Source organism: Clytia hemisphaerica, unplaced genomic scaffold (genome assembly GCF_902728285.1).
Source record: "Clytia hemisphaerica strain Z4C2 unplaced genomic scaffold, Clytia hemisphaerica genome assembly, whole genome shotgun sequence".
NCBI lineage: Eukaryota > Metazoa > Cnidaria > Hydrozoa > Leptothecata > Clytiidae > Clytia > Clytia hemisphaerica.
The window spans coordinates 1,861,889-2,003,907 of record NW_027103282.1 but is presented as its reverse complement, the minus strand read 5'-3'; the positions used below and the strand labels follow the sequence as shown (position 1 = coordinate 2,003,907).

The following is a 142,019-nucleotide window of genomic DNA, read 5'->3' as shown; positions in this document are numbered from 1 at the left end:
AAGATAATGATAAACTTTTCAAACCAGATCAAACTACTAGGGTAAAGTCGGAGTTGATCGAATTAACAGTTTATATAAACTCATACCAAATGCATTGCCATTTCAAAGAATTCCACTGAAAATGAAACGAAAGAAAAGTTCGTGAAATAAAAGAAAAAGTCAATGGTTTTAAGTATTACTTTGGATAAAAGGAGCCAAACTTTTGCAGAAATGAATTAGATTTCTTTCAAATCTTTTTGCATATGAGGTGCGAGCAGGGTTGAGTTTGTTGTTTCATTTTGTTTAAAAGGTTGCGTAAGTAAATAGTGGGAAATTTCTCTTTTAACAATTATTCTGTAAGGACAAAAGAATCGTATATAATTCTGATATATTTTCTTCTTGCGATCTCTCGTAAATGGTGCAGGATTTACCCAACTATTGGAGCCAAGATAATGTAAATTAAGGCCAAACTTACCGTCTGAGGGATGGGTGAGTTGTAGGTCAACGTTCCCTGATTGTAGTTCATCGACACACATGTAAAGAATTCGAATGTTTTGAATGTAATCTGGAGAAATACACAAAACAAAATGTCAGTGTTGCAACTAGCCCTGGTTAATCTACACATATTGTCTGGTAATAAACTGATCTTAAGACTTGTTATTGTGACGGAACTACAAGTTAGAAAAGACAGAACAGTTCTTCAAACATTGAAAAGTCATTGATATAAACAGACAAAATAAAAAGCAGAAAACTTTCTACATATTATTGGGTATACAACCCTGTTAAGAAATGTTGAGAACTGTTGTAATATAGATGAGAACAAAAATAAAAATCCTTACTCTTCTGAGTTTCGAATTCTTTTCTTTCACCAGCTAACAGATGATATAATGTACCGAGGGACGGAGCTGAAAGATTTTTTGTACATCAAATTAGTTATCATATCAAAGTAGTCCACGAGCTTACGGTCCATTGTTGACGCTTTTTGCCGCTTATTGAACATAACACCGAGAATCTCCAAATCATATGTTGAATGGAAATCTGAAAATTAGCTTGAGTTATCAAAGGTTTCAAAAACAAATGGCCCACAACTTACATCATGAAGGATGCTCAGGTTTTCAGTTCAAGATTTTGTAAAAAATGAGGACTCAGCAAAAAAGCTGAAATAGTGCTGACGTCAGCCGAAAATGCTAAATAAAGCTAGGGATATTTAGGTAAAAAAGGGCCATAACGTGGGCCCAAATGTTCCCCCTATACTTTAGGCGTACAAACTTTCGCGAGCATAAACCTTCACGAATGGCCAGCTTCCTAGAATTTTTAAAAACATTTACTTTCGCGAAAAGGGTCAAAGTTCGGAAAATCGCGCAAGTTTCTGCTCGCGAAACTACGCCTAAAGTAATAGGTCGCTTTAGTTTTGGCACAAAAAAGGAATACCTAATATTTTCCTTTCACTTCAAGAAACTAAGTTACAACTTACTAATATTCAGCTTTTTCATTTCACCAAAGAGTCGTTGGCATAATTTGGAAGCACCGCTTTCTTGTTGAATGGCTACTGACATCAACGTCGCGAATGTTGCTAGGAAAAGTAAGATTTCATACAATATATGTTTTTCTTTTGTAAACATAACGGGCGTCGATAGGCTCAGAACTAGGTTTTAAAAAATGGGTTTATTGTTTAATAACAATAGAATGTTAAACATAAGCTGACATAAGTCTGAGCTGTTGATGGACACTTAGTTTTAAAGGAGCAACAAGTCATGGTAAAAAATTACACAATGAATGCTAAACTTTCAGTCCCCCTTGCATTTCATATTCAAAGGATAGCAAAAAATCGTAGTTACTAATAATAATATAAAATTAACTAACCTGATGTTGGTTTTACTTTCATTGAAGCAACGATTTCCTGGTAAAAGATAATGAGAAATCATTTACTGAGCAAGAAATCTCTTGAGGTACAATCAGCATAAATAGTTATCTTTCAAGCCATTAAAACAAATGATAAAAAAAAATGGAACATAGGTTTAGGTCTTTTTTTGAAGCTCATTATGTGTGGATTCAAGATTTTAAAAGGTTTTCTCCATTACTGGTCAGAAATAATTTTTATGATGATAATATGTATCAGGTCGTTTTCAAAACGAATACAGACGATTCAAATACCTCAACAAATTTCCATCTGTCCTGGTCTCCTTGTCTTACGTCCACAACGTGTTTGATCAAAGTCTCGTACAAATGTAATGAACCTTCAGGAAAAAATTAACAAAACCCTAAAGTTGAAATCTTATTTACATTGGAGTTTGAGATCTTATGTACGTGGGAGTTTGTACTGGTCCGAATCTTTCGCATTTTGTCTCGGCAAAATGTGAAAAAAATAATTTAATTCTAGTCTCAAATGAATCTGCAATGAAAGCAAAAAAGGCCTGCCACTTTTGATTGAAGTTGAATTAGTTTAAAATGCATGTGCTCTTTGAGATAGATAAGATATTAAAGAAAAGAATGTTATCAAATAGAAAAAACGATGGGCGTTATAGATTAGTTTAGGCATAAAGTCTTTTGCAAGTACGTAAAAATTAATTGAATTTTTGCTGAATCGTCACCTGAAAATCCCTTGTCTTGGAATTCTTTGAACAAATGGAAGGCCCGTATGTATTCTCCATGCTGAAAGAATTAAAAGTAAATATAATGTAAACACTTCAACAAAGAAGAGCGGGAGTGGTCTTCAGTGACCCTTTTTTAAAGAATAAAATATAACAGACTTTATTTTCTCATTATAAAGATTACATTCAGCAGATCAGAGCAGATGCGTCTCTAAGATTACTAGCAGTTAGAGGTATAGTTTAGAGGATTTCCATGGCTATATCTTGAAGTATTTGAAATCTTCAAAAATTGGGACGAGATGATGGTGTTTTTACAAGCTCTTATTATTTTATTTGGTTGGTCGTTAGCCAGTAATAAAACAATTTTGTTACTTTTTCTAAAGAACGCGTCATTTTTATTACTTCAAATGACCGATTATTAAAGTATCTTATAAAAACTCATATCTGCGAAAATTGAATTTGTCGAGTCTCTTAGAGCCTCTAAACCCTTCAAGCTTCATAGAAAGATTTTCCAGCTTTGCCAGCCAGGTAAAAACTCCCAAGTCCCAAGGAAATATATGAGGACGTTTTGCTGATGGACTAGTTAGGAAGACACCAAAAGACATACATATAGACAGTACAATACTCAGGTGAAATAGGATACAATGTACCTTTAAAAGACCTAGCATGAAGACTTCGTAGGTTTGCGCATTGCCTTGCTCTTTTAACTCTTCAAATAATGTTTCTGCAAATCCATCATTTCTGTGAAAAAAAATTGATTGTGAAATTTACATTGACTACCAAAATATCACGACTGTATTATTCAAAGACAGCTCTGAGAATATTTTTTTCTGAGGAAGAAACAACAAACCTATACAGCTAAAAAGGTAAAAAGAAATAATGAAAACAAGCAACATGCTGAATGGACCTACCTGATGATGAAACTTAGATAGTAATAAGGAGAAAAACAATCATTAAGAAAATATAGCGCTTAGCGAAAATGCATTAAATGTCATCATTGATTGTTGATGGGGGGAGGCGTTTAGGGAAAAAAAGAAATAGAAAGTTCCGGTTGCAAAATTGCAAAAGTTTTATTGACAATTGAATCATGCTTGATGGTGGCATTGTTATCAATAATTTTTTTAAGTGAAAAAACAAAGAAATATTGAAAAAGCCCAATTCAAATCTGCAAAAACGGCGATTTCCGGCATACTTCCGGCATTTTCGGCTGGAAAAACATGATTCTCAAAAAATCCGAATCGGCCACACTTAGGGCATTGCTGATACACATCTTTGTGCAAAAATCGAGAAAAACGAATAATGAAATCTCGACAAAATGGCAACAAACCGGTTTTGACGGCATATTATCGGCATTTTTGGTCGAAATTTTTTATCTTCAAAAATCAGGCTCCGTTACATTTTAGGTATTGCTATTTTGCTTCAGTGTGCAAAATTTCATGAAAAAATATAAAGTACAGCTCGAGAAATTCAAGAAAAACCATTTTTCTGGCGATATTCGGCTGTTCCGGCAATTTTTAAAAAGTCCCGGCATCAAAAATCAGTTTTATTGACAATTGAACCATACTTGATGGTTGGCATTGATATCAATAATGATTTTGCGTGAAAAAACAAAGAAATATCAGGAAAAAGTCTAATGAAAATCTGCAAAAACGGCGATTTCCGGCATATTTCCGGCATTTTCGGCCGGAAAATTTTTTTTCTCAAAAATCGGACTCGGCCATGTTTTGGGCATTGTTATTAGGCATCTTTGAGCAAAAAATCAGAAAAAACTAATGATAAAATCTCAAGAAAATGCCAAATAAACAGCTTTTTCGGCATATTTCCGGTATTTTCGGCCGGAAAAATTTTTTTCTCAAAAATCGGACTCAGCCATGTTTTGGGCATTGTTAATACGCATCTTTGAGCAAAAAATCAGAAAAAACTAATGATAAAATCTCGAGAAAATGCCAAAAAACCTGTTTTTCCGGGGTAGGTCCAAAAAACTGTATGTAATTTAATTTTCAATGTTGTATATCATACCTCCAGGTTGAGAAAGACGATTTATCCTAAAACAGAAAAATAAAAAGTTGGTAATCAATTCAGGCTGCAAAAAATGTCAGCAAATTATTTGCATTTTTATTTCAAAGTGTCAACTGTTAGAGATGAGATAGATGAAAGATATAAGACTTTTCAAGATTCTATTAAAATAAAGTCCCTAGTCTTCAAGCTGTATTGTAAGAGTGAAGAAAATCTTTAACTTAATATTTTTGACGACATACCACAGACTCGCTTTCTTCACCAGATGATGATGATGATGATGACGAAGAAGAAGAAGATGAGTCATTTTCTTGCATTGCTGTATTCTGTTGATAAAAAAGTTGTTGTATTACTTACTTGAAGAAGAAAAACAGAAAAACTGAAAATATGATATCATAAGCTGAATAGAGAGAAAGGATTTTATTTTACAGCATATACAAAAAGAATTACTTTGAGAGTTAAATGACAAAAAAAAAATATTGATAGAGATAATGATGACAAATAAAAATCTAGATTCATTGCTCTTCTGCTACTTTTATACATTTGCCTGATGTTATGAAGATAGGTTTTGAAAAATTGAAATAACACTCATTGGTTGACTTTCATTAAGTATCATGAAAGAATTCAAAAAGTTTTTTTAAGTGTAAAAAATCTCACAGAATCAGTCGTCATTGATGAGGAAAGAGCGTGAAATGAAGCAAATGCTAAAACTTCATTTTTCATCTCCAATGATAGATCACCTACAATTACAAAAGAATACAAAATAATCGAAGATTGTTGATTGCTTACATGCTTAAGAATATTTTATTCTCTCAAACACATAAACAATTTAATCAATTTTATACGTCTTTTGAAAGGTTGAGATTTCTAATTTTAGATTCAATTTCTAAATCACAAACTTGCAGTAAACATTCTCTTACATAATTCCCCATACAAGAGCCTTAGTAATGTTCATACAACCTTATTGGACTCCCTCTTTACACTTATCAGAGAATCTAGAGCTAAAACATTTCCCACAAAACACAGGATATACCTTTAGAATTCAGTGATTCATATATTTCCATCAGTTTTGGAACGCGTTCATTGCATTTTATTATCACTAGAAAAAATAATAATACAAATCAATCTGTTTTTATTTGTGAGTGAGATATTCAAAGCTTTAAAATTTACAGTACAAAATTTCATTTCATTCAATTTACAATAACAACGTTAACGGGCAATTCAATATAACATAACAAATCCTAAGTCTAAAGCTGAAATCAATAATAATTACATCGTAAATTTTCCGCTGTTGGTTCAATGTCGCTTGGTAGCTTCTCCGATTTTGGCCAGGCCTAAAAGAATTGTAACTTAAGTGATATAAAATTTCAAAAGATAGACACAAACAACTAAAAGAAGAACACTCTGTAAATGTAAAGGGAATAAAGTAAAGTATAATATCAGGGATTTTTCTATGCATTTTGAGCTGGGCCGTTTCTTTATTTAAGATTGAGTTTCTAATTATACCAAAAGGGTATCTGCAAACCAAAGCTGTGCATTAATGAAGCTTGGGGGTCTGGTGGTAGGTTTAGCGCAAAGCCCTGGTGGGGTTTAAAGGGAAAAGCTCCTTAAAAAGTTTGAGTATGTAGACAATTCTAGTTATTTTTGGATTGAGTTTCTAAAAATCATTCTTAAATTGAGTATTTTGGCCATTGTAGTGGAACATAAAAAAATGCTGGATATTAATACCTACAAGACATATCAAACAGATTTAAAGAAGTTCTTTTCAGAATTTAAGACTGAACATACAGGGACTGGTTCTCGAAGCTGAACAAGATCAGGATACTGTTCCAAAACATATTCCGCAGCTTTTGTTCCAGACTGTATTGCAAGGTCAAGTTCTCTCTAAAGTGGAATTTAAAATTTTGTTAGTAAAAATTATAGTTTTCCACTTTACCCTGATACATCTTATAATACAAAATAACAAAAATTATTATAATTTAGAAGTAAGTAATCTTGAGTGTAAACTAAAGTGAAAAGGTACTCAAGTATACATCCTGTAAAAACAATAAAGGTTGGTTGTCTATTTTATGTTAACAATCATTGTTTCAAAAAACTAAAAGAACTAATAAAATTACTCACTGTTTTTATTGAAGTACGAGCATTGAGAATAACATCATCAAAAAAGCGATAGTCCGGTCTATCAGGGAGCTAAAGTTTAAAAAAAGTTTTGGACTATGTCAAGATAAACATATTTTACCGTTTAAAATAAGCCTGACAATATTATTTTCCAGGAAAAGATCACAATATCATCAAATCTTTGGTTTGCAACTTTAAGCTTTACAAGTATAGTAAATAATAATAAAAACTTAAGAACGCGAATGATGGATTTCAGATTACCTCTCCAACAGTTGATGAAAGAGCCTTTAGAACAGTATACTTGTCCCTAGAAATGCAAAAAAAATGTTGCTCTAGAAATTCTGACAATAACAATGTTTTTGAAAAGCACTATGCTTCTTTGATTATAAGCTGAAATTCCTAGAAGAACTAATATACACGAACAAACTTTAAATCGTATGTTGAGTGGTATATAAAGGTTGCAATTGTTAAAAATGATCCATATATTGCATATTTTACCGTTTCTTTGGAATTCTTTGTTGGTTTGGATTCACTAAAAGAATGGAATTGTATCCAAGTAAAATTCATGTACTACTACTCCTACTTGTCAATGAGGATGGTTTTAAGTTGAAGAATTAAGATGATAAAGATTATTTATTTGGATAATTCAATACACTTTATTCAGCAGTAATATTACCAAACTGAGTAAAATTACATACACAAAGTTGTGGTAGTGATAATACTGTGATAATGATAATGAAAGTGATAATCAAATCAGAAAGCGAAGATAGTATACGGCAGGTTCTCTGACTAATTTGAACCTGGAGCAAAATTGACTGATTGATGATTGAATTTTACTTGGTGCTTCTTCTACAACAATAATGTCACTCATCTGGTAAGTCAATACACTTTATTCAGCAGTAATATTACCAAACTGAGTAAAATTACATACACAAAGTTGTGGTAGTGATAATACTTCTACTTTGCAAAGGATATCTATAAAAGAATAGTTTAGATAATATAATACAAATAATCAGTGATATCCTTTCGAAATTGCATACAGTATGATTATTCCCAACAGCAATCAATTGCAAATGCAATAAAGTAGAAAACAAAATTAACTCAAAAAATTCTTAGTTTGCCGTCACCTGGCCCTAGTTTTTGGAAGTAGACTGGTGGGAAAATCTTTTTACTTTGGTCATTCACGGAAATTTTGTCTATATGTTGTAATTTCTGAAGAAAAAAAATTCTCTTCATCGTACGAAATAGCAATAAAAGTTTTTAGGTTGGCAATTTTAGAGAAGAGTCTGTCGGCTGATGGCAAACAATTTTTTTTTAAATTTCAGCCTAATACCCTGTGTAATTTCATTGGGTACTGTAAACAAATAAAACTGTGATTGCAGAAATGGATGGATGAAATTTTTTTCTTAATGGGTTCATCATTTTTTCTTCTACATTTTTAAAGAACATCTTATAGAAGATGCCCATCATAGTAAACAAAAAGCATTCTGAAAAATCTGAAAAAAATACCAAGTCAATCGCAAGAAATGCTCATTTTCCCCTAAAAATTACAAAAGAGAATTTCCTGAAATACAAAAAAATCTGATTTTTACAGCAAAAAAAAGGAAAAACAGCTTCAGCCACCCTTTAAAAGAATCTTGCTCTCTATCCTTCTGCCAAAAATTAGAGAAATTGATGTCCTTTGATTGCCCTTGACGCAATATCGCCACCTCATCTTTATTCGCCCGCGCAAGAACACGAGCTAATCATGTTTTGTCGTGCGTTAGGGGAAAACAAAAGTGATCAATATTCTTCGAAGGAAGAACGTCAGAAAAAAACCTATTGACCAAAAGAAGTACCGTGAGTGGTCCTAAACTCGACTGCCCTGCCTAATCCCGATCCCCCAAAATAACTACTATGAAAAACAAGTGATATATTTATGGACCTACCTGGTTATGCATTTAACACATATATAATGGATATCTATGTGAGTGTGACCATTAACCAATCATTCAGAACACAAATAGTGAGGATCTATTAAAATTAGTCGTTTGTTTCTTATAAAAAAACGTTGAGAAACCAAAATTTCATGCTCTTGAAATATTCTTTCATATTAGGCGAGACCAATTAAATTTGTTGTTCTACGGGCAGATCGTTAGCAAAATATGAGTCGGGCGGTCGGTAAAATAAAAATAAGATTTTTATTAATCAAGGTAAGTAATCGGGCTTTAAGTAATATTTTCAAATAATCTTGATCGAAAATTCATCATTCATCTTTGATGGAGTTTGTAATAAAATCTTTCGTGCATAGAATTCATGATTCTAGATTCTTTTTAACTTTTTTTTTAAGTGTAAATTTTTAAATGACTAGTATTAGAAATTTGTGGCACAGGAAAATCAATATTTTAATTTTTTCGTTTGCAGCAAATATTGGGTCGGTCGCGCCCGTAGAACAACAAATTCAATTGGTCTGGCCTTAAAGACTTTGTGAGCAAAAAAAATTGAGTTATTTTGACTAAGAACATTGATGTATGCTTATTAATAGTGATTCTTATAGATAAACATGCTTGAGCAATCTTTTACCTATGATGGAACCCTACTTTAACAGTTAGTGTAAAACACAGGTCACAGGTCACAGGTCAGTGATGACAGGTTGACTCAAATCAATGTCATTGCAGAGGAAAATGTTTGGAAAACACAAAGAATTATCAAAAACATAGTTCTCAAGCAATTTCATCCATATAAAACCATTTCAAACATCAAAATTTAACCATGTGCTTTTATTGATCTTTCGCAGTTTGCGCTGTGTATAACGCAGACCAGAAAATATTTGAAACCATATTATACGTATAACAGGTATATTACATATTGTAATGTTTGTAATGATATATGATGGTTACATATAATAAAACACATCGCTCTAAAACTACCTTCTCAGAGAACTCACGAGCTTCTGATTGGTGTAATTTTATATCCAGCCATTATTGTTATCATCACATTCGGTATGCTAAATATTTTTGGTGTTTTTCTCTTGTAAGACATGATATTTTGTGATTCTGTCAATATTTTTGTCAAAAATTGTTATTAAGTCATTAAAATAACAATTGAATGATTAATTAGTTTCATCCTTCTAAAACCTCTCTCTTAGGGACCTCACAAGCTTCTGATTGGTGCTGTTTTATATCCATTCACACTATCAACATCACATTCTGTATTATAAATATTTTTCGTGTTTTCGTCTTTTCTTGCATCATATTTTATGATTCTGTTAATATTTTTGTCAAAAATTGTCATGAAGACATTAAAATAATAACTGAATAATAATTTAGTTCCATCCTTCTAAAACCACTCTCCTAGGGTTCTTGCAAGCTTCTGTTTGGTGCCATTTTATATCCATTCACACCATCCACATCACATTTTGTTTAATAAATATTTTTCGTGCTTTTGTCTTGTTAGGCATCATATTTTATGATTTTGTCATCATTTTTGTAAGTACTCACTAGGTTGTTATTCTATTCAATTGTCATTTTATAATATCTATATAACATGTATTACTTTTTTGTAATTTAATGTGTTATGCATTGATGTTATGTTATGTATATTATTATGATCTTATGATCTTTTTTCCGGTCTGCACTTTGTTGACCTGTGGCCTGTAACCTGTGACCTGTGGCCTGTAACCTGTGACCTGTAACCTGTGACCTGTGACCTGCGTTTTACACTAACTGCTACTTTCATGCAAAAAATCAGAAAAAGTTAATGTTCCAATTTTTCACGAAGTCCAAAAAACCCGTATTTTAGCTGTTTTTTGGCCCAAATTTGCCCAAATTTGCGAAAATAAATTGGGCTCCGTCACATGCGAGGGTTTATAGTTACACATCTTTGTGCAAAAAATCAGAAAAAACTAATGAGCCAATCACGAGGAAAGCTAATAACGAACGAACGAACGAACGAACGAACGAACGAACGAACGAACGAACGAACGAACGAACGAACGAACGAACGAACGAACGAACGAACGAACGAACGAACGAACGAACGAACGAACGAACGAACGAACGAACGAACGAACGAACGAACGAACGAACGAACGAACGAGGCTCAGAAAACACGAGTTAAAAAACACGAGTTAAAAAACACGAGTTACAAAAAACACGAGTTACGTTAAATGTGACGTCATCAATGGGAAATTATGACGTCACAAGTAAATAATTTAACTCGTCAATTTATGGTGCACCATAATCTTACGAGTTAATTAACTCGTCAATTTATGGTGCACCTTAAACTGACGAGTTAATTAACTCGTCAATTTATGGTGCACCTTAATCTTACGAGTTAATTAACTCGTCAATTTATGGTGCACCTTAAATTGACGAGTTAAATTTTCACGAAACCAAGTTGGTCAAAAATTCTAAAATTCAGATTAAAATAGGCATACATTCAATATATTATTGAATTGAAAATTATTAGTAGGCAAAATAGGTTCATTACGAGTACAATTTAAAAATAATTGTACGAAAAAGTTTTAAAATGTTTTGCTAAAAAAGAATATTTTTAAATGACGACATAAAAAAGGAAAACGGTTATTAAATGAATTAAAAGATTTATTAAAAGTGACAATGAATAGAATTATTTTCAGGAATCGTAACCTCTTTGTTAAAGTTCTATTTTTCGATTTCCATTATGCAATCGAGAATTTTCAACATTTTTCATCAAACAAAAAACAGTTTGCAAAATATGTTTCCGAAATTTGAAACGAAAGTGTTTTTTATCAACTACCAAATGGAAACAATATGAATAATATACCATTGATTTTCTTGGTGATAAAAGAGATATATTTTAATAATAGGTTTACGAAATTTTACCTGATTGAAAGATATTCTAGGACTTAGATTCCAGGCTTCGAAGGAGAATCTTTAAAATGTAAAATTAGGGTCCTGGGTACTATTTTTATTTTGGAAATGAAAAAGCATGAAAGAGAAATTTTCAATTCAATAATATATTGAATGTATGCCTATTTTAATCTGAATTTTAGAATTTTTGACCAACTTGGTTTCATGAAAATTTAACTCGTAAATTTAAGGTGCACCATAAATTGACGAGTTAATTAACTCGTAAGATTAAGGTGCACCGTAAATTGACGAGTTAATTAACTCGTCAGTTTAAGGTGCACCATAAATTGACAATTAATTAACTCGTAAGATTAAGGTGCACCATAAATTGACGAGTTAAATTATCTACTTGTGACGTCATAATTTCCCATTGATGACGTCACATTTAACGTAACTCGTGCTTTTTGTAACTCGTGTTTTTTAACTCGTGTTTTTTAACTCGTGTTTTCCGAGCCTCCGAACGAACGAACGAACGAACGAACGAACGAACGAACGTAAGAGAGGAATCTTGTTCTGTACAGTAAGAGAGGAATCTCGTTCTGTAAGCGAGGAATCTAGTTTGATAGAGAGGAAGCTAGTTTGATAGAGAGAAATCTAGTTTGGTAGAGAGGAATCTCATTCCGTAAGGGAGGAGTCTCGTTCCGTAAGAGAGGAATCTTGTTCTGTAAGAGAGAAATCTAGTTTGGTAGAGAGGAATCTAGTTTGATAGAGAGGAATCTCGTTTGATAGAGAGGAATTTCGTTTGGTAGAGAGGAATCTCGTTCAATAGAGCTGGATAGAGAGGAATATTGTTCTGTAAGAGAGGAATCTCGTTTGATAGAGAGGAATCTAGTTTGATAGAGAGAAATCTTGTTTGGTAGAGAGGAATCTCGTTCGATAGAGAGGAATATCGTTTGATAGAGAAGAATCTCATTTGATAGAGAGAAATCTTGTTTGGTAGAGAGGAATCGCGTTCGATAGAGAGGAATATCGTTCAGTAAGAGAGGAATCTCCTAATTTTCGTAGCTGTTCTGCCATTTATCTCGTAAATATTACCGGCAGCCGATAAAGTCACAAAGTTAACAATCATTTCTGGTCCGTGGGTTTTCCTGCTTTTAGGGGATCCCAATTTTTATATCTGAAAAAGCTAACTAGATTCAGAAGGAAGAAGTGAAAGCTACCTATAAACAAAAACCAAATCAGGCAAAGAAGAAACCAATTCATTCAACTCAAGGACAAACCTCACACGCATAAAAATCAAACACATAGCAAAGAGAGAACCCAATATAAGAAAGAGAAATGAATGGAATGTGGCAGGATGAAGACCTAAGCTAAGTCTGGGATCAGGTGTGGAAAAGAGTAAGCATAACCTGCAACTTGAGTCACCCGTCACCCGTCATCCAGGCCAAGATTTAGATAGGCTGATCAGGCACTCTATCTAGAGTAGAAGAGAAAGGATTAAGAAAGGAGGAATGAAGAATCTGAGAAAGCAGGAAACAAGTCGAGTGCTCGTTGTGTGCTCGTGGCATAACCAGTGGCTGCCGGTCTTACTTACAAAATTGGAAATGGCACATTACCTGCAAAAATTCAACAAAATTCCTCTCTATCAAAGATTCCTCTCAATCAAACAAGATTCCTCTCTACCAAACAAGATTTCTCTCTATCAAACGAAATTCCTCTCTATCAAACTAGATTCCTGTCTATCAAACGAGATTCCTCTCTTACAGAACGAGATTCCCCTCTTATGGAACGAGATTCCCCTCTTATGGAACGAGATTCCTCTCTATCAAACGAGATTCCTCTCTATCAAATGAGATTCCTCTCTATCAAACAAGATTCCTCTCTATCAAACTAGATTCCTCTCTATCAAACGAGATTCCTCTCTTACGGAACAAGATTCCTCTCTACCAAACGAGATTCCTCTTTTACGGAACAAGATTTTTCTCTATCAAACAAGATTCCTCTCTTACCAATCGATATTCTCTTGTTGAGCTTTCTGGGCCAACGTAGGCTCTAGATCGCTTTGCAACTGATATACATGAGTTGACATATGGCTTGTTTTTGTCACTCTTGGCTCTCGCATGTTTTTGCCATGCAAACAGAGTAGAGGGACGGAAGAGTTCTGAAACGCGCACAACAACCCCTTTCACAGTCACGGAAATCCTTGCATTTGAACGGGATGTGCATTTGCAACGGTTTTGAGGATTTTTTCCGACCCAGTGCAAATGAGCTAGAACGTATATATAAGGCAAAATGCGCGAAAATTAACAAATCTCAACTTTAAAATGAAAATGGCATAAAACGAAGACGAATGCTGGCGAATGGCATTTTCATTTTCTTTTTAGAAGATTCTTTAGTCTTTTAAGAAAATTTTTGTCTACGGGTTAAAATTTTGATTCTCAGCTATTTTAAGGCCAGTCCAAATTTTCCGTAATTTTTAAACACCAATAGCACTCGCCAAGAGGTGTTCATTCATACCTTTTTGGAAGCGTATTAGGGTGTAGAATATGAAAAGTGCTGTTCAATAATTGTTTTGTTTGCCTAAATAAAGATATATGGATAAATAATGCAAAAAATGTAAAAATGCTGACGTCAGCAAAACTTAATTTTTGAATAACTTTTGATTGGCTTAACTTTAGAAGCTGAAATTTTGCAGAATGCAAGAGAACATTGAAAAGCACATTTTGGATCAAAGTTTTTTTTTAAATTTGATGACGTCAGCAGAAATAAGTAAAAAACGCATTTTTGCAAAAATATGCTGACGTCAGCAAAATTTCAAAATATTTTTTGATTTAAAATGTGCCTATTTATAATGTCCTACTTTGGTTAAAATTTCAGCATCTAAAGTTAAGCCAATCAAAAGTTATTAAAAAAATAAGTTTTGCTGACGTCAGCATTTTTACATTTTTTGCAATATTTATTCATATATCTTTATTTAGGCAAGCAAAACAATTATTGAACAGCACTTTTCATATTCTACACCCTAATACGCTTCCAAAAAGGTATGAATGAACACCTCTTGGCGTGTGCTATTGGTGTTTAAAAATTACAGAAAATTTGGACATGCCTTAAAATGCCTGAGTCCGTGCATTTTTTTATAATCAAGTGAAACATTTTTCCACTCTGTGTAAAATGCAACGGGTCGCACGAGTCGTCGGGTCGCAGTGATTGAGTGTATTTGCACAGGGTTTTTTCGTCACTTTTGTTTGCGACCCGTCACATTTGCCGCATGTAGAACCCTGTACAAATGCGAGGATTTCCGTGACTGTTTTATATTGTTCGGGAACTACCCATTATACACCTTCGATCTTCCATCATCATGGAATCTGAAAACACAAGTAGTGTATCTGATTCCGTACCTCATGTCTTTAAACATAGTGTCAGCCTGGGTTTAGGTCCCAGGCAAAAATTAGATCCTCCCTGAATTTTAAGTACCCCCAAAGATTTATGAATTTTTCGTTAGCCCCCAGGACTTTTGACCCTAGACACTTTCAAAAAATTGATACAGTAAAAAATGTTTTTCCAATGTAAATTGCGTTCAGTTCTAAGTTTAAGATAAATAATTTAGCACACTTTGTACAGAAATATTGCGCCGCAGACGAAAATTTTTCAGATTCATGAGTTTCAATTTGAGTTAGCAGCTTCAGAAGATTTTTCAAATTTTAGTAGAGCTTTGAAAAACAAAGAAAATGAGGGGTCATAGGCCTCCAGAGGATAAGTGGTTGTAAAGATATTCAAATTTTAGTGTCAAAAATTTGACTAAAAATGTCAAAAAAAAGGTTAGGAAAATAGCTTGGAAAAATTCGAAAAATGTGTCAAAAAAGAAAAAAAAGAAATTTTCCAGTCATGCTTCTTAAATTTTGCATATCTCTTTTTCTAGTGTAGCTAGAGACCTGAAATTTGGAGGGAGAATTCTTTGATGGTGTTAGAATATTATTATATAAAAATATTTGTAAAAATATTTAGTATATTTATCAAAATAACGAAAGATATATCTTTTTTTGAAAAAAGAAGACATTGCATTGTTTTATTTTTGTTTTTGAAGAAAATTAGCTTGGAAAAGGTTGAAATGAGTCAAAAAAGGTGGTAGGACCCATTTTCAAGGGGCCTCTGGAAATGGAGGAACAAAAACTTATGAATAAAAAATAAGTTTTTCTGAAAGGAGAAACCCCAAATGAAAAGAGAATCCATTTCGGCAGAAATAAAAACTTTTTTTGGGGACATTCCCATGCTAAAGAAGCAAAAAAGTGAAAAAAACTACATGAAAATGAAAGAACTAAAATTAGCGAATGTGATTTTTGAATTCCTCACCCTTTTTCTGATAAACATACAAAGTTTCAGCCTTCAAATACATTTTCCTCTGTTTCCAGAAACATTTGTTCATCGATAGTTGCACATTTTTTTTCTCCTGTCGGCAAACAATTTTCAAAATGTTGCAAAAGGTTCGGCATTTTACCAATTTGCCGTCTAGCCCGTGTCCACAGTGTTATATACCGCTGGAAAGCTAAGATCACGGGCTTTCATTTAGTAAAAACCGGAACGCTTTAGCATACATAGAAATAAAGTTCGAAGGGTTCAAAGTTCACGGAAAAATGAAATATTTGGTTTGACGTCAACGAAAGTTGCATGACTTCTGGAGTCGCTATTTGAGTAATTGAAGCCAACTATTAAGCTGAATTATTTTAGCCCCCACGTTAAGTGATAAGATTTTAGCTCCCCCTAAGTACATAGGTCCCCCCAAAAAAGCGGTGTTCTTCCAGCCCCCTCCACCTCCTCCTGTGGGAAAAATTTAGGGTGTAACCCCCCCCCCAACCAGCAGAGGGGGGAGGCTGACGCTATGTTTAAAGCAGAGAAGCACTAAAAATGCTGATTCAAGCTAAAACAGGTTCCATATGCAGCGCTAAACAATTCAGGTACGTTATCAGATATGAAAACAATCTCCATCCAACGACATTTCAACACACAACTATAAAAACTGGGGAAAAAAAGGTCTATGAATGATTGCTGTGCCATAAAAAAACGAAATATCTTTTGAATTAAATCATGTTATCATCTTCAATCTTGAAGTAAATTTTGAGAATACTTACATAATAGGTTGTGGTAAAACATGAAGTTGTTTCTTTGTGTGAAATTTTGAGCTATTGCGAACACAAAGACAAATTTGGCAGCTTCTCGTAGCTGTACCCGCCATCTTTGATTACGCACGGAGCGAGCGTTAGCGAGCGGAGTGCGACTCTTTTGGCAAACGCATGCGCGTAAGCAAAATTTACAAAATTTCAATGATATGCGGGTACTAAAAATGGAAATTCAGTTTTTTTTCACGATTTTTTTCGTCTAGCCGCTATTCCAACATGTTTAGCCTCTGGAATGTTTAAACTTTGAAAATTTCGTGAAAATTAGCGTTTTTTAAGAAGAAGTCGTTGCAGTGTCAATCTTTCGCAAATTTAAAAACCCACTTTCCTTTGGAAAAAATTGACGTTTTTTAGTTTTTTGGGACCCTTGGGGCATAAGGTACCTGTTGACCGCAAAAATTTCAAAATTTGCGAATTGACCGTTGACAACATTAGGGACCCACTGACGTCACGGGTTTGGGAAAAACTTCAAAATGCGATATCTCGAGTTTGAAGAAGAGTGGAGAGCTCGTTGACCCCTCATTCGATCGGGAATTTTATCGGGAATGAGATGAGAGGGTTTATAAGGCTTGAGTAGGACTTTTAAATTTGGCTGAGTTTTTAGCCATTTTCAGCTGATGACGTCATCAAAATAGAAAACATGCGATATCTCGAGTTTGAAGAAGAGTTGAGAGGTCGTTGACCCCTCATTAGATCGAGAACTTTATGGGGAATAAAATCGAAAGGTTTATAAGGCTTGAGTAGGACTCTAGAATTTGGCTGAATTTTTAGCCATTTTCAGCTGATGACGTCATCAAAACAAAAAAATGCGATAACTCGAGATTGGAAAGGAATTGGGAAGTCGTTGACCCCTCATTCTATCGGTGATTTTATGGTGAATAAGATGGGAGGGTTTATAAGGCTTGAGTACGATTTTTAAATTTGGCTGAATCTTTAGCCATTTTCAGTTGATGACATCATCAAAACAAAAAAATGCGATAACTCGAGATTGGAAAGGAGTTTGGAAATGGCTAACCCCTCTTTCGATCGGAAAATTTATCAAGAATGCAATGAGAGGGGGGTGTTATGAGGCCTTAGGACGACTTTAAATAAAAATTGGTTAACATTTGGGTAAGCAGCGTGAGAAAAAATCAAAACAAAACAGCCGAAAAGAACTGAACTCTCGGAATAAATAATGGAAAAACGTAAAAAAACTATTTTTTGATGAGCTCTTACTCCATTCTTTCCAAAAAGTCACAGTCAGTGAAATTAAAACTGATGAAATACATATAAATTATTACAAAACTACTCGACACACACGTGACACGATCCAAAGCAAATAAATTCAGCTTTCGGCACTTTCGTTCGTTTCGTGAAAACCAAACAGTTCTTTTTATCAATGCATGCCATAAAAACTTGAAATTATTTAATACTTGTCAAGAATATTTTCCTTAACAAAACAAGGGAATTTCAATGTCTTTGATTAAACCAGGTAACCAACGAGGGATTTTGTAAAAAATCTCTTGTGTCTCTCTCAATCTTTCACAAAACTGTGTCTTTGACTTTCAGCATCAATTCTTCAACAACCAACACTTCCTTACTTCGAAAATTCGACACGTTTACAGCTTCACGGTAGTTGAAAGTCGAAAAGTTCGCCCCAATTAGTTTCTGTTGCATAAATGTTGTTTCAGACTATTAATATGGCTTAAACCAGCGAAACCAGTATGCATTTTCTCATCTATGCATCGATAGACAAAAACATCGAAAAGTGTTATCAATCTGATAGAGAAACGCAATAATGAAGAATTTCTTCTCCATCGAAAAAATACAATACATCGTCTTTTTCTGTGTAAAGTAATGTATAATCATTTCACATCTCTGAAAAAGCTGCTGCATTTATTTTGAAGCTTATGAATGACAAACTTTTTCTTTATTTTGATGTGCATAATTTCGGCGGGAACTTCAGTCGAATGTTTTTGTTCGAATCTTAAATTCGAATCTAACAAGATTTTCGAACAAAAACATTCGAAATTATCTAGAGACCCGGAAGTTATTTATCATTTTTTAACTTTGGAATTTTTGCTTTCTTTAGCTTTCCGAGTTATTTTTGATTTTCTAACTCGGGAAATTGTGCTTCCTTTAACTATCCGAGTTATTTTTCTTTTTTTAACTTTCTGTAAATAGACTAAATCTATTAAATTTTACGTTGAATAAAAAGGCTCGCCTCGCTCGTAAATTATTTCTCGTATTGCATTCAAAGGCATGACTATTACTTATTGAGTCTTCATTGGATTGGTAATCATCGATAGAATTTATCGGATCAATTAGAAATCGATTTTATTTCAGTAAAGTTAAAAATTTATTACCCTTTCGGTGACGACATTTAGGGCCAAAATGACGTCCTCGTCACAAGATTCACAGTATTTTGAGTTTTGATTTGAGCCGTTTTAAGTTGTAATTTTTAGATTTATGGAATTTTGGATTTTCGGAATTTGTTTGGGGTTTGGGATTTTCGGAAAAAGAGTACGTACGATATTCTTTTGAGCAGCGGATTGATAGCCTTCACCTCTTCTTACATAACTAGTGTGGGCTTGATCGGAGAGGAAACGTAGTCGTCCTTTGATGTTACCGCCTGCCTAGATTTGGTTGGAGGACTGGAATCTAGCACAAGATTTTTGTGCTGGATTCCAGTCTTCTATTTGGTTTAGAGGAAACCGATACTACCGCAGTTTGATCCGGTTATGTAAAAAACGAAAGTGAAACTGAAATGCAAACTTTTATTGGACTCAGTCAGTTGACTATGGTCAGTTAATCCATAAGTCTATGGTTAATCAGAATTATGGCAGATGAAACTAACAAATTCAGCAGATCTTCATTTCAAAAATGTGTTAAAGGTTTGTTAAATCAGTATGGGTTGGGCTTTGATAAGCTTAAAAGTGCTCAAGAAAACTTATTGTTTAATTACTTAAGTGGACATGATTGTATTGGTGTACTCCCAACAAACTATGGAAAGTCAATAATTTTTCACCTCATACCTGGTGTTTACAAACTTTTCCACCCAGATGCTAACCCAATCGTGTTTGTTATAACCCCAATAAATGCCCTTATCCAAGATCAAATCCAAAGGTGTGCAGAAATTGGAATCACTGGCCTCCATTTGTGCCAAGAAAATATGGAAGCAGTGAAGCTTGGAAATTTTGATATTTTATTTTCAAGTCCTGAATGTCTCTTGGAAGAAAAGTTTCGGCATGTGCTACTGATGCTTTCTCCACGCGTTATTGGCATTGTTATTGACGAGGTTCATGTTGTTGTTAAATGGTAAGGAAATAGGAATCTTAAAAACCAAAAAACCAAACAAATCACATGTTAAGTCTTTTATATCTATTTTACTATTCAATCAATCATATGTTGTCAAACTCAACTGTCTTTAACAAATTTAACACTTATCTAACAAGCATTATGGTATAATAAAAGTAAAAAAGTTCAAAATATTTTAGGTACAAAACAAACAAAATTTAAGAATGTGTAAAATAACAAAAAAATATACAATATATTGATATTACTGTTGTATAATATCTTTATAAATAACTATGTCAGTATGTGTAAAATAACAAAAATAACTTCTTTTTCTATTAACAAGCTTTCTATACATTAAAAAATGTCAAGTAAAATTCAAAGCGTACCAAATATATATAAAATAACAAAAGAAACACTGCATATATACAAAACAAATCACATGTAGAATTTTAAACTAAATTAGACTACTACAGTGTGATGATTTACATGTTTAAAAGATGCTTGTGATATACATTAAATAGAATCTGAATTATACTTTTTAGCACGATTTAGGTTTTATAAAATGATATTAATTTTGCCTTTTCAGGGGACTCCCATCTACTCAAAAGCAAGCGTTTCGTAAAATGTATGCTGAAGTTGGAAATTTACGTGCAATCTTCAACAAACCATTTTTGTGTCTGACCGCTACAGCAAATAAAAAGACAACAAAAAAAATTGTAAATATGCTCCAGTTGAAGAACTATAAAATTGAAAGGTTGTCGCCTGAAAAACCTAATGTGAAAATTTCTGTCAACAAAGTAAAAATCACTTCTGATTTTTGAGGAAATCATTTCCTACTTAAAACCTCTTTTAGAAGACTTTGATCGTCATGGGCATTGTGAAAAAGCTATAATATATTGTAGCAGTATCAAACTTTGTGGTGATATATTCATGCTTTTTGACAGAAAGTATAGAAATGGAACTGTTGGTATCTTTCATGGCGATACTCCCAAACCCCTCAAGCTTAGAGTTATGGAGGAGTTTTCAAAAGATCAAGGTGGAAAATGTTTTTTTATTGTGGCTACTTCTGCCCTGGGAATGGGAGTTAACATCAAGCACATTAGACACATCATTCACGCAGGGCTACCCTCAGATGTTGAGGCATACATTCAAGAAATTGGTAGAGCTGGTCGAGATGGACAATCAAGTAATGCAATTTTATTTTATCGTCCTTGTGACATTTCTCACTGCAATGATAACGATTTGGAGAGAATCATCAAAAACAAAGAGAATGAATGCAGAAGGATGTCTTTGCTGAAATGTTTCAATGAAATTCCAGATGCTGGTAGCGCATTAGATTTACATGAATGTTGTGATGTCTGTGAAAAGTTTTGCGTGTGTGAAAAATGTACAGATGTACCCGAGGTTGAAATCCCTCAACCTGAACCCTTGCAAAAAGTTAGATCAGCAAGTGAGATGGAGAAAAAAGTGGTTTTGGATTGCCTTGACCAGTTACATTTAGCTGAAAAAGATGTAAATTTAATTATGGAAAATGTTGACTTTATTAAAACTGAATCAAATATTTTGAGTCTAGGCATTGAGGAGCCTCTAAGTGTGTTTGTTAATCAAATTTTTGTTGAAGTTTTTTATTGTGACAATGAAGCTAATGATGCAAGTGAAGAAGATGATAACATTGACTTGCTATCCTTGAATCAACCATATACACCTCTCAATGATTATGAATTAGATTCTGATGACGATATTTTTTGGCAAGATTTATTTGGGTGAAATGGAATGCATAAATTGTTATCTTACACGCATTAGTTTTTGGGGTTTTTTGGAAAATTAAATCCCTGTAAATATGTTATTTCATGCTTTTTGAAAAGAAAATCCCTTAGGAAAATGAAAGAATTTAGCTGAGTCAGGCGAATTTGTGATTTGCAATTTAAGTCCAAATTAATCAAATGTCTAAAAATATTGTCATCTAATTCATAATAATCATGATCAAATATCAAAACCTAATTCATAATCATTGAGAGATGTATATGGTTGATTCAAGTGTAGAATGTCAATATGTTATCCTCTTTTTTAACATTAACATCATTAGCTTTGTTGTCAAAATCAAAAACTTCACCCAAAATTTTTATTAACAAACAATGAGAGGCTTTTCAATCAATACCTAAACTCAAAATATTTGTTTACGGTTTTAATAACGTCAAAGTAAAGTTAGGAGATAAGTCAATAATATTTTCCATAATCAATTTTACATCTTTTCAGTCAAACCTAACGGGTCATAGGTTATGTTTTATATGTTTTTTTATGTAAAATAGTTATATTTTTCACATTATGTGTCGGTTTGGTCATAATCTATTCAAATCAAGCAAAATCCAAAAACTTCAAAGTGCAATACACGCTTTTTTTTATAAAAATAGTATAGTTTGGCTGGGGTGAGCATTATTCTTATTTTTCTATTGTTCTAATCAATAGGCCTATTGTTCTAACTCTGAAATCTCACCCTGATATTCTTATAAAAGTTATTTTTATAAAAAAAAGCGTGTATCCAAAAAATCTTTGTTTAGGGGTCACAGAAACATATTGTTGGCCAAATTTCACTTTTACCTGATAATCAATGTAAAAAACTAAAAAAAAAAATTGCAAATTGTTTTAAAATATAATCTTTGAAAAGGTTTTATAAACTGTCTTCTTTTTCATCGTAAAAAAAGTCTTGGTTGTGCCATTTTGTAGTAAGTCTTTTCAACCATTTTAAAAGTAATACCTTATTTAGTTTTTTAAATATGTCATTGTCAAAGTTTTTGAAATACTCAAGTTTCCGTCCAGGTTTTTCCTGAAAGTTTTTGCTTTGACAGTGAACTTCATTGAATAGAGAGGCAAACATGTCGTGTTTATGTTTATTTGAGTGATGGCTAGATCTTTTTGTAATCCCAGCATCTAAAAGTTGGGATTCAACCAATTCTTCCATCCCTCCTATGGCCTTGGAAATACTTTCAACACTTTCATCTGTGACATTTTGCATTCCCTGGGACTTGATTAAAGCTTTCGTCACTTTATTGATGTGCTCTAATCTTAAGTCAAGAGAAATGTTCTTTCCACGACCACCTTCATTATTGACGAAACGGTTCCATTTCAGCCTATGATACTCTCTTGCTGAGAGGAGTGCAAGTTCTCTTGCTTTTAATCGCAAGCAGATGTAGGCATACTTGTGGTTTCCGTTCATACGAAATATGAATGTGTAAATTCTATAAAACCTCATGAGCCTATCTCCATCACCTTCTTTTACTGCATCATTCGCATTCAAAAGCAGTAGACCAACACATACCCTGGAACAGCTGTAATTGTACAAATCATCATCTGCAACTTCTTTTGATGTTTCTTCCAAATTCGTTAATGGAGGTAGACCATGTTCTATTTCTTCATGCATGTTCTTTGCAGGCAAAAGAAGAATCGCTGTAAAAAATGAAAATTAATTAAAATCAAATTTATCTTTTCACTGTATTATTTCTCTATAAATTTAGACCAAAGTGAAGTTAATTACTTACTAACGAACCACTTTTTATTCATCTGCTAATGAAAGAAAATTACTAACCCACAAATTTGTCACAGTTTCAATTTAGAAGTGTTTTCATGTTAAAGTATATGGTTGTAAAAATGGAAAACAATGTAAAGCAAAATCAGAAAAATGCCATTCTCTTTTTACCCTAATTTTTAAGATAAAAGTCTTACTTTAGTGCATTTCTTGTCACGGCACTTATGGGTTTTTTGTTCAGGCAACATTTTTGTCAGCATTTCCAATGAACCCATAACATTGTTTTTCAGAAATAAGTGAATTCTTCCATGTAGCCATCTTCTTTTTGTTGCTAAGTCTTTAGTTTCCAGTTCTAACGGAGGATGATAATCTTCAATGCTGTCAACACCTGATAAAACAACAAAAATAACAAACTTTCAAATTAACAGAATTAAAATCATTTTCTTATTTGGTAAATGTGTAGAAGAAATATACTACCTTAAGTGGAGAAATTTTGGCGCAGACAAAATTTGGCGCAATTGGTGTAAAATGCTAAAAATGACCAAATTATTTCTGTGTATTTTCTGTTTATTGTTTTTAAGTAAAAAGGTCGCATGATTATATCAAATTATTTTAATTTTGGATGTTTCAAGTTTCATATGATCTCACTGTTTATTAATATAAGGCAATAATTTATTCTGACTTTTAAACTGAAAAAGGTCTATGACATTTTTGAAAAATTAAAACTGCGCCAAAATTTCTCCACTAAAGGTATATTTTTTTCTTACCTTCTTGCTTCAAAAATCCTGAAACCAGTAACGCTTTTGTCTCAATGTCAAAGAATTCTTTCACCTCTTGGAACTTATCCTCAACCTTCCTTAGGGCGTTTTTGTTACCAGTTTTGATAGCATTGGAAAGATAGGTTCCAGCATCCGCAGTCGATTCTTTATTAAAGAAGATTTTCAATGCAGACTAAAAGAAATGAAAAATCTCTAGTTTAATTACCTAAAAAATAGATAATGATATAAATAGAAAATCACGATCCAATTAAATCAAATCACATTTAAAACTGTGCTTACTTCATATCCAGTTCTTATAGCATGCCAGTCTTCAAATTTCGGGATTATTCCTTGTAACCGTTCTTCTACTGTTCTCCCATCAGCTCGAGCAAACTGCACTGTTCTTGACCTTTCCTCCGTCAACTGGTCTCCTCCAAAGAATGTAAAACTTTTCCCAGTTTCGTCTTGTATTCCATACCTAAATTATGAATAGGTAAATGACATATAAATTTCTTTGCCATACTTTTATTTCCTGTTTTCCTGTTTTTTTTGTTTTTTTTGTATACATCTAATTCTAAATTGTCAATCTTATTGGAAAACACCTACTGTTGAAGTATAGTCTATAGTTTACCTTTCTTGTATTCGTTCAATGATTTCCATCATGTCCTCGTGGCGGTTTTCATTCAGAGCATACGTTCCCAATGGAATCTAAGGATAAAATTACTTGACTGTAAATGATAGAAATATTGCCACCAAAGTTTCACGAAACGTTAGAATTAGGATTAAAGTTATTGGAGCTAAAATCTGAAAGCATTTTTTATTATTTTATTAATAAAATCACTGATTATCAAATGGAGAAACAGCAGTATGATAAGTAAACCTGTTCAGATTTCTTTGCCATTTCTTCAGAATATTGATGATCAATATGATGAACAATAACATCTTTAAAGACACTCATTGATGGAATATATTTAACCAAAATTCTTGCTGCAATGATTATAAATTCTTTTTCAACTTTCTTCAGGTCCTGTTTGGTTGGCAGAAATTCTTCTGGTGCAACATCCTTCATTTCTCGTGTTCGAACATTGCTCAAATGACTTCCATTGACCTTTAAAAATATTGTAAATTCTCTTTTGTTATCATTTTTTTTGAATGAATTGAAATTGATGTTTTTGATCATCTTCTTTGGTTTGAGATTTAACATTTTTAGAAGTTACCTTTTCTTTTATTGCAAACATGTTGAACCAATGAAACGATTTGTTTTTGTTTGTGAGTGTTTGATGGGATGGATTGACTTCAGCATCCAAATTGTCACCAATGAATTGTAGAGAAACCCCGCATTCCCCTTTCTTGACAGCATCTTCTTTCTGTATATAATCAGAGAAAACTTTCCTTAGGTTTTATACTAATTTATGTTACGTTATATTTATGAGATATATTCATAGGCGTAGCGAGATACCCTGAAAAATTTATGAGGGAGTGTAGTGTTTATGACATATTCACTATCTTTTGATAAAACAAAGACAATAATTACAGTGTCATAAAAACTGCCCCCATCCATAAACTTTGCAGGGTATCTCGCTACGCCTATGATATTTATATGAGAGTTAGAGCTAGTTTATTTGTGTTTTTACTCAACAAAGAATTTGTTAATTTTTTGCTATTTATTTTGTTTAGTTCTTTCATTTTTGTCTAGCAATTTTACCTCAATACATTATAAAATATCTTTATAATTTTACCTCTTTCTTCCATTCCAAAACTTTAGAGTCGTGATCATTTCCCATTTCAACTAATTTTTTTCTGATTACGGTAGGATGCGTAGACATTTTCATTTTGGATAGCACTTCCTGCCCCTAACATAAAATTTAACGTAATATCTATTAAATTCTCTCTGTTCAGGAAAAGAGCGTTCTGTCATTATCATTGAGACTTCTTTAGATTGTTTATCTAGGATATTATAATTTAGGTTTCCTTGTTTTATATATCATAATATAATGGCATTGTTTTGGTTTTGTCTGCTGTATATTCTAGCTAAGTATGTTGCAGGACGAACGATTATCTCTTTATGTATTTTATGATCAAAGTAAATTAAAGAACACTTTATACCTTTCTTAGTAAACCACATTGACGAAAGAACAAGCCATTTTTGTGTCTCAGAGCACTAAGCTTTTGGTTATGTGATGAAACTACTGCATTGCATATTTGTGTTGTAGAAAAGGTATCATCTTTTGTGATTTTGAAGATGACTTTTGTTAAAGTTGGAATTTTCTTTGAAAACTCTTCCATTACAGATGCAACTCCAAGATTTTTAATTGACTTTGCATCAGTTCTTGTCAAAATTGAATTTGTTGAAATAGATGAAATATCAGTAAGTTCTTCCAAGCAAAGTTTTATGAAACACTCAGTCAGATGATCTTTGTATTCTGGAAGTTTGATGAGAGTCATCACAGCCTCTGGAATTGATAGATTAGTAAGGATCAAACAATGTAATTAGAATCAACTTTTCGCCCTGATGGTCTAGTGGTATGATAATCATGCTTAGGTATGATTGGCCCAGGTTCGATTCCTGGTTAGGGCAAATTATTGTTTGTGATCTTAATTAACATTTTAATAGACTAGTAATACAAAAAAGTTAGGGTAAGACCAATTTGTTGTTCTACAGGCCTGGCCGCTTTCAAAAACAAAAAAATAATAAGAAGAACTTTTTATAACAATTAAAATATCTTTAACACATGATTTGAGGAAATCATGCTAAAAGCTGAACATTTATCCCCTCTAAATGTAATAAGTTGTACTTTAAGGTCAGAAACTTTGGCAGTTTCACAGTTTAAACACCACTGATTGTACAAACTAGATAATGTTTAAACAAGGTTAGCATTAATAACGAAAAAAATGACTCTTCTGCGAAAGTTTATTCCCACGAAAAATCTTTAGAAGGGCTACATGTTTTTTTTTTATAAGCAAGTGTCTGCCCCTACATCAGGCTCGCATTATGCTTAGCATTCTATTGTTCTCAAACAATAGAGCCATTGTTTAGGTACCAAAAACTGAGCCTGCGTATGCTTATAAACGTTATGCTTATAAAAGAAAAAACACGTATCTGTGAAAGTTTTTTCCGCAAAATGCAAATTATTTGTGCTTTTTTCCAACCTGCGAAAATTTCTGACTTTAAAGTATACATTTTACTATTGGCGACTTAAATTCTTTCATTTTCCTTAGAGATTTATGCAAAAACCATGAAATTAAAATTTTACTGACAAACCAACCAAAACATATAAATCCGCAACCTGCTTGTTAAATAACAAATTTAATTTGTCTCGCCTTATAATTATAGATTTATGATTGATGATACCTTTCTGCATTTTCAGGGCAATCAATTTCACGACAATTGCTTCCATGTTGTTCAAGATTCTTGTTTTTGTTGCACCACTTTCAACAGTCTGAACAGTCACCTAATGATAATATTTAAAGAAAATATTAATTGAGAAGAGCATTCAGTAAACAAATATCATGATATCACAATGAAGTGCTGACTTTTGCATTGTTATTGTAACAGCAAGTAAGAATAATTTATATCACACTATTCTACACAAGTACAGTAACAACTTATTTTAAAAATGTTTGTGATGAGTAACTTTTAAAATATTATGTTCAATATTTTTTCATTTTAGGCCAAAATGCATGTTACTAATCTTTATATGAAAGTTGTTGTTTAGTTTAAAGTTTTGCCAACCTTTACTTGTTTATAGCCAATGCTTTTTCCATAAGTTTTCTTTGTACTTGGTTCAGTTACTGTGTTTCCCTATAAAAAATCAGATATTAATCAGATATATTTAAATCATTTTAAATACTTGAAATATTCTACTTTATTTACATTAATTTTGGTGAGATTAAATTTTGCGAAATCACAAGTTTTTGTCCTTTTCACAAAAAATTGTCTCGAGAAATCATTGTCAAAACCATGTAATTTTTGCTAAAACACATGTTTCTACTTTTTTATCAGCATAGCACTTATAAAAATATTTAGGCTCAATTTAGGGAAAACATTAAGAATATGCTAAGCAAAATACAGAGCCTTCTATTTTGTAACTGTAAATTGGCCTGTATGATTTCACCAAACACTAAATTTGACACCCTTTTCTAGAGCTGAAAAATAAAAAAAGGTTGAAATTATTTCTCTTTGCTTAGTGGTAAGGGAGGAGAAATCTTTTTTCAATCACTGATCCCAACTTTCATATTATTCCTACCGTTGTCGAAATTAGAAGACTGATGTCGAGATTAGACCAACTTACAGTATAAAATCAAAAAGCAAACTTTAAGCTATTTTTTACCATAATGTTCACCAGAATCAAATTTTCCTTTTCAGAAGATGCCAAAGGGGTAGGTAATGATATTTTCTTCCTGCTTTGTGGATGGATTGGTGTATCTTTGACATTATTCAAGTCCATACGAAGTCTCTTCCTACTTGTGATTGTTGACGAGGAAGAAGATGGACTTCTACCTGGTGATTGACTTTTTGCTAGTCGTTTGACTGTTATTACTCCAGTTGTTGAGGATTGTTGAGTGTTTTTGAACTTTTCGATAAGGGTTTTCTTGGATTCTTCATATCTTTTTATGTAACCTTTAACGCTCTCTGCTTTGCTTTTACATAAGTTACAAACTCTACACAGATTGCTGAACTGACTTATGTCTATAATTTCATTCAGAGTTTCTCTTATTTGAGTTGCAAGAGTTACATAGCGTCGTCCCTGAATGGAAATGTTAACTCCACAAATAATGCAATGCTTATGTAATTCTCTATCTTCTCTTTTTAGAACTTTTTTTGGTGTTTCATTTATTCCAGCAAGCATACTGATATCTACACTACTGATTCATGTTTCAACTTCACCAAGACTTTCAAGCATGTGGGAATATGGAAGAATTGAAAACAAGAATTTACATTCTGAATAAGGGTAATAAAATCTAGACCAGTCACAAGTTTTATGAATAAAAGTAGTGATGAAAATGCTTACCTTTTTGTGTTAAAAAAGCTGAATTCTTCAATGAAACAGATAACTTTTCTTTGCTAAAATTCCCATTCATTATGAGGATTCATGTGTGGGAAGCCAAATAACCTCTTAATTTTAAACCCTACAAATAAAAGCAGGTCTTACTTTTACAGCCTAAACATCTGAACACCACTCCCATAAACATTTCCTACACCTGCTGACACAACAAGAAAAAAAAGTTTCTGATGTGAGCAATCACGGCCAGCACAGATTTGTTTACATCCTAGGTTATAAAATTCTGCAGAAAATCCCGTTTTGCATGATCTCTACTAGAAAGGTTTATCGCCAAAGAAATTTAAAACAAAACTCTTACCCAGGCTTTGTAAAAAGAAAACAAACACGGTCAGGCCAGATTCCGTCATTTCGCTTTGCGAACACGAGACTCGTTCTCCGTGCGTAACCTATAAAGTCAGATCGGTGTCAAAATCAAAACGTCGGGCCGTAATGTCAAACTGTCAGGTCGTCGGGTCGAACCGTCGGGTCGTAATATCAAAGGGTCGGGTCGTAATATCAAAGGGTCGGGTCGTAATATCAAAGGGTCGGGTCGTAATATCAAAGGGTCGGGTCGTAATATCAAAGGGTCAGGTCGTGATGTCAAAAGGTCGGGTCGTAATATCGAACGGTCGGATCGAAGCGTCGAGTCAGACCGCCGGGATCCAATGCCGGTTTATCGGGATATTTAACATCGTTCTGTAAAATATCATTTTTTAAAGGGATAATCCAATACTACGCAAATCACAATATTTTGGTCACGTGTCTGGAATTTGATTGGTCGAGCGCGATAAAAGTTTACAATTTGATTGGTCGAACGGGATTTTCACTTTCGTTTTCGTAATCTAAACAAACCGAAAAATACTTTGCGACATAAAAAAGTTCGAAGTTGGGAGGGGAATGAAAAATCTTTCGTGTAATTTCTTCTGTCTTGTATCATACTTATATGAAGGAAATTTTCTGTTTTGCTATGCCAAAATTGATTCACAAATGTAAATACTACACAAGAGTTTTTCTATACACAGAGAGATTGTGAGATGAGAAGATATAAACAGTTCTTTTTTGTTTTCCTGTGTTCTTTGTGTTTCATCAAGAGCAGATGAACAAAATAACAAATAGTAAATAAAGCATAAAACATTTTTTGAAAAAAATAACATCACATTACAAAATTCCTGTATATACATTTGGATTTTGAAAACTATATAAAGTATTTACAAATACTTTATGGCTTCACTTTTAACAAGAGTGATGCAAAAGTATTTGAATAATAATATGACCTCCTCTTTGAAGTTGCCTTTCAAAATATTTCTTTCCATTCAAAAAAAAATTCTCAATTAAAGCACCCTCAGAATTTTTCACACAGTAGCACTTCATAGGGAAAAAAGTTGCCTAGTAAATAAAATTTTATCAAAACTGTTGGTGAAAAAATACTTTTTTTAGCAGAAAATGTTTTTAATATCTTAAAATTTCATCATTGAGTATATGTATTTATCGTCACTTCATACAACATCAGTCACAATATTCCACATTCACTCAAGTTAACAACGTAAATAAAATATAAACAGTTCTTCTTACAGCAGCATATCCATACCACTGTAAAAAATGCAGCTATGTCCATCCATCACGAAACAAACTGGTACATGAAAAATATGTTCAACTGTTCCCAAATCATAGCATGTACGAGGACTTTCAAAAAGGGTGCAGAGATATGTAGCTTCAGAGTCGAACCATGCTATCAAGCACAAGAAGACAAAGTCCCTTGATCGATGGTTCGATCTTAATTTTCAATGATAGTCACAGGATTTTAAAATTAATCAAATCAATGTGTCCTACTGCTACTTCCTCAACAATATTATTTCATAAAATTCCACATCAGTACAATATGATGCTTAGAACCAGAGTTTTTCGTTCATCGTAGAGTTACTTTTCACTTCATTTTATTTGGTTCGTGCAAAATCTCATGATACAGTGCTTTTGTCGAGAAAATAATATCCGCGTTCCATGATTCTATCGAAGTATTCTGAAGTTATGTAGACTACAGTCTCCAGAGTTGATTTTTCAAGTCATTGGATGAACAAAAATGTCCCTTATTTTGAAGTACGAACCATGAAAATCTTCTTTGAAAAAGGCTTTCTTGTCTTGATGAGTTTCATTCACTTCTCAGATCCATATATGCACACTTTCGAGAGATGATGAAGTATTTCTTGTCTCTTGTTGATGAGTTTCATTTCACTTCTCAGATCCATATTGATATGCACGCTTTCGAGAGAAAATAGAAATCTCTTTCTCCTCTTGAGTGTTCAAAATTGACTACATTGTTATTTAACTGAAAGAAGCAAGAGAAGAGATAGTTCTGTATAAATTGGTTACAGCCTTGTTGGAAATATCTTCTTTGTATCTTCAGCATCGTAGAAAAATAAACATTGAAACTTTGCACAAAGATGAATAAGAACACTTCATGATTTTGATAATATAAACATGTTATAGACACCTGAAAGTATATTTAATCAGTGGTAAAAATATAAACATTTCACTGATCAAATTATTTCGCTTCCATTTTGCTTCCACTTTTGTTCTTAGTATTTAGTTTATAGTATTCTGCGGAACGAGATTTTAACTAATCTGATAAGCCCGATAAACCCGATAATCCGGCATTGTATCCCGGCAGTTTAACCCGGCAGTCTGGTTCGACGCTACGACCCGGCCGTTCGACATCACGACCCGACCCTTTGATATTACGACCTGACCCTTTGACATTACGACCCGACGGTTCGACCCGACGATCTGACAGTTTGACATTACGACCCGACGGCTCGACCCGACGATCTGACAGTTTGACATTACGACCCGACGGTTCGACCCGACGATCTGACAGTTTGACATTACGACCCGACGGTTCGACCCGACGATCTGACAGTTTGACATTACGACCCGACGGTTCGACCCGACGATCTGACAGTTTGACATTACGGCCTGACGGTTCGGCACGATGCTCTGACAGTTTGATATTACGACCCGACGTTTTGATTTTGACACCGATCTGACTTTATAGTAACCCCTTTTACGATTGATTTAGAACGTGCGACTGCTTGGCTAGGATACTTTTTTTGCAATATAAAGGAGGTAAAAACTTGTGGAGATAACAGCCTGTGTAATCTTTCAAAGTATAAGCCGGCCCTAAATTAGTGAAATCATAACAAACATGGCGGCTTTTTAGCACAGGTAAATCTGATATTTGTATTCTTTTTATGGCGCTCTGATTTCTCAATCAAATAAACCAAGATCAACAATTTCAAATCAAGGAACTTAGTTAAGGGGTTTTCACCTCCTGTGACTTCCCTGAACACTGACACCTTGCCCTGACACCTGATTAAAAGGGCATCTCAGTTGGATAACTTTCTTTTCTATTATGAACAGTTTTAATAAGTACTTTGATTTGCGAAGCGTCTTGCTTTACGTCACACAGAACAAAAGAAGATAGCAAAAGAACAAAGGAATTACCCATAGCTACCATTTCGCAACCATCATGTGGGGAATCTCGACTTTACGGAAATGGGAATCCTCATATCAAATCAAGCATCCTTCTAAAAATTTCATTCTTCTCCATCAGTATAGACCTAACTCTTCACACAAAAATTACGGGAAATGCATGTTTGGACTTTGTACCCTATGCTGCACTCAAGCACTTAAGCCAAAGTCCCGCAAAGGCAGGACAAAAATCAGTTTTTTGAAGTTTGCAAAAAAACGCCACATAGAAGATCTTTCAAATTCAGTATGTGAATAGAGCAGTAAAAAATACAACTTTTCTATTTTTCCTTTTTTTTGCAAAAGTTCTTGGAATGAAAATAAAGGGATAATGATAATACACCGTTTAGGAGTCTCGCTATCTCCACCGTGTTCCACCGTGAAAACGGTAGGTAAAAATGCGCACTTTAGTACCGTAGAAGGTTATAGAGGAATGTAAACATTGCCAATTTTTTTCTTTCCTTTACAGAGAATGATTTAGATATTTGAACATGATATCAGTGATAATTTTATGAATCTCTCCTGAAAATTTCACAAAAATTCATCTGGAGGAAAAGAAGTTATGATTAAAAGGAGTTCTTTACCTACCGTTTCTCTGCTAGGTTTCCTTACGAGAACCGGAATTTTACCTACCGTTTTTTTATGCGGGAAAGAGCGGTCACTAAAATCAAAACAATGAAAAATTGTTTGCAATGAAAAATTGTTTGGACGCGTGCGCAGTCGACACTCCTAAACGGTGTATTGAATATTATCCATTGATGACCTGCGGCACTATCGTAAAGCTAGAATCGCTTCGCGTACTCTTCACTTGAGAAAATGATTGACAGATTGAAGTTTTTCACCCGCGCAGGAGTTCGCAGATCGTTCTCGGCTCAATCCTAAAAATTATGGTGGCCAAATTGCCGTGAAATTCCCTTGGAAAGTATGCAAAACATATGCAAAAAAAAGTATTAATATAAAACTTACATGCATAATTGGCATTACATTAAAGTGTAATCTTGTAGAAGAAAGATTAAATTTGCTTAACTTTTGTAAACTAGAAATAATCAAATTCGCTCATCTCTTAGAACAAGCACTTCAAAAAACCATAACATTAGATATAAACTTAAGCTGAAAAATCACCAGCAAAGGTACAAAAATAATCCTTATTCGGCTGACAGTAAATTATTCTCCTGGGAATAGAACTGCCAAACGATCAAACCAAAATATTGATCTGAACCTGCTGAAATGTGTGATGTCATAATTACTACTTTCAGTTTGCGTGTTTTGAAAATTTGATGTGTGTACTCCGTCTTTGTGGAATTTTTTAATGGCATGAAAACAGAATATGCAATGTCTTTAAGAACAAATTTCTAAAAGGTTTTTGTTGTTCTGTAAATATTTCTTTTTGGATTAAGAAATTCCATCTTTCATTGTTTTAATGATTATAATATTTCTTTATAAGATGCTCTATGTCTTTTAAATCTTTGTGTAAGCATGCATATGTTTTGCATATTTTACTAATCAAATCCAACCACGGCTTTTTCGTTCCTGTATTTTTGCATACCATTCAAGATGGCTGATGGAAGGGTGAAAAGGCCTTACAAATCAGCTCGATCATATCCTGGGAAGGGTACTTATTTTCATCTTCTGAATGTAATAATGAAATATCAGAAGACAAAATTTGTTTATAATGCAATTGAAAGTTGAATTTGGACCTTACATAATCAGAAACGCTAATTTTTTCATTTTGGTGCAGCTTTTTTACTTTTTTTTTGTACTTTGACCTTTTCGTGGAATGTTTGAAATGTTTGAAATGTTTTGTTTTTCGCTGCTTTAAAATATTTAATTTTGCAAATTATGATATGCTTATACAAAAGTAGCAAAGTATAAACAAATATAAACAAATCAAAATAGACTCCGTTGTGGAGCAATACAAAACTTTGCAAGAAAAGGAATATTATTGATTTTGTCATGTTTTTTTTAGCTCTTTAGGGTAGCTCTCAAATAACTTTCTATGCCCTACAAAGATAGATCGCAATCAAATAGTGGCAATTCAATATAAAAATAGTTTTGATCAGCTGGGAGCTGCCATAAAGAAACATAAAATGGTATCAGATATGAAAGTTTGAAGAAAGTTCTGTGGAACGTTTAATTCAACACAAAGCAGTTACACAACTGGCGTTTCTGTGTCTTCTTACTAAAATAAGTTTTATATAATTGATCTAAAAGAGTATTTAGAGCTAAGATTTAAGTGAAAATTAACAGAAAAGGATTACTTAGCAGAGATTTGGACACTGTGAGCTTCAAAACATTCCACTTTCATTTTTGCGCCTCCTTCATGAAGTGTTTTAAAAAGCAAGGCATTGTGAGTATATATACTTATTTTGTCTTGCTACAATAAAATCGAAATAAGAAATCACACGTGTATTCCAATCAGAAATATAATAGAACACTCTTACCCTTTCGATTAGAGTTGAAGAGATCGCTTAAACCCGATAATTTCAATATTCCAATCGGGGGAAATCAGGAAAACAATTTTTTTTAATGGACGCTCTACCAGCGCATGGAAAAAGCGGATTTGAAAGCTCAGCAGGCTGACCGAAAATGGTCAAAAAAAGTCAAAACACAATTTACCTTACCTCCTGAGTTTGTCTTCGTTATGCTAAAAACAAACCTTTGTCATCCCGGTATTAAACTATGGGGGTGGTTCCGCGCACTTATTTTCCTTTCGACGTTGAGCCCCAGGGATACTTTAATTTAACAATAAAAGAGATTTTTAGATTAGGGGCCACTCACATATCGATTCTTCCCACGCTCAGCGTCATTCTGACTGTATAGGGTGGGTGGGTTAGATCGCGGGATGCTAAGAAAATCTACTAGAGATATTCAAAAGAGATGTTCAAATTTCCAGAAAACTATCATCCTTTTTTTTTTCAGGTAGGGGCCTCTTCATATTCTTTGAAGACGACTGACTTTCTGACCTGATTTTTGTTATTGTTAGAGTCGGTAAAAATCTTTTGAAATCTTTGCTTGAAAAAGATTGAAAGAAGTCATCATAATTGAAATCACTTTCTTTATAAGAACAAATTAGAAAAAAGTAGAAAAAAGAGAAAAAAGAGAAAATTTTGCAGGCTTAAAAATGTTCTTGCAATGCTCTTGTAATGATCTTATAATACAATAATTTACATTACTTTAAAAACTTAAAATAAGTCCAAACAGTTTTATGATGTGCTGAAATACATGCAGATACATGTTAAAATTAGAACGTTCTTAGTAATTTCTGAAACGCCTTCCTTTAAATAGTAAAAATCAACAGGTCAATCAAAGAAAATTTTACAAGAAAAGAATGGACCTAATAAAAAGACTGCCAAATTTTACATAATTGGACTTTAAACGATTCTGAAGAAAGTTAGTTCTTCTGAATTGGATGGACGTATTCTTGATTGATTGATTGATTGATTGATTGATTGATGTATAAGAAATTAGCCCCCTGCCTATCTGGAATTTTTGGTCAATTAGTTGTATGGACAGTTGATTTACTTAAATTAAAATTCAACTTTGTTTATACTATTTTATACATAGGATGATAATAAATACTACTAAAGCAATCAAATCAGCTGTTTTTAAATGAATATGGCAGAAGAGCCAGATGAAACTTGGGAAGAATTTTACAAAACAAATCAGTCAATTTCTGTTCATCCATCTAGAATTACTACTGAAAATGGTCGATCTGGTCAGCCATATTGTTTTTGTTTGAATGTTACATCAGTAGAGTTGAACTCCAAATCAGAGGTATTTTTTCTTCTTTCCCTGATAGAACACTTTGAGTTGTTTGGATTGGCTGATGTTTTGCACTTCTCTGTTTTTATTGGTATCATGGCTACTACGATACTGAAATTAGGGGGGTATGTGAAAAATACCAGAAAATCCTTCCTGACCTACTGTTTTTACTGACAACCCTGATAAATTGGTAAAGTGTAAGATAACAGTTTAAAAAAGTTGTTTTCCAGTCTTTAAGTCTTTAATGAAAAATTCTCTTTTCTGTGCTAGGAAGGAACAGAATTTCAGCTTCGTGTAACATTTTATGATGCAGCGAATCATTATTTCTTTGGAAGTTCGTGGATTGGTCCCATTATCAAATCAGAGCCAATTTCACCTGGCAAACATGTGATTGATTTTCAGGAGGTATGTTTTAATCATTCATTCCTGCCTTACAGAGGCATGATAATTATCTCATGTTTGAAGTTCTGTTAAGATTTTACACTGTAATGTAACTAAATGCTTAATATCCTTGAGTTGGAAAAATTATTCATTTATTCATCATTGCTTTTAAAGGGACCATACAAGTTTAAACAACTGAAATAATTTTAACTTACTTAAATACTGTGAAATTAAAAGGTCTGTCTTTCATTCTACTATTATTAACAAAATGTAATTTCTTGTATAAAACTGCTTTATCAAACATCTTTCATAGTTTCTACCCCACATTTAGGGGGGGGGGTCTTTTGTTTTGAAGAAACCAAGATAAGGGGGCGTGGGTTGTTTAAAGTTAAAATTTCTTAAGGGTGGTCTTCTTATCTAAGGGAGGGGGTCTTTACCCCCTCTAGAAACTATGATACCCTATACAAAACTTTTATAGAAAAGTAAGTAATGTTCATTCAATTTAGGCAATTTATTTCCACACTTCAATCAATGATGTAACAATTATGCTCATTTTTGAGCTGGTTGATGCAGGTAAGCAATCTTTAAGACTGTTGTTTTAAAAACAGCTGTCTAGTGAAAGTTTACAAATTGAAAGTTCTACTCGTTATAGCCTAAAACATTTTTTGTCAATATCTTATAGTCTTTCTGGTCTTAAACTAGAGAAAGTCATTACTTTAAAAAGTCTTACTACTTTTCCAATTGAAATTAAAAAAGTAATAAAAAAAAATCTTTTGTCTTATTTTGTTTTAGCAAACCCAGCTTTGGAAACGGTGGGATGGACTTGGCTTAGAATATTTTCCTATTATGATACGTTGACAGATATCAACGAGACAGCTCGTCCACAGGAGAGGAAGTATGAATATTATTGGAATAACAGTATTTTTTTTCAACGTAACTGATTGAGCCAAACATTTTCTTTGCTCCTAATGGTAATCTGTGACATCAGTTTTGGCAAGTTCACGTTCTAAAGAATCTCGAATATCCCGTGTAAAATTCATGTCATAAATCCCATACGTTGCTTTTACCTTGCTCATAAAATGTTTTTTTTTACAATTCATATCAAGAATTTTTATTTACAACCTGATTCATTTTAAACTCTTTCAAAAGAAGTATTTTAAGGAATAATTATTGAAATCAATAAGTTTAGTATTAATAATTTGAATTTGTTGCATTTAAGGCTTGACTTTTACCATGGATCACCAATCGCGTTACTTCAGATTCCAGAACCACTCGAAGGTAACTTTAAAAAAAACTTTTAGTGTAGTGGCAGATATCAGGGGACCATTTCGAAATTCAACAAGACTCATTTTCTAGCTTTTCCTCCTTCATCACTGTTTGCAAGAACCTTTTCTACTAAAGTTTACTTTCAAAGGATAATACTTGAAAAGGGGTTTGGTTGAGAATAGGTTATGGTTAAGAAAATGAAATACTAGTGAATCACAAGCTGAAAATATCCCTTCCATGTGACGAGTCCATGTCTTTTTTTAAGTCTAAACTCAAAAATCGTGTTTTTAGAAAATGGTTTCAAATGTTCTTTTTCGATTCTCCTCATTTAAGAGAGGAGAGATTTCTACAAATTGAAAAAAAAAATGCTTTCTATGATTAATTTATCTAGAATTCCAGCAACTTCGTAAAGTGAACATGTGTATGATGCTTTATACTTTGCAAATACACGAACAAATGGAGAGTGTCATTTCTTTTGTACCAGCAAATGTTCCAATCAGTGGTGATGACATCATTCCTGGTATCGAAGAAAATACTGATGGTAAATCAGAAAGTTCAGTGAAGATCTTCATCTTAAGGTCTACTTAGACTACACATTATATTGGCGAGCAATATTCGACAATATATTTTGCGGACCGTAATGTACGAAGCGAACAACAGGTGTTCTATTATAAAAAGGAATTATTTTTTTGGTAAACAATCTCCCTATTGTTGTCGGAATATTGCAAACGAAGCTGATAATATATTGCTGACTCCTGTTCAATATAATTGTCGACAATGAATATATTGCCTGACAATATATTGTGTAGTGTATGTAGCATGGATTCGTTTAATAATCCGTGTTATGCACTCACCTACGAATTAATTACACTGGTAACGAGACAATATCAATTTGTTCCTTCCATTATTTTTTCCTTATTTTCTACTATGTCTTAATTTAGTCATCTAGCGTGCTAGATTTATATATCTTAATATAATAATATATATCTTTAATTCTTTAAATTCTCTAATCTGCCATTATGCCTGTCAAATTTCTGTCAGGGTTTCTTAAATTTTGGTAATTTAGACTATTACTTTTTCTTGTATTATTATAATATTTTTAGATGATTCGATTATTGATATTCTAAGAAGTCCTCTACCACTACGCACATGGCCATGTCATTTGAATAAGGTAAGTAAAATACGGGCAGTCGGAACCACTACATAGAAATGGCAACTATTGCCTTAACGGGAAATATTTCCCGAACGGGAAGGTGAAAATAACCCAAAAGGAAACTGTTTCCAGATTGAAAATTTTATCACTTTTCAGTTTCCTGTTTTGGTCAAGAACTTTTCATTGTTCCCGAACGGGAAGTTGAATTTTTGTAAACAAAGCAAATTTTTGTTTCCCGATCGAGAAGAAGTTTCCAAATAGGGAAGTTTTTAATTGGAAATGGGGAAAGTAGAATTAAGAAGCGATTACCCAGTGGATTTCTTAACTACCCGGTAAAAGGTATTTATTTACCCTCTTTTACAATAGGCATCAGTTATTTACCTTCCATGACCATTTCCGGAGTGCGCAGAGGTCACATTCCCGATCGGGAAACTGGTTAACTTCCTGATTCGGAAACTCTATCCATTTCGGGAAGTTTTTCACCTTCCCGTTCGGGAAATATTTCCCGTTAAGGCAATAGTTGCCATTTCTACCGGGTGCGCCACAAAAAAGTTTCTCTCTTTGAAACTGATTTTCTCGAAATCGAAAAATTTTAAAAGAATCATTCCTATTCCATTGGAAAGAAGAAAGATAAACTTAAATTTCGAGGGGTCATTTAATAAATTCGGTTCATTAGATCAAAAGTCATGCTCAATTGAAAAACAAAGTTACTTTCAGAAAGTGCCCGAAAACGTTAAAAATCGACCTATCAAATCAAAAAGAAGCATAATTGCGAGTCTGTTTAAACACTTTGACTTGAGTACCATCGAGTTTTTACTGAGAATAAACACCTGACTTTATATAGTATTAGTGACCCCTGCCAGAATGTCTGACGTAAACCAATGTTAACGGAGGGCTACTAAGTAGCTACGCAGGTTAGATTAATTTTTCTAACGTATCTTTGTAAGGGCTTTTGAAACCTTTGAATTCGGGTCCTGAAATATTTATCAAGGTAGGTCTTAATTTTTTGTCTTCATATCTAAATATACATATATAGAAATCAAAATGTCAAAAACATAACTCATAACGGTTTCATGCACTTGCGTACAATCATCAGATATCTTTATATCTGAAGAAGCTAATCAAATTTTAATAAAACACTAAAACTTTTCCCACATCATTATGACAACAATCAAATGACCAATGAATTTTAACAACCCAATATATTTAGTTAACAGTGACATTACCACCTTCAATTGATCGTTTTGAAGAATACTTATGCACAGTGTTGAATAATGAACGTTTACAAAAAGATGAGCTTCAACCAGATGGTTCGGTCGTCAAAATTGCTGAGAGAAAACTGAAAGTATGTTTGTTTAGTTTTGTTAACCTATATTGTTGGCTACACTTTCTTTTAACAAATTTTAGTATGCTTAACGGTGACAAAGAATGCGGCTATTATAATTAGCATTTTTCCCATTTTTAACAAATTTTAGTAAATGTATTTCCATTTTCCGTGGCTGACAAGAAAATAGTTTTTCTGTAAAATATCTTTAAAGCACAGCTCACAAATTTAATTTTTCACAACAAAAAGAAATTCCATTAATAATAATAAGTCCTCAGTCAATCTTTAAATTCATGCTTTATCAGAATGAACTAACTTCTATTCTCAGTACAGTAGAGTTTGGAATGGTTTGAAAATTCTTTTGATGTTTTCTTGCCCTCGTTAAGGTTGGCGTTCACAATGGCTGGCAGTTTGTCCAGCCTCCACACATTGTGTATCTGGAGAAGGACACCAATCAGACGTCTCCAAATAAATTCAAAAGAAGCACTTCAAGACAAAGTTCAAGGCCAGAATCATCGTTGTCAAATTATGGAACAAGTAAGAAAAGCCTTCTTCGGTTGCATTTTTATTTCCATTGCATTTTTAAATTTTCTTTATACATTTATTTTCGTCTCCATCTTTAAAGCTCTGAGAATTAAATCGTAAGATACATCTAGCATATTATTGTACCATGAAACGATAACCGAGTGATCGCCAGCACCTCTGCAATCCAAGGGCTTCCTGACTCTAATATATGCTACATTATACAGGTAACCTGGCTGGATATTGACCAGGAATTGACTCGCAAACACATGTCAACTAAAAATTAAATTGAAAATACATTGTTTTTTTTGTGACAAAAAAATTAATAAGCGATGTAGAATGAAAACGTTTTCAATTTTCATCACTTATCATCTCATCACTTATCATTTCATCAGTTTTCGCCCTATGGCAAATAAAACAATAGGTTTTTTTGTGACAAACAAATTCGCGAGGAACTTAATTTTTCCTGTGGACACCCAGCTTAAAAATCCTAGAGCTTTTCAAGGAAAATACTAAAGCTCTACCTCTATGTTACTTTAGCCTTATGCAGGGGGGGGGTCAGGATCCAGATACCAAACCCAGGGCCGGGGGATGGTGTCAATTTTTTTTTCAAATTTCAAAAAGTCAAGTTGGTATTGATACCAAAATGAGGGGGTGGGTCCCCCTTTTTTGAAAATTAGGGAATCTTTAAGTTGGTATCGATACCAAAATGAGGGGGTGGGTCCCCCTTTTTTCAATTTTTTCTGAATTTGAAATTGGTATCTGACTTAAAATGTTGTATAATGTAAGTATAAAAACTTATTTGAATCGTTTACACTATACCCTGATTCCATATAAAAGCATTCTATAATTGAAATTTATTAGCAGATCTTATAACTTTTTTAGTCGTGATAAAATTTTTCTTTACATAACGTTCATCATAAAGGCTATGTTGACTCTAGGCGTGCCTAATACAATGAGTTTTTTATCTAGTCTAGTTTATCATCTACACTCATTTTGTTTTTATAAGCATAACGTTTTTAAGCATACTGAAGCTCAAATTTCCAAAAAAATTAAGCATATGCTAAGCATACCTTGAGGCTCAGCCAAAGAAATTTTTAGAATCATAATTTCCATAACTTCAGAAAATAACAGAAGAAATCATATGGTAAACATTCGAAATCAATAGAATGTCTTCATTTCTCTCAAGATTAAAGATAGGGGAAAATGTGCGAAAATTTTTACCACTTCATAATTTTTTTTACCAAGCATAGGGTTAAGCATAGTCGAGGCTCAAAACTGAGCTTTACTTAAGCATAGTGAACTTCAGCCGAAATTTACCGTATGCTTATAAAACAAAATGAGTGTAGTTTTATGAATTTGATACATTTTGCCAATTTAGTTCCAGAAACTTAATTTACGTTGTGTTAGAATGAGAAAAACTTGTTTTCATTTTCAGGAGTCTAAAGTGTGGTACATAATATAAGTGATTAATAAGAGGAATGTTCTTTGAATAAAAACATCCACAGATTTTGTTTAGCGTCCCTTGTATGCAGTATCCTATGCATAGAAACTTCTTGCATTTTTACTGATTGCCAATTTAGGGGGGTGGGTCCCCCTTTTTCAGAAAAATCGCGATTTTCAAGTTGGTATCGATACCAATTTAGGGGGGTGGGTCCCCCCTTTTTTAGAAAATTTGGATTTTCAAGTTGGTATTGATACCAATTTAGGGGGTGGTGGTGTCTACTACTTTCAAATCTCGAAAAGTCAGGTTTTTGGGCCCTGGGTTGGTATCCTGGACCTTGACCCCCCCTGCCTTATGATATCAATTTTGCTCATTTAGATTATGTCGGTTTGATGTTGAGGAGTCGCCTTGAGTTGAACGAAATGATTCACCATCCTTTGTTTGCTATTGTTTTCTTGTTGGAGTATGTGGTCAATATCCCTGTATCACAACCTGACATCCCAGGTGGTAAAAAAGTCAAAAGCAAGGTTGGTCTCCATTCTGTTATTCACTAGTGAAATGCCTGCTTTAAAAGGTTTTAGTTTACTTTTGTACTTTTTTATGTTTCATATCAGACACATGTCTTAAAATTGTTATTAGTTTGTTCGATTCCGTGCTGTTTAAACAAAAAATGTTTTTCTTTCCCTTTTTCTGACCAATTTTGTTCCGCGTCCGTGTCAATTCAATGTGAAAAAGCTTGTAAATTAAAATTGATGAGTATGCAAACGATCTCAACTTATTTAAAAACAAAACCTTTAAGGATCTAATTTTTAAAAGCACTCTGATAGTACCCAAAGGTTTCAAGAAAATTTGATTATTTTAAGCATATTTCCTATTGAAAAATTCAAGTGATAGAACATTGAAGTTGCCAATCAACAATGCGTTTGAATTGTTTTCTTCCCCCAACCTGCTGTGATATTAGCTATCTGTTTTCTATTTCTCAGTAGGGATGTTTTTCACTGAGAATAGTCTTCTTTTACACTACTTGATTTTAGTTTTTTAAAGAATGCTTTTGTTATTTTAGCTAGAAAAGAGACATTACTTGAGATATTGGTGACCAGTATGAAATTAACTAAAATTAATTCAAACCAATTTCTTATTTAAGCTAGCTGAAATATGAAAATCTGTACGTGAAGTGATTTTTATACGTTTTTTATAAGAAACTAAACTATATAAAAACATAAGGCTTCGCGGACTCTAAAACAGCCAATTTTTTAGGAAAATGTACAAAAATCGACAAAAATACATTAAAAATGGGGAAAATAAGAACATGTTATACTGTTGAGAACATTTTAAGGCTTGAAACTCAAAAAGTTAAGAACATCCCAAGGCTTCAAAAATTTTGGATGTTCTTACAAAAAAAAAACGTGTATATGATTTTCATACTGTTGTTATTTTAGCTTGGTTCGTCATTCGGCAGTATACCATTAGCAAAGAAGATATCTATCGGTATCAGAGTGGCAGCATGGTCACCCTTTCAAAATGGAATGCTCTCCAATCAAACAATCACATTAGATTTGAAAAGTTACCTCCCAGACAACCCTTTCGATCAAATGGTCTTCACGTCAGATTTGGAGCTTGACGATATGGTATGTACTTACCCTGTTACTCCCCTTTTTTAAAGGAATGGTTTTTTTATATTTCATTAACTTTTCGGAAATAAATATCCTAAAGCATTTTTACGGTATTCTTAGGTTATGATCCAAATTCAACTTAAATTTGGCATGTAATACGTACACTGAAGGATAGAAACTCATTTTTGTGAAAGTTTCGAGCCTTTCTGGGGAACGGTTGCCGATTTTCAGTTAAAGATGCTCTACAAATGTCATTCTTATGTTCTGTCTGATTATGTTGCCAAATTCCTCAAGGGTTCTAGCATATTATTCATGGCTGGAACCCCCCCCCCTGGCCTGAGGGGGGGAGGCTAAAAGGTCGAGCAGCAATTGGTACCTGATTTTAGCCCATGGCTAGGGGGGACTAACCATGTTAGGGGTCACCTAAATTTTGGACCTTGGGGCTAGATTCTATGTTTGATGATTGAATTCTAAGCAGCCTACCAGACCAAAGGCATTTCTCATCTTATATTTTAATCTAAAAGCAATTCTCAAAAACTGACAATTTTGTATCTAATATATTATCTGCAGTCATGGCGTCCTCCAGCTTTTTGGTCCCCCCTAATATGAGCTAAAATCCCCCATCTGGCCTTTCCCCCCCACCTGTCTTTAAAATTCGTGCTCCCCCCAATTGGGAAATCCCCCTGGCCGTATTGTATAAGGGTTGCGAAGTGATGATCCAGACTCGCCTCAATTCGCAAGCTACTATAGCAAAAAAAAGACTCTCAAAATCCCTAGAAAGACAGGCTCATAAGCCTGAATGCCCAAACACACCAGGAAGGTCTGTATTTATCCTATTACTCCCCCCATTAGGTAAAGGACTGAATATACCCCCTATTCGCCTTTCTCCCCCCATCAAGCTTGAAATTTTCACTTCCCCCCTGGCACCAAAATCTGATTCCCCCCCCATCTTCCTGGGGGGGGGGATGATCCCATGGCAGTGCCGTAGCAACTGGGGGCTATGCCCTCAATAATTTTTTCAAAAAATAATGGTTTCTTTAACAATTTTGCAAAATGCAAAGTTTTTCTTTTTTAATTTGTCATAATTGTCTTAAGTGCATGTTTTGAGTGCATTTTCAAGCAATCTAGAGCTCAAATTTTCAAAATTCCCCCCCCTCGGATCAAACCATGGTTGGCCCTCGTGAAACTAAACTTTAGCCCCCCTAATATGAAAATGCTTCCTACAGCACTGATCTGTAAAAAATTCTTTAATCTTCTAGCATTTACTTAAATAAAAAATCTGTCTGGCAAGGGATCTGCACCCTGACTTACAAAACCTTTGATTATCTGGCATGAACCTTCTTAGTACTTGGCTTATCTCTTATTTCTTAGGGCATTTTATTCTATTTAGCAATAAACTAAACTGACTGTTGTATTTGTTTGATTGTTTGAAAAGGATTTTCGAAAAAATTTGACTTAGTCATTGGCTTAGGGGTCACCTGAATTCTTAGGGGGCACCTAAAACCTGCTGCCAAGCCATGTTATTCTTATAATTTTTTGGCCAATTTCGGCGTGAATATTCTTTAATGAGTATATTGTCCTCTTCAATTTTAAAATATGCTGCTAATCTACGAAAGTTTCACAGTACCTCTCAACGTTAGTCTCCCAAGAGTCATTGTAACACTTTTACACGATGAATTTAAGACTGTACGAATCCCCGGAAAATCGGTTCTTGGAAGAATCAAAGTCTACATAATAATAACTAAAATATAGTAAAATTCTAAATCTGAATAAAAGTGGACGAACTTTTCCAGGGGGTAACCCCATGAATAATTTCCAGGGCGTAAAAATTATTCTAAATTTCCAGGGGGTAAAAGACTTGTTGTAGTTCGTCACTTTTTAAGGTAAGAAGAAGAATTTTTCCAAGTGTTTTTTTCTTGCAAACACATTTTCAAGAGATATTTTTTGCTTGAAAAGTTCCTCTATTTTGACTTTGAATAGAAAAGCCCATTACATAACGTTTCCTATTATTTTATAGCATTTTGATTCATTCGGACGAATCGAGTTTAATTTCCATCAAACGAAAGCGAAGAGACGTGAGTCCTCTCTCAACAGATCAATGACACGTGACATTATTGGTAAAAGTACTGACGAGTTGATTCCTTTACCAATGACACCTGTCAATCAGATTGTGGACAACCGAATGACTCCTCAAGACCCTGGTAATATCAATCTGTTGAATGCAAAACCACCATTACCTTATCAAGGACAGTATAGGTAACTGGTATTTTTCTAAGTTACAAATTTTCTCTTTAGATGCCTAATAAACGCTACCTCCATTTTTGTTGATTTTTCGATATTTTAAGAATATTTTCAGTTATCGGCGATCCAAAAAATATCTGCAATCTGATTGGTTAAAAAGAGTACAATATATCTTGTATTTTACATGTAAAAATATAAATTGACGAAAAGATGTTGTTGCATTGTAGCGGTAGAAGCAATCTAACGTCACTTTGCTACAAAAGTGTCCTCCAACACAAAAAATGCATTTTTTGGGTCACCGATAAACCAGTTATCAGACATTTGCTCGTACAATATGGAAATATTTCACTCGTTCCGGATTTTCCGTATATTTTCCTCGCCTAAAGGCTCGGAAAATATTGTACGGAAAAATCTCGGAACTCGTAAAATATTTCTCATATTGTACTCGCAACTGTCCGATAACTATTACTTATCAACAAGACTTTATAATCTGGCTCTAAGTAGCCTTATATTTTATTCTTTAAAAGTCCAGGATCGCGCCGCAGTTGGCTACAAGTAGTCTAGCAAGCTTAACAAATAATTCAGACATGGTAGAAATAAAGCAAAAAGTAATGGAAACAATTTTAGTTTATACAAACTAAATCCCGTAACAATAATCGTATTATCATATAACGCCTATACTACTATATTACACGCATCATAAACGACTCCAGTCTAATCATTAAGCCGTAACTTCTGCGTACGTAAATGAAAATCGAAATTTTCTAACAAGTTTTCTGTCCTCGTTATAACAAGCAAAAACATCGAAACAAGAAATTTCTCAAAAACGCTGCGTATCACCTTCCATTCAGATTCAGATCTGGTTTGTAACACTGTCTCTAGTGTCTGATGAGGAAGCAGACTCGATAAAGGAATCGAATCGTTGAAACTTGAGAAAACTATACATTCGATTTATAAGGAAAGGCTACCAAATTGGCACCCCTAATTGACGTAGCTGCAATGGTTTTTTTATACTCATTAGCTGAAATCTCGACCCCCGAAAAAACCGAAAGTATCGAATTTACTAATGGTCAGCGGATGATTGTTAACAATTTGAAGAATTATCAAATTCTTTAATGCACTGGTTTTGATTCGTAGGCTGGCGAATGAAAAATTAACTCCGGTGAATTATTAGCTAGCCAAGTGTATTTGTACCGGTGAATTTTGTAATTTTTTCGTGTGAAAATCGCCGTTCGCCGGGGCTAAATAATGAGTTAATGAGTTTTATGATTTCTTCCATCATCAATTTAGAATGTCACCACGTGGTCTTCAACACCAGCAACAACAACAACCAGGTTTCGGACAACCTGTCCAACACGTTGAACCTCAATATCTTGAAGAATTACCTCGCAAGCAACTTTATTCTTCTCTCATCGTCCCTGCAACAGATGCACCACAGTAAGTCGAAAGCACGCAAAATTTGTTTGTTGGTTGTTTGAAAAAATCCACAAGCTTAATAAGAAATGTAGGGTTAGAATAAAATATGTGAAACGGTGTGAAATTTCGGAATGGCACTTATCAGGGATCTAATGGTATATTCAGCGTAGCAACCTAATTCAAAATTGGTCGTATCTCCGCACTAAAATCTTTCAAGTACATATCCGATAAATATTCACATCCACCCAAATTCTTATGTGGTGGAAACCAAACCCAACCTAAGAATTTTCTGTAAAATAATGGACGAGTGTCAATTTGACTAGATGCAATTGTTGATGAATTTGGGGACCCGAAATAAGTAAAGACAAAAAAGTATGATTAATAACAATATTTAATAACCCGGCTAAGATAATTGACGGTAATATTTCTTTAACGGGATTCAGTCACAACTAACAATCAGATTAAACCTATACCTTATTACCTAAAAATTACTAGGCAAATATTCAACGGCCTTGAAACTTGCACGATTTGAAATAAACACGAATTTTCCAGCTTTTCAAGGAAACAGCTCAAAATTTTTCAATTCGTAATAAAATGGCATTCGTGTAATAAGGTAAAAACTGATTCAAACAAGATTTGTTTCTAGGCTAGATTATACTAATGTTCTGTCAAATATTTCCAGTATGGCTGCATTGAGTCGTGTAGCACATTCCCTTCTATACACCATCGAGTATCCAAAGGTTACTGATGCACAAGGAAACGCACCTTTCATTATCAACCCAGAAGAACGAATAACGTATAACTTTTCCCTTGAAAATCGTGATCCTCTACACACCAACGAAATTGTATTACAATTCTTAGCTGTCAGTCGGTAAGTTATGGCCATGTTTTATCTTCAAGCACAACTTAGCCTGCACTAAACTCTTCTTCGCTGACTGAAAAGATAACGTGAAGTTCGGTTTGTTTCGGTTAGGCAACATTCCGTGTCTCACACTTTTTTCCACAAATCTCTGAATGTCTCTGCAGCGGAGCATAGCTATTTTTAGCATTCAATTTAGCTCGACCAAAGTGACGTTACATTTAACGCATCAAAGCAATGATATCTTTCATTTATAAAAAAGAGCACTCCTGCGCTTTTGTTTTCTCAGATTTTGAGACACAGAATCTCGCTAGCTGAAACAAATCGACACACGGCAAGATTTTTTCAAAATATAAAAAACGCCCGTGGGCGGGGTGGTACAGGCCGAGCATAACTGAAATCATTGAGCATTGTTTTACGTCCCGCCTAACTGAAATGAAATGCAAATCTAATCAACGACCCTTGAAAATGATCATAATTTCAGTCAGTCGCCTTTATTGGTGCTTGACTTAATGTGACATAAAAAAGTTTCTGATAACATAAGATAAATTTTCAGCTTTACGTTTAATGACCGAATGACCTTAGTTACCAGTGTCACAAACCAGTTGTTTCCTGTCTCCATATCACCGCTCCTTCCAATGGCTCAGCTCATAGATTATAAACAATAGTGAAACAATCAAAAGACTGTCTAAAAGTCCTAGGTTGCTGGACTACCCATGTAGAAATAACGACTATACTTTGAATTTTTAAAGTATTTATACATTATTTATTATATATATTATTTCAGGTGTAACAATCGCAGTGTGTTCTTCACATTTCAATTTTATCGCTTCCCACAAACTACAACTGAAAGGTACGAGCTAAAGTGTGGTTGTTGAATCTGAACCTATTTTTCTTATTATACAGTAGACTCTAAGTCATTCGAACCTGCACTTATTCGAATAATTCGGTTATTCGAAGTGAGATGGTGCTCCCCTTAGATCTGCTTACCCAACTCAGGCAAAAAACACTCTTAGTAATTTGATTTTTTTTCATTGAAAGTTCTAGAGTGAGAACATTGATTTTCTGCGATTAAAACACATTTTTCTTCAAAAAAAATCAGGTTTCAATATTCATGGCTTCATATTCATTACACTCTTGAAGCAATTTCTTCAAAAGTTCAATATTTTCCTTCGGTCCACAGAATTGAAGCAAACAGGAGATCCTCAATCTCTTGCCTTATCATTTCCAAAGTTAGTCCCGACGAATTTTTCAGTTATTCGAACTCCCGGTTAGTTATTCGAAGTAAATTTCTATCCCCTTGGAGCTTCGAATAACCGGAGTTCTACTGTATTGCTTTCATCTCATCCCTGCAAATTCATACCCCCGGGAGCTCGAAGCTAAATGGACCGAGATACAAGAAACTGTAAAACTATCTTCCACTCTTCCATATACGGACAAAATCCGTTAAATGACCTTTATAATTACAGTAGTACATTTGCGTATTACTCAAATCTTTTCTCGTAACCAGACTACATCTGAAGAAACTTGAAGGTGACATAACATCAGATAATACACATCCATCTATTTTACAACGAAGTGCAAGAGATGGACAGCCATCTGATAACTCCCCTCCTGGTCTTCTGGTAAGACGATAAAAACAGGAGATGAATTTCATTTTTTGGTTCTATGTGTACGCGAATTTAATTTTCACAAAATGTCCGTCCTTGATAATGATATCGTTTTCTCTGTTGGCAACCTAATGCCGAATTTTATTAATTCTAGCAGATTTTTTGAGGTTTTTAAGGATTCTTAGTAAGTATTTTGCTGGGTTTATTTTCGCACTAGACTCTAAAAAATCAACTCCTGCGAAAATTTACATACTGCAAAAATAAGTATCCTGAATTTGTTTTGTGAAAAACCGTTAAAAAAAGATGAAAGAAAACTTCCTTTTCAATTTTAGATTAAGTATACAGTGGACCCAGCGTACATGCAAGCCGGTGAAAAACAAACCTTCCTTAAATATCTCTTGGAACAAAAACTCTACATCGACATGTGGGATGGTGACTCCATGCTTCTCATTGGCTCCACCTCCACTCCACTCAAATATTTATTGCGTCAGTCACAACCGGCGGTTCAGGTATCGCAAGAACTTGACGTCGTATATACGGAATATGCAGAAGATCACCCTATGTTAGCTGGTGATATCAACAAAACAGGACTTCCTACAGGAATTAAGGTTTGTTGGTTGTTTTTAACTGTCAAGCTTGTTTTATTCTATCTAGCGATACTTTACGATATTTTCAAGGTCTCCTTTGCCGGTACTGTGAAGAATAGAAAGCCATCCGTCCGTCGGTTTGTCTATACATCTGGCTTTTTGTAATGTCTATCTGTTTGTATATTTTTCACCATTCTAAATCAATCCTGACTTCCGGAAAAGAATTCTCCTGGTCATTGGAGTGTTGACAATTTCTTCAAAAACTCAATGGACTTTTGCAGAAAAAAATCTTACCCCCACTGTTGAGGATATTGATTTTTCGAAGTATTGAACCCCCTGGATGTCCTACTTTATTAGTAAAGACCTCCTGGATATCCACTCTTAAAAATATGCTCAACCCCTTGGATATCCTCTCTTATAAAGATGCTTACCCCTGGATATCGTATTTTTTACTTGAAAAGACACTTCACCTCCTGGATATCCGTCCCTTGTAGATATTTAACCCCCTGGATATCCACTTTTGAACAAAAATCGTTAACCCCCTCGATATCCGATATCCTCAACAGGGGGGGGGGGGGGGCACGGACTATTTCTGGAAAAGCCCAATCAAAACACTCAGACATGTTGTTTAGTATGTGAAATGAAGACTTTCAGCCCAACCACTTTGCAATGGTTTGGAAGTCTTATTTTGAATCTCATTCTACAAATTTCCAGGTTGCATTGAAAGCCAAACTGTGTATGAGAATGGCTAATGTTGGATACATTCCCGAGACGAATTTAGAGAAAATGGAGGAGCTAAATAAATCAGTACAAACGATTGTTTTGCAACCAACTAAAGGAATTATGGAGAGAACAGGTACAGGTTTATCAGTCGGTAACACTATATCAAAATGGCAAGTAAATGCCGGTCTCCACTTGCACGCGCTTCAATCGCACTTTTTCGAGCAAAGCTTCCACGCTATTGGTCAAAAGAAAAATGAAGCAACTCTATTGGCGCGATCTGACGTAATGGTTGAAAAATGTTTTCAACTTTTTTTTCAAGCGCACGCTTATTTTTTATGATGTAATCTTTTTTCCAAGCAAAAAGAATTGAATCCAAAAAGTGCGATCACAGCGCGTGCAGGTGGAGACCGGCCTTAATGCCTAAATGGAAAATATTTTCCGAACAGGAAGGTGGAAAACTTCCCGAGATTGCTAAAGTTTCCGAATCAGGAACGAATGTTTCCCGATTGGGAAAGTTTTGAGCACCCTGGAAATGGTCATGGAAGATTGTGTTTCCTGATTCGGCATAAACTTAAAATCGGTGGAAATTCAAGATAATGGCCATAAAAAGTGATCATCAAATCGGGGAGATATATCCTTTCCAGACAACACCACCTTCCCGTTCGGGAAATATTTCCCTTTAAGGCTTACCATTTTGATATAGTGTTGTCGATTGTTTATTACAAGCAGGTTCAAAACGTCTATAAAATGCTCAACGACGGCCATGAAGTGCGTCGTGTAATCTCATAATAGATCATCAATTTCGTGTACACAACCATGATCTTTATTAGAGTGGATACGTGCAAGTGCAGATTTTTTGAATCTGTTTTTATCGGAGATTACAAATCACGTGACAGATGGGTATGTAGTCTGATGGAGTTCTTAAAATTATTCTATACAGCTAACTAGTGACATTATTGAGAAAGCAGGTACTTGTTCTTATGCAGATTCTTGTTATAATTCTTACATTATCTTTAATCGCTATGGTCTTAAGTTCTTTTCTCTACATTACAGACCGTTGTAAACCATCGATGAAAACGAGCGCAAAACTAATGTCTGATTGTGATTCAGAATTGGCGAGTGTTCTGTTGACCAAGAAACAAAATACGATGATGGGGAAAACTAATCGAATGAAAAAAGAAAATATTGACAAAATTCGTAAAAGGTATGTATTTATTTAGTAATGAATTACAGTAAATTATTTTTGTATAGGTCGAATGTCGTGCTTTTTGCAATTCGAACTCAAAACGATTTAGTCCACTCTTTTTAGAGTTTTGAATTTTTCTCCGTAGTAATTTGAATCTTTCTTTAATTTAAATCTTTCTTTAATTTAAATGGAATTCATGGTCGAATTAGACCTAGTCATCAGAACTATATTCAAAAATAAAACTAATAAATATAACCATTCTAGCCAAACTTCTTCGTTAAATTAAAGCGGTGCTTCCTTTAAAAGTTTTTTTTCTGGTTTCTCTCCACAGGAAAATGGACCGCATGAATGCTGTCCGGCAAATCGAAGGAACCAATGAAATGGCGTCCGGATTCATTGTGAGTTTAATGTTGTTTATATTTAGTTGTTATTTTCACACCCACGCATTTGTTTTGATTATATCACCCAGTAGAGGCAATATCGTTTGTTATACCTTGAAAATCGAAATACGATTATATGCCTCAACGGGAGTGGTTTTTAATGGTTACCTCTAAACAACACAAAGCTTTATCTTCAATTATGTAGGGCCCAAATGGCTAGTTGTCTGACCTTATTAAGATTATGCTACCAATAACTAATTTTCTTGGTTTGGAAGCTAAAACTATTTCCTAACAGTGGTTGGAAGCAAAGTATCTTTTTTAAGTGGACAAAAATTAGTAGAGAGAATCTCGAACAGTTGTTTTAGTGTTTGGGAGACAGTAGCGTAGACAGGAGGGGCGCAAAATTTGCGTAGGAGAGAGGATTTTTATGACGCCGTAATTTATTCATAATATAAAAAAAACCGTGTCATAAAAATCTGCTCTCCTTCACAAATTTTGCGCCCCTCTTGGTGAGATTACCTACTGTAGGAAGGAAACTACAGATATCGTTTTTTGCTGTTTCTACAATAGGTCGAACATCGCAGCTGTGTAGGAGAGTGGCTTTTTAGTTCACTTTCTTTTATTCGAGCTTCAAGGGGTCAACAATTTTCTTCCGATTACAGAAAACTTCTAATTACAGAGTGTAATTTATTACTTTCCAGCTACAGCTTTACAGAATCTTTCTGTAAATCGAACTAAAATATTGATCAGCTGGAAAGTGGTTTAAATAACTCTCTCTAATTTGAAAGAAATCTTTGGTCCCTAGAAGATTGAATTTAAGAGGGTCATCATTCATAACTGTTTTCTTTAAAATTTTAAGCTAATGAAGGAAGAGAAAGTACAACGTACTCGAGATTTGAGAACAATTCAAATGTACAGGTAATTCTACGATATCTTGCTGAGGTCTGAAGTAGAGAAGACATCTCAATGTGTCAATGAAATTTTCAGGGGTTTATTGCAAATTTCTTTTGGATTCGATTTGGTGACCAGTAGGGGACTAGACTATAGTTCTCTGTTTTAATGCTTTGTAAAGAACAAGAAAAATAGCAAGTAAACTAACTCTCTAATCATCTATGAAGATGTGCGCACTTTCTAACCAATCAGCATTTTGTATTTATTAATATCCAAAAATGAAAAAAAATTATAAAGAGCTCTTATTTTGCTTGTCATCGGGATCTATCTTCAAGTCTTGATTTTCCAGGGATAAAGTGAAGGGAGATAATATACAAGCCAAACTAGAAGACAGTATAACAACTGAACACATTCTTCATGCCTCGCTTGGTCGAACAGAATTCTTTGAATTCTCACTAAAGAATCCGTCTAACAGAGACCAAGTTGTTTTCATAAAGACTAATGATGAAGAACTCAAGTAAGTATTAAATTTATTTTTCAAAGGACATTATTCAAAGTTCTTCGTTCTAAGCAAAGATTCAAAACTCAGTGAAATTTTAAGCTTTCGTCTGAAACCAAAAAACTTTGCTTCGATCTCTGAACGAGTTTTTCTTAAACTTTTTTTAAACTTTGCTTTGATCTCTGGTCTGAACGTAACTATTTTTTAAACTTTCCTAAACTATTCCACTTCAAAATGCATATTTGCTGCCTTAGCCATTATCTCAAAAACCATGTTTAGTTGTCTCTTGTTTCCTCCAACTGTCATTGAAACGGCTGAATGAAACATCCGTGCAGGTAATTACAGTTGAGTCCGCCACAGTGACTTAGGGAAATGTCCGTCGTAATACGTAATAGACTTTGATCAACCAGATTAACGTCAAAATCTCTATTTTGTTTAGAGTTATAACTAATCCGAAAGAATGGAGACATTTCAAAAAGTTGTATGATCTTAATACAGGTATGCTTGCTAACTCTCAAGGGATTTTAGTTGCTTCCTCAAATAGAGTATACCAATTCTTTACTAACAAAACTCTACTCTCAATCGGTTTGGTTAACTTTGATGGAGTTGACTGTATTCAAGTGCAAAAAAAGAAAAGTTGCCACCTGTTATAACCCTTCTTACCAGAATTAACTTCTTAATAGGTTCTTTTTACAGTGTCGGACCCCATAATTCTGGTCAAATTTAAATTTGCTCTCATTTTTGGTGTTTCGTTAATAATTCTCAAATCTTATGACTAAATTAACTCAAGCCGCCTTATGATAAGAATTTTTCCTGAATGTTTCTTCTTTTTGAATCCGCTTCAATAAGTATCTGATTTGCTGATTAAACTGACGTCCGAAAGTGTTGATAAATTTAATAAATTTAGCACCCCCCCCCTTATTAGTCTGAATCGCAAACCTCTAAAAAACTGCAGGTATAATATATCTATAAGGAGCACGAATCCATTAGTGGATGCCAGCAGCCTAACCCCCCCCCCCCTTGGAGTGAAAGTCGACATGCCGGGGATCCACTGCTGTTAAAGTTTTATTTATGATCCAAATTAGATGTACCTTTAACTTTCTTCATTTTCATAGCAATGGAAGAACAGATGTTTTCCAACTCGACCGAAGAAGGCGTCAAACTTTTTCTTCGTGCAAACGAGAATGTCCACGTTCCGTTCAAATTTCAAAGTTTCACTTCCTTTAATGCTACCCCTGAAATGGTAAGAGTCTGGACGCTCAAATATTGTTCTTTTTAAAATGTGATAAACGTGTGCGCGGTCTTTTATTGACTACTAAGGCAGAGATATTACTTTGATTGTAGTGTAGTGGTAGAGCATCCGGCTACGGTTCGCAAGGTTGTGGGTTTAACCCCCAGCCAGGTCATAACAAAGATTCCCAAAATGGTACTTGATGCTTCCTGCTCGATGCTCAGAAAAAGAGAAGGATCAAGGGTAAGTGGAGCAATCCAGGGAGAAAGAGTGGCGCCCTCCTCCACTTTCGGGTAGATAGCCATCGAAAGAGGAGCCTTTGGGTCGCCTCCGACTGCGGTCGCAGACTTACTTATTACTTTGATTGCGAAATATTTAGGAATTTTCAGAAGACAGTCTTTCCATTGTTTTTTTGACATGATTTTTCATGGCAGGTTATCTCGATTGCTTTATCGATGGTAAATTCGTCGGTAGAAAAATTCGATGGAAAAGTTTTACCAAAAACCTTTCACCAATGAATTGCTTTTGCCGACAAATTTTTTACCGACAAGGTATGTTAAACTGAACATAAATGGGCTGTTATCTGGCTACCTTTTTTACATTAGATAAATAATTAACTGAACTTAGGATAACAATATGAATGAAATACAGTACATGGAAAACCTCGTCCCCGTGTATTCCAGGCTTTATGTACGTTACTGATAGACGCCAGAGTATTATCTAGTGCTATGAGTAAGCATAAAAAAGCTGGTAATACACAGGGAACGAGGTTGGGTACATGGAGTCTCTTTAACCCGGACCTCTATAACTCGAACGTCTCCTTAACCCAAACAAGTTTTCAACGCCTTAAAAAAACCTTAATCTTTATCTCAAACTCTCCATAATTCAAACAAATTTGTGTGTTTAAGTTATGGAGGCTACTGTATTATCACACTTATTGGAATAACTGAGAAACAATATTTGATTATTCTTTTGTTTCAGGGGCCATCACATCCTTTGTACGTTCAATCACACACGTATTCTTTACAAACGTTTGGGAAAGACACTACACTGTCATCCAAACAAATCAAGGTACCAGAATAGAGATGTTACAGTTCACTCTCTCTAATTCGATTTTCACGGGACAAAAATTTTCTTCGAACGAGAGGAAGATTCGAATTACAGAGTGTAATTTAAACTTTCCGACTGAGGGGACCAAGCTACTTTACTTCAATATTTCCAATTGTTTTCTATAGGTTTCATTCACTGGTAACGAGATGAAACCATTGGCTTTCTTACAACTAACCATCGAACTTCACCCGCACACTATCGACCAAACTTTTCGTTTTTATCATCCTGAACAAGCCTTCCTCAAGAAAGCGATTCGTCTTCCACCTCTCCACTCAATACCAGGTAAAATAGGCTTTGTTTTTCTTTTTCTTGTTGATCGACAAGTAAAATCGTCTGATTGAGATTGCCATTCAGTTGTTGAAAGTCCAAAAATTTATTTAAAGTAAAAAGTGTGACATTTTAACAGTAATTCTATATACGAGGAATAGCTTGTTGACTACATACAAGTACTTATCCCGCATCAGTAAGATTCTAACGATTTCATTGGTCAAAAGACATCACGTGGAGGTGGGATATACCGTATCTGTCTTCCTCACGTTCGATTGAGAAAAAAAAGAAGACATTGCATATTGATGAATTTGCTTTCGAATGTTTTGATCAAGATTCGAATGTTGTGTTTTGAAAGGACTTGAAATCGAAATTGAAATGGTCGGGGTTGAGAAAGTCAACAAACAGAAGATCTTCAAAGTTATTTTAATTTTTACTTTTCTTGAGTTTATATGGATACAGCAAGACTTTTAGTTGTGATGTTATAAAATGTAACTTTCACGGATCCCACTTTCACTGTTTGATTTACTTTGTAGCTTTTTGATGTAAGTATCTGCATGGATAGTTCTGAAAATTGTTCGTGCTTTTAGAAAAGATGCAAAGAACTTCAACGGGATAAATCCGTTGCACGGTCAAGCCTCGCCACCAATACGGTTTTACTGACCCTGTATATCCCGTATCCCACCTCCAGAAGACCGTGTAACTAATAATATTCGCATGATAAATTCTCTCTATGCCCTATAATTCGTGAAAAAGTCTTTTCATAGTCAAAAGTTCGAAATTTTTTAAATTGATAACCCCTATGAAACTTTTCTCTTCTGAAAAGTCTAAATATTATCTAGTTTGTCAAAAAAATCGCCTGGTTTCTCGGATTGGTAGCACAGATATCTTATATAAACTACTAGATAAAGCTACTCTGTCTTTCTCAAGCCACGACTTTGTTGAGCAAAATAAAGAGGCCACCTTTGCAGAGTAAGACCACAGTTCAGTATTGGATATTGTTATATTGTTTATGAACAAACAACTGACATGGTGGAAAACAAGAAGCCTACTTTAATTGATTGCACATTTATTTTGCTTCGGGCAGGTGCAGAGTAGCTCTATCTAGTGTTTTATGTAAGATATCTTTGGTTTGTACAGGCTAAATATGGAGAAATATTATAATTAGTCAGCCAACAGCTGATTATTCAAATAGGCTTTTTCCCCATCATCATCAGACCAAAAGTGAAAAAAACATGTTACCCCGATATGCTCATTGCGTAAGCTGTGTTTCCCCGATTTCTAAAGTTTATATCCGATCGGGTTAACTTTTAGTGTACTTTTAGCGTGTGTTGTTTTTAGAAAACATAGATGTCGTTTCAAGATGGCGGTTTAAACGGCTTAGTGTTTTCAGTGTAAATGCAGGAAGTAAATGCATGTTGAAGCTTCAATTTCTGTCATATCTTTTTTATAATGACTTTGAAACTTGGCAAATCAAACACATGATTTTCATCAAGGGGATTCTTTTTTATATTTGTTGAAGGTTTAGCAATTTGCTCAAGTTTTTTGGTTTTAAGAATTTCTGCTTTTTGCATAATAAATAAACATATTTTTCCTGTTTGCCTCTAGCTGTAGGTGGAATTGATCATGTTGTAATGTTATTGGAATATGATAAAGTATAAAAAAGTACGGCTACTGTCTAAATTTGATAAAGACAGGATGCAATCATGTTTTTGGACTTGGATGTATTTGCCAGTATGGATTTCGTGTAACTAACGTATACAACTGAAACGTTTTTGACGCAGTGGTTTAAGGGTACTTACAAAGATTGTTTGATTTTCAGTTGGTGTAAAGTAATAATTCCAGCTCGGCGTGAATGACTCCATAATCCATTGATTTTTATATGTTGGCGCATGCGCCTCTTTTCCCATCTTGCACCCTTATTGAAAAATTGAATGCTGGTACAAAAGAAATTTTGCTTGGCGTGAGGCTTGCTGTACGGAAAAATATCTTCGGCGTGAGATTTTGTGGAATCCGTACTGCACTGGCATGTTTGGCTACAACAACAGCAGAGGGAGACCATCAAAAATATGTTCTGTTCGCGCAGGCTGTTTGCGCCGGCCAACCAATCCAACCAACTTGGCAGACAAAAATGCTGGAGGAGTCAGAAAATTGTCACAATTTTTCATCAAGCGAGCGATATTAAAAACTATACTTTGAAACCATTTTCCAAAAAACCTGACTAGATTTACTACCGACCGACTGACTGACTGACTCTATTTTATGAAGATTTTTGACGCAAACGGAACATATATTTGATTGCCGCCAGAACACTGGATAAAATGACGACCATCACATATTATTTTTTTATTGTTCACACATCTGGACGCAGATTGTGTTTTGTGACCTTGGCGCATGTTTTGGGCTTTTTTGGTTGGAAACACCCACCTGTTCATAATAGGTAACAAACATCCATGTTAGAGAATGGGTGGACCCGCCCATTTAAAACACTATTTTACCATAATTTCATCACCAATCATTAGTCAAATAAATTACTTTGATGCTGTTAAAAGACAATACAGATCCACAAGTGCATTATTTTAAAGTTTATAATGTCAATTTTTTTTTCTCGACATTTTCTGTCTGATTTTTACTTTTTTACTTATTTTATATCAAAAATAAAAAAATAAAATTTTTATACAAATTATCATGATATAATATGAACACTACGTGCACTGTAATTTTTTAGAAGGGTTTGTCTATAATAGGGGGTGTCCATAAAAGGGTAACCTACCTTACTAAAATACAGTTTCTGTTGAAATTTTATAGAGACTGAACTACTTTTCGCAAAGTTTTTGAGGCAAATTGTGTTTTTCTGGAGTATGTGACTAGCTTAATTGTTAATGGCAGCCAGTTATACAATTTCTAGAGTGTGAATTTCTAGTAGGAGCACCTGAAGAATTGTGACAAAGTGTTATTAGAATTTGGTCAGGTATACAAAAATTATACCTGGTTTAGAAATTTAATAAAGATCAACACATTTTTCACAAAGTTTAGAAATTTAATAAAAATCAAAACTTTTTTCACAAAGTTATGGGCCTGCAGGTTGCTTAGCCTTTCAAGAAATTTTTTTATAGGGGGCCACAATTATACCTTTAAAATGCATTTCAGAATGCACGCCATTTCCATTTGTTAGAATAGAGATACCCCGAAAATATTTGATTTGACCTTAGCAACCTGGTTGCTTATAAAAAAGAAAATGTGTACATACATAACTTTAAAAGGTACAAATAAAGGCGGCAATATTACTAGTACATAATTTTAAGATTGTACGCGTTGTGATCAAAATGATATCATAAGTGCTATCTACTTGTCCATTTACCATTTCGTATTGCATTGTTTTGTTTTGCTTGATTTCAATCTAACTACTAGCCCCCAACTAGGAGTTTTGAGTAACCTGGACAAACATTTTTTAGCAAAATGTGGTTTTTAGCTCTTAAAATTTTCCAATTTCGCTTGATTCTTTATGCATCTAGTCCTTCCTTCCATCGCAGCTATTTAACTTCTTTACAAGCTATCCAACTAATAATCTAGCTATATTGGCTGACTTTCCAGCCTCGGCTGGTTTATTTTTTGTATTACTTCGACACAGGATCGAGTGTGAATAAAACGGAGAAGACATCAACGCTGGTGACAGCTCGCTGTAGTGATCAAACTGTCATCTGTGAGACCCATCAAGTTGTAAGGACATTATTCTACTACTCAAACAAATTTACCCAGCAACCTTTTCTATTACTTTTCCCTAATGCTAATGTAAAATCTTTATGGTGGACGTTTACTCCAACCCCCGTTTTTTACAGATACAGTAGACTAATTCGAACTCCTATTATTCGAATCTTTCCATGATTTGAACTAATCTTCAGTCCCCGTGAAGGAATTATTGAGAATTAATTCATGGTGTATTTTAACATTTTTCAGAATATAAAGTTCGTGAGAGTATTGTGATTTTAGTACAGTTGATTCTCTCTAATTCGATCTTAAAGGGACCAAGAGTTTTCTATTAATTTGAACTAATCCTCAGTCCCCGTCAAGGAATAGCCCTCTTAAAATATGCTCTATATTCGAATCTCTCTATGTATTTCGAACAAACTACACTTCGAATTAGCGAGAGTTAACTGTAAGTCGAATCCATTCATCCGTCAAGTTTCTCCAAAATTTGGAATTGGTTTTCAAAAATATATCTCTGTTGTTAAGTTATTGCTGGCTTCCAACCAATCTATTATTCTTGATATTCATGACGTAATCTTTTATATGGAAACAGACGAAAAACACCGGGCGTTTACCACCGGTTTCATTGCTTAATTTCAAAACTGGTGGCTAACACCCGGTGTATTTTGGGTGTTTCCGTATAAAAGATTACGTCATGAATATCAAGAATTGACTCCACGCAGTTTCAGTTTCAGTTTCAGTTTTTTTTAGCTTTTTTGAAACTTTTACTCCCAACAATCATATTATAAGACGAAAATAGATTTTAATAGTCGTATATTTTAATATTTCCCAAATTGGAACTTTATAGAAAAATTTTGGTTTTCATAAATATATCTCTGTATGTTAAGTTAATGATGGAGTCCAACCAATCTACTATTAACTCCACTCAGTTTCAATTTTTTTAGCTTTTCTTTGAAATTTCCCCAACAATCATATTATAAAACGAACATAGATTTAACAATCGTGTATTTTAATATTTCCAGGTGTCTGGAGAACCACAAGAGATTTTTCTGAAAGTTCCATGTGGCATTTCACCAAATATCAAACGTTTCTTTGTTATTGTTTTCATGTAAGTTGGAACTCAAATCATATCTTCTGTTAAGGTTATTGAGAAACCCTTAGCGGTATTACTGCTATCCTCCTTACACGTTTTTTATAAGAACATTCCAAATTTTTGAAGCCTTTGGATGCTCTTAACTTTTTCAGATTTAAGCCTAAAAATGTTCTTAACATGTTCTTATTTTCGCGATTTTGTGGGTATTTTTGTGCGTTTTTCTAACAAATCGGGTGTGGAAAGAGTCCCCAAAGCCTTAAAATGTTTTTAACTTGCTCTTAACAATTTGGCCACCGAAGCCTTAAGTTCTTATACAGTTTGTTCTTATAAAAAACGTGTATTCTAAGCAAATTAAACCTCATCGTTCACCCTAAATAACTTTGATTTTATCAACCCAGGGATATTCATGATGGATTTTTATCTCGGCTTAGATCATAAGATTTTACGTTTATCTACGTTCCGATGGATTTTTCTACCCTCATCGGGAAAGGTGGAGATTGATTACCCATAACTATCAAGTGTAGTTTCCTTACAAAGTGTGAATCCCCTTTTACACAGGACAAGTGTATGGTCACGGATGAATTTGCAATTATAAGCAGTCGTATGTTTTGACAACGATATAAGCTTTTTTTCTTCGCAGCCTTTTCTTTGGTAGGGTAAACCTGATAGAATATAGAGTTCCCGACGAGTAGATATCTCAATTTTTCATAACTGAATATTTATTTTTGTTTACAGTGACGACTTCTGTATCAAACCATGTCAAATTTGGCAATTTTACGTCCATTCTTTACAAAGGTATATCTTTTAACATTTACTAATTCTATAGCTAATTCATTCGTAGCCAGGATTTGGCTCCAACTCACTTTTTCTTATGTTTTAATAGTGCTAGAAGAGCCTTTTTGCATCTACACCCCTACATTTCGAAGCCATCATCATTATAAACAAAAAGATAGGATTAAACTGGGCTTTATTGCCAGTTTTCCGGGCTATTTGATATGTCTATGTCTAAAGTTTACAACGAGAACACACCTTTGTAGGTGAAAGCTTGTACTGTGAGGGCGAAAACCATTTTTGTTCCAAATATTGAGGAGTTTTAGTATTAACAAAATGTCTTTGACATCCATAGCAGCTCTGCACTAAAAATAGTACATGTTTTTTTTATATAAGGAACACGTTTATAAGGAACTCGAGGCTGAAAATGGTCCAAAAAATAAGGAATTGTTTAGGAACTGTTCAGGTTGAGAATGAGAAAACAAATTTTAAGGAACAGTAAGCGATGGTTATCCAAACTTAGCAGCTATGTAAATAGGGAACTCGATAAGGAACTTTGAGGCTGAAATTGACTGCAAAAATAAGGAACTACAGGCTCAGAGCAAAGTTAAGGGTCCTTATAAAGAAAAACGTGTAGTCGATTGCTAGTCAATTACAATTCTTTTTAACCTGCTATAGTGAATATTTGTTTCAAACTCATTTGTTTCTCGTCAAATTTTGTAGGGTTGATTTGACAGCAACTGAAGGACAAACTTCCCAATTATCCATCCTGTTGAAAGGAACACAATCTTCGAGAATGGTCAAATGTTTTCCTTCCCATCCTGCTGAAATCAAAGTAAGATTTGTTTTGTCAAGTGTGAATTTACTTCGTTACACTACACTACGAATTTATTAAATTAAAGAAAAGAGAAGAGCCTTCTCGTAGACAATAATCGTAGAATTTATCAGTGATTCTGAGACCGCTGGGGAAATTCAAAATTTGAGAATATTTTGTAAAAACAATACTTTAACAGGCCTCATGCATCCAAGCGTGCTAACCATCTATCGAATTTTCTATCAAGAGGAAGAGGAGGGCATTAAAACATTTAAAAGATTTCTTAGTATATTTCATTGGGGCGATGCTTATTCCTGAGCAAGATGATAAATTCTCAAACCAACTATGATTGAATGGTGAAGCAACACAAAACTTTTTTTTTCACCAGATTTCACCATCAGACTCGTTCATGTTAATGGCAAATGGTATCCAAGAAATCTCACTCAAAGTCAATCCGTTGATGGCTGGAAGACGCATGATGTTCCTTAACGTTGTCGGTAAGTGTTGGTTGAAAACCTTTTAAGTTTTATAGTTATTCATTGAAACAATGCAATGGAGTCTCCATATCTCAAACAACCAGGAGGAATACAATTTTTTTCGAGTTATGGAGTAAGGTTTATAAGGTATTGTTAACTGACCATTAAACTTGTTCGAATTCAGGAGACATTTTCGAGTTACAGAGGTTCGAGTTAAAGAGACTCCACTGTATTGCTTTTAACTCTAAAAACAAAAAAAGGTTATATTTTACCGGATAGAAGATCTTCAATCAGTGCAATAATATATTGGCACTTTTTTCTAATTTACCATTTTTCGAAAATTGAAGTTCGAGCGAGAATGTCAATTTATAGGCCTTCAACTTGATTTCATCGATTATTTCGATCTGGGAGGGATTTATTTGTTTATAGGCTATATTTCAAGCCCTACTGGACCATTTTTAAACTTTTGGATCCTCAGATCCTAAGGTCCTAAGTGTTAAGTCTAGCGTTAAAACTCAGAGTTAAAACTCTACCCTTCGAACCTACTTTAGAGCACTTACAAATCGATTGTGGTTTCAAAACACCCCGGTGAATTTCCCTTTTGTGCCAAGTATTTTTTCACTGATTGTCTGTCGATTTAGACCGTACCCCCCCCCCCATCCTCTCTCAAAAGACCATTAAAACGAAGTTGATCTGAGAGTTGTCCGGAGTGTCCTATTTTCGGTTGGATTTCAAAGCTGTAGATCTCAAAAATTTTTAACTTGTCATCAGCAGGAGTTAACGGCCCTTTTAATACAGTGAAGTCTCCATAACTCGAACGGAGAACGGAAAACAAAAATTCGTTCCGAGTTATGGAGTCGGGTTTATAAGGCATAGCTAACCGAAGGGACCTTAATAATTGTTTAAGTTAAGGAGACATTCGAGTTATAGTAGTTCGAGTTGAAGAGACATTCGAGTTATAGTATTTCGAGTTAAGGAGACATTTGAATTGTAGTAGTTCGAGTTAAGGAGACATTCGAGTTGTAATAGTTCGAGTAAAGGAGACATTCAATTCAAAGTAGTTCGAGTTAAAGAGACATTCGAGTTATAGTATTTCGAGTTAAGGAGACATTCGAGTTGTAGTAGTTCGAGTTAAGGAGACATTCGAGCTATAGTATTTCGAGTTAAGGAGACATTCGAGTTGTAGTAATTCGAGTTAAGGAGACATTCGAGTTATAGTATTTCGAGTTAAGGAGACATTCGAGTTGTAGTAGTTCGAGTTGAGGAGACATTCGAGTTGTAGTAGTTCGAGTTGAGGAGACATTCGAGTTGTAGTAGTTCGAGTTGAGGAGACATTCGAGTTGTAGTAGTTCGAGTTGAGGAGACATTTGAGTTGTAGTAGTTAGAGTTGAGGAGACATTCGAGTTGTAGTAGTTCGAGTTAAGGAGACATTCGAGTTATAGTATTTCGAGTTAAGGAGACATTCGAGTTGTAGTAGTTCGAGTTAAGGAGACATTCAAGTTGTAGTAGTTCGAGTTGAGGAGACATTCGAGATGTAGTAGTTCGAGTTGAGGAGACATTCGAGTTGTAGTAGTTCGAGTTGAGGAGACATTCGAGCTGTAGTAGTTCGAGTTGAGGAGACATTCGAGTTGTAGTATTTCGAGTTAAAGAGACTCCACTGTGAGGTGGTGAGAATTCACCTACTTTCACTTTCATTTTATACAGACCAAGAATTTCATCAGCTGGTCAAGTCCTGGTTACTGATGATCACGTGTACTGAACCAGTCATTACAAAAGCATTTGAGGTTCGTCAACTGGTTGGTGGAGGTGCTGGCTCAAACAAGGTATTTTTGTTTTCAATTCAAGAGATTGAAACTACGCTGTATTGAAGCAAGTAGGTTATTAAGATGCTTCAATACTGGCTTCAAGTATAAATAGCTCTTTTTATCGGTTAATACACCTTTACGACCGTAGCCGCCAATTGCCGCGTGGGCATTTTTTGTCCGTTTTACCACCCTTAAACCGTCCCGGTTTAAAAAAAGGATTGGATCGAGTTTAGGGTGGTAAATCAAATAAAAAATTGGCACGTGCCTGACCGCGCGACTACGGTCGAAAACGTGTATTCTTTAAAGCTGACGTCATATAATTCAAAGTCCGAATGCTGATTGTCACTTTTCACTATCTTAAGAGCAGACATTTAGCCTGGTCGGAAATCAATGTCTCAAAAGGATGAACTTTGAACATAATCTCTTTGGCCTCATCAGTACTACTGAATTCGATGGACCTTTCTTAAAACTTTCATCTCTCAGTAATTATAAACCAATAATTCAAAAAAGCTACAAAGAATTTTACTCACTCATATTTTTTTTCATTATAGAAAATCTCATTCACCAACCCATACCCAGTGAAAAAGACATTCAAATTTCATACAAATCGTTTGGATCTTCTTAAATTCAAAGAAAACGGAGTCATGGTAAGTCATTAACAGAACTGAAAAATAATAACCTAACTGGTTACTGGGGTTTTGTACAAAGTTTGCTTGGTTGCATTGAGTTGAAGTGAATGAAATAAGATACACTTATCAAAATTCGTCAAAATTAGTTCCCGCCAAAATTAAATATTTTATTCACTCGCCAAACAAGTTCTCGCCAAAATTAATTTTTTGTGCAATTAGCCAAAATAGCTCCTAATATTCATAAAAAGTGCTCACAATAAGGCGAAATAGGACAGATTTAGACTAACATTCGCCAAAATAAGTTCTCGCCTATGTTAAAAAATTTTAACATTCGCCAAACAAGTTCTCGCCTAAATTAATTTTTTGTGCAATTAGCCAAAATAGCTCCTATTATTCATAAAAATTGCTCATAATAAGGCGAAATAGGACAGATTTAGACTAACATTCGCCAAAATAAGTTCTCGCCTATATTAAAAATTTTCAAGACTTTCGCTGCTCGCCAAAATTTGCTCCCGTCAAAATAAGTAATGATGTTAAGAGTACGTTTTTTTATGAGAACGATTCGAGAAGAACATTAGGTTTAATTTTACCCAGAACTTGATAACAAATTAAGAATAATCCAGACCTGAGGTTTCCGGCCATGCGTAAGCCAGTATTTGAATAAAGTAAACATATCAACCTTTTAAACCCGAGTGACGTGTATACACGTTCTCAATTTGCCAATAAACCGAGTCCTAGACTTGAGGCTATAGCTCTAGACCACTTGATTTAAAAGGTTATGAACAGAATTCGTTTGAAGAAGTTTGAAAATACCTTTTCTAATAGTACCAAAACTGGAAAGGTTAGGAATAATTTCAGAACATTTAAGTGTGAAAATCACGAGAAATTTACTGGTTTAATGGATTTCTTTTTTTTCAGCTTGGTGGTGGAGAATCACACAACATTTGTTTATGCTTTTTACCACAACAATCTGAAGGTCATTCAAATGTGTTGGTTTTCATCAATGATAGAGACGGTAAAAATGAAGAAACCTTCTGTATCAAAGTCATTTATTGTAGATAAATGTCTATCAGGTCTTTTGCAAAGCTATACAACTGCACACCGGGGGGGGGGTACTTAGGCAAAAATAGGTGCTGGGTATGTGCGGACGGTAAGGGTCGGGTTTTTCACCTTTCAAAGTCTCTCTAAGGGTTACAAAAATCAGGAAATTTCAAAGTAGTCTCTCTAAAGGTTTTTTAGAAAAAAAATTTGATTTTGAGAGAAAAAATTACAAAAAAGTCTCACTAAGGGTAGGAAATTTTTGAAAATCAGAGAAAATTTTTCGAAAAAGTCTCTCTAAGGGTCACTTTTTCACTAAAATTTGGTCTCTCTAAGGGTCGGTTTTCGGAGGTCCCGTCCGCACATACCACTCATTCATCAACCCTAGTACTCCCCCCCCCCGGGACAACTGCTTACGCAAATCGAATGATTTCTTCCATTATGACGTAAATTACGCCCAGGGTGGGGCACTACCCTTACTGACCGACAAGGGTGTGCCGCTGAGGTTGGAAAAATAGATTAATGGGTTCTCCGTCGGACTTGTTTTTTTTTGTTGAAAATTTTGCCAAAATTTGCGTAAAAAGTTACCCTGAATGGGACTGAAATTCCAAAATTTTATCGAAATTTTTCCCAAATTATCCCAAAAAGGTATTTTTTTGCAATCCTACCTCAGACTCATGGAGGTGAAAAAGATTTCCGTACCAGCGGCTCATATCTTTACCCCTTTTTTGCCCAAGTAGCCCCTCCCCAGAAATTACATAGCCAAACTTAAAAACCTCTACAGCTGGACAATTTGACGGTTTCCTAGTTATCCTTTAATCCTCGTTTGGTTCTTGCTAACTAAAGAGATTATGTAAAGTAAGTAAAATCGAAAAATGATATAAAGTGGAGTCTCTTTTAACTCGAACCTCTATAACTCGAATGTTCTTTATGGTCCCTTCAACTAACAATGTCCTATAAACCTTACTCCGTGACTCAAAAATTCCTTGACTGGAACAAAATTTGTGCTCCACCGTACCTTCTTTTGATGCGAAGTTATCATCCCCTATGAACGTCCCTAAAATATACTCTCTCGTATTATTAACCCCCTTAAGCAATTGTTAACCCCGTCCATGTTTTGGGTTTTATGTCAGATAGATACAGATGTATAGAAACAAAGGAAACTTTAACCGCCGGTTCTAAGTGCTGTGCCATTGACCTTGTTAGCTGTACAGGCGCCCGGGGTTCGATTCCCCATCACAGAGGTTCACTTGGCAAGTGGACGAACCTTCCCCCAGGTCGACCCATATCATGTGAGAGGAATTAATCCAAGGTGCTGACGGAGCGCTCATTGAAAGCATCTATAGTTCCGAAAATGGACTTCGGAGCCTGCTGCAACCAAACGAAAATAGAAATTCATAGGAACGCTATAATCGCTTTACCGCCGTTCTCATTTTTGCTACCCTCACCCACCCACCCAATACACCATAGGTTAACCTAATTAGTTACTATTCCAAGCAAAACATTGAAGGGTAACGCGATTATTTTTAGATAGTTAAAATATCATAAAATTTGAATATATTATCTTTTACTCAAATTGTGTACATAGATTTTTTATTGGAATTATCATATATTATTTATTTGCAACCAAATTATCAAAAATAAAATCAGTTTTATTCATCCTCGTTTAAAAACATAACACAAAATCGAAAGAATATGAAATAGGTAATTTTTGGATAAAACGAGATTTAGCTTATAATAAAAAAGCTATGGACTTATGATTGGTATTTTTATTACATACACCACACAAATACGTATATCATTCATATACACGTTCATATAACCTAAGAACAGTAAAAAAATAATCTGAATCTCAGCTCTGACGAATATTTAAGGACAAACTAAATAAGACTGAGACTGAATCAAGAATACACGCAAGGGTTCATTTTGATTTTTCTCGTCAAATTTTTGGTCCTACCTGGAGGTCCTATAAATTAACCTTTGTCAGTCAGTCAGTCCGTCCGTCCGTCTGTTACTCTTGGGCCCCTTATTTTGCTCTAAATAGCCTGATTTTAGCCTAAATTTACCTTAGAAGTACCATTTGATAACAATGCCTACCATCAAGCATGATTCAATTGTCAATAAAACTGATTTTTGAAACCGAGAATCGCCGAATAAACGGTTTCTCTTGAGTTACGCGATGTACAGCACTTTATATTTTTTCATGAAATTTTGCACATTGATGCAAAATGGCAATACTTTAAAATGTGACGGAGCCTGATTTTTGAAAGTAATATCCGGAAATATGCCGATAAACACGTTTTTTTGGCATTTTCTCGAGATTACAGGCTCAAAGTAAATAAATGGAGGGGTGAATAAACTGAGGATATAGGGAAAGGTTTAAATTCAATTTATCACAATTATTTGATCATATCTTTTTAGAATCATCCCTATACATCTATCTAACAAAAAGGAGATTATGTTTGAGTTTACTCACCGAGAATGGACCATTCCATTTTATACCCATACAAGGGATGAACAATTCCAGGGGGTAAAAGGTTATTCTAAACTTTCCAGGGGGTAAAAGATTGATGTCAGTCCCACCTCACTTTTATGGTATGAAAATAATTTTTCCAAGGTTTAATTTTCAAGTTTTGCCATTTTCCAGGGGTATCTACACATTTTTAAGAATCTTCTTTTGCCTTGAAAAGGTTCGTCCCCCATATGGAAATTCAATAAGTTCAAATTCCTGTGTCTGCGGGCTGATACAAAAACTTACGATATATTCTAGTCTAGCAAGCTAGACGACTAATTTATACATAGTAGAAATAAAGCAAAAAGTAATGAATGGAACAATTTTAGTCGTCTAGAAACCTTTGTGCACTAACTCCAAAAAAAAGAAAAGTGTCAATATTGCAATTATAATTTTTTCATGCTAAAAATAATTCATGAGAAAAAAAATATGTGTGGATTTGTGTATTGAAAGTTTTTCATTTGAGTTGATTTCGTTTTGAGAGTTTGTTGGTGCTTAATAAATTGTTTTCTCGCTACGCAAGTTTCTGCGTAGCTAGCCCCTGTATCTATAAGGCTGGAACACCGGATTCCTCCAGTCGTTTATACAAACTAAATCCCGTATTATTATTATTAGTAGTAGTAGTATTGGTATTATTAGTATTACATGCATTATAAACGACTCCAGTCTAGATATATTCTCGATTCGAACACGATCCCTTTTTCTATTATGACACCCCTGTGTCACAGACTAAAAATTGTACTCCAATCCAAAACTATCCCACTGGGATTTTAAACCTTGGAAAAATAGAATTTCTATCCCCATTAGGATCTCAATAGGAATTTTTATCCCCACTGAGGAAAAAAGTTCCACCGGGGCTGTGAAACAGGGGTGTATTATGTATTGCTTTATGGTGCAAGGGTGGATGCTAATGATAATATTTCTTTTTCCGATGATGCATTTTAAGTAGATCCCTCTCTCTACTTAAAGATTATACCCTTCATACAGGGCGTCGAAGAAAAAAGTAGAAAACAAAGCAAATACGTACAGTAACAAAAGTAAAGAAATTTCTCTCTTTTTCTTAGTACAGAGATTTGCTGCGTTTAGACCAACTGGCATTTGTAATTTGGCATTTGCTCATGAGGGATTCGATTTTAATAGCTTTTCCATTGTATTTTCTGTCATGGCATTTCAGGAATCGTCTTTTTAGAGTCATTACTGAAAAGGTGATTCCCTCAAGTTCAACTTTGACAAATCAAACAATGAAAAGCATGGAATTTCTCAAAAACTGCAGTCATTAAGACTGAAACTTTTTGCCGTAGGGCTAGGCTATGGCAAATCTTGCAAATTTTACAATCTATAGAAAGAACTGAATAAAAAACGTGCAAATACTTTAAAAAATCAAAAATGTCATTTTTTCTCTTTGTTTTGGTTCCTTTGCTTGATTTGAAATGCCAGAAAAGGGGATTCCTTTACTCAAAATGGCATTTCAAATGCCAACGAAATGCCAACACGCTGACATCATTAGGCATTTGACAAACCGAACAATTGCGCAGAACAATAGAATTCAAAAGAATACTGCAAGCAATTATAAATGCCAGGCTGGTCTAAACGCAGCCATTATTAAAAAACGACGCGTTTTACAGCTTTTTTCAGGACAACCTGTACATTATGTACATCACAGTTTTACTCTAATATGTTCTAACTTTTGTATTTTTCAGGATGCCAGAAATAATAAAGGTAGCATAAGTCATTAATAAAACTAATAGAAAAAAAAAGAATGGAAGCAAATCATGGAATGACAATGGTCGTTATGAACCAAAACATCCCAGCTGACACACAACGTTACAACGTTCATCTAACGGTATATGGACGTTATGAACATTAGTTAAACGTTGAAACAACGTTGTGTACCAGATATGGGATCATATAACAAGAGCTATATGGAAGGATTTAACTAATTTCAAGACTTATCTACTAAAGAGTGAAGGTATCTTAAAATATAGGAAGTTCAAGCTGTTTCATCGTACGAGGTCATTGTCTTGATCGTCACAAAAGGTGATGGTTTTCTTTGATCACTACCATTCAAATTGATTGAATGAACTGGAGGAGGTGCTGCGTGTTGAAGAATTGAACTATGGCATTAGTGAATAGCTTTATTAATTGGTATGTCACTACTCTATTTACCATATTTAAATGGACATGCTTCATTATGATTAGGACAAGGTCTAAATAACTTTCTTTTAAGTTAAGTGTGTAATAAAGCAAACTTTTATGATCATCAAAGTTTTGAAGTAGTGTTGTTGATGCAAGGAATTGTGGTTTGAAAAGATGAGTATCGTAATGAATTTTGGATTTTGAAAGTGCTTTTTTAGGTCTATAATTTACCAAACTTTCGACCATTTTTTAGTGAAAAAGTTCAATTATTATGGTTTAACTTCTTTGTATGCCATGGGTTTTTGATGAATATATTCCAACGGGGTTGGGGGGGGGAGAGGTACTTAGGCAAAATGGGTGCCGGGTATGTGCGAGCCATAAGGGCCCTTTTTTCACACTCTCGAATCGAAAGTCCCTCAAAGGGGCACAAAAACCAATAAAAAGCAATTAAGGTTCTGTAAGGGTTCCAAAATAAAATTACGAAAATCAAAAATCAACTCCCTTAAAGGGTCATAAGTTTTTAAAATTAGGACTAAAATTTTAGAATTTTGGCTGAAATTTTGGGATAATAGTCTAAGGGTAGCAAAAACGTTCTCAGCAAATTCGGTCTCTGTAAGGGTCGATTTTCGAACCTAGTACCAGTCTCCCTGGGATATTCCACCCTTAAAGAACTGGCAATGCATGTTTTGTCGGCCCTATTTGGTCCTTTTTGATTTTTTAAATGAAACAAACGCTTTTTTAGGGTTTCTACCACATTTGTTGGTCATTTTAGTAGCTGTTCCCTAAAGCTTATGTCCGTCTCGGGTAAAATTTTCAAAATACTAATTTCTGCTGACGTCATCAAATTTTTTTTTCAAATGATCGACTTAAGTGAGATACATCTTTGGTGAACAATAGAAAAAACCATTCTTGAGAAATTCAATTTTTAATTTTTATGATGTCGTCGATTACGACGTCATAATCAGTTTTTGCTGTTTTTCACCAGGTTAGAAACTACATCATAGTACCCTTCATTCAGTCATTTGTTTGGTCATTTTCTGTCGACTAATGCGATTTAAAAATTATGGTAATATTCAGCTTATGAGACATGCCATCCCGAGGTCACCCTTTTTTCTATACAGCGTTGTTTCTTGCATGATTTATTTGATAGAATTAGATGTGATAAGATAAAAAAAGAGATCATTTTTCATCGCGTTATAAAAGTTTCAGTTTTATAAGTCCCAAGGCACAATCACCTTCCATTGTACTCAGTATGAAACGTCAATTAATTCTTTTATTCTCTGAGTTCTAAGTATCATATTTTTTACATCCATACTGCAACTTTTTATATCACATTACATAAACTTTCTTTCATAAAAAATTATTCAAATCATGTGAATTTACTAGATTTTTCTAATGTATTTATACCTGTGTGCAAACTTCAGAAGGTTTTTTTTTTCTTATTTCAGAAAGCAGAAGCAGGCAGAATAGAGGACTTTTGAAAGATATTGGACTTTGTTAGTTCAGTTTTTTAACTATCAATAATATTTAAAAAGCCACAATATAGTAAGTAAGTAAAATTAGTTACTTAGGCTCCCAGGGGGGTTATTGCTTGTGCAAAAATGGGTGCTGGGTACACGTGCGGATGATAAGTCTCTTTTAGAACTTCAAAGTAGTCCCTCTAAGGGTCGGAAAATTCACTTTTTTGATTTCGAGAGAAAAAATTGTAAAAAAGTCTCACTTAAGGGTAAACTATTTTTTCAAAAACCGAAGAAAATTTTTCAAAAAACTCTCTCTAAGGGGCACTTTTTCACTAAGAATTAATTTGTCTCTCTTAGGGTCGGTTTTCGGAGGTCCCGTCCGCACATACCCCAACCTTAGTACTCTCGGGGCACATACCATAATATTTCTGACTTGTGCTTGCAATCTCTATGTTGCTGGAGGTTAGATTCCACTTCCCGGAGTAATATTCCACTAACTTTTCCGGAGAATCTCCGCTTTTTTTCCCCGGGATAACTGATATGAGATTAGAAAGGGTGCCCTGGCCACTAGAGAATGAAATCGGACATAAAACCTTTATTTCGTACTGGTGTACTTCGACTGTTTAAATTTTAAACTTTTTAATTTGTTTTGACAATAATTACGCTGAGTGATGACTTTAAAAACTTTCGATGTTTTTGCGTCCACTTAATTAATTGTTGTACGTGAAATGAAATGGGTGAAAACACACTTTTTTTATAAGATCTAGTAATTTTTGAGCTTAAGATTGTTCTTAAATTTCTATTGTGCGAAACAATAGAGCTATTGTTCTGAGGGCCTAAATCTGAGACTGGTGTTCTTTTAAAAGTTTTCTTATAAATATAAAACGTCTATTCTGATTCGAAAGTTTACTGATCGATTTTTTTTTTATCTGCTTATTTTTTTGATCTGCTTATTCTTTTGATCTGCTTATTTTTGGAATCATCTCCAATAATTTTCTGATAGTATTGTTGGCTGTTTCCCATTTGATGTTTCTGATACCATGTATCGCTATAAATAGAAAGAAAGTAGAAATTTACAATAGTCCGACCTTTATCATATCCCACTTACCATATGTGTGAGTCGGAGGCAAGATTTTTGACAAGTTTTTTAATGGGGTTTTAGAAAGAATTTTACAGTTTGAGTACTGTAGTCTACACAATAGACAGCTCCAGGCTTTTAGGCCTTGCTCTTGGTCTACAGGTAAGATATGACGTAGCCTAGAGTACTGTAGTTGACTCATATTTTTTTCAAACCAGAAAGTCTTTATTTTACACCTGACTTCTTTTTTCAGATCTCTGTCAAGTAAAATACACTCGATAATACACAAAGATGGCTTTACAAAATGGACATGCCAAGAAACAAGACTACATCAAGGTTAAAAAAATTTCATGATTTTATGTTGTCGAAAAAGTATTAAAGAGATGAAAATTGAGGAAGTTTTTCATGAATATATATCATCAAGTCTCTGATAACATTATTTAGCTAATTTTCATAAAAATTGGCAAAAAGTCTTTGGGTAAAACGACACAAAGTGAAACACTTCCTTTTATTTTTGTTCCTCAAACAAGGGGTCTTATGATTTTAGACCTTTTGCTAGTTATGTTAAGATAGATGTCATAATGAATAATTAAAAAATCCTACATCAAAAGCATTGACATATTAATGCAGAGGTCTATTTCTCTAGAGCTTTTGCGGCTCTAATGCTTTTTGCGTCCTTCTGTAAAACTCTAAAAAATGTGTCGTACCTTATTTATTAGATTGGTGATGAATTTACAACTTATGACCCAGACCTTTTCATTCTTCCAAAGCATTACAAAGATTCCATTGGAAGTGTATTACTACCCCATGGATTCATCATGAATAGGTAAGCTCTAGTTTAGACGGCCGACTTTCTGCCCTGCCTATTCTAATTGTTAGAGAATAGTGGGCAGAAAGAGGGTGTTAAAATCTTTGCTTGGAAACGTTTGAAAGAAAACTTTGCAGTGACGGTCATAAGAGGGTTTTGCATTGACTTTAGACAGCCCGCTTTATATCCACTTTAATTCACAATTAGAATAGGCAGGGCAAAAAGTGGGCCGTCTAAAATTAGAATTAATCTCGTACTACTTGCACCACTCTTTGAATTTACTGGTGAATGTGATACAATAGCGAGTTTATGTATGTGTGTTTTTCAGCGACGAAGACGGTAAGGTTCTAATTTGACTAGATCATGACCAACTGAGGACGACGGTAAATCAGCACTTTTACCGTCCTCGATTTTGCGGGGCAGAATTGCGGGTTTTTCCAAATCGCTTCACTCACTTTACCGTCCTCAAAAGTGCAAATACATAAACTCGCTAATCTTTCGTGAGCGTATCAGAATCATAAAAAAAAACGAACAAAGGGACTAGTTTCGAGTTTGCTCCAAAACATCTTCTGAAACTTTTAATGTTGTTATATTCTTCAAAACATCTCTGTCGCAACGGTGATGACACAGACCCGGTAGAATTTTTCAGCCAGTGGGGGTAAAAATAACGGACTAAACACAGGAAAAAATCAATAAATCACACGTGCGTGTGAAAACCAACATTCCTGCACAGAAATTTTCAGTCGGCGTGTGATTTTTAGAATTTTCAGTTTGTGATTTTTTCTAAGCTTTGAGGTCTTGGGATATACGTATTTCACATTTGGGAATTTCGGCATGGATAAACACACGCGTGGTTTTTCCAAAATCACACGACGACTAAGTCAAACTCATTTAACCTCGAAATGAAGAACACACGTGTGTTTTCAAGAATAACGAATGTCTTTTCTCCAAGTAACAAGCAAATCAACACACGCGTAACTTTTCTAAAATCACACGACGACTAAGTCAAACTCATTTAACCTCGAAATGAAGAACACGCGTGTGTTTTCAAAAATAAACACACGCGTGTGTGGTTAATCTAAATTTTTTTGGATACTTGATTTCACGCATGTGATATCCAATTTCACAGCTCAAAAGATACGTTTGAGTGTTTAGTGTTTCCCACTCGTGTGAAAGTTAGCAAAATCACATGCGTGTGATTCGCATAAGAAATAGAAATTTCACAATTTGTGATTATTGAATTTCACACGCGTGTGATTTGATGATTTTTTCCTGTGAAAACTCGATAGGGATTGATATTTCCATGTTTTTTTATGACTGAGGATATGAATTGAATTGTTTTCGAACCAGCAATGTCAGTAGGGATGGAAAAAATTGCAAATTATTTGCAGTGAGGGTTTGATTATATGATTATTTTTACTGGGGAAAAAAGTTAGAGTATACTTTTTCAATAGTTACAATATGATTTCCAATTTTTCTAATGAGAAGAGGTCCCAGTGGGTTTGTGAATAGGGGTGTGGGATGCGAAGAACCAAATTTCGATTGAGATAAAAATTCGTCTATTTAAAAAGCGTGGATTTATTCTATCATTTACAGTCGCACAAATACAGTGATAGTCTAGCAAGCTAGACGACTAATTCAGACATATTAGAAATAAAGCAAAAAAGTAAATTTTAGTCGTCTAGAAACCTTTGTGCACTAACTCCAAACAAAAAAAAAGTGTCAATATCGCAATTAAAATTTTTTCCCGCTCAAAAAAAGTTCTTGAAAATAAAATGTGTGTGGATTTGTGTGTTAAAAATGTTTCATTTGAGTTGATTTTATTTTGAGAGTTTGTTGTTGCTTGATAAATTGTTTTTTCGCTACGCAAGTTTCTGCGTAGCTAGGCCCGGTATCTATAAGGCTGGAACACCGGATTCTTCCAGTCGTTTATACAAACTAAATCCCGTATCATTATTTGTGTTTATTATTAGTATTACATGCATTATAAACGACTCCAGTCTAATACAGTGAGGCTCTTCGAAATTTCGGTTAATTTTGCAATATGGCAATGAAATTTCTAGATGTTATTCGAACGAATCAATAATCGAACTAAATTGGCCGTAATCGATATTATTTATTGAGACTCAATACCGTTCAACTATCAGATTATAAGTTTTTTTATCACATTCGAATTTGTTTCATTGTTTGTCGGTTCTATTCGATTTAGCGGAATTCGGAAGGGTGGTGGGTTTAATCAACGGTCAGCGCCAACTCAGCGAATGAGTAGCTTAGATTAGGTGATCTGATCTTGGTGGTAAGTTACTGGGTGCTGAGAGTAGGTGTAGCGCTTACTTTCTCCGACGCATTACGTCATGATATTCATGACGTAATGTTTTCTACGGAAAGCCAGTAGTGGCAAATTTTAAACAACTTTTGTCTAGTTTTAAGTTGCCACTACTGGCTAAAACCGGGGTATTTCTGTAAAAAACATTACGTCATGAATATCATAAATTTCTTATACATTCATTCCCATTCCATAGGATCCAAAGACTTGCACAGATGATTTTACAAGACTATGGAGATGAATCAATCACATTGCTTTGTGTACTGAAAGGTGGATTCCGATTTTGTCAAGATTTAATGACCAGTATTGGGGAACTCAACAGAAGTGCAGGTAAATGATTTCATTCATGATATGAAGAAGTGATTTTTACTGCGATTCAGCCTACCAGAAAGAATCATCGACTACCCGAAACGAAAAGAAGCCATTCTACTGCTTATATTCAATTATTGTATCTTAAGGCCGGCCTCCACTTAAGCGCGCTGCATTCGCACCATTTGGCTTCAATCCTTTTTGCTTGGAAAAAAGATTACGTCATAAAAATGTAGCGCGCGCTGGAAAAAAAAGTTGAATGCATCGCGCCAATAGAATTGCTTCATTTTTCTTTTGACCAATAGCGTGGAAGCTTTGCTAGATAAAGTGCGATCGCAGCGCGCGCAAGTGGAGACCGGTCTTTAGTTATAAAACGTCCGGCAAAAGGTGGGACCGACTTTGTATAAATCAAAATCCTTATATGCTATATAAATGTATAATCTAATGACTCGATTTCTTTTGCAAAAAAAACATCTTTACCTTTTGTTCCTTCTAGAAAAATCACTACAAATGAATATCGAATTTATCAAAGCTAAAAGTTACGTTGTAAGTGTACTTAAAAATTCTAAAACTTCAGTTCCTAACTAATTCAGCTGAACATATGATTATTACCATGTGTACCCTTAAACCCACCCAGGAAACCTAACCAAGAACGCTCTTTGGTTGTGATAGGGCTATAGGACACAGACATTTCTTGACTACTAACGACCGTAAAAATTCTGAATCTTAGTTTAGAAGAAAATCTCTCGGAGATTTCCAAACTCTAGTCTGAATCTTATAAGACTTCCTATAAAAAACTCTTTTCGCTGGAGGATGAGCAGAAGCCTAGCCCAACTTTAATAACTTCTGTTTGTCAGATCATTTCCCTGCAAGCTGTAAACATTCTTTAGATAGCATTTTCTGTTATTTTACAGAATGACCAACAAGGAAGTATTATGATCTCATCACATGGTTCGCCGCTAAATTTAGAGGGAAAGAATGTCTTAATTGTCGAGGTAATTAGAAATATTACTGTTTCGAGGTTCGTTATTTTATAAGAAGCAAAGTAAAGCTGTGTCAGTTTCTCTATAGTCAAATTTCCAAAACATGTCGCTTTTCAAATCCCTCGAAACGGCAAAATTGATAAGCAAAATTCGACCATTTTTGCATAGATTCTCAAGACGTTGTAACATTTTGTAAACTCATTCAATAAAGAGCCTTCTTAAACTTGTTTGTGACCTGTAATCAACAATTTACGCCAGACCTGTATTCTGGGGGTCACCAGCATTCTGGGGGGAGGGGTCCACAACTTTAATTTAGAAATTTCTCTTCAAACAATCAATTCTTTCGGAGAATTATTTTATGAGAAGGAACTTTAATGGATACCCTGTCTTTGTGTATAAATTATACGTACACTTTTTACGGGACACACTCTAAATGACTCACATTAGAGTTTTGATGTGTTTTTGAATCTTTTGTAGGATGTAGTTGACTCGGGAAGAACGATGGAAAAATTGATTGAAAAAGTGTCAGAAGACAAACCAAAATCATTAAAAGTTGCAACGTAAGTGTCTTTGTCTGCTATAACTGGTTCTTGATCTCGTGCATTCGCGCAATTTTTTCCGAAATCCACGCAAACTTGGGTTAAAAAAGCAAATCCACGTATCCCCGTGAAAAAATTGCGCTATGTACGCATTGACGGCGCTATATAAGTCGTTTTTAAGGTTCAGTTGCCTTCTTGCATACCTATAAGGAGGGGGGCTATGGAAAGGGAACCTTCTGGTCGCCCTCAGCTGCGGTCGCGAACTTTCTTCAAAGAGTTGATTCCATTTAGCTGGTAAGTAGTGTGTGGGTAGTGTGTTTTGTAATATAATGATCTTTGTTTTAGACTATTGCTGAAAAGAAATAAAAATTCAACGGGATATAGACCAGACTGTAAGTAAAATGACGTTTAACGCTAGTCGCTTGACTCTGTTAATGACCTGTCTTTCTAACCTCTCTCATTCTGTGCTAAAAAGTCTCCTGTCAGTAATTAGATTATCTAAAGAATGAGACACCGGCATTTTATATTGGACGCTTGGGACTAGTCAAAATGCTACTTTTTAATACAAGCTGGATAGAACTAATTCTTTTAAATTTCAAACTTTTTTTCATAAAAAAAAACTTTTATAAAATTTTCAGATACTCATACTCAAAAAAAAGAAAAAAGTTTTCAACATTTAAGCTCAACTTCAAGCAAATATATATCAATTCAAGATTAAGTTTAGCTGGGCCAATCTGTAGATACTAGATATTTCATTTTTGAAGTATTCTCCTCGTGGTTATTTCATTCTCTACAAAACGGTAAAGCACATGTAATGTTGTTAAAAATATTTTAAAGTTATAGCAAAGTTCTCAACTTAGGACTTGCTCCCTCCCTACTTGAAATGCGACAAGACCAATTTATCCAAATAGGAGAACATAGTAAATTATTTTTAACCGTTTGCCCATGTCATGGCCTTCAATAAATATTCTTTAAACTTGTTTTTCAGATTTGGGCTTTGAGATTCCAGACACTATTTGGCTCATTGGATACGGTGGTTTCGTGAGTTTTAATCTTTTTTCACTGTGATCCAGGACTTGTGTCCCGAAAAAAGGGAACCGGTTTTTATCTAAAGTAAAATCCTCATAATTTATGCAAAATTCTATGACTTCTATACTATTACATTCCAATCTTGATAATCTATTCAATCATCTTGGGAATTATATCCAGTTACAATGACAGGTTTTAAGGATTTTACTTTATATAAGAATTTGTCCGTTTTTTTTGGGGACACACTGTGTAAATTTTCTTACGATTGTTATATAAAGCTACAAATGAGAGCTCTAATAGATTCGCGCACGCGTATGAAAAGTTATGAAGGGGAAAACTTATGCTAAGTATGTACGTATGGATGTCGCCAGCCAAGACCGAGATACCTCGGGTGAGTTAACGAGGCATGTCCCAAATATATTTTGCGTGACGCGCACAGCTTCCCATTATTCCTTAACTCTCTCTCATATATAGCTCAAAACAATCGTATCAACGAGAGGATTTCGAAAAGTGCTGGGTCAAAAATTTACATTAAGTCAATCTGAAGATATCGGTCAAAAACTGATTTTGACGTTATAAAATACATCGAAAAAACCCAAACCGAAATTACATCACATTTTATCCTCGAACATCCCTAATATAAAATGGTATTTCAATCAATTGTCAGAAATAGTACTAACAATTTTCTCCTCTTTCTGTTACCTTTGGTTCAAAACCAAGGGGTTTGTGTCAAATGAATCACCACTCTTCCTATAAATTAGTCAACAAAAAATAATGGCTATTCATACAGCAAAAATTTATTAGGAAAATTCCGAAAAAATCCCAGATAAAAAGAGCCAAAACCAGGAAAAAACATTTTTCGGCTCAGGTAATGCTTAGCATATGCTTAAATTTTTGCCATATCTGAGCCTAGATATGCTTATAAAATATAACTGCAATGCTTATAAAAAACATGTATGTCAAATAAAAGTACCCTTCAAGATTGACCTCAAACTCATACAAACTGTTCATGGTTCATAAAAATCTTTACCTATCTGGATGTCAAAGAATAACTGATTTTCAATATCCTGTTGAATGGTAACCAACATGTTGGAGAAGAGCTTACATGGACCCTGTGCGGAAAAGTTATTGTAAGGTATCTTTAGCCATTGCAAGATTACTCCTTGCTTGCATAGATTTCAAGTTTCCCTTCATCAATGGTTGAGCCTTGTATAGCATTTCTTTGATTTTAGCGAGGTAGTTACTTAGAGAGGTTTTGTTTTCTTTTTGTAGGATTACAACGATTATTTCAGAGATCTTGATGTAAGTCCATTTTAATTCTCCAGTGTCTTCTGCTGTTCGTGATACTCCTACCCCTGTTTATGTGACTGTTTATGTGACTGTTTATGTGACTCGGTGAAAAACTTTTTGCAACGTTGTTTGAATAAGCAACCCCAATTTTATGCTCGAGTCTTGAGTTGCTAAGGATTTTCCGTATTTCAGCCAAAAAGTTGGTTATGGATTTTGAGCCAAAAATGCTTAGCAACTTCAATTATTTTAGCTTTTTATCTGAGTTAATGTCCAAAATACCTTAAATAGGTTATTCAAATACCATCGGTATACATTTTGATGCCAAGTTATACTGAAAATACTTCTTTAAAAATACTTTTTTAGGTATTTTTGGTTGCTTTCCCGGTCTATACTTAGTTTCAGGGCTAGGTTGCAAAGCCAAGTTGCTTATTTTTTGGCAACTATTAGGGTCCAGCCCTTAGCGATTTAAGGGATTTAATTTAAAGGTACTTAACTTGGTCAAACAGCTTTGTTTTGATTTCAAAACTCATTGACACATTACTGCTGCTACTATTTCATAAGTTTAGAAACCCTCTTGCATAGGTCATTGACATAAAACGACATTTTGAAGTGTACTCTTGTTTTGTCAACAGAGAATCATGTTATTGATCAACTGTTTATTTTGGTTCCCGTTTATAGCATATTGTTATTTTGAATGAATTCGGACGCAAGAAATACACGAGATGATATTGTACATTGCTGCCCAATTGCGCAATACCTGGGATCGCGGATTATTTGGAATTGCACTATTTTAACTTGCTTCGTATAGTATTAAACTTTTGAAGGAAAGGGCTTGGTGCCAGAATGACATTACGGAGTTATATGTGCACGTTTACGTCTTCAAATTATGATTACCTCCCCATGTAAGCTGGTTTGGTAAAATCTAGCATGCAGATTTACTGTTTTTGTCGGTTATTTTGAGTTTCGAATGATTATTTTAGAATCAAGATATTATGATATCGAATATTTTAGATTTTAACTTTAAATCTTTTAAAAGAATTTTTTACAGTTGATGTTATATTTTAAATGTTGTTGTTATTTTCTAAATTATTGCTTGTTGTAGTTATATTTTTTGGAATTGTCATTAAAATACACACAGTTTGTGTCATGAAAAGCCTACGGAATACTTTTTTGTATTTTTTTTCTTCCTATAAAGATGTTTCGGTGCTGCCACTTTTATTATACAAGCCTCTGTTAGCGATCCCGTTCTCGTCTTGCAAACCTACACTTTTTTAAGAGCTAATAAGTCTTTATTTTGACTTGGCTACTCCTAGCCTCCCTCAAAAGGACCACCAGATCATACCAATACCCTCCCAGGAGGGAAGGAACCCCAAATAAGCTAGCAAAGTGAGCAATAGTAATTAATAAATGGGGAAAAAACTAACTGCAAAGGATAATTACTAACAAAAAGAAAACAGCAAGAATAGCTAGGGGAGCACTAGAATAACGGTCCCCCAAAACGCCCAGTATCACAGATGAATTTGATCGTTTCGCTCAATATGTCATGATTAATGACAATGCTAAAATCGGGGTTGCCATATTAGCTGCTGGTTAGTTATTCCCATTGATTTCAAAGCCCCAAATGGCCTAGATCCGAAACTCCTTGATGGGAAATGATGTTTTTCAAACAAAATTTCTAAATGCGGGACGAACTTGAAGCTTCACTTGTTCTTCTAGTCACTTTTGGAGCTTCAAACTTAATGGGTATCATCCGCTTCATTTCATCAATGGTAGCTTTCACGCATTTATCAGCGATTTTTTTATAAAGTAATTTATTTCTAAAGTAAACTTGTAATCGGAGTTAAGATCTCCCCAAAAAGGGAAAGCCAGCCTCAATCAAACCTAGTTTGAAAGACGCTTTCCTTTCTCTGTCTCTCAATTTCTCTCAATATGCGCCTAGTGGCTTTCCAAAGCAAAATACTATATAAGAATATCCATATGAAGAAGTTGGTCAAAAGATTAAGAATATCCCTAAAATTTCAATCATAAACAAAATCAGCCATCCTCAAAATCAGCCAGTAACAGGCCCAGCGGAAGCGGCCTCCCAAACTTTGAGCAAATAAGATCTTTTCTCAAATTCCTAGTGAATTTCATCTCATTTTGAGCCTTCAGTCTCCCAACTTTTACGGTTGTTCCACCGGGCCTGAGTAAAGGACTTAATCTTCAGACGTCACTTTTTAAAGTATTGACAATGAAGAATCCAAGTTATGGAAGAATACTTATATCATATCCAGTCCTACTGGAAAGCTTGGCAAAAATTTCGTCCCCGGTGGGAAAAACCTTGCAATTTCAGCCCCACTTGGAAATTCCATGTTTAAAAATTGCACTTCAAAACGACCCCCACTGGATTTTTAACTTTGGAACGAAAGAATTTCTATCCCCATTGGGATTTCAATTAGAATTTTTATCCCAACTGAGGAAAAAAATTCAACCGGGGCTGTGAGACAGGGGCGGTGTTCGTTTGAACCATGGAGGTATAAAGAAACAGGAGAAGTATGCTATTGTAACCATGCTCGCCCTACGATTAAAAAAATTACGAGGCATGCATGCTCATAATCTCATATATCGTGCATTTTTAATGAGCTCTTTTGTTGATAGGTGAAATCTTATTGGCTAACTTAAGTGTTGGAAATAAGATGAGACGAGATTCATTGTTTCTGACATTGGTGTAAGAAAATATTTGGACTAAAAAAGGGCCTGTAAACTTTGCAATCTTTCATCAAATGACAAGATTTTTCGATCAACATTTTCTTCAAGGTGAACCCTATTGCTTGATACTTTCCTCCAAAATTCTCCAGCGACTTTTTGTCTACAAATTGGGTCTGAAATTGTGTGTGCTTATAAAGAACTTTTTATTTTCTGGCTAGAGAAAATATCTTTTCAAAACAAAATTTAATGGATGCCAAAATTGAACGCATACTAATTTCGTGGAGCTAAATTTTATTTTATTCTCGTATATTAGAAGGCTAGAAATCTTCGATGCTGATAGTCAGAATGTTCAGAACAGACTTGAGTTCTACTAAAAAGTCGTATTTCGTCGGGCGAGCCTAGAATTTCTTTTGATTTATGACATAAAAGAAATCAAAAGACTTTAACGACCAATTACCGACAAATTCATCTCCTGTCTTTCTTTATACCTCTATGTTTGAACTCAATGTATCCACATATTTTACCGCAAAATATTTCCAAAAGATGAAAAAGGAAAGGAAGAAAACATGAGCAATTTGCAATGTTAAATAATTATTTGCAATAATGAATTTACAACTGAATGATAACAAAAAAATGAATCGATTAAAACTATATACCCATGAAGTAAAAAAAATCACAACAAATTTTCCTTGAAAATCTTTTTAATAATTCTTAGTGAATCTCATGTAAGCTTTGCCAGAGGGCACTTCATCTTTTCGATATCCTGGGAACATCGCATCGGCTTCCTCGGCCTTTAAGGTTGGAATAACCATAGCTTCGTCCCCTTGTCGCCAGTTGACGGGTGTAGCGACTTTCTTTGAAGCAGTGAGTTGTAATGAATCGATAACACGGATAATTTCGTCGAAGTTACGTCCGGTAGTAGCAGGGTATAAAAGAGACAGTTTGAGTTTACCATCGGGACCAATAACGAAAACCTGAAAATGCATTTTGGAATATAAATTTAGGGCCAAATGGTAACGTGGATAGTTATTTTTTGATAAAACTGATTGTGTGTCAAACTTATTACTTTAGGTGTATAAATTTTTGCAAGGTCAAAAAAAATAAATTTACGACATTGACGTATTTGTTGTAAGCACCACTGCCATACGAATATTTTCAGGGTTAAACTCAAAACTATCAATTTTGACTCTCAATAGAAAGGGTAAGTACCAGTCTTTTTCGAGTGTTTCCAAAATAAATGACAAAATTTATAATGAACTTACGGCTCTTGCAGTCAATGGCATACCAGCTGCATCCTTTTCATCAGGGTCGATCATTCCAAGGCTAACAGCAAGTTCTCGTTTAGGGTCAGCAATGATTGGATAACTGAATTTGCCTTCAGTGTAAAATTTGATATCATTGATCCATCCTTTATGTGATTCAGCACTATCGCATGAAACAGCAGCCATTTTGACGCCACGTTTTTGAAATTCAGGAGCTAGACGTTGTGCTTGCGATAATTCGGTGGTGCAAACAGGAGTGAAATCGGCAGGGTGAGAGAAAAGGATGGCCCATCTGAAAGAAAAATAAAGTTCTTATCTTTTAAGAGTCTGGTAAGTACAGTAAGAATTAAACCAAAGTGTTGTAGCAGGAAACTATTAAATGACATTCTAGACATATTTTCTTTTGGCCAGTTTCATAATAAATATCTTATAAAGTTCATTCTTATAACAAAAATGCGTGTATAACTGTGGAACCTTTGCAACCTTTTAACATCTGAAGTGTATAAAATGTTTTCTGGAAGAAGTTGACGTAAGAAATCAGCCAAAGAAGGATTTAAGTTGGCTCCATGATGAGACAACATAAAAATCGAGATTGCGAAATAATGACAATCGCACTCAATTTAGCATTCTCATATTCTTGATAGATATTTTGATAAGGGAATTAAAATCTCTCTTTTTTCAATAAGAACCATAAACCTTTGTTGGGGCTCAACTGTTCTCACTTTTTTTGGAACTGTCGAGTCTGGGACTGGAATTAAGAACAAATTTGAGGTATTTTAGGTCCTTTACCCTAGCTTTCTTGACTGCTAAATTGCTTAAAAAACAGCACTGCTTAGCTTTGTCCTCAAATTGCTGCTATTTTATATACGTTTTCCTATATGAAAAATGTTCTTATAAACGATTCTTTTTTGGAGTAAGATAAGATCTTTATCTCTAAATTGAGGTAATGTCATTATATTCTAAATTGCAAAAAAAGGTTAGTTAATTAAAGTCTGATCAACGATGCAATTAGCATATATCTGAATAATCGATTACAATACCGTCCGTTTTTTTCTAAGAAAAAACTATATAAGAACACAAGGCTTCGATAGCCAAAATGTTTAGAACAAGTAAGAACATTTCGTGAAGGCTTCACCAACTCAAAACACCAGTTTTCTTATGAAAATGAACAAAAATACTCACAAAATGGGAAAATGAAATATGTTAAGATCATTATTAGGCTTGAATCTCAAAAAGTTAAGAACATCCAATAAAGGCTTCAAAAATTTTGGATGTTCTTATAAGAAAGCACTTGTATTATTTTTTCTCAAAACCAAGGACGTGTCATTAGGTACGTTTGAAATGGCAAAGAGTCATGAATTTTTATAAGAATCTATCTAACGATTTGGTGGATTTTATCAGTAAGGTAAAATTGATTAGTTTTGTTTGTTTTTATTTGTTTGAATAAGGTTGTTGTTATTGATTGCTTATGAAAATAAACAACTTCAAGACTCATTCATCGTATCATATTACATTATCTCTAAGATGAGAGTCCGATTCAGTTGTTTCATAGGCTTAACATGTTAATGTTCTTATAAGATAATATGCATAACAGTCAAAAAACATTATAATGACAATGTAATTACATTTTATTGTTAAATGACAAACCGAGGTGTGCCGCAGTCCGAAGTGAAAACAGCAGAGAATGTGAATAAGCTAGCATTGCAGAAATTCAACTTTAAGAGGCGTGCGCATTCAATTTTTGATAAAAAGCACAGCTTGAACTGAACTGTATCTGTTTTATGACTTTTTAATGACGTCTACGTGTAAGATTTCCATCTTGTAGATAAAGGATTACTTTAGGCGTACAAACTTTTGCGAGCAGAAACTTTCGCGAGGACGAAAAATCGCGAAATTCACGACATTTACTATCGCGAATTTGACGGAAAAATATTTTTCGCGAGCAGAAACTTTCGCGAATCAAGACGTAAGATTGAGAATTTCCACATGATAAAATGGCTTAGAGGGACAAATCGAGACAAATACTTCTTGGATTGGCTTGAAACATTTGTCCTTTGACTTAATAGTCTTTTAGCAGGCTAAAAAGTGCCATATAAGTTACATTTTATTCAAAGTTTGAAGTTTAACAGATTTTTTATTTCGTCTTAAAAATTTATCGCGAGCATAAATTTTCGCTAATGGCCCTACCTAGAATTTTTAAAGACATTTACTTTCGCGAAAAGGGCCAAAATTCGCGAAAATCGCGAAAGTTCCTGCCTGCGAAAGATTGTACGCTTAAAGTATATGACCAGAAAAGGTTCAACGGTACATTGCAAAGTTTAAATATGTTTCGAAGCTCAGAAGCAGATTACTCGGGCCATCAATAATCCACTTTTTTCCGCATCAGAGTTAATCAAAAGGCCATCAAAGGCAAAGGGGAGTCGAGCAACTGAGCTCCAGCTCATTGACTTATCCATTCTTCATTTAAAGTGTTTAGAAGTAAATGCAAGGTGGAAAGACAGTAAAATTGAAAATATTTGCCATCGAAAAAAAATTCTGACCTTTACTATTTCAATTCTTTTCAGAGAAAAACAATTATATAAATATTTGGCTCAAAATATGAATTAGATTAATAAAGTAAACATAAGAAGTTGTACTCACGATCCTTTGATGTATTCGTGGAATTGCATTTCACCTTCGCTAGTGGAGGCTTTGAAGTCTGGAAAAACATCTCCAAGATTAACCATGTTTGCAGATAATTTCAAAATCGTAGAAAAACGATACTACCTACACCACTTTGTTATGCTTTTAGCAAGTGAAGAGACATTTTGAAGTACGTACGCCTATTTATATCGAACAAAAAGCCGCGAGAGAATAATAGGCCTTTAAAAACACTCCACCATACAGCTTAATTCTCATAAATTGGTTTAAAAGATTACCAGTTGCTTAAACCTTCCCAAAGGAGAAGAGTGCGCCGAATGTAATGTGAGCTATTCTATAAACATTTCTAATGATCTTTATGTCGATAAAAGACTTTTTTATAAGAATTTTTATAATAAGTTTGTTGCTGCAAGTTAGGTAGATTGGAGTCGTTTATAATGCATGTAATACTAATAATAAACACAAATAATGATACGGGATTTAGTTTGTATAAACGACTGGAAGAATCTGGTGTTCCAGCCTTATAGATACCGGGCCTAGCTACGCAGAAACTTGCGTAGCGAGAAAACAATTTATCAAGCAACAACAAACTCTCAAAATAAAATCAACTCAAATGAAAAACTTTTAACACACAAATCCACACACATTTTATTTTCAAGAATTTTTTTTTGAGCGGGAAAAAATTTTAATTGCGATATTGACTCTTTTTTTTTGTTTGGAGTTAGTGCACAAAGGATTCTAGACGACTAAAATTGTTCCCTTTATTACTTTTTGCTTTATTTCTAATATATCTGAATTAGTCGTCTAGCTTGCTAGACTACAAGTTAGGTTGCATAAATTCGGAAAATTCGCATCGTCATCGCAACTCCATTTTTGGTGGATAAGATATGATGTAACTTTTTATATGGAAGACTGTTCATCTAACGTTTCCAGTCAATCTAAAAAGAACGACAAATAACAATTAAAAAGCGACAAAAAGAACGACAAATTTTTAAAGAACGACAAATTTCATGTTCCGCCGTCCACAACCCCGACTGAAAGTGACTGTAGCACCCCTACAGATTCATCCCTCTTTGTTTATCACGGGAATTAACTGCATGTGGTTTAAAAGAACGGCAAATTACACATGCGTATAAATCTCTATTTGGGTGAGCTGGAAATATTACAAATGTTACACACTTGAAGGCTTGAAGGATTACGTTTGAAGGAACTCTTACTGGGAATAATGCCCGGGGGGGGTACAAGGGTTGGTGAATGAGGGGTATGTGCGGACGGGACCTCCACCCTTAGAGAGACCAAATTTTAGTGAAAAAGTGACCCTTAGAGAGACTTTTTCGAAAAATTTTCTCTGATTTTGAAAAATTTCCTACCCTTAGTGAGACTTTTTTGTAATTTTTTCTCTCAAAATCAAATTTTTTTTTTTTAAATCGTGATTTTTCCCACCCTTAGAGAGACTACTTTGAAATTTCCTGATTTTTGTAACCCCTAGAGAGACTTTGAAAGGTGAAAAACCCGACCCTTACCGTCCGCACATACCCAGCACCTATTTTTGCCTAAGTACCCCCCCCCCCCCCGGGGAATAATGTGACCAAATTTGACCAAATTTTGATCTATTTCTGATCAAATTTTCCTATTTTTCCGACCCTTAGTGGGACTGCCAGGTTCCAAAAAAGGCACCCTTAAGGGGCACATGTCCGTGCCCTTCACTTTCCAAAGTACCCCCCCCCCACCGGATGGATGCTAAACCGTACCGTCTGTATATGATCTAACATCGATGGTTTTTTACAACATTTACATTGAATTCCCGCGGCGGTTATGTACTGTTACTGATATCAAGAGACAAAGAAAATAAAGACACGTTGAATTATTTGAAATTGAGATTTATATTGATGAAAGAACAGTGAGGATTTACATTTGAAGAAGAAGAAATTTTACAGATATTAAAAATTAGAAATTAAGAAAAAAATAAACAAAAGCGAGGATATTAGAGGCAGAAAATAATAAAATTACAAAATTAGCATTTAAGAATTTTAGGTTTTTGGGTTAAAAATTTGCTAAAAAATGTTTAAAAAAAAACAAATTTAGTGGTCTGGCTCGGTCTTAAATTTTCCTTTGAACAAACAGGCGTTCCATTCCTCGTTGAATTCCAATCCCTTTGGGCAAGCGATGCATCCGACGGTTTGTCCGTGGAAGCAAGCGATGTATTGGTGTGGGTTGTGTGGGTCTTCAATGTTTCCACTGAAGTGTGGTCCACGGGCTGGGCATTTGTCTGGGCAAGCGAAGGTGGTGGCTGGGTGCCATTTTTGTGTGGTGACACAGTCGTCATGTTTGCTGTACAAACATTGGTTGCAGTTTTCGCTGAATTCCAAGGACAATGGCCAGCAGGCTTGACAGTAAGCTAATCCGTTTGAGCATTGGAGGAAGTAGTTTTTGTTGAGTCGTCCATAGTAGATGTATTGAAAGTTTCCGTCGGCTTTTCCATGGCAGAGGGAATCTGGGCATGGGACAGCTGGTGGTGTGGTACCAGTTTCTGTTCCAACTTTGAGGGCGGCGGCAACTGTAATTGAAAAGAGATTGTTTTCATTATTTTGTTGAGTTCTAATGTGAAACAAAAACTCTAGTTTATACCTACAATAGAATTCTCACAGAGGTTGATCAGAGTTCAGTTGATCAGAGTTCAAGCAGAGGTTGAAAAGAACGAAAATGAAAAATGTTTTTAGAATTTATATTTAACTTACCAGCCAAGAGAGCAAGAGAGACAATGACAATCTTCATTTTTTTGTTTGTTTTATGGTCAGTTGATGAGAATCGATCAAGTGATGCTGAACTTCTTGCTGTCCTGGGCTTTTATACATTTCAGGATGATCATAGCCATTATCATGGTAGTTCGTTTAGAAAATAAAATTATTTGTTGCAAAAAAGCCTTAGGTAATCTGGTACTAGCTGCTTGAAATCCAAGCTTGATACGATAATGAGGTGTGACATAACAAAGTTAAAACCTGGATTAAAAAGATAACATTCAATTCTTACACCTTAAGTTCAAATTAGAAACATGACTTAGCCATTTTGAATGCTTTTATCCGGGAGGATTTTGATTTGAATTGAAACAGTGTTTCGATTTAATTAGGGAAAAGATTAGTTTCTGCTCGCTAGTTAACATATAATTTCCAATCTTCCGTTTTAAGGAGAGCTTCTTTGGTTCCTGTTATTGCGTACTTTCTAAAATATAAATTGTTTATTCCTACATTTTAGTTCAGGGACATTACTGCAGCATGAGTTTTCCTGTAGAAAATCTTGTTTTTACTTGACTATCCTACGTTTAAAAAAATGAATGAAAAAAGAAGTAATTTGAAAACTCTTCATGCAGTACTTAATGACACCCTTGTGTTCAGGATAAATCAGTCAAGACAACATTCACAGTTAAAGTTGGAAAATCCGGCCAAATTTCCCGGTGGGAAAAATACCCTAAAGTTTCAGTTCCACTGGGGACCTTTGATTTCGTCCGATTCGAAATTCACTCTAAAAAATTGCACTCTAAAACCATCTTCGCTGGTTTTCTTAAGCTACATAACTCTATATTGGGATTTCGATATAATTTTCTATATCCATCATGGGAAAAATTCCACTGCGGCTGAGGCAGTGGTGTAGAATATCTTTCCAACGGTGTATAACTTTTAAACATATTATAAATTGGCGCTGAAAATATTTTTAAGTAGCAATCCACATATGTACTTTTGAGACCGATTTCAGCATATATGGGGTTATTTTATGGTTCATGTCGATTGGTACAATATGCATGGATGAATACATGTATGGATGGGCGTCATGCCAAGTGCAGGAAATTTGTTCGAGTTATGGTAATTTCGAGTTATGGAGTGAGGTTTACAAAGTATTATTGACTGAAAGGACGTTTGAGATAAAGGAAGAATTCGAGTAATAGAGGTTTCGAATTTTAAAAAGACTCCGTGGTAGTTTCCGTGGTCGCACATCAAAGCTCGAACGAACTAACCATTTTAGTCTATTCCAAAGAGCGGTATATTAAAAGATATTTTTGAGAGAGAGGACGCAGATTAGGCCCGGGAAAACTTTTTGTGACCAAAATAGTGACGCCATAGGCAAAACAAAAAACCATATCATGTTATACATTTTCTGTTAGGCCAACTATTCCTAAATCTGAAAACTAAAAAGTCACAATGAAAAATTTTGATGGAGAAGAAAAGGAAGACTTTTGCGAAGAACAGTATTTCAAATTTGAAGATCTTATTTTCGGCAAAGAAAAAACATTTTGAAAAGATTTTTGCGTTAGAGGGTGTATTTTTAATCAAATTGAAAAGAGATTTTCGGAAAATTTTTGTAAAAGTTTCTCCGTCTCAAAATCTTGAAAATACCGTTTTTTGACCAATTATTCTTCATCCCAATTTTTCGTACAAAACGAGTCATAACTTTTGATACATCAATTTAGAACATTTAGTTAATTTTTTTGCAGACAATTTAAAAAAAGATTGAAAGAAGAACATTAATTACCCATTGAAACTTAGCATTTTTTGTATAAGAGGGTAATATAACATTTGATTAACGTCTTTTTAAAGTTCATAACGTCATTTTTGTTCTTAATTACTCTTGATAGAATAAATTTCCAAACAATTTAAAAGCAATTTTTGGTTAAAAGTGCCAAGGAACCCAAAACAACAGTTTTATCTTCAAATCACTTGAAAGTTTTTTACTATGGTCACAGCAGCCCTTAAGACCAACTAACTGTCAGCTCTACTGTGATTTGACGTCAAGTCTTGATCTTGTCTTGCCTTATGGCTGTACTGGACGTCGGTATGTTTTTGAACTTCAAGCGGCTGTACATCTTTGAGTATTTTAGTCAGAGAGTTGTTGTAATACATTTTTTTGCTCCAAATTTCATGCTCTTTCAGATGGTACCAATCATTTTCGTTTATTTTGACTTTTAAAAATCAGCTATTTCTATCTCTACCCCTTGTTTTCCCTTGCAGTTTTGTCTATGGCGTCACTATTTTGGTCATAAAAAGTTTTCCCGGGCCTAATCCGCGTTCTCTCTCTCAAGAATATCTTCTAATATACTGTTCTTTTGAATAGACTAAAAGTGGCTAGGTCGTAAAAACGATGTCACCGGACCCGAGGCTTGGCATGGCTCCCTACTAATACTATATATATTTTAAAGTTATACACCGTTTGAAAGATAGGCGCAGTAGTGTAGTGGTCATCGTTCTTGAATTCCGTGCTGGAGGTTAGGGTTCGATTCCCACTCGGTGCTGCGATTCACTTGGCAAGTGGATGTACCCTAGCCCGGGGTACCCATACCATGTGAGCGGAATAGGGTACCATCACTCTGATACAAGAGCATGGGGAGATATGCTGGGCATTGAATGTGGTGTGGTAATCGTACTCATATGTACTCCTGAGCCTGCGAGAACGCAAGGTTCTCCTGTACTGTGCGAGTATCATCAACGATACAGCATGGCTCTGATGTGTCCCGAGCACAGAGTACAATGTCTGGTAAGCGCTATGATTTACCTCTCTAGGGGTAGGAAACTATCCCGGGATAGGGCCCGACCCGATGATATCGGAGGGTCAGCTTCTCTCTCTTTTCTCGTTTGAAAGATATTCTCCAATATAATTTTATGTTATATTTTATTAATAATGTTTTTATATTCTTCGGTCTTCTATTTACCTCGAGAATATCTTTTCAAATGGAGTATAACTTTTTAACATACAGTAGCACAACAAATATACATGCTGAGAAATTGTTAAAAAGATAAAGTCTCCATATACTTTTGAGACCAACTTTAACAGCGAATGTTGTCTTGACTGGTTTGTCCTGAACACAAGGGTGTCATTAAGTACTGCACGCGAAAAGTGTTCAATTTATTTCTAATTCAGGAAATTTTTATGTTGGTTAGTCAAATCAGAATAAGAATTCCTACCGGAACCATCATGCTGCAGTAATGTCCCTTAACCCAAATACAGTTTTATTTCAGAGAGTACGCGAATAACAGGAACCAAGAATTATATGTTAATTAACGACCTAAAGCTAATCTTTTCACTAATTAAATTGAAACACTGTTTCAATTAAAATCATGACCCTCCCGGATAAAAGCATTCAACATGGCTAAGTCCCGTTTCTAATTTGAACTTATGATGTAAAAATTGAATGTTATCTTTTTAAGCCAGGTTTTAACTTTGTTATGTCACACCTCATTACCGTATCAAGCTTAGATTAACGATAGCCAACAGCCGACTTCAAACAGTGTTTGCAACAAGAAATCTTGTTTTGTAAACAACATACCATGATACTGGCTACGATCATCCTGAAATGTATAAAAACCCAGGACAGCAAGAAGTTCAGCATCACTTGATCGATTCTCATCGACTGACCATAAAACAAACAAAAAATGAAGATTGTCATTGTCTCTCTTGCTCTCTTGGCTGGTAAGTTAAATATATCCTTGATGTTTTTTTATTTTCAATATTTTCAACCTTGGCTTGAAAAAGCTCTGTAAGATTTTTTTTTTTTTGAATGTACAGTGGATTCTCACTATTTCGAGCTTTTGTTATTCGAATCTTATTATTATTTGAAATAAAGGAAAAGCCCTCGTTAAATGTTTTCTATAGTTGTAACCTTTCTGTAGTTCGAACAAATATAAGGATTTCCGATCGAATTCGAATTAGCGAGAGTTAACTGTAAAATCTAAAGCATTTGACTCCATTCAAAATTACTCAAAAGTAAAATTCTGAAGTTTCTAAAGGTAAATTCTTTTAAAATTTTACAGTTGCCGCTGCCCTCAAAGTTGGAACCGAAACTGGTACCACACCACCAGCTGTCCCATGCCCAGACTCCCTCTGCCATGGAAAAGCCGACGGAAACTTCCAGTACATCTACTATGGACGACTCAACAAAAACTACTTCCTCCAATGCTCAAACGGATTAGCTTACTGTCAAGCCTGCTGGCCATTGTCCTTGGAATTCAGCGAAAACTGCAACCAATGTTTGTACAGCAAACACGACGACTGTGTCACCACACAAAAATGGCACCCAGCCACTACCTTCGCTTGCTCAGACAAATGCCCAGCCCGTGGACCACACTTCAGTGGAAACATTGAAGACCCACACAACCCACACCAATACATCGCTTGCTTCCACGGACAAACTGTCGGATGTATTGCTTGCCCAAAGGGATTAGAATTCAACGAGGAATGGAACGCCTGTTTGTTCAAAGGAAAATTCAAGACCGAGCCAGACCACTAAACTTCTGTCACAGTAAAACCGAAAGTTAACATGTTGCAAAATTATTTACAATCTTGTATTCTTTTGTAATTTTTAATCTTTTTAAAATAAATCTGAATCATTCAAAAACTCATTCTGTCACAAGTTTCTTGTTCACACCTTCACTCTTTTAAGACCAATTAAAAATGCAGTTTTTTTACGAGCCCAAGCTTCTCAAAGAATAAAATAAATCACTCTTGTGTAAAGCATCTTGTTTTAAATTTTGTTGTTTTGAGTCAGAAATATTTCCTGTCTTGCAAGGTGAAACAATTTATGTCGATTTACCCTTTCTTGGGGGCAATGTCTAGCCCCCCTTCTCCTCGGGCAAATTAATACCCTGAGTATCGGAGGTTGAGTTTTCAAATAATATATCAACCTCTGAGCACCAATAATATAAAGTTTATTGCATATGTGTCAATCTAATTACAGTAGAAAGAGTCAAAGATGAAGGACAAATATTACCATATTAAAGTCTAGCAGACTGTATCGATATACATGTTTACTATTGACGAATTCCCCAGAAACCTTCATGTATAATTGAAATGAGTTAAATAAAATGTTTGCTTAAAATGTTTTTTCAAATCTTGCTGATATCATTAGAAATCAGCATGATATGAAATTTCGCAATTAAGTGCTGACGTCAGCAAAATTTCAAAATTATCCTTTTAATGATGTGCAACGTTGGTGCAAATTTCATGTTTATAACATCAGGCAAACTGGAGTTGTTCGAAAAACAAGTTTTGCTGACGTCTGCAGATTTTGGTTTTTGCTTAATAACTTTTTGGACCTACCCCGGTGGGGTGGAGGTCCTATAAATTAACCCCTGTTCGTTAGTTAGTTAGTTAGTTCGTTCGTTAGTTACCAACTTTTCTCGAGATTGGCTCATTCAATTTTTCTGATTTTTTGCACAAAGGTGCATTACTATAAACTCTCGAATGTGATGGAGCCCGATTTTCGAAAAAAAATTTTTTCCGGCCGGTAGAACCGGAAATGTCCCGAAAAAAGCGGTTTTTTGAGATTTTCTCGAGATTTTATCATTAGTTTTTTGCGATTTTTTGCACATAGATGCACATTAGTACTGCCGAAAAGGTGTCGAAAAGCGTTTGCCGAAAAAAATTTTTTCCGGTCTGTAGAACCGGAAATGTGCCGGAAAATCGTCGTTTTTTTTCACATTTCCGTCACATTTTTTCAACTTATTTAATTGTTTCTTTACAGAAAAGTGTTCTTTATGATGATGCCCAAAATTTAGCATCGTTTGATTTCCAAAAAAATCATCCTTTTGAATCCGGAACTCCTTAAAAATCGCCGGAACAGCCGAAAACCGGCGTAAAACAGTTTTCCCTCATTTTTTCAACTTATAATCGACAGATTTTCATAATTTTTTGCACAATGATGTAAAATGGCAATGCCCAAAATGTGACAGAGCCCAATTTTCGAAAAAGAAATTTTTCCGGCCGGTAGAACCGGAAATGTCCCGAAAAAAGCGGTTTTTTGAGATTTTCTCGAGATTTTATCATTAGTTTTTTGCGATTTTTTGCACATAGATGCACATTAGTACTGCCGAAAAGGTGTCGAAAACCGTTTGCCGAAAAAAAATTTTTTCCGGTCTGTAGAACCGGAAATGTGCCGGAAATCGTCGTTTTTTCACATTTCCGTCACATTTTTTCAACTTATTTAATTGTTTCTTTACAGAAAAATGTTCTTTATGATGATGCCCAAAACTTAGCATCGTTTGATTTCCAAAAAAATCATCCTTTGAATCCGGAACTCCTTAAAAATCGCCGGAACAGTTTTCCTTCATTTTTTCAACTTATGAGGGGAAGAAAGGACCTTATTCGCAGCAATCTAAAATCTTACTAAAACGAAGATTTTCAATTTTGTCAGTGGGTCCAATTGACCCTAAAGTGACTCTAAATGGGTCCAGGGCACTCAGTTGTGACTCTCGAGTCCAACCCTGACCCTAACTGGTAGTGACCCAATAAGCGACAAATACGTCATTAAAGAACGTCACAATACGTCACTAAAGAACGTCACATTTTCGGCTAATCAAAAAAATGGTTTAGGCCCTCCACAACCCCGACCAAAAAAGTGAGTCCACCCCTCCCGGATTATTTGACTTGGTTCTTGCCATTAAATATCCACTACCGGTTGAAAATTACGCATGCGCAGTATTATGAAATAAAATTGCGAGAAAGGTCCTTACTCCCTGTGTTATACTCGACAGATTTTCATGATTTTTCGCACAATGATGTAAAATGGCAATGCCCAAAATTATACATTACTTCCATTAAATTCTAATTATTCGTTTTATAAATAGGTAGGTCCATTAAAGTATTACTTGTTTTGGGTAGAAAAATTAATTATGACACAGCCATTCCGACCTGTGCTTTTCACGGTAGCCATTCCAGTGATCTACAATCCAATACGCACTTTTCGGTATATGAAGTGATATGATTTGACAAAGTGGAAACGGTGATAAAAAATTAAACTTGAAAAATTTGGACATCCTTGAATTGCCCAAGTCCTTCGGTTTCACAAAATTTAGTTTCCTATATAAAAGAGTAACCCTCGTTCTTCTCAAATATTTTATTGAAATGAAAAATATCTTAATTATCTGAAAATGAGGCCGAAGAAACAGAAGATTATAGGATCAAACACCAAATCGCAATCGAACGTTGATTTATACAACGAGCTTTGATGTGCGATCACGGAAACTACCACGGAGTCTTTTTAAAACTCAAAAAACCTCTAGTAAACGAAAAATAAACACGTTACCTATTTTTTTTTCGGACAATAACCAATTTTAGTGATAATTTTTGAGTATTTAATTGGAGCAATTCTTCACTACCAATACCTCTGATTCGATCACCAAAATTCCTCATTTTGACTCTAGGACGCCTTTTTACCTTTGTCTTCAAAACACTAACTGTGCGAAAAAGAAAGTTTCCCTATCCTCTGGATATTTCGTCTCATATCAAATTTCCGATCTTGTATCCAGAGCCCTTGTAACACTTTTGATTACCGTGGAAACCGTATGCCGAAATCATATTCTGACCTGTGCTGACCGTTCGCGATTCTATTCAGCATACAATCAACGTTGAGAAAAGTAACCATGACGACAATCCAAGATCTTTGATTAAGTTGACTTTTTTATTGGCTGAAAATTAAACTCAAAAATGTCATTAACGCTTTGAAAAAGTGTCAGCGATAGAGAACCATAGCATAAAGATCTGTCTATTATTTTAATTCCATTGAAGTAACATTGCCTTGCCATAATTAATAGTTTGGTAATTACTGTTTAACATTTGGGAATCATGTGGAAGATTTTTTTGAAAGAAACTCATTTTGATTACACTTGGAGGTTTCTGAGGAATTTGTAAATAGTAAACTACATACTGATCCATTCTGCCACACATTAATGTGGTAATAATAATCTCTTCATCTTTGATTCTTATTCTAGTTCTACATTGATTAGATTGACACATGCCCGATAAAATTTCTACATTTGGTCTTCAGAGGTTGATATTTTCTTTGAAAACTTGGTCTCTGATATCCTGGGTAACTTTTAAAATAATCGTTACACTCTTAAGGCCCTCTTACACGGAGCAATAATCAATTAAGATAAGATAAGAATTTATTATTTTTACATTTTCATACACGTAAAGATAACAATAATCAATATCTTTCTGTATTATATTTTCTAAATGTTTTTGATTTGATACACAGAGCAATAGTCCTGCTTTACAATAATAGATGAGCAGGAGAAGGTTTGTGCTGCTACTTGTGCAGCTCTTGCGATCGTTTGTAGTGCTGAACTTTTGAAAAGAAAAGTGAAGATAAGAGAAAAAGTTGGCTGTCAAGGGCGTATTAGTGACGGGGGCTTTTATCGAAATTGTTCCTTCTACAATACAAGGCATTAGAAAGCGGTAATCTAGGTATTCCCGAGCCAAGATTACTGCCAAGTTCTAACAATCCCAATTACATCAATCATTAATCAGTACCTCTTCCCTATGTATTTGTTGGAGATGAAGCTTTTCCTTTGGGTATTCACTGTCTAAAACCTTACAGTCAACAAGGCCCCCCGGGGGGGAGGTACTACCCTTGTCGACCGACGGGGGTGCTCCGCTGAGGTTCGAAAAATGGACCCTACGTGGGACTCGAAATTTGCGAAAAAAGTGACCCTGAATGGGACTAAAATTCCAAAATTTTCTCAAATTTTCTACTTTTTCCCCAAATTTTCCAAAAATAGGCACCCTACGAGGGACTGATTTTTCTATTTTGGTGTTTTTGCGACCCTACCTGGGACTCATGGAGGTTAAAAAAGGTACCCTGACCAGCGGAGCATCCCCGTAACCCATCTTGCCCTAGTACCCCCCCGGGACAAGGCCTTACACTTAGAAGTCGGGTGTTCAACTATCGTTTACCTCGTTTCCGGAGAGTTACTGAAAATGCACTTGACATTTTGGCAAGTAGATTTTGAATCCTTTTGAACAAAATCCACTTGAGCCTGACAAGGCTGTAACGATTACCCTAGCTTCACTTGTTATTCATAATATGCTTATGGAACTCTCAACCGACTCTTATACACCAGAGGGCTTTATCGACGAAGTCAACGAAGAAACCGGTTAAGTAACTGAAGGAGCATGGCGTGAGAAAAATTTAGCTGACTTGGCTTTCCTCGAATTGCAACAAAATAGAGGAAACAACGCGTATAACCGTAGCTAGCCAAGTTCGAGAAATGAACTTGTGTCTTCTGTCCCTTTTTAATAATTTCACAAAAAAATACAACACAAAACACACTAGCTGAATGATCAAATGAATGGAATATTTTTGTTTACATAGCCAAATCAATAGATTTTTCTTCCTTTCTTTTGTTTTGAATATCGTAAGCTCGTCGATTATAATCAAACTAGTCTGATTATAATCGACTTCTCTACAATAATCGGAACAATGGGAGTTCGACGTCATCAAGATAATGATTTTATTATTTTAAACTTTGATACACGACACAATAAGATAAGATTATCGTTTCGTGATTATTTTAAATCTTATCTTAATTCATTATTGCTCCGTGTAAGAGGGCCTTTAAAAAAAATATTAAAAAGCAAAAATGGAGGAAATATTTTCGACAAAAAACAACAAAATTCTGTACTAAGATGATTTCAATTTCTTTTCTGACCAAGTATTAATCGATTCTTTGAGAAGATTAGATTAACAAGGCCTTGATAATGGTGAAGTGTGAGCAATCAAATTGTGGCAAAGAATGAGTTTTTGAATGCTTGAGATTTATTTTAAAAAGATTAAAAATTACAAAAAAATACAATATTGTAAATATTTTGCAACATGTTAACTTTCGGTTTTACTGTGACAGAAATTTAGTGATCTGGCTCGGTCTTGAATTTTCCTTTGAACAAACAAGCGTTCCATTTCTCGTTGAATTCCAATCCCTTTGGGCAGGCGATGCATCCGACAGTTTGTCCGTGGAAGCAAGCGATGTATTGGTGTGGGTTGTGTGGGTCTTCAATGTTTCCACTGAAGTGTGGTCCACGGGCTGGGCATTTGTCTGGGCAAGCGAAGGTGGTGGCTGGGTGCCATTTTTGTGTGGTGACACAGTCGTCGTGTTTACTGTACAAACATTGGTTGCAGTTTTCACTGAATTCCAAGGACAATGGCCAGCAGGCTTGACAGTAAGCTAATCCGTTTGAGCATTGGAGGAAGTAGTTTTTGTTAAGTCGTCCATAGTAGATGTATTGGAAGTTTCCGTCGGCTTTTCCATGGCAGAGGGAGTCTGGGCATGGGACAGCTGGCGGTGTGGTACCAGTTTCGGTTCCAACTTTGAGGGCGGCGGCAACTGTAATTGAAAAGAGATTGGTATTATAATTTTGAGGATTAATTATGTGAAACAAACGCTCTAGTTTATACCTACAATAGAATTCTCGAGGTTGATCAGAGTTCAAGCAAAGTTTGAAAATTACTGAAAATAAAAAATTTCAAGAATTTGGATTTAACTTACCAGCCAAGAGAGCAAGAGAGACAATGATAATCTTCATTTTTTTGTTTGTTTTATGGTCAGTTGATGAGAATCGATCAAGTGATGCTGAACTTCTTGATGTCTTGGGTTTTTATACATTTTCAGGTAATCTTAAAAGATTAGCTATGATATAACCATTCCAAAGCAAGATTAGACGGGTTTGAAATAAATTTAAGGGTATTACAATTTTAGCTTAGTCTTTTCAATTTTAGGATACATCCGATTTCCAGCTGATGTTAATCTTAAATAAATCTTTGAAACAGGATTTTATGTTGATAAAAGGATTTGAGTTCTGAAATATTTTTTTGAAACACTTTAATTTTAAGCAAACAAGTTTATCAGCCAGTTAAGTGGGACTTTAAAACCCAAATCCTACTCCCTTCTAGCAACTTTCCATCAAGGGCTAGAATGGAATCTTAAACCTTTTCAAAGCATAAAATAGAGGCTTGACATTGGTAACGACGGATTGAATCTAGCGTGTTTTTTGTTTCGTGTAGCACTTTTTTTTTAAATCTGGCTAAAGAATTTAATTTCGATCCAGCGTTTGTTTGAAATCCAAGCAGGTCACACGTTTCGAATTGGAAAAAAGTTACTTCATTTCCCAGCCAATAAATTCCAATCTAGCTCCTTAATCATCACCATTCTGTTTGACCACAATCAAGACTTTATTGATCGCACTCGCTTACATGATGAGTACCGCTTGCGCTTAGCAGTATCCAAAATATTACCCAGTGTCCTGCAGTTGGTATTTGGGAAAGCTAACATTCACGAATTTCGAAGTAATGAATTATTTATCAAGATCAATAAGGTAGAAGCAACTTCAGGAAGAACAGAAAGGCGTTTTTCAGAAAAATGAGTCTGCCTTATATTTTAAAATGACTAAATCCGTTTTTAAAGATCCTATAGAATTAATGTGAAGTCTTTCACTCAAGATATGGATATTTCTCCCTCGTGAAAGGACATAATAGTCCACGATTAGAAATAGATCGACCTTTTTACAAGTTAAAAAACCGCTGTTTATAATTTCTTTGTTTTTCCCCGATTGGGGTGAAATCTCAATATGTACTTTCATAATGGGGATGGAAATTCAGGTACTTTCCTAATCGAGATGAAATTTCACCATGTTCTTTTCGAATGGAGATGGAATTCCAGCGTATTTTCCTTAATATTTTCCGGGGCTTACCTTAGGACCATTATGCATATTCGTCGAGGTATTACACCAACGGGGGTACTTGGCACATATTGGAATGTCATTTCAAATTTTACCGAAGAGGTATCCCTGAAAAGGAAGATAGAAAAACATTTGTTAATCAAAACAAAATACATTTTCTCTAATCAAACTGAAACACTACTTATTCAAAGCTTAATTCTTCTAATTGAACGTTTTAAGATGGCTTTATATTTTCGCTTTATTGTTAAAATTGATGTTATGATTTTAAGCCGGAATTTAACTTGTTACATCACACCTCGTTAACGTGGATTTACGATAGCCAACACCCGTGACTTCAAAGGCGTTTACAGCTAAATATTTTTTTTTTTTTTTTTTTTTTTTTTTCTTTATTGAAACAAAAACACGTGTACACTACGAACATATTACAAAACATTACTTAAACATAAAATATAGTCCCTCCCCCCGCTAGGAACTAACGTTATATCGCCAGAGGTACTAGACTATGTAAAAATAAATAAATAAGTAAATAAAGAAAAAATCTTGGAGAAGGAAGCTACAATTGTTAGGTAAAAGCCTAAAATAAAGCACCGCTAAACCTTCCAGTTTCGTTAAGAAATTCAACAACAGAACAAAGAATAGATTTATTTAGATTTGAAGTCAAACTTTCATCCCCATATAATAAAAGCCGACAGAAAAAAGGAGGGTTAAGCGGCGGATGAAAAATAATGCCTAGGGTCTGAAGTTTGTCGAACAAAGATTGTCTTGCATGGGAATATATAGAGCAGTGCAGAAGAAAGTGCTGAGTGTTTTCAACAGAGTTAGTTCGGCAACCACAGAAAGGGTCTAAAGTGTCGCGGAAGCCATGTCTAAATTTATGCTCGTTGAGATGGCTGAAACCGACCCGAAGTCGATTTAGAAAGATCACTCCTTGAATGTCAGGAACATCAAAAACATGAGATTGCTTGGGTCTCAAAAATTCATAGATTGCTTTTTTGAAAGTTTTAATTGAAGGTAGATCTCGTATATTACCTCCCAGAACATTCCACTGAGATATGCAGTACGGAAAAAAAGTGTTACGGAAACGCTCAGTTCGTATATTAAGAGGATAAATAGGATTTCTTGTTCTAAGGCCACCTGGTGCTGTAAGTCTTACTGGCAGGTAGTTACGTAAATACGAAGGGGCTAAATTGTTAATAATTCCATAGAAGAATGTCATTCTTCTAGCAAAGCGCCTGTCAGCAAGACTTTCAAGACCAAGTTCTGAATATAGTTTTTCTTGAGACGTTCCACGAAAACAGCCTGTTATAGCTAAACAGGCATTATATTGAATAGATTCAAGCTTCTGCACAAAGGTAGCATTTCCCGGGCGGTCATATACGATATCACCATAATCAAGATGAGGCCTAATGAAAGATTTATAAATGGTTAGTAGAGATCTCCTAGGCACATGCTTGCGAAGTCGGTTAATAAGACCAATTCCTTTATTGGCCTTTTTTATCTTCTCGTCTAGATGGCGATCAAAAGAAAGTTTTGAATCTAAGATTAGACCAAGATGTTTCTGGTACTCACTGGTTGCGATATTAGAATTATTAAAGGAGATTACTGGAGCATTACGAGGAGTGAGTCTACAGGTAAAATAGACTTCAATGGCTTGCTTAGATGGGTCAGGGTTAAAAGACATCTTCCATTGATGAGCCCAGTCAGTTATCCTGGAGAGATCTCTGTTAAGTACTTCAAGGCTCAAGAGTTGATCAATCACAAGAGAGAATAAAGAGGTATCGTCAGCAAAAATCTTCGGTTTTGACTCAAGGTTTTTTGGAAGATCATTAATATAAATTAAGAAGAACAATGGACCAAGAATCGAGCCTTGAGGTACCCCAGCATTGCTAAATATCTTATTTTGTAAACAACATACCATGATGCTGGCTATGATCGTCCTGAAGTGTATAAAAACCGAAGACAGCAAGAAGTTCAGCATCACTTGATCGATTCTCATCAACTGACCATAAAACAAACAAAAAAATGAAGATTATCATTGTCTCTCTTGCTCTCTTGGCTGGTAAGTTAAATCCAAATTCTTGAAATTTTTTATTTTCAGTAATTTTCAAACTTTGCTTGAACTCTGATCAACCTCGAGAATTCTATTGTAGGTATAAACTAGAGCATTTGCTTCACATAATAAACCCACAAAATAATAATACCAATCTCTTTTCAATTACAGTTGCCGCCGCCCTCAAAGTTGGAACCGAAACTGGTACCACACCACCAGCTGTCCCATGCCCAGACTCCCTCTGCCATGGAATACATCTACTATGGACGACTCAACAAAAACTACTTCCTCCAATGCTCAAACGGATTAGCCTACTGTCAAGCCTGCTGGCCATTGTCCTTGGAATTCAGCGAAAACTGCAACCAATGTTTGTACAGCAAACACGACGACTGTGTCACCACACAAAAATGGCACCCAGCCACCACCTTCGCTTGCCCAGACAAATGCCCAGCCCGTGGACCACACTTCAGTGGAAACATTGAAGACCCACACAACCCACACCAATACATCGCTTGCTTCCACGGACAAACTGTCGGATGCATCGCATGTCCAAAGGGATTGGAATTCAACGAGAAATGGAACGCCTGTTTGTTCAAAGGAAAATTCAAGACCGAGCCAGACCACTAAACTTCTTACACAGTAAAACTGAAAGTTAACATGTTGCAAAATATTTACAATCTTGTATTCTTTTGTAATTTTTAATATTTTTAAAATAAATCTCAAGCATTCAAAAACTCATTCTTTGCCACAATGTGAATGTTCATACCTTTACCATTTTAAGACCAATTAAAAATGTTGTTTTTTTACGAGCCCAAGCTTCTCAAAGAATAACATAAATTGCTCGGTCAGCAAAGAAAGAGAAAGCATCTTGTGTAAAATTTTGTTGTTTCGAGTCCAAAATATTTCCTCTCTTGCAAGGTGAAACAGTTAGAGTGGGTATCTGGAGACCTCTAAGATTTTAACTAAGATCGCAGTCTCTTGGTTCGCCTTTTTGTGATTCTGATTGCGCTCACGAAGATAAATATGAAAAATTTACAAACTTCTATACATTTAATTTTCTTCCGAATAATTCGGGGGGTACTAGGGTTGCGAGCTGAAAAGAAGACTAAAAAGAAGAAAACAAAGGAAAATTTTGGGAATTTTACGACCCTTACAAAAAATTCATTTGATAATAGTAAAAACTAAATCATAAACACCAAGAAGAGTGTGCAAGGAAAGCAAGCCTGCGAAATTTCGAAGTTTTTGAGGTGGCCGACCTTTTGATATGGGCGTCTGTAAAATCCTTCTTGGCGCCCCTTATTTTTCGGTGCCCCTTCTCAAATGGGCCCCCTGCCACCACGCCACTGATCGAGTCAATTTTTGTTGATTTACCCTTTTTTGGGGTCAATGTCTAGCCCTCCTTCTCCTCGGGCAAATTAATACCCTGAGTATTAGAGGTTGAGTTTTATGTCGCGTATGTGTCAATCTAATCACTGTAGAAAGCGTCAAAGGTGAAGGGCAAACATTACCATATTAATGTCGAGCAGACTACATCACTATACATGTTTACTTTTGACGAATTCCCCTGAAATCTTCAAGTATAGTCGAACGTGCGCAACGCACTGGGCTTAACTTCAGTGGCTTCAAATTATTCATAGGCCCAATTGTAGACCCCTAGATATTCACCCAAGGAACAAATGTGCCATTTTTTAGGCATTTAGGCTGCTCCAAGTTTTAGACTCGTTTTGGCGAAAAACTCGTCCCAAGCCCCAAAAATCAAAATTTTTGAAAAATGAATAAAGCACCTCCAGATATTCACCCAAGGAAAAAGTGTGCAAAATTTCAGCCAAATCGAACAATCTTTGAACTCTCCAGGCTGCCCCAAAGTTTTAGCCTCGTTTTGGCGAAAAACTCGTCCCCAGGCCCCAAAAATCAAAATTTTAGAAAAATGAAAAAAAAAACCCAGATATTCACCCAAGGAGCAAATGTGTCAGATTTCAGCCAAATTCGACAATTCTTTAAGTCTTGAGGCTGCCCCAAAGTTTTGGGACATTCACACAGACACACACACGCAAACATTCTCAAATTATAGATCAACTGAAGTTGAGAAAAATTGAAATGAGTTGAATAGAATTTTTGCTTAAAATGTTTTTTCAAATCTTGCTGACATCAGTTGAAATCAGCAAAATATGAAATTACGCAATTAAGTGCTGACGTCAGCAAAATTTCAAAATGATCCTTTTAATGATGTGCAACGTTGGTCCAAATTTCATGTTCATACCATCAGCCAAACTGGAGTTGTTCAAAAAACAAATTTTGCTGACGTCTGCAGTTTTTGATTTTTGCCTAATAACTTTTTTGGGTAGAAAAATTAATTATGACACAGCCATTCCAGTGATAGTAGGGGGAAATTTGTAAAATCGCTCGATATTTTTAGTCAAAGCACTTGTTATACATTTTTGGAAAGCTAAGGGGTAGGGGAATCAAAATAACTTGGGTGCCAATTTTTTTTCGTACACTTTGGTGTGATTTTCGGACAAATACGACGGTCTCAGGCAAAAATCGTAGGGTGAAAAATTAATGAAAATTTTAGCTTGAGAAAACGAAGACCTGTTGTATATTTTTGGAAAGCTCTCAAAAAATTAAGATTAGTGATGTATTGCGAGTATAGGTGATTTCAGTACCTAACTTGAGATATTGAGCTTCCGAAAGCGCAAAAACTGGGCAAAACAGCTGTTTCTGGCTGAAAAACACTGAAAACACTGTTTTTAAGGATTAATATCTCGAGTTAGGTAAAAAAGGATTCTTCCTATTTCCAGTTTAGATTGATTATCAATACTTATCACTTGTGAGAACTTTAGGTCATAAGTGGACCGAGTGGACTTCAAAGAACAGAGTTTGAGGACAAGTGACCTGAAAAAAAACTCAAATAAACACGTTACCTATTTTCTTTGGACAATAACCAATTTTAGTGATAATTTTTGAGTATCTAGTTGGAGAAATTTTTAGCTACCAATTCCTCTGAGTCGATCACCAAAATTCCTCATTTTATCTATCTCTTTTAACTTTTTTTTGTCTTCAAAACATGACCGTAGGAAAAAGAAAGTTTCCCTATCCTCTGGATATTTCGTTTCATATCAAATTTCCGATTTTGTACCCAGATCCCCTGTAACACTTTTGATTACCGTGGAAACCACATGCCGAAATCATATTCTGACCTGTGCCGACAGCAATCGCGATTCTATTCAGCAGACAATCAACGTTGAGAAAAGTAACCATGACGACAAGCCAAGATTTTTGATTAAGTTGACATTTTTATTGGCTGAAAATTAAACTCAAAAAGTTCATCAACGCTTTAAAAAGGTGTCAGCAATAGACATAGACATATAACATAAAGATCTGTGTATTATTTCAATTCTATTGAAGTAACATTGCCATAATTAATAGTTTAGTAATTACTGTTTAACATTTGGGAATCATGTGGAAGATTTTTTTGAAAGAAACTCATTTTGATTACACTTGACGGTTTCTGGGGAATTCGTCAACATAAATGTGGTAATTATAATTTCTCTTCATCTTTGATTCCTATTCTACAGTGATTAGATTGAAACATGTCCGATAAAATTTCGACACTTGGTCTACAGAGTTTGATATTTTCTTTGAAAACTGGGCCTCTGATATCCCGGGTGACTTTTGAAATAATTATTATAGCCTTAAAAAATATTAAAAAGCAACAATGGAGGAAATATTTTCGACAAAAAACAACAAAATTCTGTACTAAGATGATTTCGATTTCTGTGCTAACCGAGTAATAATCAACTCTTTGAGAAGCTTGGGCCCGTAAAAAGCATAACAGATTAACAAGGCCTTGATAATGGTGAAGTGTGAACAATCAAATTGTGGCAGAGAATGAGTTTTGAATGCTTGAGATTTATTTTTAAAATATTAAAAATTACAAAAAAATACAAGATTGTAAATATTTTGCAACATGTTAACTTTCGGTTTTACTGTGTAAGAAATTTAGTGGTCTGGCTCGGTCTTGAATTTTCCTTTGAACAAACAAGCATTCCATTTCTCGTTGAATTCCAATCCCTTTGGGCAGGCGATGCATCCGACAGTTTGTCCGTGGAAGCAAGCGATGTATTGGTGTGGGTTGTGTGGGTCTTCAATGTTTCCACTGAAGTGTGGTCCACGGGCTGGGCATTTGTCTGGGCAAGCGAAGGTGGTGGCTGGGTGCCATTTTTGTGTGGTGACACAGTCGTCGTGTTTGCTGTACAAACATTGGTTGCAGTTTTCGCTGAATTCCAAGGACAATGGCCAGCATGCTTGACAGTAGGCTAATCCGTTTGAGCATTGGAGGAAGTAGTTTTTGTTGAGTCGTCCATAGTAGATGTATTGGAAGTTTCCGTCAGCTTTTCCATGGCAGAGGGAGTCTGGGCATGGGACAGCTGGTGGTGTGGTACCAGTTTCGGTTCCAACTTTGAGGGCGGCGGCAACTGTAATTGAAAAGAGAAGGTCAAAATTATTTTGTGGATTTCTTATGTGAAAAAAACTCTAGTTTATGCCTACAATAGAATTTTCGCAGAGGTTGATCAGAGTTCAAGCAGAGGTTGAAAAGAGCGAAAATAGAAAATGTTTTTAGAATTTAGATTTAACTTACCAGCCAAGAGAGCAAGAGAGACAATGATAATCTTCATTTTTTGATTTGTTTTATGGTCAGTTGATGAGAATCGATCAAGTGATGCTGAACTTCTTGCTGTCTTGGGTTTTTATACATTTTAGGACGGTCATAGCCAGTATCATGGTATGTTGTTTACAAAACAAGATATCTTGCTGTAAATGCCTTTGAAGTCGTGGGTGTTGGCTATCGTAAATCCACGTTAACGAGGTGTGATGTAACATGTTAAATTCCGGCTTAAAATCATAACATTGAATTTTAACAATAAAACGAAAATAGAAAGCCATCTTAAAACGTTTAATCAGAAGCTTATTCATTAAGCTTTGGGGGGGGTTTCATGGTTGGCGGAGGAGCGGAATCGGCCCTTTTTTCGGACGGAGTGGCGGAATTTGGAGAAAATTTAGACGGAATTACGGAATTTGGGTTCTCTGACGGAGATGGAAAATTAGACAATTTTAGTGCGGAAAAACGGAATTTAGCAAAAAAATTTGCGGAATTTCGGAATTGGTAAAAAATATCCAAAATTTGCGGAGTTTTCGACAAAAATATTGAATTTCAAAGGAATTTTCGGTGACGGAATTTTGGTTCAATTTAAGACGGTTTGACGGAAATTGGAGAAAAAATTGGCGGAATTGCGGAATCGGGTACCCCCTGAAACCCCCCCCAGCTTTGAATAAGTAGTGTTTCAATTTAATTCGAGAAAAGGTATGCTTGCCCAGCTGGCACACAACATTGTTTCGAAGTCCATCTAATCATCTAATGTTCACAACATCCATATAACGTTAGATAATCGTTGAAACAACGTTATGTGCCAGCTATGGGTGTTTTGATTAACAAATATTTTTCGATCTTCCTTTTTAGGGATACCTCTTCGGTAAAATTTGAAATGACATTCCAATTACACCTGTTGATGTAATACCTCGCCCAATATGCATAATGGTCCTAAAGGGAAGCCCCGGAAAATATAAAGGAAAATACTCTGTATATATTAAGATTTCACCAAAGAAAACATAACAGTGGTTTTTTAACTTGTAAAAAGGTCGATCTATTCCCACTAGAATATAGCTTCTTTATCTTATGTCTACTGACTTGAAAAATTACCGAGTTATCGAGACAGGGGTGTAATAATAGAAGGTTCTAAGTAAAGTTCGTGGACTATTATGTCCTTTCAAGAGGTAGAAATATCCATATCTTGAGTGAAAGATTCCACAAGAATTTTATAAGATCATTAAAAACTGATTTTGTTATTTTGAAATTAAGGCAGGATCAGTTTTCTGAAAAACGTCTTTGTGTTCTTCCTGAAGTTCTACCCTATTGACCTTGATAAGAACTTGGTAAGATCTACAAAGATTCTTTTCTTTAAGAGAACTTTTTAGATCTTGGAAGATCTTATTAAGACTTTCTACTAGGGAATGAAGTAACTTATTTCCAATTCGAAACGATTTCAAACAAACGCTGGATTGAAATTAAATTCTTTAGCTAGATTTAAAAAAAATGTGCTAACGAAGAAAAAAAACATTCGCTAGATTCAATCCGTCGTTACCAATGTCAAGCCTCTTTTTTATGCTTTGAAAAGGTTTAAGATTCCATTCTACCCCTTGCTGGAAAGTTGCTAGAGGGGAGTACGAGTGGGGTTTTAAAGTTCCACTTAACTGGCTGGTAAACTTGCTTGCTTAAAAATCAAAGTCAATAAAATGATCAAACAGGGCTTTCCCAAAATAAACAGTGTTTCAAAAAAAAATCAATCAATACACAATAGCATTAATCAACTTAAAGTCCTGTTTCAAAAATTTAGATAATATTAACATAAGCAGGAAATCGGATATATCAAAAAATTGAGAAGAATAAGCTAAAATTGCAATACCCTTAGATTTATTTTAAACTCGTCTAATCTTGGTTTAGAATGGTAATATCATAGCTAATTTTTTAAGATTATCTAAAATGTATAAAAACCCAAGACAGCAAGAAGTTCAGCATCACTTGATCGATTCTCATCAACTGACCATAAAACAAACAAAAAAATGAAGATTGTCATTGTCTCTCTTGCTCTCTTGGCTGGTAAGTTAAATCTAAATTCTTGAAATTTTTTATTTTCAGTAATTTCAACCTTTGCGATATACCTATCTATTGTAGGTATAAACTAGAGCATTTCTTTCACATTAGAACTCCAGAAAATAAAAATAACAATCTCTTTTCAATTACAGTTGCCGCCGCCCTCAAAGTTGGAACCGAAACTGGTACCACACCACCAGCTGTCCCATGCCCAGACTCCCTCTGCCATGGAAAAGCCGACGGAAACTTCCAATACATCTACTATGGACGACTCAACAAAAACTACTTCCTCCAATGCTCAAACGGATTAGCATACTGTCAAGCCTGCTGGCCATTGTCCTTGGAATTCAGTGAAAACTGCAACCAATGTTTGTACAGCAAACACGACGACTGTGTCACCACACAAAAATGGCACCCAGCCACCACCTTCGCTTGCCCAGACAAATGCCCAGCCCGTGGACCACACTTCAGTGGAAACATTGAAGACCCACACAACCCACACCAATACATCGCTTGCTTCCACGGACAAACTGTCGGATGTATTGCTTGCCCAAAGGGATTAGAATTCAACGAGGAATGGAACGCCTGTTTGTTCAAAGGAAAATTCAAGACCGAGCCAGACCACTAAATATGTTACACATAAAACCGAAAGTTAACATGTTGCAAAATTATTTACAATCTTGTATTTTTTTGTAATTTTTAATATTTTTAAAATAAATCTCAAGCATTCAAAAACTCATTCTGTCACATGTTTTTTGTTCACACCTTCGCCATTTTAAGACCAATTAAAAATGTTGTTTTTTTACGAGCCCTCAAGCTTCTCTAAGAATAAAATAATTGGCTCGGTCAGCAAAGAAAGAGAAAGCATCTTGTGTAAAGTTTTGTTGTTTCCAAAATATTTCCTCTCTTGCAATGGGAAACAATTAAAGGGGGTATCTGGAGGTCTTTTTAAGATCCTAACTTAGGTCCCAGTCCCTTGGTTCGCCTTTTTATGATTCTGATAGCGCTCACGAAAGGCTGTAATGATTGTATCTCGTCATGATATGTATCATTAGTAAAATTAGAAGTGGTACATTGCAAGTGCTCTGGGGTACAAGATTGGAAATTTGATATGAGACGACATATCCAGAGGATGCAGAATCATGGTCGTAATATTTGAGAAAATAGGGAAATCCACCGGGAAGTTTTGAAACCACAATCGATTTGTAAGTGCTCTAAAGTAGGTTTGAAGGGTAGAGTTTTAACTCTGAGTTTTAATGCTGGACTTAAGACTTAGGACCTTAGGATCTGAGGATCCAAAAGTTCAAAAATAGTCCAATAAGGCTCAGAATATAGCCTGGAAGTCTGCCAACCCCTCCCAAATTGAAATATTCGATTAAGTGAAAGAGATAGCCCAAAATCAACTTTCTCGCCAGAACTTTAAATCTTGAAAAGCGTTAAAATAACCGGAATTCTCATTCTATTTCGACCATGATTGTACTTTATAGAGTCAATGAACCAGCAATAAACTTTGTTTGATATCTTTTGATTGAATGAATATTTTGAAATTTTTTCACAGTGATGATGATCTAGGATCGAAGAATTACTCCTGTGAAAATGGTAATTATACCACATTTCCACAAGAAGTTGATTTTTTCTTCTTAATTTTTCTTTTTCATTTTTTTCTTCCAAATCTTTTACTTGATAATATTCCACTTGCAATTATTGTTTTAAAAAGCACAGAACCGCTATCTAATTCGAATTCTATCAAAAGTTACAGCCATTTTTGTTTCAGCTGCAAATTATTTTGAGACAGACTTTAAATTTGTAACACATATGCTCCAAAAAACATTAGTCTTCTTTATAAGGAATATAATCAAAAGGAGTCTCGAATCTTTTTAGAGCCTTTGAACCTTCATTGTAAAATCAAATTGATTAAGAAAAGATAAGTTACATCGATTTTAGTTTAGATTTCTAATTGTTATCAAACATACAGTGTGTTTCCTATTCACAAAAGGAAATGTAATTGTAAAGGAATAGCCGTTGACGTTGACGTCTGATCTTCTGGTACACAGTTTTTTTTAAATAATTCAAAAATTCTGGAAGCCTTCAGATGTTCTTAACTCTTTGGATTTTAAGCCTACAAATACTCTTATATGTTCTAATTTCTAGTGTTTTTAGATTACTCGATGCAATTTTCTAAGAAATTGTATGTAATGTATTGAAATTGTAGAGTAAATATAACATTCTTATATCATGAAGGTAATAAAAATATAGATGGAGTAACCTTCTGTAATAGCCAGAGAAGTCATAAAACTCTTTAGAAATTTCTTTCAAATCGGCCTCCTTTGATTACCAATCCTTGATAGCAAAAATCAGTCAAGATATAGATTATAAGAACTAAAGTAAAGTTATTCTGTCCAACAAAACCTCGTATTTTTAGGTAAAATGGGAATTTTTTTCCAGTAATAATTTCTTTAAAGTTTTAAAAGAAGTTTTTATTTTATCGGGAAACTTTCGAGAGGTAAACTTCTTCAAATTTTGCGAATTCTTTGTTGTTTGTGGAAGGTTCTTTGCTATAATTATCTTTAGATCTAAAATAGCAGCTGCCTCAAAATTTTCATAGAATATAGTTGAAAGATTGGCATTAGTAAATATGTAAAAATTGACAAAATTTGCCGAGGATTCCCTGAGCAGCGAACATTTCAAATTCTATGGTCTGTGCTTATTCTTGCAAGGTTTACTTATGTTTTATAAACAAAACTGTCATCATACAATGAACAAATTAAAAATGTAGCGTGATTTTATTCAAATTCTCTTCGACTCAAGTATTCCCATGAGCGAAAGCAAAATTAATGACTTTTTCCCAAAGCAACAAAGCAACAGTTTGCTATCAACGATACAATACAATAGAATAGTAGGAGTTGTATCTCCATCTATATTTCTATTACCTCCATGCTTATATATAGTCGTAGTGGTATAGTGGTGATCATCCTTGAAACCCGGTTGGGAGGCCCGAGTTCGGTCCCCCAGTTCTCTGTTTTTGAAAGATGATTAATCTAATTTCTAAAAAGTGCTTTACCTTTATCCTCTTGTACTTTTACTCGCCAAAAATTTGAAAATAAAAGGGGTAATACTAAAATACGCAACCAGCCACAACCAGCCACAATCAGCCACAACCAGCCACAATCAGCTGCAACCAGCCACAACCAGCCACAACCAGCCATAACCAGCCACAATCAGCCACAAGCAGCCACAACCAGCCGCAACCATCCAACCACCCAGAAAAAGGTACAACCACCAAGGAAAAGGTACAACCACCCAGAAAAAGGTACAACCACCCACAACAACCCAGAAAAAGGTACAACCACCCAGGAAAAGGTACAACCAGCCAGGAAAAAAGGTACAACCAGCCACAACCACCCAGAAAAAGGTACAACCAGCCAGGAAAAAGGTACAACCACCCACAACAACCCAGAAAAAGGAACAACCAGCCATAAAAAGGTACAACCACCCAGGAAAAAAGGTACAACCACCCACAACCAAAATTTAAAGACTTATACTGTAACATTTTGTTTCCTTGATCTTTGACTTCAAAGGTTTAGAAAGTTCCATATTCAGCCCTCATAGACCTCATATCACCGTTAAATTATTGCCCCGCAGGTGACAAATAAAAACATTAGACGAGAAGAACTAAACAAAAGGCCTAAATTGATACTGAAATTTAAGTTGGCAATATCGTTGTAGCAATTTTCTGAGAAGAGCTAAGATTGACCATGAACATATAAACGACTGGACATCTATCTTTTATTGTCTCTTTGAAGCGAGCTTCGTTGCCACCTGTTTTTCAAAATTGGTATGAAAAATCCGACAGATATTCCGTCATAATTTTATTTCTTTGAATTATTCAGGTAAAAAGATTGATAGAGCTTGAACATTACTCCTAATGCACAAAAAAATTATTTTCGAATTTTTTTACAAGTTTGTAATTTATTTTATCAATTTTTTCAACTCTGAAATGCACAATTTCAACGCGTGTATACTTTTGAATCCCTTTTGTCACTCCAATAATTTTTTTTATGACTTGAAAAAAATAGCTTGCCAAAGTCGAGAGCATGTGTAATAAGAATATCGAAATTAGAATGTGACACTCTCTAAAATTATTAGACACTTTTAAGTCAAAATTTTGAAATATTAGTCGGAGTTTTCACAAGCTGACGATGATTTTGCCTCTGTTATCTTTGTTATGATATAGATAAAAGACTTGAGAGGAGTAAAACAACAGAGACTTTTGTCGAAGTTTTGACGTTGTTAACAAGGTACATTCCCAAGTGGTATATCATCAAAATCTATTGTTTCATTTTATGCTTTTAACGAGGCGGCAACGAAGCTAGCCGTGTTATCTTCAAAAAAGACAATGGAGATGGATGTCCAGTCGTTTATATGCTCATGGATTGACATATATTAGACTTGAGTGTCTTGGCTTCACATTGGTATGAAAATCTTTTTGGAGGCCCGTGGTGGATCGGTGGTTTCATTAAGGTTAAAGGTATAAAATGTTATGTTACCCTCTTTTACAAAAAATGCTTAGTTTTAATAAGTAATTAACCTTTTTGTTTTGAATTTTTTTTAAATCGTCTGCAAAAGATGGAACTATCTAAAACTTTTCGGAAAATATTTCTGCATTGATGTATCAAAAGTTATGACTCTTTTTGTACAAAAAATTCGATGAAAAAATGGTCAAAAACCACTATTTTCAAGATTTTGAGACTAAGAAGCTTTTACAAAATTTTTCCGAAAATCTATTTTTAGTTCGGCTAAAGATACACCATCTTGCGCAAAAACTTTTTCAAAATGTTTTTTCTTCGCCGAAAATAAGGTCCTCATAGTTGAAATACTTGTCTTTGCAAAAGTCTTCATTTTCTTCTTCATCAAAGTTTTACTCGCGATTTTTCTTTTTTAGATTCAGGAATAGTTGGCCTAACAGAAAATGTATGACTTGTCATGGTTTTGCTGCGTGGATCAGTCAGAAAAATACATTTTCTACATGACAAATATATGAAAAATTCGCTATGGTCAGAACCCTTAATTTTTCAAACATAGAATGTTTTTCGCTTCTTGAGACGTCATAACCACACATGATTAGCAATTATTTTGATACGTTTCCTTCTCTAAGGAAAACTTTAATTCTCATTTGGGAATTGAAAGACCATGTTTTGATGAAAAAAATGATTAAAATGCTACGAATTGTTTTTTGATGAAGGAAGGAGAGTGAATGATAATGTCATTACTGCTAGAGTGATTAAATTGACACATGCCCGATAAAATTTCTACACTTGGTCTTCAGAGGTTGATATTTTCTTTGAAAACTTGGCCTCTGATATCCTGGGTAACTTTTGAAATAATCGTTACAGCCTTAAAAAAATATTAAAAAGCAAATGGAATGAAATATTTTCGACACAAAACAACAAAATTGATGATTTCGATTTCTTTGCTAACCGAGTAATAATCAATTCTTTGAGAAGCTTGGGCCCATAAAAAGCATAACAGATTAACCAGGCCTTGATAATGGTGAAGTGTGAACAATCAAATTGTGGCAAAGAATGAGTTTTTGAATGCTTGAGATTTATTTTAAAAAGATTAAAAATTACAAAAAAATACAAGATTGTAAATATTTTGCAACATGTTAACTTTCGGTTTTACTGTGTAAGAAATTTAGTGGTCTGGCTCGGTCTTGAATTTTCCTTTGAACAAACAAGCGTTCCATTTCTCGTTGAATTCCAATCCCTTTGGGCAGGCGATGCATCCGACAGTTTGTCCGTGGAAGCAAGCGATGTATTGGTGTGGGTTGTGTGGGTCTTCAATGTTTCCACTGAAGTGTGGTCCACGGGCTGGGCATTTGTCTGGGCAAGCGAAGGTGGTGGCTGGGTGCCATTTTTGTGTGGTGACACAGTCGTCGTGTTTGCTGTACAAACATTGGTTGCAGTTTTCACTGAATTCCAAGGACAATGGCCAGCAGGCTTGACAGTATGCTAATCCGTTTGAGCATTGGAGGAAGTAGTTTTTGTTGAGTCGTCCATAGTAGATGTATTGGAAGTTTCCGTCAGCTTTTCCATGGCAGAGGGAGTCTGGGCATGGGACAGCTGGTGGTGTGGTACCAGTTTCGGTTCCAACTTTGAGGGCGGCGGCAACTGTAATTGAAAAGAGAAGGTCAAAAAATTATTTTGTGGATTTCTTATGTGAAAAAAACTCTAGTTTATACCTACAATAGAACTCTTGCAGAGGTTGATCAAAACTCAAGCAGAGGTTGAAAAGACCGAAAATAGAAAATGTTTTAAGAATTTAGATTTAACTTACCAGCCAAGAGAGCAAGAGAGATAATGATAATCTTCATTTTTTTGTTTGTTTTATGGTCAGTTGGTGAGAATCGATCAAGTGATGCTGAACTTCTTGCTGTATTGGGTTTTTATACATTTCAGGACGATCATAGCCAGTATCATGGTATGTTGTTTACAAAACAAGATATCTTGCTGTAAACGCCTTTGAAGTCGCGGGTGTTGGCTATCGTAAATCCACGTTAACGAGGTGTGATGTAACAAGTTAAATTCCGACTTAAAATCATAACATTCAATTTTAACAATAAAGCGAAAATATAAAGCCATCTTAAAGCGTTCAATCAGAAGAATTAAGCTTTGAATAAGTAGTGTTTCAATTTAATTAGAAAAAAGGTATGCTTGTTTTGATTAACAAATATTTTTCGATCTTGCTTTTTAGCCCGCTTTTTAGGGATACATATTCGGTAAAATTTGTGCCAAGTACACCTGTTGGTGTAATACCTCGTCTATTCTTCATAATGATCCTGGGGGAACACTGAAAGTATAAAGGAAACTACGCAGGACTTCCATCTCCATTGGAAAAAAACATAGTGAAATTTCACCCCAATTAGAAAAGTACTTATTAAGATTTCACCCCACTAGGAAAGTACATATTAAGATTTCACCTCCATTGGGGAAAGACAAAGAAAACATAACAGTGGTTTTTTAACTTGTAAAAAGGTCGATCTATTCCCACTAGAATATAGCTTCTTTATCTTATGTCTACTGACTTGAAAAATAACAGAGTTATCGAGACAGGGGTGTAGTAATAGAAGGTTCTAAGTAAAGTTCATGGACTATATTAATGTCCTTTCACGAGGGAGAAATATCCATATCTTGGGTGAAAGATTCCACAAGAATTTTATAAGGTCTTTAAAAACTGATTTTGTTATTTTGAAATTAAGGCAGGATCAGTTTTCTGAAAAACGTCTTTGTGTTCTTCCTGAAGTTCTACCCTATTGACCTTGATAAGAACTTGGTAAGATCTACAAAGATTCTTTTCTTTAAAAAAACTTTTTAGATCTTGGAAGATCTTATTAAGACTTTCTACTAGGGAAATGAAGTAACTTATTTCCAATTCGAAACGATTTCAAACAAACGCTCGATTGAAATTAAATTCTTTAGCCAGATTTAAAAAAGAAAGTGCTAACGAAGAAAAAAAACATTCGCTAGACTCAATGCGTCGTTACCAATGTCAATAGCCTCTTTTTTATGCTTTGAAAAGGTTTAAGATTCCATTCTACCCCTTGCTGGAAAGTTGCTAAAGGGGAGTAGGAGTGGGGTTTTAAAGTTCCACTTAACTGGCTGGTAAACTTGTTTGCTTAAAAATCAAAGTCAATAAAATGATCAAACAGGACTTTCCCAAAATAAACCGTGTTTCAAAAAAAAAAAAATCTATACACAATAGCTTTTATCAACGTAAAATCCTGTTTCAAAAATTTAGTTAAGATTAACATAAGCAGGAAATCGGATATATCAAAAAATTGAAAAGAATAAGCTAAAATTGCAATACCCTTAGATTTATTTCAAACTCGTCTAATCTCGGTTTAGAATGGTTATATCATAGCTAATTTTTTAAGATTATCTAAAATGTATAAAAACCCAAGACATCAAGAAATTCAGCATCACTTGATCGATTCTCATCAACTGACCATAAAACAAACAAAAAAATGAAGATTGTCATTGTCTCTCTTGCTCTCTTGGCTGGTAAGTTAAATCTAAATTCTTGATATTTTTTATTTAAAGTAATTTCAACCTTTGCTTAAACATTGAGCAACCTCTGCGAGATACCTATCTATTGTAGGTATAAACTAGAGCATTTGTTTAACATTAGAACTCCACAAAATAATAATAATAACAATCTCTTTTCTATTACAGTTGCTGCCGCCCTCAAAGTTGGAACCGAAACTGGTACCACACCACCAGCTGTCCCATGCCCAGACTCCCTCTGCCATGGAAAAGCCGACGGAAACTTCCAATACATCTACTATGGACGACTCAACAAAAACTACTTCCTCCAATGCTCAAACGGATTAGCTTACTGTCAAGCCTGCTGGCCATTGTCCTTGGAATTCAGTGAAAACTGCAACCAATGTTTGTACAGCAAACACGACGACTGTGTCACCACACAAAAATGGCACCCAGCCACCACCTTCGCTTGCCCAGACAAATGCCCAGCCCGTGGACCACACTTCAGTGGAAACATTGAAGACCCACACAACCCACACCAATACATCGCTTGCTTCCACGGACAAACTGTCGGATGCATCGCTTGCCCAAAGGGATTGGAATTCAACGAGAAATGGAACGCCTGTCTGTTCAAAGGAAAATTCAAAACCGAGCCAGACCACTAAATTTATTTTTGAAAAACATTTTGTAGTGATTTTTTAACCAAAAACCTAAAATCTTTAAATGCTAATTTTGTAACCTTATCTTTTTTGCCTCTAACATCCTCACTTTTATGCTCTTTTTTTTTAATTTCTAATTTTTAATATCTGTCAAATTTCTTCTTCTTCAAATGTAAATCCTCACTGTTCTTTCATCAAAATAAATCTCAATTTCAAATAATTCAAAGTGTCTTTATTTTCTTTGTCTCGTGATATCAGTAACAGTACATAAACCGCCGCTGGAATTCAATGTAAACGTGGTAAAAAGCCATCGATGTTAGATCATGCTCAGACACTGTACGGTTTAGCATCCATCCGGGGGAGAGGGGGGTTACTTTGGCAAGTGAAGGGTACGGACATGTGCCCCTTAAGGGTGCCTTTTTGGAACCTGGCAGTCTCTGTAAGGGCTGCAAAAACCAGAAAAACAAACTTTAGTGCCACTATGGGTAGGAAAGATAGGAAAATTTCAACTTTTTACCCCCAGTAAGATTAAAATTTGGTCAAATTGGTCAAATTAGTCCTAATAAGGGTAGTAAAATTCACAATTTTTTTTCTGTACTTTTTAGTCCCGCTAAGGGACCGAGGGTCGAAAGTCGGGTGGCGCCCCCTGTCAACTTGTAGCCTTATTACCCCCTCCAAGGTTAGCATCGCTTCGGTATAGTTTTTTTATTGTTTGGAAATGTTCCACATTAGCGGTTTAGGAACGTTTTGGAGCAGTTTCGTTCCGATGACCATAGTGGAGACATGTTCAAACGTTACGGTTTTGTATTGCTCGGAAACGAAACGCTTCTGAAAAACTGTGACCACGTTTGAAAAACTGTGACCACGTTCAGACTTGGCGATTTCGTATCAATTTTGCCTTTACTCCAATTATTTTAGTTTTTTGAGTGTGCTTTTAGCCAATTTAGAGCTCTAGATTTCAAAATTTCCCCATTCGAGCCAAACCACCCCTCAGGGTGTCACTAAACTTATGCCCTTCTAATATCAAAATGCTTCCTACGGCACTGCGTATGTTTGAATCTTTTTCACACAACATCCTCATCCTGAGCAGATCTCACCACTTTCATCACCACTTTCAATCATAACTATCAATGATTGGAACCTGGCTTTCTTCGTCATATTTAAATGGAATGGCATGAATAACAGATTTTGTTGCAATAGCAGAGGAAAAAATTCCCTCACAAACATTGAATTTCAAGATACCTGTGCAAAAATCAGATAGGGTGAGATTTATGTCTTTTGTACAAATTGTGGTTTAATGAGGCATCCACAAAGTCGAACCGTAAATTCAATAAAAACCATTAACCACGGACGGTCTTTTAATTGAGAAATTTTAAACTCGGGTACTGTATTCCGAGCCTGATAATAAGTACAGCCATGTTAGACTTTAATAAGTACATAACCATTTACATAATGCTATATAAAACATATCGGACGAGAAAAACAAGTCCAACAAAAAGAGCAAAGTAGATATTTCTTTATGCGTGGGCGAGAGAGAAGAGACGATTATTTTTGTGAAAAGGATGGCTTTGTTAAAATCATAAGATGGAACGTTTACCGATATTTGCTTTTTTTGTTTGAAAAAGAGAACTTATCACTTGCTTATTATTTTTGATATTTCTTTTCAGTTTGATTTTTTTCTATGTTATATCTTTGAAGTGAAGGATTAGTTGGTTATTGGTGATATTTTGAAATCGGACATTTCGTTACATTAACTTTTATGTAAAATTCGATACATTGATAGTCTCAGTGGACTAGAGTTGTTTTAAATGCGCGTTATGTATAAAGTAAATAGCAGTACAGTGCATCATAAGGCTTATAGCCAGAAAATATTAAGAACAAGTTAAGAACATTTTAAAAGGCTTTGCAGACTCCGAAAACCCGATTTCTTGGGATTGGGAAAATGAACAAGAAATAAGAACATTTTAAAAACATTTTTGGGCTTAAAATTCAAAAATTTTAGAACATCAGAAAGCTTTAAAAGTTTTGGATGTTCTTATGAAATGACATGCTTCAATAATTTGCAAATTTGAGATAATATTCTTGTTTTTATGCGTTACCCAGTTACACCTTTTAGGTCTCGGTGCATGCTTCTTTAAAACAGTTGAATTGTGCTCGACTGTAAATTTTTTTGATTTTCAGGATTAAATGTTCTAAATGAATTCTTATACTTTACTTACTTATCCTTAGGGAGAGTTACGAAAACACAAAAATGAGGACTAGCCCAAAGTCAGAGAGCCCGGCTTTTTGATAAACTTTACTCAGCGTCGCCAAAAAGTAAAGTTCAGACAGAAGATCGACGACTCTAATCTATCGAAGGATGAACTTCATTGTTTTGGGTGTGGTCTTATCTTATTTAAATAAAGAACTGGACATTAGATGCATCTATTACGTCAATTAAGTTTCGGAAACTAAATCTTTAGGTAGAAATGACCTCAACAAAAGTTATGCAGTAGGCGTTTGAAATTTTACGTAAAACATGACTCTATATCTTTGTGGTTTTTGTTGCAATTATCGTGCATAAGTTACTTGGCATAAACAACAAGACCAACAAAATCACGCAATACTTTAATTTGTACCAATAGCTTTGAACAAGTGCTCCATTATTAATATCTGGATCTTAAAAATTCAGACCAAGGGGTATATTCATATTTCGCAATTGGCGTTAAGAAAATGTCTTTCCTAACGACCGTTAAAACAACTTTGTTTCCAATATTTTGGTGGGCCTTTATAAATAGTCTAAACTTCAACACATAAACATCAAAACTTCACTGTTCTACTATTCTCAGCCTAGTACTCTTAGAATCTGACAAAGGGTAAGAGATGATGACCATGGCTATCTCAATATTTTAGCAAGAAAAATGCGAAATATTTCAAAACTTTTATTTTCAGTAATTGTTTTGGAATTGACTCTACTGTAAGTAGTATTTTCATTTTCTACCCCTCAAAATTCAAATTTCGTTATTAGAGCCTATAATTTCAAAATGAAGAGAGACGTAACACCTCCACAATGTTTCTTAGGATTGTAACAAAACAGTGAGAGAAAATGGATAAATGGTTATCCGTTACGGTACAGGTTACAGGTTGATTTATTTATGTTTAGCCATTGAGCTTAGAGAGTACCTGAGGGTTACTTAAGCAACAATATATGAAACCTTGAATTTGCGCCGAATTTTGGATGGCTGATCGAATCTAGCATTTTTTTTGTTTCTGAGCAGGACATTTTTTGCAATCTTGCGATAAAACCATGCACATTTCGAAACAAGTCACTTCGTTTCCCGTATAAAAAACGGATTCCTTTGGGTTTTAAACTCAATGGTCGAGCTAACCTTTGGAGATATGGCCGTAGGTACGGTATCTAGCAATAAGCGGTTGTCCAGCACTTCAAAAACCGGTAGTAATCACGGAAGTACAACTCCTTACAAAAATTATATGATGCTATTAAAAATAGTCATTAACATACGGTTTGTTGTGTCAGGTTTTTCCTTTCTATTATTGCTTTATTCCCATAACGACTGTAAACATTGTTTATTTCATATAGTGGGTCGGCTAATAAGTTTTATTAATCTTGTCAAAACGGTAGGTGCCGATAGAGGCACCGTCTGATATGACGTTTTTGTAGTTGGTTTCAGTTTGGTGTATACATGACTTGGATGATGTTGGATGTTTATGTGTGTTTGAAACTAGCGATTTACCTTCTTTGAGTTTCGAGGATCTTTATTTTTTTGATGTCTTGATGAAATGAAAAGTAAAAATCTTTACGTAGCTTCACATACACCCCTGTATCACTGACCCGGTGGAACCCCACCAACCTGCCAACTGGAAAATTTTGTCTCCGGTGTGGAAATTTTCTATCTGTGATACATAGGTATTTAAATAGTATACCTTTAAAGCATCTTGTTTGATATCTTCGTCGTTTAGCGTCTTATTGCTGAACCCGTCAAATGGATTGGATATATAATATTTGTGTTTTGTAGATAATGATTACGTGTGAAATTTGGAAATTTGGATTTTGTAGTTGCCAGTACCCCTTAACTGAACCTGCTTTGCTTTTATACACAACCAAAAAGTTATTTTCTCATGAAAGGGAAATCTTGAATTCCATCATAACAGAAGAAGGCTGGTGAAATTCTTTTTTCAGATAAATGACGGATGTTGAGCTTTAAAAGTCACGTCGGAAAATGATAGGTTTGTGATTATCTTTGCTAAATTTATGGCAAATGAACTAGTCAACTGAACTAATACAGAAGGTGTATTTTTGAATACTGTATCAGCATGAAACTTTATGTCTTTAAAACACGCGTCTTTTGCCTGGCTGTTCTTACTTAAACTTACATGTTTTTTATAAGAACATAAACTATGAGAGAGAACAGGATAAGGCAATATTAAGAATAAGCTAAGAATTTAAAACATATTTTTGGTCTTAAAAGTCAAAGGTTCAGAATATCCAAAGGCTTTAAAAAGTTTAAACGTTTTTTGTAAAAATGCTCTTAGTACCTTAGTGCGCTTATTGTGGAAAATGGAAAATTCATCGAGTAAACTCACTGATCCTCCGTGACACAAATGAGACAGGATGAGCGATTTGTATATGAAGATTAATTTCCTTTTTCATGATGTTATAAACTAAGGAGTCTTTCCTGGCTAATATTTCATCTCACTGCATCCGTCAAGTGCGAAGTAAGGAGGTATACTGGTTGTACGTGCTATCAAAACCGGTTGGATTTAAATATTTTGAAAAGTCGAGGGAAGGAAAAAGTGATGTTCTGTTTTTACAGAAAGGTTGGTTTCAATAGGATAAAGGAAGAAAGCAATTTTGTCGGACAAAGGATGGTGCACAGTTTTGGATTATAAACATATTTTTTTTGACGAAAGCAGTGATTTCTATAAAATCGTCAATTGAATTCAAATCGGCAACGACTGAGCGCTGCAATCATTGCATTACCGTTTTGTGTTCAAAATGTTGTTTTTCTTAATACAAAAAAGTTTATAATTTTTGTTACTATGGTAACATGTTCAATGTATCTTTTGTACTGTCTTCTGGTGGTAATAGATTTAATTGGATCGAGCCAAAATACATTATAGATTTGTAATTACTTTTTTCGACATTATAAAAAAAAACGAAGCGGGAAAGAAAAAAATACCAATTTGTAATATCAAATTTGTTATCATTAATTGTATCAAGGTATTACTGTAGACATGCGCGAATGAGAAATGCTGACTGTTTTACATGTGTTGTTTTTTTGTGTTGAGTTTGTAGAGTGCATGAGTGCAAGATCGTGTGATTTTGATATTGATTAGAATTTCTCTATGTGAAAAATGCCTTTGAATGACTTTGATTTAAAATGCAGAGAAGCAAGTATTGTCTTTTATCCTTTGGCAAAGAGGTGACAATTAGTGAAAGGTCATCCCTTGAAAAAAAATTGACATGTGAACTTCTGTCTTTTCAATCATTTTTTATAGCATAGGTTTTAACATTGGACTAACAGATAAAGTGGTTTTCAATCGTTATCTTAGAGAAATATGTAGAAGGGTAGTATTGTAACGCTTTTATAACTGGTTAGCGATATCTAGGTAGTCTGGAGTAGCAAGTAGCAAGGCAGTTTAAAACGATCATTAAAAAAGAAAACCATCATTGCTATCACTATTATAAAATCATGACATATGAGAATGTTAACTGGTAAACCTCAAATAATTATTAAGAACCTCTTAAAAACATTTCATTATTGTGTCTTCAGGAGTTTAATTTAGTTCAAATTGTTCTTATTTCAGGCATTTTTTTCTTAGGGTTTAATTATTGCATAGTCGTTCTTGATTTTTACAATGTTTTGGGAATTTTTAGAGCCTTAAGGGCTACTTAGACTACACAATATATTGACGAACAATATTCGACAATATGGTTTGCGGACTGTAATGTACGAAGTAAACAACTGGTACTCTATTATAAAAAGGAATTTTCTTTCTGTAAACAATCCCCCTTTATTGTTGGAATATTGCAAATCGAGCTGACAATATATTGCGGACACCTTTTCAATATATTGTCGACATTCAGCAATATATCATCAATATATTGCCTGACAATATATTGTGTAGTGTATGTAGCCCTTTATTGTTTTAATAGAAAAGACTGTAATCCTCAAACTTTTCTTTTTTACAACACAGCACATATTGAATGATTAACAATGTCACTAAGAGATTTGGCAATGGAGCTGTTTTGTCAGTTCGACGACGAAAACAAAGGATATATCACACAAGACCAATTACTGAACGGTAGTTGTAAGGATGGTTTGTTCTCTGAATTCTCAGAAGGTCAAATTTTATCCATATTTGAATTACTGGACAAGGAAAATAAAGGAGTCATAACATTGAGTGATTTCACCGACGCCTTTGTGACCGACAGCAATGAAACAACTACCAACGAAGACCAATATTTCCATCAGAGTGAGAGAAGCTCCATACAGGCTTATTCTCCTATGTTTGATGGTGAGGAAATCTACGCTCGTTCACCATCACCATCTGCTGTTCAAGTATACAGTTACGGTTCTATGGAATCATTGCCTGGATATGGTGAGGAATCTATACAGAAAGAACTAAGGCGTTCAATGTCTTGCCAGAGTGAAGAAGACTGGTGGGGTGGATTCTCAACGCATCACGTCGAAGAATCACTTGATCTTTCAATGAGTGTTAACCGTAAACGAACTGATTCTTTACCGTCTATAATGGATCCATTGATCTTGAAAAGGACTAAAAAGAATCTATTGAATTCTAAGCGATGGGTGTCAGTCGATCAAGGGATTGATCAATCATTCATTGCAACAAATGGTCTCAATCATAGATTTGAAGAGAATAATAATTTGAAAAATAAACGTTTGAACGGGTTTACAAAAAGTGATTCTCGAATTGACAAGATCCTTGTACCCTTGAAGAAACTTAGTAAACATTTATCTAACTCTAAAAATGAGCTTCGCATTAACAAAGAAAAACGTGTTCGCAAGAAACGAAAAGGTCCATCATTGTTCGGTTCGAGAGACTCTGTTTTGTCGAGTATACGGTGCAGCAGTTGTGCTAGTGTGAGAAGTAACGATAAATATTACTCATCAAATGAAGACATTTCTTTCAATCGGGGTCATCCAACTCACTATGGTCGTAGGCAAAGATCTCACAGTAATTTACTTCAAGTTCAAAAACCAATATACATGAAACAATCGTCATACGAGCACCTTTGTTCTGATATTGATTGTAGCGATAACGAATCAGCATTAAGTAAACACAACAGTTATTTATCACATGACAGTTTATTATCCAATCAGAATGGAGGATTTTATATATCGTGTGAGAATGTATCATCACCAATTGTGGATGTGAGTGCAGAAAGTTGGGAAACATTTCTCAGAAGAATTGGCGGAGTTTCGTTGTTTGCAGGGTAAGACTTTGTTACAATAAACTCTCTCTTATTCGAACTTTTTCCTAGTCCCGTCTAGTAGAACTCCTCTTAACATACTTTCTATAATTCAAATCTCTCTCTAACTCGAACAAATAGCGAGTTTATGTATTTGCACTTTTGAGGACGGTAAAGTGACTGAAGCGATTTTGAAAAACCCGCACTTCTGACCCGCAAAACCGAGGACGATAAAAGTGCTGATTTACCGTCGTCCTCAGTTGATCAGGATCTAGTCAAATTAGAACCTTACCGTCTCTATCGTTGAAAAACACACATACATAAACTCGGTAATAAGATTCCCCGTGCGAGTTCGAATTAGCGAGGGTTAACTGTATTTAATATAACTATCATTATTGATAGATCAAAAGGACCAAGGGATCTGAGTACGAGTTTTGGGCGTAATGATGTAATTTGATCCTGGCAAACTCGGAACCAATCTTCTTTAGCGTTAGACTTAAAGATGGTAGGTGTATGGTATACTAATGGCCTCAGATCCGGTTACGATAGGCTCGCATAACACTGTCTAGGTTCGGTTCAAGGTAGGTAAAGTTTGTTTTGAAAATAAAAAGAAGCAGTATTCCCAAGCCATCTGAGCCATTCAAAAACTCTTAAAGAAAAAATTAGGTCTAATTTTAGGGCTGATCTTATTGCCATAGCAAATTTACTTCCTATCAAACAGTAATTCTTAGCAGTCTTAAAACGTTTTAGCAGACACTTGTTAATCCAAGCAAGTATCTTACTATAATCGACCTCCATTAAGTAAAAATAGACTCATTACATAATGTTACCATAGAGCCATCACTGTTGACGGATAAATTAAAAAGTCGTTTGGAGTAGTGTAGGCATACATACTCTCTTTCCTATAGACAGAGCACTTTGTATCCAAGAAACTACTTTATATTAATAATTCATACTAAAAGGATGGGATTGCATATGTCTTAGTCAGTTTTTTCTACATTTTGAATGATTAATATTGAAGCATTTGGGAAGTCCTAATCACCCTCGTAACGACTTAAACATTATGGTAAATTTTCCTTAGTTGCTAGTAATAAAGCTCGCAACTCTCGCTGTTATCGTTAAAAGAAGGAAACATAAACGACCTTATTTCGTCATACTTTGGAATTTTTTCAAAGCAACGAATTTTTCCATGTTTTAGTTACACGTTTTTTTTTTTATTAGAACCTAGTTTATAAGAACATATAGACTGAAATTCGTCGAAAAATTAAGAACATCTTAAGAACATGCCCAGCCTCAGTTTGGAAAAAAATGACAAGAAACTACAATTTTTTCCTCTTTTTAAGCAGTTTTAACCGAATTTAGGGGTGGATCTTCAAAAGTCGAGAGTCAAATATTAAATATTGTCCAAATTTTGCCAAATTTAAGTGCTCTTTATTTTGTATCATATTGTCTGGAAAATTAAGAACGCATTTAAGAACATTTTAGGCTGAAAATTGCTAAAAAAAATAAGCACATCCAGGCTCAGCCAAATTTTAGGTGTTCTAATAAAAAAAAAAACGTGTATTGTGATAACTTTCAGATAAGCTTTCTTATTGCTGGGAAAACATTTTTTCGAACATTTTTGGGTATTTTTCCCTATTTTTCAACTGCTTTTTATCGCACATACTGCGGCAAAAAAGAAGACAAGAGGCCTTGGTAATACCTTACGACTTCACGATGACAAGTTGACTTTTACTTACCCAATTGCTCAGTCCTTTTTCGTTGTGATCTGGCAGTGGGAAATCCCGGAAATGAGAAAAGTTTAGCCGTACTACAAAAAGCTAACGCCTTAAGAAACTATAACACTTCAAAAAATTATAGAATACTAAGGCGGTGGTTACATGTAGCCGTGGTGAAATTCACCCCGGGGTGAAATGGAAAAATAATTCACCCCGGGGTGAAAATCATTTTAGGATACACGTCGGCGAAAGGCGGGGTGAAAACCCTTTTTCTCAATCCGGGGTGAAAATTTTAACTTATTTTCACCCCGGCGTGAAAACCTAATAATGCATAACTTTTAGATTTTATCAGTACACAACATCGAGTAGCGTTGAAAAACTCTTTCGTCTTTCACACGCGAGCAGGAAAGATAGCTCCTCTTGATAGAAAAAGCTTATTGATGTTAATTTCTAGTATCACCACAATATTATCGCTTAGCCTTCTGCCAATGCAAATTCATTCAGTTTTAATTGTAAAACTGTTGGCCCAAAAACGAGAGTTTGAGAGATTGCAGATGGAGGCTATTCTTTCAAAAAACATTGCAAAGCAAAGATATCATCGTCTACGTTTGAGTTAAGAGTTTGACAGTCCCTTGTTTTCTGGTATCTCTGGGCTAAAAGAGCCTCAGCATCAACTTTGCTCGCAAGCACTTTTGCACGAAACAACTTTCAGGATTGCAAAATAAAACAAAAACAGACGCACATTTTTTTTTCAACCCGGGGTGAAAAAGAAATTGTGTATACATGTAAAAATCTGCAAAAATTTGCAAAAAAAATCCTCAAAAAAATTTTCACTCCGGTCCTCAGGACCGGGGTGAAATCAACCCCGGGGTGAGTTCAACCCGCCTAAAAACGATTTCACCCCGCCTAAATACGTGTATACAGAAACAGTGTTTTCTTTATAGACCGTAGTGAATTTCACCCCGGGGTGAAATCTTTTTTTATTTCACCCCGGGGTGAATTTCACCCCGGCTACGTGTAACCACCGCCTAAATTGTTTCTTGGGCTCATCAGTTTTTCAATGACCTAAAGTGGTTTTGTGAATATGTACAGTATTGAATTAAAGCCTTAAACTTTTTTAAAAACTTTCACTGCCAAGTCCTTTTCAGAATCAAAAATTTGACTTTTCGGGATTTCATCGAAAATATGACTTTCAGAGGCTCCAGCGGCCTCAATTTGGCTTCAAATGCTTTCAAAATGTACATTGATCGATGCAGTATTGTATGTTTACTCCTAAAATTCAATAATAAAGGTCTCTGTCCCAAAAGTTATGGCCCTTTGCAGTACTACCGATATTTTGACTTTTTTTACTTTACTCATAGTCCACATCGGATGTTTTAACGTCAATTAGAAGAACCATGACATGATGTTTTTTTCATAGGTCACGGTTTCTTAATTAGCTTGTATCAAAACTGATGACGTTTTAAATTTCCTGTTAGATAATCTCCAATTAACGAGAAAAACAAAATGATTCAGTTTTTTACTCAAACTGACCGCAACGTATTAAGTATTTTGGTGGTGGGCAATCAAAATCTATGGAAACGTTTCATTTTCAACTTAGTCGAATTGAAACACATATGTTAAGGAAAAGCTCAGTTTTCACCATTCCCAATGTTACTGCGAGTACTTTTCACCAAAAGTAACGATTTCATAACGTTTCTCGATACGGTAGAATATATAATTTCCTTCAGATTCAAATTGAAATCATACGATTTTTATGGTTTATACCCTCCTTTAGAATAACCATATACAATTTGCACCATGTATACAAAACAATGTAAGATCGCTAGAACTTTCTTTATGTGATCCTTAGAGTTGAAAAGTACATTTATCACAATCCTGTGGAATAGAGACCTTATCGGAGTTTTTGATTTTTCTATAAAAGCGATTCATTGTGGGATTGTTTCGAGTGTATTACAATAGAATTCCCTCGAGGAATTCCTAAGAGATTTTCATTGTACAATCCCACAATGCATCGCTTTTTTAGAAAAATCAAAAACTCCGATAAGGTCTATTGTAAATCGTAAATTTGAGTACCAGTTGACTCTCGCTTATTCGAACTTCTATTATTCGAACTTCTATTATTCGAACTTCTATCCTTCGAATCTTTCTATAATTCGAATCTTTCTGTAATTCGAATCTTTCTATAGTTCGAATTTATTTCCAGTACCCGTTAAGAAGAAACCCTCTTAATATACTCTGTAATTCGAACAAATAAGATTTCCCATTCGAGCTCGAATTAGGGAGAGTCAACTGTATATTAGGCTCGGTCCTAGTGTTCTCACAGCAGGGAGGGCGAGACACGTCTTATATTTTTATCCACCCTTGAAAAGGTCCGATGAAAATGATAAACTTTTCACTTTTCATGTAATAGGAACACGAAATTGCGTTACTTATGGAAACAAATCAGTTCATATCAACACGACTTGCTGTTCAATTTCGAAGATTTCTTGAAAGGCGTTGTAGAAGAACATAAAACAGTTTTAACCAAATGTCAAGATGTCGAGTCCACTCTTCACTCGTGAGTTCTTTATATCCTTTCTTTGCAAAGCTACTTGGCTTTAAAAAATCCTGAAACACAAAACTATCAGGAGGGCTCAGAAAGATATTTTACAGTATAAAAAGGTTCCAGTAAGCTCGACTGGCTTCTGTAGCAACCGCAAGAAAATCAACACCGACTAACTAATCTTTTTGGGATAAAGGGAGGAGTGACTAAAATGATTTAGAACAATCAGAACAATCTGCATTTTTAACCCGCAAGATCGAGGACGGTAAGACACTAATTTACTACTGTTGTCCTCAATTAATCAGGAATCCAGGAAAATGAAAAATCTCGTTTGTTTATTAGCAGTTAGATTTGCCATGTTTTCCAGTAGTCCTACACTACTGGCTCTCATTGAGCCAGGTCAAAAACAGTTTTTCTATGAATAACTTAAAACATATCCAATAAAATTACGCGAATCTGGCTCTTAGATGGAGGCTGGACAGGTGTCATATATTTTCAGGATACATAATTAAGTTCTATTAGTCGTCCCATCTATTGAAAACTTTTAGCCATATCAAAGTAATGTAATGACGAGAAACTGATCCTAACAAGGAAATGTAGACAGGGATATACTTAAGTTTATTTTTTGGGGATGTCTTTTCAGGAAAATCGAACAGCACGAAAAAGCAATTGATTGTGTTTACGAAGAACTGGAAAAAACGCTCTCTAAAGAATTATCTCACCAAGAAAAACAGGTAAATAGGATTAACCTTAGACTGTACCAGCCAATCCCAAATCTTTGTGTGTGTGTCATGCGATTACATTACATACGATTCTTCCAGTTACCAGCAAGAAACTGGTACAGGCTTTATTAACCTCTTCTTTAATCTTCACCGCAAAAAACGAATCAACCCTTTGGCGTGCAGTACAGTCATTGACCTTAACAGTCGTTTTTTCCCCGGTCGTACGAAACGTCAAACCAACACTCATTCGACGGCTGAGACGTCTTCATAAAGTTAGATGAATGTTAAAGCAATGCGTGTTAATTGTCTTGTCAGGATCAGACGTCTGAACCAATCTATTATTTTCATCTTCCTTTTAGTTCACAGACCGTGAAGACAGCCTTCGTTCAGAATATAAACATTCTTTGGATATGAAAGAAGCAACGTGTCAAGAAAACTTGAGATTTTTCACGGAAATCACTGAGAAATACGACCACTGTAAACAAGAGCTGTTTTTGCTACAGGAGAAAAAGTCAAAGGTAGGGGGAACTCTACGATATAATTTTACAAATTAATATTGTATTAGCTATAGGAGCAGCTTTCAGCTATAGGGGCAAAGGCCATATCACGGTCGAAAGGAATTGTTAGTAATCAGGACCACCGCGCTTCTACAACGACTTTCTGTCGGTCCGGAATTTTTTGAGCTTTGGAGCTCCCAACGGGAAGCAGTTATTGGGCGCAATCAGTCCTGGTTACCAATGGTCTTTTATCTCACTGTACTTTATGTTTGTAGATATTAAAAATTGTTCAAGCAGTAGATTTTACTGAAAAATGTTTTGGAAGTTAGGGCCAATATTTGAAACTGGTACAAAGTCAGATTCCAGAACTAGAAAATTTATTTTGGTTCGATCAGATGTAATTAATAACCAAAACCATTTTCCCTTTGTTTTTTACACTGAAAGAAACCACTCTAAATTTTCTTTATCTACAGAACGACACACTACACCGACAAACTGTCGAAGAACATTTACAAATGTCTTCCGATTATGAAAGTATCTCACATGAGAATAAACTGTTGAAAGACCAATTAAAGCAAGTCTTGGACCAAAATCGTGAATTTCAAGAATGTATCAGTCAAATGTCCACCAATGTCAAAACTGAACAAGAAAAATATCAAAGGTATAGATACAGTTGACTCCCTCTAAATCGAACCTTTATAATTCGAATCTTCTGTAAAAAATTGGAGAAAAAAAATTGGAAACAAACTTGTCTGTCATCTGGAAAAGTCACTCAAAATACTCTCTGTATTACGAACTTTTCTCTTATTTGAAGAAAATCCTTGGTTTGTTAGAGATCGTATTAGAGAAAGTCCACTATATAAAAATCTATATTTTGTTGTCATTGTGATTTTACGTTGGCCTCTTTTAATCGAACGAAGACTCACGAGAACTTCTTTGCGTCAAAACAACCGTTGTAAACTTTGCGCAAGATTTCACGGAGCTTCCGTTACGGTTTAAAAAATGGTTCGAATCTAGGTGCTACAAAGTAAAGAATGAATGATACGGACGATTAGCCATAAATACTTTGCTATTGTCTCATTTCAGTTTTGTACGAAAATACGAGGATCTTCTTGAAGAGAAAGAATTCTTGGAAGCAAACATCACCAACTTGTCATGGGAAAATGTAGAACTAAGGTAAGATGTTTATAGAGAAGTATATTAATCTTTTCCTCTCCTTTTTCCTCTAATGGGGTGTTTCAAAAGCTGGTCTGTGGCAGTTCTCTTACAGAAGTTTTACACCTATCAATTCAATATGAAGCTTCAGAAGACTGGTAAACTCAAACCAGGGAAGAACGACGTCAAAATGCGTAAAATCGTCGTATTGATTTCCTTACAGGCAAAGAATTTAGACGCCATTGCTTCTTAAAGCCGATCACGCCGCTAAGGGCTGATAGATGCATTAGCTCAAACTCGTTAGAAATGCCGTTCGCTTGAACAAATTTCTATTTTCAAAACAAGTTTTTGTTTTACGAATCTCAGGAATATGAACAACTCCATGAAACAGAAGCCCGAAGATATGAGTTTAAACGCTAGCATCAACAGTAACATGCCTGATCTACTTTCACCAATCAAAGACCGTTCTCCCAGCAATGACATCATTATGACGTCATCACCACGTGGTCAAAAAGGAAGAAAAAAGAAACTTTTACCGTTGATATCACTACAAGAAGAGATGGAAGAAGGTGAAATCGAAAGTGAATTAAATGGAGAATATTACACAGATGATGCGGGAGTGGCGTCAGAAAGTGACGAAAACATAGATATAGAATTGAATAAAACATTACAAGAAGAACTTCAAGAATCTGAAGATTTGGATATCACTGTAGGACAAGAAGTGTTCGAAGATGATGATTTGAGCTTTATGTTGAATAATGAAAAAGAAGAAGAACAAAGAAAAACATCAACAACTTCGATAACATCAATTCCAACGAACGGTGCTGTGTATAATGATAAGGTTGGTTAAGCAATTCCTCACTAACCATAATCCCTACATTAATTATAAAATCAATTAAAATTTTGTATTTTAAATATATTATAGAAATTTTTTTAAGAATGTTTCTCCTTTGCAGGAACCGGAAACAGGTTCGAATTATAGAAAGATTTGAATAATAGAAGTTCGAATAAGCGAGAGAAGTTTACTGTAGCTTACCTGTTAGACAGGTGTGCTGGTTTAATTATAATTCATGATATGCAAAACTGAAGAATGTTCTGAGAACTTTTCCACCCAAAACGCCACTTAAAAATAGAAAAAGTGACGTATTGGGTGAAATTTCTCAGAAGACTCTCCAATGGTGCATATCATGAATAGATTTAAGTTTCGTGTCCAATCCATCAATTGATTTGTTGTTCCTTTTCATAGTGTGCACCAATGATTCGGTTTGCCACAAACATCCAAACCAACTTCAAAGTTATCTTCTGCGGAGATGCTAATGTTGGTAAATCAAGCATCATTCAACGGATTTGTTTCGATTCGTTCAGTGAAGAAAGAGAACCAACAATGCAAATTGATTCTTATTCTAAAACTGTACCACACGGAGAGAATATTGTCAACCTATCTATTTGGGATACACTTGGACAGGAAAGGTAACTTTTACAGTTTTTCTTTGTTGTTTGTACGCCCCGGGGGGGGGGGGGGGGTACTAGGATTGATGGGTGTCGGGTATGTGCGTGCCAGACCTCTGGACCCTTACCCTTAGAGAGACTGAATTTTGGTGAAAAGGTGACCCTTAGAGAGACTCAGTGTAGAAAAACCCAACCCTTAGAGAGACTTTTTCACAAAAAATTTCTATAATGGGCCAAAGAAATTCGATTTTTAAAAGAATTTCTCCAATTTTCGAAAAATTTTCTCACTTTTTTTAAAAATGTTCTCACTTTTTTGACTTTTCACTTTTCTTTGACCCGAGTTTGTGAAAAAACCGACCCTTAGAGAGACTGATTTTGACTTTTGTTGTTTTGGTAACCCTTAGAGAGACTTTGGGAGGGTGAAAAACCCTACCCTTAAGGCACGCACATACCCAGCACCCATTTTTGCCTAAGTACCCCCCCCCCCCGGGTTGTACGCACTACATCGCAGTCTATTTAACTCGAACCTCTTAACCCAAATGTCTCCTTAACTCGAGCAAGTTTTCTCATCCCTTCAGTTAACAATGCCTCGTAAACCTTACTTCATAACTCGAAATTTCCTTAACTTGAACAGATTTGCATGTCATGTCCGAGTTACGGAGACTCCATTGTATATGTATTTATAGCCATAGCATCATATCAAGGAAAATTGTTCGATGATAATTAAAATCGGACAAAAAAGTAGATGATTATCTCAGTGTTACATGAAATGAGGAAACAATCATTTTTTTTTTGTCTCCTACTTTTTTACTCTTAGATCTCCTCAAATACTCTAATGGATTCTGTTTTGAAATAAGGTTTAAGGTTATAACACTTGTGACCTGCTGTGACAAAATTCTTCAATATAGATTCGCAACTCTTCAAATCTTATGATTTTCACCAGGTTAAAAGCAAGCGAGAACATACTTGCTAAAATTCTGATTAATTTTATCTCATTAGGTTTAACAGCATACCTCGATCGTACTATCGAAAATCAGACATAGTATTGGTTGGTTATGATATCACTGATGAAATGTCTTTCTCCAATCTTCAAACGTGGCTTCTAGATATCAAGGTGAGCTTCGTCAATTATTAGTTCAGAGAATCGCTCGAACTGATCAGTGGCCTAAAGAAAATGTCAATCTTGTTGAGACTGCCGCTCTCTAGATGTCTAGTATACAGTACTACCCGGGGGGGCACTAGGGTTGGCGAATGAGGGATATGTGCGGACGGGACCTCCGAAAACCGACCCTTAGAGAGACTGATTTTTGCTGAAAAGGTGACCCTTAGAGAGACTTTTTGAATTTTTTTTTCGATTTTTTAAAAAAGTCATACCCTTAGAGAGACTTTATTACAATTTTTTTTTGATTTTTGAAAAAAATCATACCCTTTGAGAGCCTTTATTAGAATTTTTTCTCTAGAAATCAAAAAATGTCCTAAAAATCCTGAATTTTCCGTCCCTTACAAAGATTAATTTAAAACTTCCTGATTTTTCCGACCCTTAGAGAGACTTTGAAAGGTGAAAAAACCTACCCTTACCGTCTGCACATACCCATCATCCATTTTTGTCTAAGTACCCCCCCTCCGGGACAGTAAACAGATTTTTGTATGATCTACCCTTTTGAGGACGAATTGAAAAGACCCTAAGTTTCAACCCATGAAATTGATGACAGTGGAATTGCTGATTTATCAAAGATCTAAGGGTGACTTCTAAAACTTGTACGACGTTAGGTAAACAAACTATAATCTGTTGCATTTTTTTCCCATAGGAATTTACTGATGATAATGTGTTGGTCATCATTGTTGGCAATAAAGTGGATAGTGAAGGAGATCGAAAGATTTCGTGCGCCAAGGCTGAGCAATATGCTAAGGTATGGAAAAAACTTACCAGAGTTTCCTAGCCGACACAATGCGTCAAACGTTGAATGTAACCCTACACTATGTGTTACAGACCCGATGAGCCCTGCGCGACTGTAAGATGGGGCCAAAATTGCGTCATCGGTGGGAAAAATACACTACAATTTCGGTCCCGTTCAGAAATCCAGAAATCGACTTTAATTTCATTCCCATTTGAAATTCAATGGAAAAAGTACACTACATTAACCAAGAAAAATGTAGAAAATTTCTATAGAAGGACTACTAGCAGTAATTGATTGATAACACCTTTAGCCTTGCCCATTCTCTGCACAATTGAAATTAAATTTCTGACGTTTGAAGATAGTTGGAAATAGTTTTCCTTCCGTTTCTCTTCCGTTTCTATGTGAAGATGTTTTTCTACATGCGTAGTCATGGAGTTTGGAACGATTCAAAAAGACTAACAAGCCGTGCGTAGATCACTCGGAACTACAAGACAATGCCTAGACGATCCTATCGTCTACACAAGATCACTAAAAAAGGGAATAGTTTAGGAGACGCGTGATAAATTCGGGTGGAGTAAGCAGTGGCGGAGATGTTTACAGTGTTCGAAACTCTCCCGCCGATTTTTTTCCGTATACCGCCATAACGCCATACCGCCATTTTTCCCGCCTTTATTATCACTGTAACGGACGATAACATCGTCTAGACAATGCCTTCAGCGTAACAAAATGAAAATAAACCAGAAGTACTTAGAGACAAGATCAAAAAACGACAATTTCATCTTTTAGGCACACAATGCAATGTTTATGGAAGTCAGTGCAAAGTCTGGTCAAAATATCCAATCGTTATTGCACATAATGTCTAGGTGAGTTATTTTCTGAAAACATCACTAGGGTTTAAGACCAAAGTTCTCTCTCGTATAGTAAAATTTCTAGAGTGACTCAATTTTGAAGGGAATTTATTTTTCTCACAATTGAACCTAGGTGGAAAACAAAAATCATAATCAATCCACCAAAGAGACTTCGCCCTCTCAACAGCGGTTTGCGTGATTTCATGGGTGGGCCTTTTTCTCGGAGGGGAGGGCGGGTAACTCATTATTTGGTAATTACTTGCCGTTGGTCAGGTTCGCTCTTTCTCCAAGCTATAAAAATATTTGACAATTTTGACCGCAAATTCATTAAATTTTGAAAGCTGCATCTGACAGTTTCGACTTTTGGTCATTACCACCACTTTTCAGGGTGGGTTTTTAGGGAGAAAAAAAATTAAGAATTTTGCATCTGACAGATGACTTCGTTTCTTCGTTTTAACCAATTAATTTTAATTTTTATTTTCAGTACACTGGTAAACCAAGCAGAATATGTCATGGTGCAAAACAACTTTGATGTTTCCAGTAATGCACAAACAGCAAATCTTATGGTTCCTCAAAAGAAGTTGTTGAATAAACATCCTTGTTGCCAGTAACATAATTCAATCCCTCAAAACCCCTTCCCATTATATCCACCTGTTCTACCTAATTTCCCGAATATATTCTCGGACACCAAATTCTTCCCAACAACAAGGATCAAATGACTCATCATTCCAACACTTTGCTGATTTTATTTTTATAAACATTTTATTTGTTTTTGAAGAATTATATTTATTTGTATATAAATGTCAGCTTTTTTAGATGTTTTTTTATTTTAACCATTACACACAGTCACTGTTAATGTTTTAATTAGCTTTTACGTACAAATTATTTTGTTTTTTTTGTAAATAGGTATAATGCTATAAAACAATACAATTTTCTGCCAACTTTTTTAATGTCTTTTGTTCCTTGAAATAAATTTATTGATAAACAGATGATTATGTTTACACTTCAGTACGCCCCTGTCTCCTCATTGGGGATAAAAATTCCTATTGAAATCCTGATGGGGATAGAAATTCTATTGTTCCGAGGTTGATGCTGTTAATGCGATGCAAGCAAAAATGGGTGCTGGGTGTATGCGGACCAGGCCCGGCGGAACAACCGTAAAAGTGGGAAGGCTGAAGGCTCAAAATGAAATAAAATTCTTTAGAAATTTGGTCTCTCTAAGAGTCAGTTTTCAGAGGTCCCGTCGGTACATACCCCTCATCCGCCAACCCTACTACCCACCCCGGGGATGTTATCACCATTGAGTTTAAAGCCCCGAAGGGGCTAAAGTAGAAACTTTTGAATGGAAAACGAAGCTACTTAATTTCCCATTCAGAACGCCCGCGTGTGGTTTTTACACAAACGCCAGATTGAAATTAAAATATCTATGATTAAATTTCAAAAAATTCAGTTCCCGGAAACAAAGGAACCGCTAGATATAATCCGTCGTCATGGTTGTAACGCGTTCTAGGCGCGTTCTGGATGGGAAATAAGTGGCTTCACTTTTTTTTGCCTGGGAAAGGTTAGAGATTCTACTCTAGCCCTTCGGGCTTTAAACTCAATGCTCTGAATAACAGCTAGATCTTTTTCATTTCCCAGAGGGAAAATTTGTACAGGACGCACGGTTCTTTGTGAAGAAAACAGGATTATTGGAGCTGTGTGCAATTATTTTATATCGAATTTTATTATATTGTTAATGATTCTTTTGTTTCCTTTTTACGTGTAGAAATATTGATCAAAAAGAAAAACTTTCATGTAATTAATATTTATGAAACGGAAGGGGATTTATAACAGGAAAAGAACATAGTGAAAAATGAGTATGGTTGAAAATGGGAAAAGGAAAGAATATGCACATGGACAGAAAATGAAGGATGGATGTTTGATGGAGGAAGAAGAGAAAAGTATGATAGTAGTGGAATGTTTTTTCATTGGAAGGGTTACTTTAATGGGATAAATTTTCGCGGGGATTAAATTTCGTGGTTGAGCTCATCCGCGAAATTTTAAGATTTCGCGGGGATTAATTTTCGCGGATGGCACTATTGGGGGGCATTATTTTCTCGATTTTGTGACTTTTATGTGATATATGACTAGCCTTGGCATTCAAAAAATCAGAAAGTTTTAATTTGGTCTCTCTAAGGGTCGGAAAATTCAGGATTTTTAGGAAATTTTTTAGATTTCCAGAGAAAAAATTGTAATAAAGTCTCTCTAAGGGTATGACTTTTTTCAAAAATTGAAAAAAAAAATTGAAAAAGTCTCTCTCAGGGTCACCTTCAGCAAAAATCAGTCTCTCTAAGGGTCAGTTTTCGGAGGTCCCGTCCGCACATACCCCTCATTCGCCAACCCTAGTACCCCCCCCCCCCCGGGATTCAGACTCAAAATTTTAGAAAAGAAATTCTTTCCTCAATATAATTACAAAGTTTCTAAAATTTTAGAGTCTGGTGCTGGTGGTGCGACTAAAGAAGTCTGGTGCAGTTTGCATGACGCAGACTGTGAGGTTGTGAGTAAATCTTTGGACACTTTGGCGAAATCCAGCCAGACAGCAGACATAATTAATTTACCTTAAATTTCTTTACCTTTCAAAACCACTAAAAACAACATCAAAATTTCCGTAAACACCAGTCGTATTTCACGATTTGAAAAACTCTCATACATCAGCAATTTTGTTAGTCGAAACAATACACGTCTTTTTATAAGAATATACTTTATAAGAATATTCATGATGAAAAAAATTAAGAATATCCCGGGGGGGGGTACTAGGTTTGCGAGGTGACGGGTATGTCCGAGCCGAAAATCGAAAATCGACCCTTTGAGAGACAAAATTTTGGTGATTTTGGGACCCTTTGAGAGACTTTTTCCTAAATTTTGGTCCATTTTTTCCAAATTTTGGTTTGATTTTCACCAAATTTTGGTCAAAATTCTTGGAAATCGTGACCCTTTGAGAGAGAAATTTTTGATTTTTGTGATTTTGGGACCCTTTCAGAGACTAAATTTTGAATTTGTACCCCTTTGAGAGACTTTTGAGGAATGAGAAAAGGTACCCTTATATGGCTTGCACATACCCGGCACCCATTTTGCCTAAGTACCCCCCCCCCCC

General features: G+C 35.0%; 13 protein-coding genes across 14 annotated transcripts in view; 6 read left to right on the top strand and 7 right to left on the bottom strand.

Annotated features, from left to right (window-relative positions):
• Positions 1–16,788, bottom strand: part of LOC136804987 (small ribosomal subunit protein mS39-like) — a 31,018-nt gene extending 14,230 nt beyond the window's left edge. Inside the window, exons 1-19 of the mRNA XM_067061526.1 lie at positions 16,642–16,788; positions 7,636–7,679; positions 7,203–7,236; positions 6,966–7,011; positions 6,708–6,776; positions 6,375–6,470; positions 5,860–5,920; positions 5,620–5,685; positions 5,244–5,326; positions 4,829–4,912; positions 4,590–4,615; positions 3,221–3,311; positions 2,571–2,631; positions 2,134–2,216; positions 1,843–1,879; positions 1,454–1,552; positions 819–884; positions 455–544; positions 87–115 (exon numbers count right to left, since the gene is read on the bottom strand). Of these exons, the coding sequence (XP_066917627.1) occupies positions 87–115; positions 455–544; positions 819–884; positions 1,454–1,552; positions 1,843–1,879; positions 2,134–2,216; positions 2,571–2,631; positions 3,221–3,311; positions 4,590–4,615; positions 4,829–4,912; positions 5,244–5,326; positions 5,620–5,685; positions 5,860–5,920; positions 6,375–6,470; positions 6,708–6,776; positions 6,966–7,011; positions 7,203–7,236; positions 7,636–7,679; positions 16,642–16,745 (1,269 nt within the window). The 5' untranslated portion in view covers positions 16,746–16,788. The remainder of the gene's footprint in view (positions 1–86; positions 116–454; positions 545–818; positions 885–1,453; positions 1,553–1,842; positions 1,880–2,133; positions 2,217–2,570; positions 2,632–3,220; positions 3,312–4,589; positions 4,616–4,828; positions 4,913–5,243; positions 5,327–5,619; positions 5,686–5,859; positions 5,921–6,374; positions 6,471–6,707; positions 6,777–6,965; positions 7,012–7,202; positions 7,237–7,635; positions 7,680–16,641) is intronic.
• Positions 16,789–23,511: 6,723 nt separating this feature from the next.
• On the bottom strand, positions 23,512–28,325 carry LOC136804972 (uncharacterized). Of its 2 annotated transcripts, XM_067061507.1 has the most exons (10): positions 27,977–28,325; positions 27,596–27,695; positions 26,350–26,696; positions 25,983–26,096; positions 25,461–25,610; positions 25,124–25,351; positions 24,875–24,951; positions 24,544–24,721; positions 24,253–24,436; positions 23,512–23,873 (listed from the first exon to the last, which is right to left on the bottom strand). In XM_067061507.1, exons 2-10 carry the CDS (start codon positions 27,639–27,641, stop codon positions 23,665–23,667), a joined length of 1,533 nt encoding a protein of 510 aa, XP_066917608.1. In that variant the 5' UTR covers positions 27,642–27,695; positions 27,977–28,325; the 3' UTR covers positions 23,512–23,664. The 2 variants fall into 2 exon arrangements, with proteins under 2 accessions (XP_066917608.1, XP_066917617.1); XM_067061516.1 differs by lacking the exon at positions 25,983–26,096.
• An 8,046-nt stretch (positions 28,326–36,371) lies between these two features.
• LOC136804963 (nephrocystin-4-like) lies at positions 36,372–68,099 on the top strand. The gene is made up of 35 exons (XM_067061497.1): positions 36,372–36,581; positions 36,840–36,974; positions 37,457–37,523; positions 37,743–37,845; positions 38,170–38,228; positions 38,608–38,757; positions 39,320–39,387; positions 40,580–40,714; positions 41,080–41,230; positions 43,038–43,186; positions 44,099–44,287; positions 46,290–46,528; positions 47,804–47,950; positions 48,612–48,800; positions 49,576–49,641; positions 50,299–50,413; positions 50,731–51,006; positions 51,700–51,841; positions 52,762–52,912; positions 53,226–53,292; positions 54,134–54,192; positions 54,515–54,682; positions 55,104–55,162; positions 55,780–55,907; positions 56,877–56,966; positions 57,131–57,287; positions 60,904–60,992; positions 62,003–62,088; positions 62,809–62,868; positions 63,568–63,679; positions 64,047–64,155; positions 65,839–65,957; positions 66,491–66,586; positions 67,487–67,666; positions 68,020–68,099. The coding sequence occupies exons 1-34, from the start codon at positions 36,417–36,419 to the stop codon at positions 67,628–67,630; spliced, it is 4,239 nt and encodes a 1,412-aa protein (XP_066917598.1). The 5' UTR covers positions 36,372–36,416; the 3' UTR covers positions 67,631–67,666; positions 68,020–68,099.
• Positions 68,100–71,821: 3,722 nt separating this feature from the next.
• LOC136804953 (hypoxanthine-guanine phosphoribosyltransferase-like) lies at positions 71,822–83,239 on the top strand. Its single transcript, XM_067061487.1, has 11 exons — positions 71,822–72,263; positions 75,046–75,128; positions 75,512–75,618; positions 78,123–78,256; positions 78,732–78,781; positions 79,150–79,230; positions 79,696–79,778; positions 80,103–80,149; positions 80,746–80,798; positions 82,059–82,088; positions 82,755–83,239. Exons 2-11 carry the CDS (start codon positions 75,084–75,086, stop codon positions 82,800–82,802), a joined length of 678 nt encoding a protein of 225 aa, XP_066917588.1. The 5' UTR covers positions 71,822–72,263; positions 75,046–75,083; the 3' UTR covers positions 82,803–83,239.
• Positions 83,240–85,338: 2,099 nt separating this feature from the next.
• LOC136804943 (peroxiredoxin-6-like) lies at positions 85,339–88,840 on the bottom strand. Its single transcript, XM_067061477.1, has 3 exons — positions 88,667–88,840; positions 86,027–86,318; positions 85,339–85,738 (listed from the first exon to the last, which is right to left on the bottom strand). The coding sequence occupies exons 1-3, from the start codon at positions 88,750–88,752 to the stop codon at positions 85,466–85,468; spliced, it is 651 nt and encodes a 216-aa protein (XP_066917578.1). The 5' UTR covers positions 88,753–88,840; the 3' UTR covers positions 85,339–85,465.
• A 1,874-nt stretch (positions 88,841–90,714) lies between these two features.
• Positions 90,715–91,503, bottom strand: LOC136803771 (uncharacterized). The gene is made up of 2 exons (XM_067060501.1): positions 91,405–91,503; positions 90,715–91,223 (listed from the first exon to the last, which is right to left on the bottom strand). Exons 1-2 carry the CDS (start codon positions 91,439–91,441, stop codon positions 90,748–90,750), a joined length of 513 nt encoding a protein of 170 aa, XP_066916602.1. The 5' UTR covers positions 91,442–91,503; the 3' UTR covers positions 90,715–90,747.
• Positions 91,504–95,046: 3,543 nt separating this feature from the next.
• LOC136803762 (uncharacterized) lies at positions 95,047–96,025 on the top strand. Its single transcript, XM_067060491.1, has 2 exons — positions 95,047–95,122; positions 95,464–96,025. The coding sequence occupies exons 1-2, from the start codon at positions 95,086–95,088 to the stop codon at positions 95,937–95,939; spliced, it is 513 nt and encodes a 170-aa protein (XP_066916592.1). The 5' UTR covers positions 95,047–95,085; the 3' UTR covers positions 95,940–96,025.
• Positions 96,026–101,331: 5,306 nt separating this feature from the next.
• LOC136803753 (uncharacterized) lies at positions 101,332–102,055 on the bottom strand. Its single transcript, XM_067060480.1, has 2 exons — positions 101,971–102,055; positions 101,332–101,808 (listed from the first exon to the last, which is right to left on the bottom strand). The coding sequence occupies exons 1-2, from the start codon at positions 102,005–102,007 to the stop codon at positions 101,333–101,335; spliced, it is 513 nt and encodes a 170-aa protein (XP_066916581.1). The 5' UTR covers positions 102,008–102,055; the 3' UTR covers position 101,332.
• A 7,054-nt stretch (positions 102,056–109,109) lies between these two features.
• Positions 109,110–109,923, bottom strand: LOC136803745 (uncharacterized). Its single transcript, XM_067060468.1, has 2 exons — positions 109,849–109,923; positions 109,110–109,684 (listed from the first exon to the last, which is right to left on the bottom strand). Exons 1-2 carry the CDS (start codon positions 109,883–109,885, stop codon positions 109,209–109,211), a joined length of 513 nt encoding a protein of 170 aa, XP_066916569.1. The 5' UTR covers positions 109,886–109,923; the 3' UTR covers positions 109,110–109,208.
• A 1,906-nt stretch (positions 109,924–111,829) lies between these two features.
• LOC136804152 (uncharacterized) lies at positions 111,830–112,546 on the top strand. The gene is made up of 2 exons (XM_067060890.1): positions 111,830–111,924; positions 112,071–112,546. Exons 1-2 carry the CDS (start codon positions 111,888–111,890, stop codon positions 112,544–112,546), a joined length of 513 nt encoding a protein of 170 aa, XP_066916991.1. The 5' UTR covers positions 111,830–111,887.
• Positions 112,547–117,512: 4,966 nt separating this feature from the next.
• Positions 117,513–118,311, bottom strand: LOC136803734 (uncharacterized). Its single transcript, XM_067060457.1, has 2 exons — positions 118,255–118,311; positions 117,513–118,088 (listed from the first exon to the last, which is right to left on the bottom strand). Exons 1-2 carry the CDS (start codon positions 118,289–118,291, stop codon positions 117,613–117,615), a joined length of 513 nt encoding a protein of 170 aa, XP_066916558.1. The 5' UTR covers positions 118,292–118,311; the 3' UTR covers positions 117,513–117,612.
• Positions 118,312–119,910: 1,599 nt separating this feature from the next.
• LOC136803723 (uncharacterized) lies at positions 119,911–120,839 on the top strand. Its single transcript, XM_067060446.1, has 2 exons — positions 119,911–119,978; positions 120,150–120,839. Exons 1-2 carry the CDS (start codon positions 119,942–119,944, stop codon positions 120,623–120,625), a joined length of 513 nt encoding a protein of 170 aa, XP_066916547.1. The 5' UTR covers positions 119,911–119,941; the 3' UTR covers positions 120,626–120,839.
• Positions 120,840–126,809: 5,970 nt separating this feature from the next.
• LOC136804932 (ras and EF-hand domain-containing protein homolog) lies at positions 126,810–139,875 on the top strand. The gene is made up of 12 exons (XM_067061466.1): positions 126,810–128,078; positions 132,186–132,332; positions 132,961–133,051; positions 133,399–133,557; positions 134,010–134,197; positions 134,623–134,712; positions 135,058–135,532; positions 135,938–136,161; positions 137,140–137,254; positions 137,949–138,050; positions 138,825–138,901; positions 139,371–139,875. Exons 1-12 carry the CDS (start codon positions 126,838–126,840, stop codon positions 139,495–139,497), a joined length of 3,036 nt encoding a protein of 1,011 aa, XP_066917567.1. The 5' UTR covers positions 126,810–126,837; the 3' UTR covers positions 139,498–139,875.
• Positions 139,876–142,019: the final 2,144 nt, after the last annotated feature.

Coding starts and splice junctions, on each gene's coding strand:
- LOC136804953 (XM_067061487.1), top strand. CDS start 75,084: ATGGCTTTACAAAATGGACATGCCAAGAAACAAGACTACATCAAG. Junction 75,129..75,511: donor AGAAACAAGACTACATCAAG/GTTAAAAAAATT, acceptor CTTATTTATTAG/ATTGGTGATGAATTTACAAC. Junction 79,779..80,102: donor AAATCATTAAAAGTTGCAAC/GTAAGTGTCTTT, acceptor TCTTTGTTTTAG/ACTATTGCTGAAAAGAAATA.
- LOC136803771 (XM_067060501.1), bottom strand. CDS start 91,441: ATGAAGATTGTCATTGTCTCTCTTGCTCTCTTGGCTG. Junction 91,224..91,404: donor CTCTCTTGCTCTCTTGGCTG/GTAAGTTAAATA, acceptor TTTCAATTACAG/TTGCCGCCGCCCTCAAAGTT.
- LOC136803753 (XM_067060480.1), bottom strand. CDS start 102,007: ATGAAGATTATCATTGTCTCTCTTGCTCTCTTGGCTG. Junction 101,809..101,970: donor CTCTCTTGCTCTCTTGGCTG/GTAAGTTAAATC, acceptor TTTCAATTACAG/TTGCCGCCGCCCTCAAAGTT.
- LOC136804943 (XM_067061477.1), bottom strand. CDS start 88,752: ATGGTTAATCTTGGAGATGTTTTTCCAGACTTCAAAGCCTCCACTAGC. Junction 86,319..88,666: donor CACGAATACATCAAAGGATC/GTGAGTACAACT, acceptor TTTTTCTTTCAG/ATGGGCCATCCTTTTCTCTC. Junction 85,739..86,026: donor TGCCATTGACTGCAAGAGCC/GTAAGTTCATTA, acceptor ATGCATTTTCAG/GTTTTCGTTATTGGTCCCGA.
- LOC136804932 (XM_067061466.1), top strand. CDS start 126,838: ATGTCACTAAGAGATTTGGCAATGGAGCTGTTTTGTCAGTTCGACGAC. Junction 135,533..135,937: donor GTGCTGTGTATAATGATAAG/GTTGGTTAAGCA, acceptor TCCTTTTCATAG/TGTGCACCAATGATTCGGTT. Junction 137,255..137,948: donor CGTGGCTTCTAGATATCAAG/GTGAGCTTCGTC, acceptor TTTTTCCCATAG/GAATTTACTGATGATAATGT.
- LOC136803745 (XM_067060468.1), bottom strand. CDS start 109,885: ATGAAGATTATCATTGTCTCTCTTGCTCTCTTGGCTG. Junction 109,685..109,848: donor CTCTCTTGCTCTCTTGGCTG/GTAAGTTAAATC, acceptor TTTCAATTACAG/TTGCCGCCGCCCTCAAAGTT.
- LOC136804963 (XM_067061497.1), top strand. CDS start 36,417: ATGAATATGGCAGAAGAGCCAGATGAAACTTGGGAAGAATTTTACAAA. Junction 43,187..44,098: donor GTAAAAAAGTCAAAAGCAAG/GTTGGTCTCCAT, acceptor TTGTTATTTTAG/CTTGGTTCGTCATTCGGCAG. Junction 64,156..65,838: donor GATGTTCCTTAACGTTGTCG/GTAAGTGTTGGT, acceptor CATTTTATACAG/ACCAAGAATTTCATCAGCTG.
- LOC136803762 (XM_067060491.1), top strand. CDS start 95,086: ATGAAGATTGTCATTGTCTCTCTTGCTCTCTTGGCTG. Junction 95,123..95,463: donor CTCTCTTGCTCTCTTGGCTG/GTAAGTTAAATA, acceptor AAAATTTTACAG/TTGCCGCTGCCCTCAAAGTT.
- LOC136804152 (XM_067060890.1), top strand. CDS start 111,888: ATGAAGATTGTCATTGTCTCTCTTGCTCTCTTGGCTG. Junction 111,925..112,070: donor CTCTCTTGCTCTCTTGGCTG/GTAAGTTAAATC, acceptor TTTCAATTACAG/TTGCCGCCGCCCTCAAAGTT.
- LOC136804972 (XM_067061507.1), bottom strand. CDS start 27,641: ATGGAAGCAATTGTCGTGAAATTGATTGCCCTGAAAATGCAGAAAG. Junction 25,352..25,460: donor TGTTTGCAATAAAAGAAAAG/GTAACTTCTAAA, acceptor ATATTTTTAAAG/GTCAATGGAAGTCATTTGAG. Junction 23,874..24,252: donor AGGATTTTTGAAGCAAGAAG/GTAAGAAAAAAA, acceptor TTGTTTTATCAG/GTGTTGACAGCATTGAAGAT.
- LOC136803734 (XM_067060457.1), bottom strand. CDS start 118,291: ATGAAGATTATCATTATCTCTCTTGCTCTCTTGGCTG. Junction 118,089..118,254: donor CTCTCTTGCTCTCTTGGCTG/GTAAGTTAAATC, acceptor TTTCAATTACAG/TTGCCGCCGCCCTCAAAGTT.
- LOC136803723 (XM_067060446.1), top strand. CDS start 119,942: ATGAAGATTGTCATTGTCTCTCTTGCTCTCTTGGCTG. Junction 119,979..120,149: donor CTCTCTTGCTCTCTTGGCTG/GTAAGTTAAATC, acceptor TTTCTATTACAG/TTGCTGCCGCCCTCAAAGTT.